Genomic DNA, 144,179 nt, shown 5'->3' with positions numbered 1-144,179 from the left:
TGGCTTCCAGTGTAGTGATTTTATAGGATTCCTGAGTGTGTGAAGAAGTGAGTCTCTACATCTATATCTGTCTCATGTGCCTTTTCTTGGGCTCCTTTTCTTCTTTTTCTTTGGTCTCTGTTTTAGCTTGTCTTGTTTTATTATTACGCCTTACAAGACTGTTTACTAATGAGAGACAAAGAGCAAGTGAATCCAGATGAGCAAATGGTGGGTAAGAGTAGAGGGAGGGGAAACCATAATTTGCATATGTGGGAAAAGTTTACTGTCTTTTAAAAAAGATTTATTTGTTTTGATTTTATGTGTATTGCTGTTTTGGCTACATGTGTGTCTGTGAAGGTGCCAGATCCCTTAAATTGGAGCTACAGACAGTTGTGAGCTGCCACGTGGGTGCTAGGAATTGAACCTGGGTCCTCATGAAGAGCAGTCAGTGTTTTTTAACTGTTGAGCCATTCCTCCATTCCCCCAAAAATCTATTTTCAAGGTGAAAATACACATCACATGCATTTAAAGGTACATGGTTTTCTTAGTTTGCTTAAGATGTCTATTTATTACTGAATAAATATGGTTGAGAATAAAAATGAAATTAGATAACTTAATGTTCTTGATACTCAAAATAGAATAGTATTCTGGAAAATAGTTTCAGAACTACACATTATCAAGAAGATTTTTCCTAAATTACCTAATATCCTCCTTTAGCATATCATCATCCAGTCTTGATGATACAGGATGTGAAATGGAAAAATCCTTTTTTCTTCGAGGTCTACAATTTGAGAAGAACTCAGAGAGCAAAGAACAGCTATATATGTACCCCAGTTTCTCCTCCTCACCCTGTGATAGTTTCTGAGCCAACACAAAGTGCCTTAGTATGGCTAAATGGGAAGAAATTGCAGCAAGAGAGATCTACTGCCTTGTTTTCTAGTGGTACAGGCACTATGTTTAGAACTATTAAACTTTTAGTGAGGCCCTTCAAAGTAGAAAGAAGGCTTATAACATCGTATATGGTCCAGACAATCAGAAGAAAGATATGGGAAAGAGTCCCAGCTCAACAACAGCTACAAAGCACATTACACTACATGTGCCAGCAAGTCTTGCCTATAAAGCATAAATAATTAATGTTATAAATTGGACAATAATCCAGCTTGGCTGTCAGCAAGCAAGCATATAGAAGATGCTAGCAGTATCAAAGTAGAAAACTGTTGGCAATCAGCTTGGCACAAGGGATGCTGAAAAAAAATTTTTTTTGAGAGGATTCTAGGGTGTGTAGAATTAAAGTCAAGAATAAATTTAGTCGGGGCAATGGCTGGAATGTAAAGAAATAAAATTAATTAAAAATAAAATTTAAAAATGAATAACTTCAGTCAACTGCATAACGTTACAAGTTGTCCACATGTTTGTTCTACAACCCTTTTGGGAGTCCTCAATTTACAGACTCCAAAATTCAGGCTTAATTGAAAGCTTACATGGTATTAGAAGACCATTTCCTCCACATTCCAATGCTATTATAATATGAAGTTTTTATGACAAAAGTTATTCTTCAGTGTGATGACTTATGCTCAGAGATTTGTTGTTCTTAACCTAACAAATCCAGAGGTTCAGGGACTTCACAGCCAGATGGTCGGAGGTCCTTGTGTCTACTAGAAGCACGAGAAAAATGCATGTAGAAGGTTTCAACTTCCAGATCCTGTGAATGTGCTAAGCCCCATAATTTCTGTCTGGAAAATCCATCCTGCATTACTTGGTGAGTGTTATGGTTTGCTTCAGTTGTGAGCTTAACATATCTGGGTAGAGAGAACCTCAATTGAAGAAATTCCTCCATCAGGTGGCTAATGGGTATGTCTGTGGGGGCATTTTCCTTTTGGAGTATTTTTCCTGTATGTCTGCAGAATATCAATATAGTGCCTGTGAAGGCCAGAAGACAGCATTAGATTGACCATATAGACTGCTATGTGGGTGCTGGGAACTGAACTTCTGCAACAGGTCCTCTGCAAAGGCAGCCTAGCTTCTTAATTTTTGAGCCCTCTTTAGCCTCCCCCGCCAATCAGGTATTTCCTAGTTTGCTGATTGATGTGGAAAGAACCAGCCCACTGTGAGAGGTAGCAGTCCTAAGCAGGGGCACCTGGGTTGCATAGGAAAAGAAGCCGAGCATAAGGCCAGAAACAAGCCAGTAAACAGACTTCTTCCATGGTCTCTATTTCAGTTACTGCCTCCAGGTTTCTGCCTCCAGGTTTCTGCTTGAGTTCTTGTTCTGACTTCCCTCAGTGATGGACTGGGATCTGCAAGTGTGAGTCAGATAGACAGATCTGTCCTTTTCTCAAGTTCCTTTTGGTTACAGTATTTATCACAGCAATAGAAGGTGAAGTATGACAGTGGACATTTTCCATTTTTAGATAGCTTCAATTATTTAGAAGTCATTTCTGTACCCAAGGAGAAACCTTTTCCTTTTAAATATCCAACCATGACAACTGTCTCAGTTTTGACCTTTCCTACATTATGCTAAGTACAATAAGCCAGACACAGAGACAACTACTGCATGATCTCACATATATGTAGAATCTCATAAAGTCAAACTGAGAGTAACAATGTGTAGAATGCTTAATAGAAATGAATGGAGGTTTGGAGAAAGGGAGATGTTGGGCTAAGTTTACATACCCATAGTTAGGAAATCAGTATGTTCTGGAAATCAATTATACAGCTTGACAGTGAGTTAATATACCACATATTTGAAATATGCTGAGATAATAGTTCTCAAATTCTTTTCAGACATACAAAATGTAATTGTGAGGTAGTGGATGTGTTAATTAGCCTAATTGTAGTAATTAGTTCAATTTATACACATATATGTATATATATTTTAACACATATTACATAATATTTACATGTATGCATATGTAGATAATTTTTACTTGCCAATACCCCAATATATCCAGGATTAAAAGCTAAAACAAGCAATCCTCTGAGGGATAAACCAGACTAAGCCTTTGGGTTAATCACATTTAGGACTTTCAACTAGTGATTAAAATCTAAGATTCTAAGTCCTCTGATTAAGTTGCTCACTCCTTTCTGAATATACTACAGTTCCCAAAGTTCCCTGTTACACATGGTGTCTGCCTCTGAATACACATATTTCTCGTTTGGTCTATTTGGTACAGTGCAATTTTTACCCTTGTTGCTTTCAAAATGAGTCTTCTGTTAAGGTAGTTTACAAATTAGAATGAGGTGATTTTTCTTCAGCTTGTATCAGGTACCAGTGATTTTTAATCAACCTTACGGCCCTAGAGATCTAGTGGGTGGAGGTTGAGGGACATACTTCATTCCTTATTAGGTTTAATATTCCCTTATGCTCCTACTTTTGAAAAGAATTCTATTTCCTCAACCTGTGCCTTGTATGGATTTGCATATATAATCCAAAACTCACAAGCAGATCCTTTACATTTGTTCATCACTTGCTTCTGACTTTCTAGGAGAAATTTAATGATAAACTCAATTAGAAACTATGTTTAAACCCAATTAACCTTCTTGCTCTGGAATTACTATTCTTATCTAGATTCGTTATGAATGTAAGGAGGTCTATCTGTAGCTCTGCTTTGGGTTCTGTTTAAATACTGTTGACAGCGCTTACATTTCTCCCTTATCCAGTCCCACATTTCTGCTCTTATGGAAAACGAGAAAGATTGAAGGTATTAAACAAGGCATTCAGTCAGATTTACGGCCATTATGAATTCAGGGGCAGGTAGTGAAGCACAAGCATGTTAGTAAACAGACATCAGTGAGATCTCAGGTAATGTCACCAACTGGTCCATCCTAGTTGATTATTGCCTTTAACTGAACTCTGGGTAAGTATTCTTGCAGTGTGGCTTGTTTAGTCAGCATTATTTTCTGGCTGTGTAGTTTTCTTTTTTGTGTGTGAAATGGTACATCCAGAAAGCCTCTGAGAATGCTGGGCATTAAGTACATCTTAGTGGTAACCCTTTTGATTGGAGCCTGATTTGATTCAGTGGAAAATAACTCCAGTGCATCAGACATACAGTTCATTTAATGAGCTCCATGATGTTAATACATTAGTGCAAACCTGGTGAAGATAATAATTTGGTTTCTGATGAGATTTCCGATCTGCATCCTGCTATGAAAGACCCGTTTATTTTTAGAAGCGTCCAGAATGCACCAGGCTAATTAGATATAAGGAAATTGCCAGTTGTATATCACAATAAAATTATAAACACTTGATGCTCTCTAGGACTCAGTTTACATTTCTGTAAAGTGAGCAAGCTGCACCAAGGCCCTGAAGCTGTGACCCTCTTAATGCAATGTGTCATATAACAACATTTCAGTCAGGAAGAGACTGTATATATGACAGTGGTCTCATAAGATTACAATGCAGCTATCATAATGTCAAGGCACAATATATAAATCTCATATTTGTGGTGATAATGCTATAAAACCTCACAGCACTGCCAGTCATACAAAACCATACATACAATTCAGAATATTTGATAATAATGACAAATGCCCATTACTTGTTTGTATATCTAAAATGCCACAATTTTATCATTATTTTAGAGCACACTTTTACTTACGGAAGATGTTTGCTATAAAGTACTCTTCCATGTTAATCCAGCATCAGCTTCAAACATCTCATGCTTATGGGATTGCTTGGTCGTTTTAAGAGGCCAGGTTGAATGATTCACAAATACCATCCAGGTTTATGTAAACACACACTGATATTGGTCCAACGATGAAATAACCTAATGACAAATTTCTCAGATTGTATCCCTGTCGTTAAACAACTCATGACGGTATTTTATTTGTCATCTAGGACATAACCCATTTTAGGAAGTGTTATTTATAATAGAGATGAATTTGCATGAGTTGATTCCCTTGTGAATGGTATCTCCCTGTTAAAAATCATGGCTCCACAAAAGCATGCCTGATGAAAAGTCATATATTTCAATGTCTTATAAGGAAGACATCAGCTGCTTGTTGTTCCTAGTTTTTCTCTATAATGTTTGTATAGGATTTTTCTATGCTATTTATGGTGTCTCCTTTTTGTGCAAAGGGACAAGCATGTTTATTGCCCAATACAGAAGATTCTATAAGCCTGAGTTCCCTAAATTCAGCCTTCTACAATGCAGCTCACGTCATGTGCAGATGGCATTTGGCTGACCTTTCATAGCTCTGTAAGATTTTGGAATTCAAAATTGTAAAAGCATAGACACTCCGGTTATTGTTTTTACTGTGAATAATAAATTTGCTTTCATCTCTAATCTCATAGTTTCACCTGTATCCATAAAACTATGCTAGCCTAAGTTGTTAATTGGCAAATGGGTGAATCGCAGATCATTCACAGTTCCCTATAACAACTTTAGTTACATTTACTCTCCTCTTTTTTTTTTTAACACCATACCATTTAGCCTTCGAAAAATGTAGTTCCAAACACATTCTTTTTGTGTAATTGTTTTATGTGCTAATTTTGTTTCCCACCTACGTTCTAGGTATTAAGACCAAGAATCTTGCTGGTAATTGTTATTTATGCAGTAACCGCTGGCAAAAGAGTGTGTACCATAGATGGGGCTTGAAATGTATTTTGTGGTTGACCAGCAGAGTTAACTCACTCCATTAGTGTATGCCATTGAGTTTCTTGCCTTGAATTTCTTATGATAAACGCCAACTATAGATTTAGTCTCTGAGAAATAGAAAAGCACTAATGAGAGAGGAAGAAGCTGTTTGTTTTTTGGACAGTTAGGATGCAAGATATAGGCATTCCTTAATCAGTTGGACATCATTGACTAAGGGGTCAATTAAAAAATGATTTTGAACCCCACATTTCTCAAGATATCCAGCTGAGTCTGGTTTTTTTGGATTGCTAATAATTATATTTCATCTGTTTAACAACCAGAATGAGTCTATGATTTTATAGACTTTCATACTTTTGGGAAATCATCTATACATAAATGGCATATCCTTTGACATTTGATACTGCTTTTATTTTCATAAGTTTACCAATATATATATATTTATATTAGAAATTTAAATGTTTATAGATGTATTTTCACTAGGCTCTTTACTCTCTTCAATGGTCTAGATTATTTGATGATTTAAATAATTTAGTTTTCCATAGCGAAATATGGAGACTGAAAAGGTTTTCTCCTCTTAGTGTTAAATGACTAGAACTCTCGGTTCTGTCTTTTGGCTCTAACTCTGAGTGAGTCTGTACTCCCTGACCTCATAATACTCACCAAACTGACTTTTTTTTCTCTCTTCTTTTCCTCCTGTCTGTCTCCTCCTTTCTTCCCCCTCCTCTTTTTCCTCCTCTCTCTTCCTACTTCTCTCTGGCTTACTCTACTTTTAACCCCTTTCTACTGCTCTTCTGTTTAAAATAGATAGCAACACAATCAGTTCCATCTTCCAGAGGGCAAGTGGTATCTCTGAGCAGGTGTGACACAGTTATCATTTGCTAACTTTAGCTTTGTGAAATTTGCATTTTTCCAACTTTAGATTTTTGACTTCTGGCCATCCCTTCTCAATTTGAAAAAGTATTTCATTTTTGAATTTGAGTATGCTGCCACCATGTGGTTGCCAGTTATTTGCTTTTCATGGGCTCCTAACTCAAACTTCTGCTTGGAGACTATGTCAGTCAGGGTAGGGTAGGGTAGGGTAGGGTAGGGTAGGGTAGTGTGATGATTGATGCCTGTTAATAGGTGAAGGTACTGAGTATGAGATGGGGTAGGAGTTAATTTTCATAGAGTGTCAGGAAGACATTGAAGAATAAAAACTGGGCTATAAAATGTAGATAGGAGAAAAATAGTCTGAGGTTCACATAATGTAATTAGGAAATAGTACAGTGGAGGAAACAAGTAATTAAAAAGAAAGAAGAAAGAAGAAAGAAAGGAAGAAAGAAAGACACAATTAAGAGAATCAGATCACTGAAACTACTTTCATCTTTTTGTCTTTTTTCTCTTGTCAATGTGCATGTATATACGTGTGTATTTGTGTGCGCATATTCATATATGAATGAGTGCATACCTGTGTGTTTAAGTGTGCCTGTTTCATATATCTATGAGTGTGTGTGTGTGTGTGTGTGTGTGTGTGTGTGTGTGTGTGTAGGCAAGAGTAAAGTTCAGTTGTCATTCCTTGGGAGCCATCCACCTTTAGTTTTGAGACATGTTCTTTCACTTGTCTGGAGCTGGCTTTGTAGGATGGGATAGCTGGGATGAGGTATACAGGTAAGAAGTACAAATGTGCACTTCCTATTTTCCATTGCCAAGGCCAGAGTTGAAGTGAAAGCTGACTGAAAATGCAGCTCATTCACTGAAGTTCATTGTCAGGACATGGATGTGCTTGTCTATGGATCCCAACTGGCAGTAGAATTAGTTAGGGAAGAGGCCAAGTCTTATTTATTTTTACATAATTTACATTACATCCCAGTCTCATCCCTACTACTCTCCTCTCTTCCCAGTCCTACCCTTACAATTTCCTTATGCATTACCTTCCCCTTCTCCTCAGAGAGAGGAAAGCCCCCCATAGGTACCACCTCACTTTGGGACATCGAAGACCAAGCTGCACATCTGCTACAAACGGGGAGAGGGTAGGTATAGCCCCTTGCATGCCTTGGTCCCAGGTTAGTTGACTCTGTGGATCTTCTTGTGGTGTTCTTGACCCTTCCATCTCACTCAATTTTATACCCCACTCTTTAACAAGACTTCCCAAGCTCTACCTGATGTTTGGTTGTGGGTTTCTGCATCTATTTCTATTTGCTGCTCAATAAAGCCTCTCAGGAGACAGTTATGGTAGGTTCTTGTCTGCAAGTGTAATAGAGTATTATCAATAGTGTCAGGGGTTGGCTCTCTCACCTGGGATGGGTCTCATGTTGGGCCAGTCACTGGTTGACTGTTCTCTCAGTCTCTGCTCCATCTTTACCCTTGAGCAGCTTGTGGGCAGGACAAATTTGTGTTGAAGGTTTTGTGGGTGGGTTGATGCATTCCTCCTTTCACTGGAACTCCTGCATGGCTACTGGAGGTAGCCATTTTAGTCTCTAAATCTCCAGGTGGTAGGAATCTCAGCTAGGGTTACCCCATAGACTCCTTGTATTCTATCCCATCCCAGATCTCCAGATAGTCCCAAAGATGTCCCCCACTGGTTTTCATTCTCATTCCCTGCCCTTTTCCAGCCTCCCTCCCCCTAAACTCTATCCCTGTCCTCCTACCCCTCTTTACCCCCTCTCTCACTCATTTCCCTCTCTCCATCCACCTCTGATTACTATTTCGTTTCCCCTTCTAACTGAGATTCACATGTCCTCCCTTGTGCTCTCCTTATTAGCCATTTTTTTTTGGGGGGGGGTCCTGTCCTTTACTTTGTGGCTAATGTTCAATAATAAGTGACTACATACCATGTGTCTTTCTGGATCTCCATTACCTCACTCAGGAGGATATTCTCAAGTTCCACATATTTGTCTCTCTCTTTTTTTTAAATAGCTGAATAGTATTCCATCGTGTAGATGTACACACCCCCTTTTTTAAAAAATTCATTCTTCCATTGAGGAACATCTAGGTTGTTTCCAGTTTCTGGCTATTACAAATAAAGCTGCTATGAACATAATTGAGCAAGTGTTCCTGTGGTATAGTGAAACATCTTTGAAAATATTCTTAGGATTGTCTCTGTAACTCCATCCATGGGAAAAATATTCTTAGGAATTGTGTAGCTCAGTCTTGAGGTAGAATTATTTCCAAATTGATTTCCAAAGTGGTTGTACCATCTTGCACTCCCACCATCAATGAGGAGCATTCACCTTGCTCTACATTTTGCCAATATGTGCTGTCACTTGAGTTTTGGATCTTAGCCATTCTGATTGGTGTAAGATGGAATCACAGAGTCATTTTGATTTGCATTTCCCTGGTGACTAGGACACTGCTTTGGACAGTTATTTAAGTGCTTCTTGGTTACTCAAGAGGAATCTATGCATATCTCTGCACACCATTTTTAATTGTGTTATTTGGGTTGTTGGCGTCTCACTTTCTGAGTTCTTTATAAATTGTGGATATTAGCCCACTCTGTGGGCTGATGTTTTGTGCTATTGATGGTGTCCTTTGCCTTATAGAACCTTTTCAATTCCACAAGGTCCCACTTATTAATTGTTGATCTTAGTACCTGTTCTGGAAGTTTTCTCCTATGCCAAGGCGTTCAAGGCTACTCTCCATTTTCTTTATTAGATTTAGTGTATCTGGTTTTACATTGAGGTCTTTGATCCACTCGGACTTGAGTTTTGTGCAGAGTGATAGATATGGGTCTATTTGTATTCTTCTACACGCAGACATATAGTTATACCAGCACTATTTGTTGAAAATACTTTCTTTTGGGCTGGAGAGATGGCTCAGCTGTTAAGAGCACTGAGTGCTCTTCCAGAGGTCCTGAGTTCAATTCCCAGCAACCACATGGTGCCTCACAACCATGCCCTCTTCTGGTGTGTCTGAAGATAGTTACACTGTACTCATACAAATGAATAAATAAATCTTTAAAAATGTTTAAAAGAAAATACTTTCTTTTTTCCATTATATGGTTTTGGCATCTTTGTCAAAAATCAATGGGTTTATTTCAGTAATCTTTTGTTCAATTCCATTGGCAAACATGTCTGTTTCTACACTAATACCATGTACATTAAAAAAAAAATTTATTAGATATTTTCTTCATTTACATTTCAAATGCTATCCCAAAAAGTCCCCTATACCCTCCCCCCCTGCCCTGCTCCCCTACCCACTCACTCCCACTTCTTGGCCCTGGCGTTCCCCTGTACTGGGGCATATAAAGATTGCAAGACCAAGGGGCCTTTCTTCCCAATGATGGCCAACTAGGCCATCTTCTGCTACATATGCAGCTAGAGACATGAGCTCTGGGGGTACTGGTTAGTTCATATTGTTGTTCCACTTATAGGGTTGCAGACCCCTTTAGCTCATTGAGTACTTTCTCTAGCTTCTACATTGGGGGACCTGTGTTCCATCCTATAGATGACTGTGAGCATCCACTTCTGTATTTGCCAGGCACTGGCATAGCCTCGCAAGAGACAGCTATATCAGGGTCCTTTCAGCAAAATCTTGCTGGCATATGCAATAGTGTCTGTGTTTGGTGGCTACCATGTACATTTTATTACTATTTCTCTGTAGTACAGCTTGAAATCAGGGATGGTGATACCTCCAGAAGTTCTTTTATTGTACAGTACTGTTTTAGCTATCCTGGGTTCTTTGTTTTTCCATATGAAGTTGAGAATTGTTCTCTCAAAGTTTGTAAAAAGTTGTGTTAGAATTTTGATGGGTATTGCATTCAATCTGTAGATTGCTTTTGGCAAGATAGCCACATTCACCGTGTTAATAAGATCCATGAGCACAGGAGATCTTTCCATCTTTGGATATCATCTTCATTTTCTTTCTGCAGGGACTTGAACTTATTGTCATACAGATCTTTCACTTGCTTGGTTAGAGTTATGCCAAGGTATTGTATATTAGTTGTGGCTATTGTGACAGGTGTTATTTTCTTAATTTCTTTCTTGGCCCATTTATCATTTGTATAAAGGAAAGCTACTAATTTTTTTTGAGTTAATTTTATATCCAGCTACTTGGCTGATGGTGTTTATCAGCTGTAGGAGTTTTCTGGTAGTATTTTTTGGTGTCATTTTTGTATGCTAGCATATCATGTGGGAACTGTGATAGCTTGACTTCTTTTCTAATCTGCATTCCCTTGATTTCCTTTTGTTTATTGCTCTGGTTAGAACTTCAAGTACTATATTGAAGAGATATGAAGATTGTGAACATCTTGTCCCTGATTTTAGTGGAATTGTTCTAAGTTTCTCTCCATTTAATTCGACGTTGGCTATTACCTTGCTGTATATTGTTTTTATTGTGTTTAGGTATGCACCTCATATCCCTGACCCTTTAAGACTTTTAACATGAAGGGGTGTTAGATTTAGTCAAAGACTTTTTCAGCATCTAATGAGATTCTTGTGTGGTCTTTTTTTTCTTTCAGTTTGTTTATATGGTGAATTGGAACCAGAAATTTGAGTTTCAACTGCCCAAGTTCTGAAGAACTCAAGAAACACCCCCAGGGTTCAGTCATAGATGCATGGTGGTCCATGCTGTGGCTTTAACCTCTAGTTCAAGCTCTCTCAACTGTCAGGCCTCTTGGTGGATATTTTAAAAATACCTTTTCTTCTAATACCCCATTAGAGTCTAAAAGATTATAACAGGTTTTCATGCCCTATCTCATCAAATACCACATCGCACCAACTACTGCTTTCATACAGCCTGTGTTGAAAATGCTACAGGACTTGCTATTCTCTCCTTTATAGAGTGAAGCAAGAGAGGTCCATCTGCTCTCAGGTTTCCTCCTCACCTATAGTGTTTTCTTACCCTGGAGCGTGGCCCATCCGGACAGGTTACCTTCACTTCTTCCCAAATTTTGGCTTCAGGCTAAAAGTTCTGGTTCAGTAATTCAGTACAATTGAATAAGTATAATGTAACTTAGTGAGAATGATTAAAGTTGTGATTCAGATCATGAATGCTGCTGTTATAGCTTAGTCAGTGTGGAACCCCATTCCTTTAGGAGTGTGAGACTTGGGATTCTGACTGACTGACTAGAAATCGTTTGATTTTCTCTTATCTGCTGTCATTCACACTGGAGTCCATTGAGAGGTTTATTGTCGTATGTTGCTTTATGTCTACATCTGCGCATGATAGCCACAATAGTCTTGAAAACATATAGAACCAGCCCAAACTAGTTTCCTGTCGTTAAACTAGATGAGGACTCTATGGGCTTGGGAGGAGTGAAAGAACAGAAGACTAAGTCCTTGGTGTGTCCCTTAACAGGCATTGGAACGTATGAAAATGTGAAGAATAATATAACCCTCAGCAAGTCGGGTGGAGGTAGACTCTAATCAGAATTCAAGGTAATGCATTACTCCGTGAGCTCTCCTCACCCCAGTGTGGTTTTACTGTAACACTACCCAGCTCCTCTAGTCATTGGAAGTGACATTGTTCTCCCAAACACTGCACACTGCAACGTCTTTGGTTAGTCCAAGGAGATTCTACATAGAATCAGTCAACTACTTCCTAAGGTCAAAGGTGTAAAATCAGGAATTTTAGAAGCCTCACATGCATTTAGAGTGTGAGACAAGCCGAAGTTTAAATGCGGCATCAGATACTCAACTTTGCAAGTAGTTACAAATATATGGCTTGATCATTGATTTTTAGCAGGCGAACAGAATTGGACAGGTTCATATTTTTAACTGGACCATCACCTGAGTGTGTTGCATTTGGAAGGGCCACATTATTTATTAAACCGTGTGAGGCTTCTGTGATTATGCTATAGATAGGCAGAGGTCTCCAGAGTCAATTGGAGTTGTCGAATCACATTCAATGAATGGCCCAGTGTCTCAACTGAAGAAGCCTACTATTGAGGGACTCCCCAGGAGTAATCAATTAAAAGCAGTAGCATTAAACAGCTAACGGTGCTGGCAAATCAATAGTGGCAAGGCAAAGAAACAATTCCCTGCAATGATTTCTATGCAAATTCTGATTCTTGTACCTAATGACATTAGGATTCACTAATGACACATAACTCAAAGAAGTCCTTCTTTCTCAGTTAAGTGTGAAGCACATTTTTTTTTTTTGCCCCTGCAACCTTGACATCCACTTTGGATGCCGGCTTTCACTGCTGGGAAGTAATAGATTAAGTCAACGTAACCCAACTTTCCGTTTGTCTCCTGTGGGAGAGATGGTGAGATGAAGGAAGGAGAGCATTTCTGGAGTCTGGCATGGGCTCCTGAAAGGCCTGGGCTGATCATTAACTCATTCATTCATTCATTCATTCATTCATCCATCCATTCATCCATTCATTCACTGAGTAGTAAGCATTTTAACTGCTTCCCTGTAAAATATACCAGTTGCTCACTTCAAACTGTTTTAAGACCTTCTCCACATTCTACATCGACTTCCCAATATTAAATTTTACAATAGGTGTGGATTTTACAAAATAAGAAGTGAAGTAAGTATATTTTATTTTATTTTATTGGTTTTTCGAGACAGGGTTTCTCTGTATAGCCCTGGCTGTCCTGGAACTCACTTTGTAGACCAGGCTGGCCTCAAACTCAGAAATCCGCCTGCCTCTGCCTCCTGAGTGCTGGGATTAAAGGCGTGTGCCACCACGCCCAGCTGTAAGTATATTTTAATATGCACTACATATGATTAAACCTTTTCCCAAACTATATACCTAATCTATATTTAATGGAGAATTCAATCTTAGCCTTTACTGAAGTCCTCTGACTCATGCTAAGTACTGAATTTCTTGAACTTCCCAGGCTTCAGCGTTGTCACTACTGTTGGTACATTCCTTGCACAATTCTGTATGGTCTCCTCAAGGTTATAAGATCTGTTGATTTTTGGATAAAGTTTAAATATAGGGGTGTGGCAATCCAGATGTCCCTCAACCAGAGAATGGATACAGAAAATGTAGTTCACTTACAGAATGGAATACTACTCAGCTATTAAAAATGAGGACATTTTGAAATTTTCAGGCAAATGGATGGAGCTAGAATATATCATCCTGAGTGAGGTAACCCAGATCCAAAAGGACATACATGGTATGTACTCACTGAAAAGTGGATCTTAGCCAAAAAGTTCAGAGTACCCATGATATAACTCACAGACCATATTAAGCTTAACAAGAAGAAAGGCTCAAGTGTGGATACTTCAATTCCACTTAGACGGTGGAACAAAATAATCACATGGGGCAGAGGTAGGGAGGGACCTAAGTGGGAGAGGGGAGAGGGTGAGAAAAGGGGATGCAGGATCAGTATGGGGGAAATAGGAGAAAAGCTCTGAGGGCCAGGAGAATGAATAGAAATATTCAGCAATGTGAGGTGGGAGCCAGGGGGAACCTCTAGAAAGTCCCAGACACCAGGGATGTGAGAGACTCCCAGGACCCAATGGAAATGACCTTAGCCAAAATGCCTTGGAATGGGGAGATGGAACCTGAAAAGACCACCTCCGTTAGATAGACATGGCCTCCACTTAAGGCATGGGGACACATGTCCATTTTCAAAAATTTTGACCCAGTACTGTTCCTGCCTAAAGGACAAAAATGGAGCAGAGACTGAAGGAAAGGCCATCCATAGACAGGCCCAACTTGGAATCCATCCTATGCACAGGCACCAAACCTGAACACTATTGCTGATGCCATGTTGTGCTTGCAGACAGGAGCCTGGCAAGGCTGTCTTCTGAGAGGCTCTACCAGCAGCTGACCGACACAGATGCAGATACTTACAGCCAACCATTGGACTAAGGTTGGCGACTCCTATGGAAGAGTTAGGGGAAGGATTGAAAAAGATGAAGGGGATGGCAACCCCATAGGAAGAGCAACAGTATCAACTAACCTGGACCCCTGGGAGTTCCTAGAGGCTAAGGCCCCAACTGAAGAGCATACATGGGCTGGTCCATGGCCCCTGCTACATATATAGCAGAGGACTGCCTTGTCTGGCCTCAGTGTGAAAGGATGCTCCTAATCCTGTAGAAAGTTGATGGCCCAGGGAGGAGGGATGCTGATGGGAATGGGTGGGTGGGTGGGGGAGCACCTTCTCAAAAGCAAAAGGGGGTGATGGGGTAAAGAACTCGTGTGGGAGATCAGAAAGGGGGCAACATTTGGAATATAAATAAAATAATTAAAAAATGAAAAATAAAAAGGGGTGTGTGCACATGCTAAGAGTGCTGAAATAGCCTTTCTCGGATATCATCTTGTTGATTCCCTCTGAGGTGTATTCACTAGCCTGGGGTTTGTCAAGGAACACAAGGATAACATAGTCTGCTTGTGAGAATGTGTAAAACTCCACTAGCCCTGCTAGGTTTGAGGATACTGTTTTTGAAATTCGGGTACCTTTTTATCTTCATGCTCTAAACATCAAAGCTACTCCCATTTTAAGACAAGCTGACTCTGCCTACTTTTGTCTTGACTTTAGGATTATCTTGGTTGTGATCTGAAGCACTTAAATTCTTCTGTCAAAATTGTCCTAGGTAGACTGTGTGTGTGTGTGTGTGTGTGTGTGTGTGTGTGTGTGTGTGTGCATATGTCTATTTATGTGTAAAGATTGTTCTTTCTAAATTTCCTTCTTATCATCAGTGCTACCCTCCCATCTAGCAAACACTTAACAATCTTGCAACTATTGTATAGCTCCCTCAATCTAATTAGAGTCCCATTATGCACAGCTACAGCTCCTTGTAACTGTCTTATGTAGCATTTACTATAATTATAATGATTTATTAGGGTGATTTTTTTTGAGACCAGATCTTATTCTGTAGCTCAGATGAGTCTCAAATTCACCATCTTCTTACATCAGCTTTCAGAATAATGGTAATATAAGCACATGCATTCATGCCTGGCTTTAGGGTGATTTTTTTTGAAGAAAATCTTATACAATTTGCAATTTATTCTTCCAAACTTTTATCTTGTACATTTGAAAAAATGATGTCATTTCTTCTAGTTTTTTTTTGTTGAGGTTGCTGTTTTGTTCTGTCTTTCTTCTTTTTAAAAAAATTATTGGATATTTTATTTATTTACACTTCAAATGTTAGTCCCCTTTCTGGTTTCCCCTCTGCAAACCCCAATCCCTCCTCCCCCTGCTTCTATGAGGGTGCTGCCCCCCTCTCATCTGACTGCCCTAGCATTCCCCTATGCTGGGGCATGGAGCCTTCACAGGACCAAGGGCCTCTCCTCCCGTTAATGCCCAACAAGGTCATCCTCTGCTGCAGCTGGAGCCATGGGTCCTTCCATGTGTACTCTTTGGTTGGTGATTTCGTCCCTGGGAGCTCTGCGGGGGTCTGGTTGGTTGATGTTGTTCTTCCTTTGGGATTGCAAACCCCTTCAGCTCCTTTAGTCTTTCCCTTAAATCCTCCACTGGGGCTCCTGTGCTCTGTCAGATGTTTGGCTGTGTGCATCTGCATCTGTATTGGTAAAGCTCTGGCAGAGCTTCTCAGGGGACAGCTATACCCACCTCCTGTCAGCAAACACTTCTTGGAATCAATAAAAGTGTCTGGGTTTGGTGACTGCATTTGGAATGGATCCCCAGGTGGGGCAGTCTCTGGATGGCCTTTCCTTCAGTCTCTGCTCCACTCTTTGTCCCTGTATTTCCTTTAGACAGAAGTAATTTTGGGTTAATATTTTTGGGATGGCTGGGTGGCCTCCTCCCTCAGTTGGCTGCCATGCCTAACCTCTTGGATATGTTTTCTACAGGTTCTCTCTTCCCTTTGTTGAGTATTTCACCTAATGTCATCCCCATTGGGTCCTGGGAGACTCTTGCTTTCCTGGCACCTGGGACTTTCTGGTGACTAAATAACCATTAAAAGTTTTAGAAAAAAAAAAAAGGTGATTGTTAAAGTTTGCTTTTTTTCTATAGTTTGTTGAATATCTGAGGACAAAAAACATGATGTTTTATGTTTATTGTTATAACCTTACCATATTGGGGTTCTCTAAAGGAACAGAAGGAATGGAAGTGTGTGTGTGTGTACATGCATCTGCATATGTATGTGATATCTTGGAGTGGCTTATAGAGTGTGGTCCAGGTAGTCTACCAATGGCTGTCTTCCAATAGAAAGGTCAAGAATATGACTTGTTCAGTTCACAAGACTGGGTGACTCAATGGTCCCACTCTGCTGTTGGAGTCAGGGAGGACTCCTAGTGAGCTGTCAGTCTTCAATCCATATTGGAATCCTGAAGAAGTAGGTTCTAACACTGTAGGGTTGCTGACCCGTGTCAGATCTGCTACTGAACATGGACACTTAGGGAGACAGAAGGCAGGAAGTTTGACTGTGTGCCATGTTGGGTGTTGGGCTGTAGGGAAGTGCTGAGACACTGCTTTGGGGATGTGGGAAAGTGCAGTCTGAGGCATGGGAAAGTTGGAACTGCTTCAGGGGTCTCTCAACCTACAATGAGGCCTGGGTTTTGGGGTTCTCAGACTCTTGGACATCCAGGTGGCACTGGGAGTTGCAGAAGAGCAGAGAATGAAGTCAGGGCCCTTGGGCTGGGGACAGTGTCTAGCCCAGGATGGGGGGTGATGGGAGGGGAACTTTGGCTTGTCCCAACAGAGATAATTTTCCTTGTCTTGGCAGAGGCAGGCTTAGTGGCAGTTGTGGCTGGGAGCACAAAGAGGCCTTTTACTGGAGCTTGGGCTACAGCTCTGTAGGCGAAGACCTTCTTCATGGTTTCCTACAACAGATCTTGATGAAAAGAGACAGCCCATGGTTCTAAACAGTTTATTGTCATCGTGGAAAGTGGATGCATAGAACCATACCCCACTTCTTAGAGTGGACCTGAGACTAAATACCTTTTGTAGGGAGGAATGTCTGGGAAGGGAAGCTTATTGCTAAGCCCTTTGGGCCTCTGCATACCTTGTTAACATTGAGAACTCTATTTTGAGCTTAAGTGGCCATAGGTCACATCCCTTTTCCTATAGTCTTGGTCTAAGATGTTAGGGATGCCTCATCAACACTTGAAAGAGCTTAAGGAGTTGCCCCTATGTGATGGATGGCCACAAATCTCTCTATGGGAGGCTGTGGCTACATGACAGTTCAAGGAGGAGATGAAGAAGCCCTTCTTTGTCCTTTCAGGCTCTCTGGAGCTTCTAGCCTTTCCTTGACCTTACCAGGCTTCCTCCCATGGTTCACTGCCATGAGCAATAGCATGAGCAATAGGATAGATAAACTTGTCAGTGGGAGTGAGGGCAAGAGGGCAAAAAGCAGAAACTTCCTTTTCCAATGTTCTTTGATGTGGGCTTCTACCTGAAGATGTTGTCCAAATTTAGGGTAGGTTTCCCCAGTTCAAATAATTCAATCTAAAAATCCCCACAGGTGTGCCCCACTGCTTAGCTTTAATCAGATGTGATCAACTTGAAAATCAAGATTAGCACTCATGTCCTTTCACATAATATATGATGCTTAGAAGATGGAGTCCTATGGCAAATAAATAAGGAGGTATTGGTTTCCACATTTGAAGTTAGGGGCCATTTTCAAAGATTTCTCATTCTTTATATGGTGGTAATAGTTTATAGACCGAAAATGAAACTTATTTGACTATTGGCATAACAAGAGGCTTGGTAAATTGTTAGTTTTCAAAATATTATTTTATTATCTTTTAAAACACATGTATCTGACATGATAGTTGTTTTCATTGCTTACATTCATTTCTTAGACTTTATTGAAATATAATTTTTTACCTAATAATACAAGAAAGTAAGAAGACAAAGAGGAGTGGGAGAAAACCTTTGATATATATTTATATGTGTGTGTGTTTCATGTACTTATATATGTATCACACATAAACTCTACATATATATATATATATACATATATATATAATTTATCATAAGATCTCAAAAAGAACTGATATATATTGACAAGAAAAATGACAGATCATCTGATTTTAAAATATTTGAAAATCAGGATAGGAATTTCACGAAATAAGATATTGAAATGGTCAATAGCATAACTGGTTATCAGGGAAATAAAAATTAAGAGCACAACCTGGTACCACTATGTGCTGATTAGGACATCCACTACACAAAAGAAGTCAATAGTATAAGCAATTATTGAAGTTATATAGGAAACTAGTGGAACTCTGATAACATTGTCCATTGTAATGTGAACTAGAAAATGTAGAAAGTTTGGCAATGTCTAAGTCAAATATTTATCTACTCTGATTCTAACAAATCATTTTCTATGTATATTCTCAACAACAATTCACACATATATACAGCAAAGCAGATACAAATGTTCAAAATACTGTTTTTATATTCATATTAGATTTATTTAATTGATAAGAAAACTAGCATACAGAAATCAAATGAAAGTTTCAAGGTTAGTCCAGTTCAACAATGAAATAAAACAGAAAAACAAAAGCCATACTATAAGGGAATGACTTCTCAAAAAGAGGCCAAAGGAGTCCTTAGGGAGTTGAAGAATAAACATTGTATTTTAAAAGTTAAAATTTATATGTAACTTTGTATTCTGTGCTGTTTCATTTTAATTCATTTTTCTTAATTTGTCATCAGCAGAATATTATGTTTGAATTACAAAGAATAATTAAATTAAGTACATAACATATCAAACTTAATAATTACCTCCCAGTTTGAGCCAAAGGCCTAAAATAATATTTCATAATGTATTTTGATTTAATAAAATAAAAAGGAAAGATTTAAAGCCTTGATTTCCTTAAAGTACAGAAATCCTGATTTATTTGTTTTATCTAATAATGGTTTTATTAATTCTTTTGGGATTTAGACAATGTACTTTGATCATTTTCAATCTTCTCTCTCGACTCCACCCTGATCTGTAGACACTTTTTTACCCACCCATCTTCACATCCTCTCTCTTTTGAATGCATTGATTTCAATTTGTTTTGCCCAAATACAAATATGCAGTTTGTGCTGTGGCATGATAGACTTACTAGGGTATCAAAATATCTAGTTATACTACGCTAGGACTTATATCCCAGAGACTCTACGTAGATTAGTTGTTTTGTCAACTTGACACAATCTAGGATCATCTGGAAAGAGGAAATTACAAGGGAGAAAATACACTCATCAGACTGGCAAAGATTGTTGGCATTTTCTTGATTAATGTTTAGGTTGGTGGTGCCGTAACTGGGCTAATGGTTCTGGACTGCATAAAAGAAGCAAGTGATCCATGGAAAAAGAGCAGAACAGTAACCAGCATTTCTCTATACTCTCTGCATCAGTTCCTGCCCTACTTGAACACTCTTGTTTTTGACAGCATCATTTTAAAGGCAACATAACCATTCGCACACATTAGAATGAATAGTATAGTGTGAGATAATTGTGCAATAGAATATTGTAAGGAACTGAAAAAGCAAAATACTCTGACATCGATAAATTTCATGGATATTAGGTTGAGAAATACACCAAACAAAAACCCATTTATAGCAAGTTTGAACACAGATAACACAAACAGCAAGGGAGTAGAAGCACATGAGAGACCTTGGAGGTACTGAGCATAGTCTGAGCTTTAATCACAGTGGTTGCATGCTGCTGTGCTCACTGTATAACAGTGTGCACAATTCGCATTCAACTTTCCTGTAGTTTACTATGCTTTAATAAACATTTACAAAATAAACGAGAATATAAGACAATTAAGCTGGTTGCCTTTTAATGTTCTCTGTACCTCTGACTTATTAAGAATTTATGTGAAAATTCTGAGAAAATAAAATCTGCTGTGATAAGGTAAGGAATTGTGATCAGTGATAGATAAGCTGGGCTTCCTATTTATTTTATTACCCCCCACACATACATATTCACTTTACATCCCAATATCAGCTTACTTCCTCCCAGTCCCTCCTCAAACAGTTCTTTCCCCTATTCCCCCTCCCTTTCTTCTCCGAAAGGGTGGAGGTCTCCCTCTGAGTTTCCCCCAACCATGGCAAGTTACTGCAAGGACTAGGTGAAGCCTTACCCACTCCAGGCCAGAAAAGGTAGCTCAACTAGGAGAACAGGATCCACAGGTAGGCAACAGATTCAGGGACAGCCCCCCCCCCAATTGCTGGGAGACCCACATTAAGACCAAGCACATTTGCCACACATGTGCAGGAGGCCTAAGTCTAGTCCTTCTATGTTTTGCTGGTGGTTCAGTCTCTGGGAGCCCTCAAGTGTCTGGGTTAGTTGACTCTTTTGGTTTTCCTGAGAATTCTCTATCCTCTTCTGGTCCATCAATCATTCCCCCAAATCTTCCACAAGACTCCGAAGTCCATTTAGTGTTTGGCTATGGGTGTCTGCATTTGTTTGAGTAAGTCTTCTTAGAGGATAGCTCTGCTAGGCTCCTGTCTACAAGCATAACAGAGTATCATTAATAGTGCGAGTGCCCATGGGATGGGTCTCAATTTAGGCCAGTCATTGGTTGGCAATTCCTTTAGTATCTACATCATTCCCTGTACTTCTTGCAGGCAGACACGTTTTGGGTCCAAGGTTTTATGGATGGGTTGCTGTCATTGAGATTCCACCTTACACCTATTGGAATAGCTAAGGTTAAAAACTCAAGGGACAGAAAATGCTGTCGAGGACTTGCAGCAAAGGAACCACTCCTCCACTGTTGGTGGGAGTGCAAACTTATACAACCACTCTGGAAATCAATTTGGCAGTTTCGCAGAAAACTGGGAATAGTTCTACCTCAAGATCCAGCCATACCATTCCAGGGTATATACCCAAATATGCTCCAACATTCTACAAAGATACTTGCTCAATTGTATTCTTAGCAGTTATATTCATAATAGCCAGAAACTGGAAATGATCCAGATGTCCCTCAACTGAAGAATGGATAGAGAAATGTGGTTCATTTGCACAATGGATTAATACACAGCTATTAAAATTAAGGATGTCGCTGGGCATGGTGGCACACGCCTTTAATCCCAGCACTCAGGAGGCAGAGGCAGGCGGATTTCTGAGTTCGAGGCCAGCCTGGTCTACAAAGTGAGTTCCAGGACAGCCAGGGCTACACAGAGAACCCTGTCTCGAAACAAACAAACAAACAAACAAACAAAAAACGAAAACAAAACAAAACAAACAAAAAAAAGGTTGTCATGAAATTAGCAGGCAAATGAATGGAACTGGAAAATATCATCCTGGGTAAGGTAAATCAGACTCCAAAGGATGTGCATAGTATGTATTCACTTATAAGTAGATGTTAGCCTGAAAGTGCAGGATGACCATGCTGGAGTCTGAGGACCCAAAGAAGCCAAATAATAAGGAGGTCCCAAGGTAGGATATATTAGTCTCTGTCAGAAGAGGAAATGAAATGGATTTCAGATATGGATGGAAGGAGGGGACTTAGTGAGAGAGGGGATGGGAGTGGAAATTGGGTAGGGGTCAGGTGTGTGGAGAGCAGAGGAGAGAGAACAGAAATTGGTGGTAGGCAAGGGGGTAGTATCTCTAGGACATGCCAGAGACCTGGGATGGGGGAAGCTCCAGGGAGTCTATGGGGGTGACTCTAGTTGAGACTTCTAGCACTGGGGGACGTGGAGCATGAAGTGGCCACCTCCTGTAGCCATGAAGGATTTCATATTTCTTAATTGAACTAATACTCTGAAATTTCTCTATATTTCATTTCCACCTTGGCATTTGTTATCTCTCCCTCCTGGTTCATATTTATTTTCTAGTTTCTTTGAAGTTTTCCTTTGTAGACCCTGGATGCACCATGAAAGACATCTGTTTTGGAGCATGAAACCGATTACTCCTTACATTTTGAGCTGGTAATAAACAACAGCAAAGCCTCTGAATGCATAGCAGGAAGGTTAAGGTGACTGCCTTCCAATTGCTTTGAGCCAACTTTTGCCTTTGAGTCTCTCTGCCAAGCTTTTCTACATGAGCACTGATTACAGTTTAGCCCTTCAACATTCCCATCCCCAATTTTGAATGCTGAATGTGCTGTTCTCAAAAGAGCAGTGTTTTTATGTGAAGTCCTTAGGAGGCTAAGATCATGGGGGTTCTTGCTTAGTCAATGGATCAGTGCATAGATGGATTAAAAACTTAATGAAGTGGTGGAGATCTTTGTTATAAAGTGAGCAGTATCAGTTTTCTGGTCTCTGTAAATTGAACAGCTTATATAAACAAGGCTGCTATGAACATAGTGGATCATGTGTCCTATTACAAGTTGGAACATCTTCTGGGTATATGTCCAGGAGTGGTATTGCTGAATCTTCTGGTAGAACTATGTCCACTTTTCTGATGAACCACCAGACTGATTTCCAGAGTGGTTGTACCAGCTTGCAATCCCACCAGCAATGGAGGAGTGTTTCTCTTTCTCCACATCCTTGTCAGAATCTGCTGTCACCTGAGTTATTGAACTTAGCCATTCTGACTGGTGTGAGGTGAAATCTCAGGGTTGTTTTGATGTGCATTTCCCGATGATTAAGGATCATTTCATTTCTATTCTACTGGTCTACTTGTCTGTTGCTATACCAGTACCATGCAGTTTTTATCACAATTGCTCTGTAGTACAGCTTTAGGTCAGGCATGGTGATTCCACCAGAGGTTCTTTTATTGTTGAGAATAGTTTTTGCTATCCTAGGTTTTTTGTTATTCCAGATGAATTTGCAGTTTACTCCTTCTAATTCATTAAATAATTGAGTTGGAATTTTGATGGGGATTGCATTGAATCTGTAGATTGCTTTTGGCAAGATAGCCATTTTTACTATATAGATCCTGCCAATCCATGAGCATGGGAGATCTTTCCATCTTCTGAGACCTTCTTTAATTTCTTTCTTCAGAGACCGAAGTTCTTTTCATACAGATCTTTCACTTAATTAGTTAGAGTCATGCCAAGATATTTTATATTATTTGTGACTATTGAGAAGGGTGTTGTTTCCCTAATTTCTTTCTCAGCCTGTTTATTCTTTGTGTAGAGAAAGGCCATTGACTTGTTTGAGTTAATTTTATATCCAGCCACTTCACCGAAGCTGTTTATCAGGTTTAGGAGTTCTCTGGTGGAATTTTTAGGATCACTTATATATACTATCATATCATCTTCAAAAAGTGATATTTTGACTTCTTCCTTTACAATTTGTATCCCCTTGATCTCCTTTTGTTGTCTAATTGCTCTGGCTAGGACTTCAAGTACAATGTTGAATAGGTAGGGAGAAAGTGGACAGCCTTGTCTAGTCCCTGATTTTAGTGGGATTGCTTCCAGCTTCTCACCATTTACTTTGATGTTGGCTGCTGGTTTGCTGTAGATTGCTTTTATCATGGTTAGGTATGGACCTTGAATTACTGATCTTTCCAAGGCTTTTATCATGAATGGGTGTTGGATTTTGTCAAAAGCTTTCTCCGCGTCTAAGCTGATGATCATGTGGTTTTTGTCCTTGAGTTTGTTTATTTAGTGGTTTACCTTGATGGATTTCCGTACATTAAATGTGGGGAGCCGCACTCACATTTGCCATTACAAGATGGCGCTGACAGCTGTGTTCTAAGTAGTAAATAATCTGCACATGTGCAGGGGCAGTTTTCCCGCCATGTGCTCTGCCTTTCTCATGATGACAAGTGGGCCGATGGGCTGCAGCCAATCAGGGAATGACACGTCCTAGGTGGAGGATAATTCTCCTTAAAAGGGACGGGGTTCTGGCACTCCCTCTCTTCGGCTCTTTCTCTTCGTCTTTTCCTCTGCTCTCTTCCTCTGCTCTCTGCCTCTCTCCCTCTCTGCCCCTCTCTCTGCCTCTCTCTCTCTCTGCCCCTCTCTCTTCCTCTCTGCCTCTCTCTGCCGTGCTCTTCCTCTCTTGCTCCTGAGTAAGCAATAAAGCTTTGCTGCAGAAGATTCTGGCTTGTTGCGTCTTTCCTGGCCAGTTGCGAACGCGAGTAAGAATTAAACCATCCCTGCATCCCTGGAATAAAACCTACTTGGTCAGGATGGATGATTGTTTTTATGTGTTCTTGGATTTGGTTAGCAAGAATTTTATTGAGTAAATTTTATGAGGTCTCATTTGTTGATTCTTGATCTTACAGCATAAGCCACTGCTGTTCAGGAATTTTCCCCCTGTGCCCATATATTTGGGCTCTTCCCCTTTCTCGTTTATAAGTTTCAGTGTCCCTGGTTTTATGTGGTGTTCCTTGATCCACTTGGACTTGTTTTGTATAAGGAGATAAGAATTTTTGCGAGAAGCCGGGCGTGGTGGCACATGCCTTTAATCCCAGCACTTGGGAGGCAGAGGCAGGTGGATTTCTAAGATCGAGGCCAGCTTGGTCTACAAAGTGAGTTCCAGGACAGCCATGGCCATATAGAGAAACCCTGTCTCAAAAAACCAAATACCCAAAAAAAAAAAAAAAAAAAAAAAAGAATTGAGCAAGAAACCTTGATTTCTGTTGCTTCTGTTCTTGAGATGAAAGGATGGACCATCCAGAGACTGCCCTACCCAGGGATCCATCCCATAATCAGCCACCAAAAGCAGACACTATTGCATACACCAGCAAGATTTTGCTGAAAGGACTGTGATATAGCTGTCTCTTGTGAGGCTATGCCAGTGCTTGGCAAACAAAGAAGTGGATGCTCACAGTCAGCTATTGGATGGAACACAATGGAGGAGCTAGAGAAAGCACCCAAGGAGCTGAAGGGGTCTGCAACCCTATAGGTGGAACAACAATATGATTTAACCAGCACCCCCAGAGCTCGTGTCTCTAGCTGCATATGTAGCAGAAGATGGCCTAGTTTGCCATCAATGGGAAGAGAGGCCCCTTGGTCTTGCAAACTTTATATGCCCCAGTACAGGGGAACACTAGTGCCAAGAAGTGGGAGTGGGTGTGTAGGGGAGCTGAGGTGGGAGGGTATAGAGGACTTTATGGCTATCATTTGAAATGTAAATGAAGAAAATACATAATAAAAAATTGGAAAAAGAAAAAAAAAAGAATGGAGCAAGAAGCTAGAAAGAACCCAGATGTCTGTCAACAGAGGAATGGATACAGAAAATGTGGTCCATTTACATATATTTGGGCTCTTCTCCACTTTCTCCTTTATAAGTTTCAGTGTCTCTGGTTTTATGTGGAGTTCCTTGATCCACTTCGGCTTGTTTTGTACAAGGAGATAAGAATGGAGCAAGAAGCTGGAAAGAACCCAGATGTCCCTCAACAGAGGAATGGATATAGAAAATGTGGTACATTTACACAATGGAGTACTACTCAACTATATATACTTTGATCCTTCTTAGAAGGGGGAGCAAAATACCCATGCAAGGAGTAACAGAGACAAAGTTCAGAACACAGACTGAAGGGATGACCATCCAGAAACTGCCCCAACTGGGGATCCGTCCCTTAAGCAACCACCAAACCCAGACACTATTGCAGATGCCAACAAGAGCTTGTTGACAGGAGCCTGATATAGCTGTCTCCTGAGAGGCTCTGCCAGTGACTGACTAATACAGAAGTGGATGCTCACAGTCATCCATTAGATGGAGCACAGGGCCCCAATGAAGGAGCTAGAGAAAGTACCCCAGGAGCTGAAGGGGTTTGCAGCCCCCTAGGAGGAACAACAATATGAACTAACCAGTACCCTCAGAGCACCCTGAGACTAAATCACCAATCAAAGAAAACACACAGAGGGACTTGTGGCTCTAGCTACATATGTAGCAGAGGATGGCCTAGTTGGTCATCAATGAGAGGTGAGGCCCTTGGTCCTGTGACGGTTATATGCCCCAGTATAGGGGAATGCCTTGGCCAGGAATCAGGAGTGGGTGGGTTGGGGAGCGGGGGGGGGGGAGGATAGGGGATTTTCAGAGGGCAAACTAGGAGAGGGGATAACATTTGAAATGTAAATAAAGAAAATATTTAATAAAAAAAGAAATTTCTGACAAAAAAATAAAGTGAACAGATTTGCTTTGCCATGGGTTTTCTGCAGTGACACTCACCATCCCCTCAGCTACTGAGTCATGAAACCAGGTAACTAGGAACTGGAATCACTATGGACCACAATAAACTTTTTCCTTTAAGTTGATTGTTCCTCATTGTTTTTTTCTTCATAGTAATGGAAAGCTAAAACTGCATAATGTAGTAGTGAAAAAGGAATAATTTTCCCAGTCTTATGACTTCTGTCAGAGGTCCATAATTTTGATATCAGAGGAAATAGTACTACAGTGCTATAGAAGTACAATAAGAAACACTTGACTGTTATTTCCAAGCATAGTTATTCAAATAATTTAATCTTTCAAAAGGATTTATTTTTGTCCAAGTGTCTGTGTGTTTTTCCACCTTCCAGTCATGTGTGTATGCACACATATGTTCAGGTGCCCAAGGAGGGTAGAAGACAGTATACAATTCTCCTGGAACTGGAGCTACAGGTGGTTTTGAACCGTCATGTGGATGCTGGGAAACAAATTCCTCTCCTCGGCAAGATCAGCAAGTACTTCAAAACACCAAGTCTTCTCTCTAGAACCCTAATGATATTAGCGTTATAATTATCATAACGTCCTTTAGCCTTTTCAGTAAAATTGAGTTAATGAGTCTACCTGTAGGCATAGTTGATAAAATATTTCACTTATTCTGAGAGCTAGGCTTTGGCTTTATTGAAGCCATTGGGGTTGTTTAGAACTCACTGTGTTCTTTTTTTTTTCTTTTCTTGGAAGTTTTGCTGTCTTCAGGTATTCATTAAATAACCAACTTCCTGGTACCTAAATGAAAGTGTGTTTCAAAGGTATATTGCCATTCTAATGCTTGACCTGGGGGAAAATGTCAAAAATTTCTTTAAAACCCATTTAGTGAAGTATTTTAAATGCTCATCTTGCACTTTTGAGTGAAGTGTAATTTACATTTCATAAAAGTAGAAGCTGAGCAGCAAGCTGTAAGTAATTATCATATAATTAAATGTCTACTATGAAGGGGATGAAAACGTGAGCTCCTTCCTGCTTTCCGTGACTGGGTTACACAATGGCAAATTAAATTTTAGCTCTTTATCTCAGAAGGGCTCCGGGGGACCTACTTAGAGTTTGAAGAGATACTTCTGAGTTGCCAACATAGTTTTAGTTGGAAGCTGAAGCAATCACTGCACCCTCCAAACAAGCCATATGGAAATGGTTTCTGTGGTTTTAGTTTTAGAAATGGAAACTGAAGTATATATTTCTCTCAGTGACTTTGAAAACCCCCTCTCTATGTTAATGTTTGTAAATGGGAATCACCATCAGGATAATTAATACCTAATTATTACCGTAGATGACTCTCATTTTTTTCAATTTCACAAAGCAGTTGGCTTTGGGGATAATAATCAAATGCCAAGTGCATCTATAATTAGTTGAAATGCTTCCCCTAATCTGATTTTGTTTAATATTCATTTAAAAACGTGCATTAAATACCTGATAAGTTTGAGATTCAGGAAAGTACCCAAAGGTCAGAAAAAAAAAACTCTTTGCTCTGAAGAAGAGTTTAGCTGGAAAAAGTATCAAAGATATGTACACAAAGCCTACAAAACAAGATAAAATTGGGTGGATATCACATAATCTAAGGTGTGAATATATCAGGAGAGATAATAGTCTCATTTTTTGGCTATTCGAGCTGGGTAGTTTTCAAGAAGATATATAGTATTTAACTTGGTGTGTGAGGGTTAGATTTTTGATCTCAGAGTTTCCAATAAAAGTCAGAACATCTGCTAGAGATATTCTTAAAACATACATTACTACAAGAGAAGATTGAGGAGAACATTAGCAGTAATGGAGGTAGGATATTTGTACAAGGGTTTTTCAGAGGATGAAGAAGACCAGTTCAGTTACTTACTCAACAAAGCAACAGTTTATTGAAATCTGTGAATGACTGCCAACTTTTATGAACTCTCCTGTCAAAAGTTATAATGTGGTATTTTTAACTGTGTTGCAAGAGTCTTGGGCATCAGTTCAATGAAGATTGCCTTTGTTCAAAAATTATGCACTGTTTAAACAGTTATTGGACTATTGTGAATTGGGTGCTTTCAAAAGCATGCAAATACAATGTTGAATGTTGTTTATGCTTCTAGGGAAAGTACGACAGTGGAGTAGATGAGTGAAAAATGTGATAGCACCAATCCTGGGCCGGATGTGAGCTCTCATGGAAAGGCATGTCTTGTAGAAATGGAAAGTACAGCTGTTGTGTGATATCATGCACAAGATCTATGCAAGATCAAGCCAGACCAAATCCCATTTGTTGATTCTTGATCTTACAGCACAAGCCATTGCTGTTCTATTCAGGAATTTTTCCCCTGTGCCCATATCTTCGAGGTATTTTCCCTACTTTCTCCTCTATAAGTTTCAGTGTCTCTGGTTTTATGTGGAGTTCTTTAATCCACTTCGATTTGACCTTAGTACAAGGAGATAGGAATGGATCAATTTGCATTCTTCTACATGATAACTGCCAGTTGTGCCAGCACCATTTGTTGAAAATGCTGTCTTTTTTCCACTGGATGGTTTTAGCTCCCTTGTCAAAGATCAAGTGACCATAGGTGTGTGGGTTCATCTCTGGGTCTTCAATTCTATTCCATTGGTCTACTTGTCTGTTGCTATACCAGTACCACACAGTTTTTATCACAATTGCTCTGTAGTACAGCTTTAGGTCAGGCATGGTGATTCCACCAAAGGTTCTTTTATCCTTGAGAAGAGTTTTTGCTATCCTAGGTTTTTTGTTATTCCAGATGAATCTGCCGATTGCTCTTTCTAATTTGTTGAAGAATTGAGTTGGAATTTTTATGGGGATTGCATTGAAATTGTCAATTGTTTTGGCAAGATAGCCATTTTTACTATATAGATCCTGCCAATCCATGAGCATGGGAGATCATTGCATTTTCTGTGATTTTCTTTAATTTCTTTCTTCAGAGACTTTAAGTTCTTATCATACAGATCTTTCACTTAATTAGTTAGAGTCACACCAAGGTATTTTATATTACTTATGACTATTGAGAAGGGTGTTGTTTCCCTAATTTCTTTCTCAGCCTGTTTATCCTTTGTATACAGCAAGGCCATTGACTTGTTTGAGTTAATTTTATATCCAGCTACTTCATTGAAGCTGTTTATCAGGTTTAGGAGTTCTATGGTGGAATTTTTAGGGTCACTTATATATACTAAAATATCATCTGCAAAAAGTGATATTTTGACTTCTTCCTTTCCAATTTGTATCCCCTTGATCTCCTTTTGTTGTCTAATTGCTCTGGCTAGGACTTCAAGTACAATGTTGAATAGGTAGGGCGAGAGTGGAGAGCCTTGTCTAGTCCCTGATTTTAATGGGATTGCTTCCAGCTTCTCACCATTTACTTTGATGTTGGCTACTGGTTTGCTGTAGATTGCTTTATCATGTTTAGGTATGGGCCTTGAATTCCTGATCTTTCCAAGACTTTTATCATGAATAGGTGTTGGATTTTGTCAAATGATTTCTCTGCATCTAAGGAGATGATCAGGTGTTTTTTGTCTTTGAGTTTGTTTATATACTGGATTACATTGATGGATTTCCGTATATTGAACCATCCCTGCATCCCTGGGATGAAACCTACTTGGTCAGGATGGATGATTGTTTTGATGTGTTCTTGGATTCGGTTAGCGAGAACTTTATTGAGGATTTTTGCATCTATATTCATAAGGGAAATTGGTCTGAAGTTCTCTATCTTTGTTGGGTCTTTTTGTGGTTTAGGTATGAGAGTAATTGTGGCTTCATAGAATGAGTTGGGTAGAGTACCTTCTGTTTCTATTTTGTGGAATAGTTTGTGAAGAACTGGGATTAGATCTTCTTTGAAGGTCTGATAGAACTCTGCACTAAACCCATCTGGTTCTGTGCTTTTTGTTGTTGTTGTTGGGAGACTATTAATGACTGCTTCTATTTCTTTAGGGGATACAGGACTGTTTAGATCATTAACCTAATCTTGATTTAACTTTGGTACCTGCTATCTGTCTAGAAACTTGTCCATTTCATACAGGTTCTCCAGTTTTGTTGAATATATATAGCCTTTTGTAGAAGGATCTGATGGTGTTTTGGATTTCTTCAGGATCTGTTGTTATGTCTCCCTTTTCATTTCTGATTTTGTTAATTAGGATGCTGTCCCTGTGCCCTCTAGTGAAGTCTGGCTAAGGGTTTATCTATCTTGTTGATTTTCTCAAAGAACCAGCTCCTCATTTGGTTGATTCTTTGTATAGTTCTTCATGTTTCCACTTGTTTGATTTTGCCCCATGCATTTGATTATTTCCTGCTGTCTACTCCTCTTGGGTGAATTTGCTTCCTTTTGTTCTAGAGCTTTTACGTGTGTTATCAAGCTGCTAATGTGTGCTCTCTCTAGTTTCTTTTTGGAGGCACTCAGAGCTATGAGTTTTCCTCTTAGAAATGCTTTCATTGTGTCCCATAAGTTTGGGTATGTTGTGGCTTCATTTTCATTAAACTCCAAAAATTCCTTAATTTCTTTCTTTATTCCTTCCTTGACCAATGTATCCTTGAGAAGAGTGTTGTTCAGTTTCCACGTGAATGTTGGCTTTCTATTATTTTTTTTGTTATTGAAAATCAGCCTTAGTCCATGGTGATCTAATAGGATGAATGGGACAATTTCAATATTTTTGTATATGTTGAGGCTTGTTTTCTGACCAATTATGTGGTCAATTTTGCAGAAGGTACCATGAGGTGCTGAGAAGAACGTATATCCTTTTGTTTTAGGATAAAATTTTCTGTAGATATCTGTTAAGTCCATTTGTTTCATAACTTCTGTTAGTTTCACTGTGTCCCTGTTTAGTTTCTGTTTCCACGATCTGTCCATTGGTGAAAGTGGTGTGTTGAAGTCTCCCACTATTATTGTGTGAGATGCAATGTGTGCTTTGAGCTTTACTAAAGTGTCTTTAATGAATGTGGCTGCCCTTGCATTTGGAGCATAGATATTCAAAATTGAGAGTTCCTCTTGGAGGATATTACCTTTGATGAGTATGAAGTGCCCCTCGTCTTTTTTGATGACTTCGGGTTGGAAGTCAATTTTATTAGATATTAGAATGGCTACTCTAGCTTGTTTCTTCAGATCATTTGCTTGGAAAATTGTTTTCCAGACTTTTATTCTGAGGTAGTGTATATCTTTTTCTCTGAGATGAGTTTCCTGTAAGCAGCAAAATGTTGGGTCCTGTTTGTGTAGCCAGTCTGTAAGTCTATGTCTTTTTATTGGGGAGTTGAGTCCATTGATATTAAGAGATATTAAGGAAAAGTAATTGTTGCTTCCTATTATTTTTGTTGTTAAAGTTGGATTTCTGTTCTTGTGGCTGTCTTCTTTTAGGTTTGTTGAGGGATTACATTCTTGCTTTTTTTAGGACATGGTTTCCGTCCTTGTATTGGTTGTTTTTTTTTTTTTCTTTCTGTTATTATCCTTTGAAGGGCTGGATTCTTGGAAAGATAATGCGTGAATTTGGTTTTGTCCTGGAATACTTTGGTTTCTCCATCTATGGTAATTGAGAGTTTGGCTGGGTATAGTAGCCTGGGCTGGCATTTGTGTTCTCTTAGTGTCTGTATAACATCTATTCAGGTTCTTCTGGCTTTCATAGTCTCTGGTGAAAAATCTGGTGTAATTCTGATAGGCTTGCCTTTATATGTTACTTGACCTTTTCCCCTTACTACTTTTAATATTCTATCTTTATTTAGTGCATTTGTTGTTCTGATTATTATATGTCGGGAGGAATTTCTTCTCTGGTCCAGTCTATTTGGAGTTTTGTAGGCTTCTTGTATGCTCATGGGCATGTCATTCTTTAGGTTTGGGAAATTTTCTTCTATAACTTTGTTGAAGATATTTGCTGGTCCTTTGAGTTGAAAATCGTCATTCTCATCTACTCCTATTATCCATCTGTAGGTTTGGTCTTCTCATTGTGGCCTGGATTTCCTGGATGTTTTGAGTTAGGATCTTTTTGCATTTTCCATTTTCTTTAATTGTTGTGTCGATGTTCTCTATGGAATCTTCTTCACCTGAGATTCTCTCTTCCATCTCATGCATTCTGTTGCTGATGCTCGCATCTATGGGTTCAGATTTCTTTCCTAGGGTTTCTATCTCCAGCGTTGCCTCACTTTAGGTTTTCTTTATTGTGTCTACTTCCCTTTTTTTTCCATTTTTTTATTAGGTATTTAGCTCATTTACATTTCCAATGCTATACCAAAAGTCCCCCATAGCCACGCACCCCCACTCCCCTACCCACCCACTCCCCCGTTTTGGCCCTGGCGTTCCCCTGTACTGGGGCATATAAAGTTTCAGTGTCCAATGGGCCTCTCTTTCCAGTGATGGCCGACTAGGCCATCTTTTGATACATATGCAGCTAGAGTCAAGAGCTCCGGGGTACTGGTTAGTTCATAATGTTGTTCCACCTATAGGGTTGCAGATCCCTTTAGCTCCTTGGCTACTTTCTCTAGCTCCTCCATTGGGAGCCCTGTGATCCAACCATTAGCTGACTGTGAGCATCTACTTCTGTGTTTGCTAGGCCCCGGCATAGTCTCACAAAAGACAGCTACATCTGGGTCCTTTCAATAAAATCTTGCTAGGGTATGCAATGGTGTCAGCGTTTGGATCCTGATTATGGGGTGGATCCTTGGATATGGCAGTCTCTACATGGTCCATACTTTCCTCTCAGCTCCAAACTCCGTCTCTGTAACTCCTTCCATGGGTGTTTTGTTCCCAAATCTAAGGAGGGGCATAGTGTCCACACTTCAGTCTTCATTCTTCTTGAGTTTCATGTGTTTAGCAAATTGTATCTTATATCTTGTGTATCCTAGGTTTGGGGCTAATATCCACTTATCAGTGAGTACATATTGTGTGAGTTCCTTTGTGAATGTGTTACCTCACTCAGGATGATGCCCTCCAGGTCCATCCATTTGGCTAGGAATTTCATAAATTCATTCTTTTTAATAGCTGAGTAGTACTCCATTGTGTAGATGTACCACATTTTCTGTATCCATTCCTCTGTTGAGGGGCACCTGGGTTCTTGTCTACTTCCCTTCTTAGGTCTTGGATGGTTTTATTCAATTCCATCACCTGTTTGGTTTTGTTTTCCTGCAGTTCTTTAAGGGATTTTTGTGGTTCCTCTTTAATGTCTTCTACCTGTTTAGCAGTGTTCTCCTGTATTTCTTTAAGTGAGTTATTAAAGTCCTTCTTGATGTCCTCTACCATCATCATGAGATATTCTTTTAAATCCGGGTCTAGCTTTTCGTGTGTGTTGGGGTGCCCTGGACTGGGCGAAGTGGGAGTCCTGGGTTCTGACAATGGTGAGTGGTCTTGGTTTCTGTTAGTAAGATTCTTAAATTTACCTTTCGCCATCTGGTATTCTCTGGAGTTAGTTGTTATAGTTGTCTCTGTTTAGAGATTGTTCCTCTGGTGATTTTGTTAGCCTCTATCAATAGACCTGGGAGAGTAGCTCTCTCCTCTGCGTTTCAGTGGTCAGAGCACTCTCTGCAGGCAAGCTCTCCTCTTATAGGAAAGGTGCATAGATATCTGGCATTTGGACCTCCCTCATGGCCGAAGATGAAGGCCCAAAACAGTACCTTTCCCAGAAACTGTGTTGCTTTGGCCTGTCCCAGAAGCTGTTAGCTTCTGTAGGCCACACTCTCACCTGTGCAGACTACTTTCAGAGGCGTCCCGGAACCAAGATGGTTCCCGCCAATGCTCAGATATTTTCTTTATATACATTCCAAATGCTATCCCGAAAGTTCCCTATACCCTCCCTTAGCCCTGCTCCCCTACCCACCCACTCCTGCTTCTTGGCCCTGGCATTCCCCTGTACTGAAGGGAATAAAGTTTGCAATACCAAGGGGCCTCTCTTCCCAGTGATGGCCTACTAGGCCATCTTCTGCTACATATGCAGCAAGAGATACGAGCTCTGGGGGTACTGGTTAGTTCATATTGTTGTTCCACTTATAGGGTTGCAGACCCCTTCAGCTCCTTGGGTGCTTTCTAGCTTGGGGGCCCTGTGTTCCATCTTATAGATGACTGTGAACATCCACTTCTATATTTGCCAATGGAGACATACTTGAAGCAATCCCACTGAAATCAGGGACAAAACAAGAGTGCGCACTCTCCCCATATCTATTCATTATAGTACTCAAAGTGCAAGATAGAAAAATAAAACAACAAAAAGAGATCAAGGAGATACAAATTGGCAAATTGGCTAATAAACAACTTCAGCAAAGTGGCCGGATATAAAATGAATTTAAATTTATTAGTAGCCTTCCTTCATACAAAGATTAAACAGCCCAAGAAAGAAATTAGGGAAACAACTTCCTTTACAATAATCACAAATAGTATAATACAATATCTTGGTGTAGCTCTAACCAAAAAAAGTAAAAGACCTGTATGACAATAACTTCAAGTCTCTCAAGAAAGATATTGAAGAAGATCTCAGAAAATGGAAAGATCTTCAATGCTCATGGATTGGCAGAATTAAGATGGTAAAAATGGCCATTCTACCAAAGGCAATCTATAGATTCAGTGCAATCCCCATCAAAATCCCAACACAATTCTTCAAAGACATGGAAAGATAAATTCTAAAATTCATTCGGAAATAGTGTAAGCAATTCTTAATAAAAGAATGGCTGGGGGACTCACCATCCCTGACCTCAAGCTTTACTAAAGAGCAATACTGGTGAAAACTGCATGTAATTGGTACAGAGACAGACATGTTGATAAATGGAATAGAATTGAAGACCCAGAAATAAAACTACACACTTATGGTCACTTGATCTTTGACAAAGAAGCCAAAACTATACAATGGAAAAAAGAAAGCATCTTCAATAAATGGTGCTGGTCTAACTGGCTGTCTATACGTAGAAAAATGAAAACAGACCCATATTTGTCACCTTGTACAAAGCTAAAGTCTAAGTTGATCAAGGACCTCAACATAAAACCAGATACACTGAATCTAATAGAAGAGAAATTGGGAAAGAACCTTGAACTCATTGGCACAGGGAAAATTTCCTAAGCAGAACTCTAATGGCTCATGCTCTAAGATCAAGAACTGATAAATGGGACCTCATGAAACTGTTAAACTTTTGTAAGGCAAAGGGCATAAGCAGTAAGACAAACTGGCAATCTACAGATTGGGAAAAAACTTCACTAACCCCACATCTGGTAGAGGGCTAATATTAAAAATATATAAAGAACTCAAGAACCTAATCACCAAAAAACCAAACAACCCAATCAAAAAATTGGGTATAGAACTGAACAGAGGTTTCACAACTGAGGAATCTCGAAAGGCTGAAAAGTACCTAAAGAAATGTTCAAAGTCCTTAGTGATCAGAGAAATGAAAATAAAAGCAACCCTGAGATTACACCTTATGCCAAACAGAATGGCTAAGATCAAAGCCACAGGTACTAACACATGTTGGAGAGGATGTGGAACTCCTCCATTGCTGGAGGGATTGCAAACTCATACAACCACTCTGCAAATCAATCTGGAGGCTCTTCAGAAAATTGGAAATAGATCTACCTGAAGACCCAGCAACGGAGGGAAGGCAGAAAGAATGGAAACAAACAACCTCAGGAGATAGGAGGTTAGGGGACCCCTCCAGAATGCACCAGAGACCTGGGAGGTGATACACTCCCAGAACTCAAAGGGAGGGACCTTAGATGAAATGTCTGACAGTAGGGAAAGGGAACTCATAGGCTCTACCTACAGCATGCAGACAGGACATCAAGTAAGGGATGGAGTTGTCATCCCACTGTCACAACTCTGATCCATAATTGTTCCTGTCTGAAAGAACTACAGGGATCGAAATGGAGAGGAGTCTGAGGACAAGAAGGTTCAGTGACAGTCTCAAAGTAGGATCCAGGTCAAGGGGAGATCCCAAGGCCTGACACTATTACTGAGGCTATGGAGAGCTCACAAAAAGTAACCTATCATGATTGCCCTCCAAAAGACCCAACAAGCAGCTGAAAGAGTCATATGCAGATATTTGCACCCAACCAATGGACAGAAGCCGCTGACCCCTGTTTTTGAATTAGGGGAGGCTGAAAGAAGCTGAGGAGAAGGGCGATCCTGGAGAAGGACCAGCAGTTTCAATTAACCTGGATTCCTGAGATCTTTTAAACACTGGATCATCAAACAGACAGCATACTCCAGCTGCTATGAGCACCCCCCCCCCATACAGTAGAGGACTTCTGGGTCTGTGTTCATTCAGAGATGATGCACCTAACCCTCAAGAGACTGGAGGCCCCAGGGAGTTTAGAGGTCAGGTGGGGTGGGTCTGTTGGGACATCCACATGGAGACAGAGGGGTGGGGAGGAATTGTGGGATGTGCAATAGTCGGAGGGTGGATAGTGTTGGGGGGAATAAAATATGGAGTGTTAATTAATTAATTAATTAATTAAAGAAAACATAAAATGGCACTGTGAAACCAATTACCTTGCAGGCAAATTAAAAGTTACTAACAACAAAAGATATGATAATATAAATGAAGACTAACCGTGTTGTACCATTTTTAATCCCTTAAACTCTTTCTTTCTCTCATACTCATGCCGCTAGTTTCCTGACTTCTTCAGTTACTCCAAGTTATAGCAAATGAAGATGTGAAACTGAAAGGGGAAGGTGAGGTTGTGGTCCTGGAGGACTTGAAGGTAGTAATGGATGTGATCTGTAAACATCACATTCATGTAAGAAATTTTCAATTAGGAAATAAATTTATTTTTTTTAAAATATTTTTTTATTATGTATTTTCCTCAATTACATTTTCAATGCTATCCCAAAAGTCCCCCATACCCTATCCCCCCCACTCCCCTACCCACCCATTCCCACTTTTTGGCCCTGGTGTTCCCCTGTACTGGGGCATATAAAGTTTGTGTGTCCAATGGGCCTCTCTTTCCAGTGATGGCCGACTAGGCCATCTTTTGATACATATGCAGCTAGAGTCAAGAGCTCCGGGGTACTGGTTAGTTCATAATGTTGTTGCACCTACAGGGTTGCAGATCTCTTTAGCTCCTTGGATACTTTCTCTAGCTCCTCCATTGGGGGCCCTGTGATCCATCCAATAGCTGACTGTGAGCATCCACTTATGTGTTTACTAGGCCCCGGCCTAGTCTCACAAGAGACAGCTATATCACGGTCCTTGCGACAAACGCTTGCTAGTGTATGCAATTGTGTCATCGTTTGGAGGCTAATTATGGGGTGGATCCCTGGATATGGCAGTCTCTAGATGGTCCATCCTTTTGTCTCAGCTCCAAACTTTGTCTCTGTAACTCCTTCCATGGGTGATTGTTTCCAATTCTAAGAAGGGGCAAAGTGTCCACACTTTGGTCTTCGTTCTTCTTCAGTTTCATGTGTTTTGCAAATTGTATCTTATATCTCGGGTACACTAAGTTTCTGGGCTAATATCCACTTATCAGTGAGTACATATCATTTGAGTTCTTTTGTGATTGGGTTACTTCACTCAGGATGATACCCTCCAGATCCATCCATTTGCCTAAGAATTTCATAAATTCATTGTTTTTAATAGCTGAGTAGTACTCCATTGTGTAAATGTACCACATTTTTTGTATCCATTCCTCTGTTGAGGGGCATCTGGGTTCTTTCCAGCTTCTGGCTATTATAAATAAGGCTGCTATGAACATAGTGGAGCATGTGTCCTTCTTAACGGTTGGGACATCTTCTGGATATATGTCCAGGAGAGGTATTGCGGGATCCTCTGGTAGGAAATAAATTTCAAAAACAAAATATTTAAATATATTTTGTCTGGCATTACAGTCATGTAGTAAAGTAGCTAATAGGACTGACTAGTTATTGTAAATTAGAATCAAGTTATACAAAGAAAAAACTGCTTTAGTCCTGTTGGAAAAACATGGTAGTAGAAGGGAAGAAGAAGGCACACACTTGAGAGTTTATAGGATCTCTAAGCAGTGGTATGAAAATCTAGAGAATAGGTATCAATGTTGGATCTTGGCTTAACTGTCAGGGAAGGGGGAAGTAGAAAGATAAAGTTTGAGTTGGAGGATCTGAACTGTCTATGCTGGCTGTAGAGGTACCTATTAGTCTAAAAGAGATAAGATGTTGGCTGTAATTCAGAGTGTAGGAATTTTGTTTGGCTATAGATATTGCTTTTAAAAAGAGTCATCAACACCAAGAATCACATTCAGAACATTTGTAGGATGGGAAAAGTTATATAAATGGATGATTTTGGCTGGACTGATATACCCTATATCAGCTTAAGGCAGGGTTATCAAGTTTGATAACAGTCTGGTAAGCCAGCCAAACAAAATCCATTGGCAAGCTGCAATGCAACTTGAATTAGCCAGCTTTCCATACTTGATCCTTGAGTAGTCACCATGGAGAATGTGTGTGTGTGTGTGTGTGTGTGTGTGTGTGTGTGTGTGTGTGTGCGTGTGTGTGTGTGTGTAGGGTATAGAAAATGTCAAGGATAAAATTTCAGAGGAACAATATAAAGAACAGGCAGTTATTATGAATGTGCTTCCCATCTTTGACTTTTGAGGTTGTACTTTGCAAATGATTTCTCTGGTTCTGTCGTTACAAGTTTGCATTCTTGTAGAAGGGTCATTCACAGAGAGAAAGTTCTGCATTGGTTGAATTCCAATATATCAGCTTTCCTTTTGTGAAATGTGCTTTTATCTATCTTAGTTGTAACAGTTTATTTTGTGTTCTTAAAGGGTTCCTGGTTTTATGTTCATTTAAGGTCATAATCGATACTGAATTATTTTCATTGTTTTTGTTAAACATCAGATTTGTGTGTGTGTGTGTGTGTGTGTGTGTGTGTGTGTGTGTGAAAGAGAGAGAGAGAGAGAGAGAGAGAGAGAGAGAGAGGGAGAGAGAGAGAGAGAGAGAGAGAGAGAGAGAGAGAGAGAGAGAGAGGGAGAGAGAGAGAGAGAGAGAGAGAGAGAGAGATACTACTTGTGGTTTCTTTATCTTATTCCATTGACTTATGTACTTCTCTCTCTGTCAGTGCCACAGTCTTTATAGCTGTAGCTTATAGGGAGTTTTGAAATGAGGCAAACTGTCTTCTATTCTTGTTGCAAGTTTCTTTAAAAAATTTTTTGATGGGGAGGTTTGTCAACCTCTCTGTTTGGATTTGGAACCTCCCTCACAGAAGGAAATACATGACTGCTCAAAATCCGTGGTGGAAGACATCATAGGCCTTAGGGGTGGGTCTACTGCTGTTGTTTAGATAAATTGACAAAATGTCAACCTGCCTTCTAAATATTTGCTTATACTCATAGACAAACACTATTCTCTGCATTAGTCAGAGAAGCCTCTCTTTCCAGTGGGTAAATGCACAGGCCCATGGCTGTAAAAGATGAAGTGAATAAGTGATGGGCAAGTGTTCAGTCCTAAACAAGACATTTTCTACTTGGCCCTATAAGATTCAGGGAACATTGTGGAAGAGGGAGGAGAAAGAATCTGAAAGAGGGAAGAAATATAAAGTGTCATTTTCTGGACAAGACTCTTCCATTGCAATCATCAACTCCCAGCAGTTTCAGATGCCTGCCCTGGGCTTTCCTAAGAATGTGATGTCAACAGTTGAGCGTAGGTGGAATGGGGGCACAGAAGTCCTACTTGTCAATTCTGAACTATTTACTACTGATGGATTCAGGGATTGGGGCAATCAGTTTGCTATTAGTTGTATACCTATTGGTATGTCATAAGGCTCCAATGTATACTACAGTTCAATAATCACACAATGGCCCTGATTCAACAAAATATGTTACAGAAGCAACCCAAAGTCATGATTCTAGGAAGGGGTTGGGGTTGATAAGGATAGGAGGGGAGATCAGAGAGGGTATAGAAGAGATAATACATTATGTGCATGAATGAAATTGTCAAATATCAAAATCAATCAATAAAAATATTTTAGCTATTTTTGATTTATTTACCATTCAATAGAAACATTGGATTACATTTTAAAAGATTTGTTTATTTATTATGTATATAATCTTCTACCTGCATGGCCAGAAGAGAGCAACAGATCTCATTATAGATGGTTATGAGCCACTATGAGGTTGCTGGGAATTGAACTCAGGATGTCTGGAAGAGCAATCAGTGCTCTTAACTCCTGAGCCATTACTCTAGTTCCCTGGATTACATTTTTAAAGCTTCTGGAAATTTTGTATGCTTTAAGTTTTGCTTGAAATATAATCACATCATTTCCTCTCTTTGCTTTCCTCTCTCTAACTTCTCCCATTGGGTTTATTTCTGTCTATATGATTTTAGGATTGACAACTTGGTATTGGATAGCCAATTAGGGGCCTCATGCCAGGAAAAGACTAATTTTCTGTCTCCCAGCAAAGATTAGTTGCTTGTAGCTGTTTGTCTACAGGTGGGACCTCATGAGATTCCCCCCATGCAATGATACCCATCTAATTCTTGGTATGTAAATGTGTGTTTTCAATTTACCTGAGTCAGCAGTTCTTGATATTTATGAAATTTATTGATCTTTTAAAAGTACCAGCTCTCCATTTTACTGATTTTGTTATTTCTCTTTTCAATTTTATGGACTTCTGGTCCTCAGTATTTCCTTTTTTCTTGCTTTGAACCTTATTTTCTCCTTTTCTACATTCAAGAAGTGAGACCATACATTATTGATTTGAGACATTTCTTTTATTAATAGTTAGTGCTGTAAATTTGTTAAGCTGTGCCTATAATTTTGGTGTGTTATTTGTATAGTTCAAAGCACTTTAATGCCTTTTAAGTTTTTCTCATTGATTTATGAATTATTGTGAAAATATGTCCTTTATTTCTTAGTGCTTAGAAAATTTCCTTTGAATTTTCTGTTACTGATTTTTTGTTTGATTTTATTTTGGTTGGAGAATATATTTGGTATTGTATAAATTCTTTGTTTTATGTCTTAGTATATGGTCTATAATGAAATGTTTCAAAACATTTGAAAAGTATGTATATTCAGCCCTCTTTGGGTACATGTTTCTATATCTGTCCATTAGATCCTGTTGGATAATTATATTGTTCAATTTTAGAACATAATTGATTTTGTATCTAATTCTATTAATTGCTAAGGGCTGAATTTTGAACTATTCAATTATAATTGTGGATTTATCTATTTCTATACCAATGAGTCTTTTAGTTTTTTTCTCTTTTTCAGCTCTGTTGTTGGGTATACATTTAGACTGCTATTTCTTTCTTATAATTTATTTGACGTCCACCCCTCATCTCTGACAATTTTATTTTTAGCTTTCTGTATCTGATATGATTCTTCCCTTATTTTGTAGATGTTTTTATAAAATATGTATGTTCATATACATGAATGAATATATGTTCCTAAGTTTATTTCCAACATATTTGTAACATTTTAGTGGAAATGAGTGTCTTACATAAAGCATAGAATTGGGTCATAAGGTCATATTCTTAAATCATTTCTTCTATTTCAATCTTTTTATTCATATGTTTAGATCATTTATGTTTGGTGCAATTATTGATATCCTAGGGATGGCTTAACTTTCCCATTTATTTATTCTGTATTTTTACAATTGTGACTCAAATGTAGTTTTTAGTACATTTCTTAACATAGTATTTTGATGCATGCATTTACTATCAAATCATACATACATAACTTATCAGTCTACTTGTGCCAGTGACACTATTTTACTAGTTTAACCATAGAAATTTTACCCCTTTTTAATGCATATAATACAATGTTATAAGTATTTTCTCTACATATACCTAGAACCATATCAAGTAGAGTTATAATTTAATCTCAAATTCTAAAATATAATTTATAAAATAATTTAGAAAACACAAGAGAGTCAATGTGAATATAAATCAACATGTTTTTGTTTTCAATATACTTTTCCTTTTTGTTTTCTATATATTTTTCCTTTTCTATTCTCTTTGTTGTGAACTCCCTTTAGACATTCTTATTTTTTGTATTGATTTTATTTGTTTGCTTGCTTGTTTCTTTCTTTCTTTCTTTTTTATTTTGAGACAGGATTTCACAATGTTGCTTTGACTGACTTGAAATCCTGAACTCAGACCAGGCTGGTCTTGAGTTCACAGAGATTTGCCTGCCTCTGTCTCCTAGTGTTTGGATTGAAGGTCTGTGCCACTGTGTCTAGATCTATAACTTATGTAAGACTGCTAGTGACAAACTTCTCTTACTCTCTTTTAAATCCAATACTGCTTTGATCAACCCAATTCCTGAGTCAACATTTGTTCTGGATGTAGGGTTTTAGGTTAATAATGTTCACATTTCAGCACTTTCAAATGTACCATTTTGTTTGGATGTCTATGGTTTCTAATAAGAAATATGCTGTTTCTTAAATCATCACTATAAGGAAGGAGTAATTTGTCCCTCACTTTGTTCTTATGGATTTAAGCTTGCCCTTTTTGGAGATTACTCACTTTCTTGAATCTATAAGTTATTGTCTTTATGGCATTTAAGGATGTTTGCAACCATTATTTGTTTTTTGAGAAAATTTTTAGTTTTACTTTATTTCCTTCTTTCAATATTTTAATTCAAATAGCTAGATCTTTTGTTAGAGCCCTCCAAGTCCACAGGTTTGTTTATTATTTGTCAGTGTATTTTTATATTGTTTAAATTAGTCATTTCCTATTGTTTCATGTTCTAGTTCATAAATCCTTTCCTTTATCTAACTACATTTATTTAGCCTGTTAATTAATTAATTAATTTTAATAACTGAAATTTGAGTTCTAAAATTTCCATCTTTATATGTTGTAGAGAAATTTTAATTAAGCAACATGGCTGTTCTGGCAAAGGATCATATCTAAAGGCCTTTTAGGTCTATATGATCTGGCCGGAATGCAGAGACAACCTGTATTATGGTATGATCCGGCTGGAATACAGACATACCCTTAGTACACACCTTTAATCTTAAATGTTAAAAGTAAGGTTAGTTTATTGAAGAAAGTGGCCATGTTTGAATGTGAGTTCTAATTGAGTGGCAGACAAAGTAACAAGTCAGAGAAAGATTTGACAGGATGAGTCAGAGAGAATATACACCCAACTCTCATGAGAACAGCACAGGAAAGGAAGCTATTTAAGAGAGGTACAGTGAGAGATTGAGTAAGTTGAGTGCAGAGCAGCTCAGTTGAATGGACTTCCATTCAGTTTCCTGTAGTCAGTGTACTTTAGTTCATGGTGTTCAGAGGAAATAAAAGTTACTCTTACAATAAGGCATATTTCTTTACTGATAATTTCTATTATTTTTTTTTCAGGCCCATGTTTCTCCCCAAAGAGTTCTCAAGTGTCTGTTGAACCTTGGTTGTGATGACTGTTATTATAATTTACATCTGAAGTGTATTCAGAGGCCCACGTATTGAAGCTGTGTTCCATAATGCAACAAGTGAATGAGGCTTTGGGCAAATTATTGGGTCACAGGGGATCTAATTTCTTCATGGATTATTTCAGTGTTGGATTGCTGATGGTCTCTTAGTTTGATGAACTATTAGTATATATTGACTATTCCCCTCGGTTTTGTATCTTCACAAGGATGCCCTTCTCTGTTACCATACCCATAACTATTTTATTATCCCTCTGTGTAGGACTAAGAGAACAAAGCCAGCCTATCATGAACTGAAAGTTTGAACCCATAATTCAAAATGCACATTTTCACTTTTCAAATTGTTTCAAGTATGTATTACAGTGATAGGAAGTTAACACATTGCTAATAATCTCTCAAACGTTTCTAAACTCTGTAATATGTCAGCATCGTCATCTATTGGCTGTCTCTAATCACTCAGTTTCATATCTTCCTGTTTCCTGGCATGAATAAAATTTGGAAACATTTTCTAATATGTTATGAAACTTTGAATTTGATTTACATGTTATGTTTATATGACATTGTAAACAACATTATGCCAATGAAAGTAGAATATCAGGTTGAGATAAAAAAAAAACTTTATTCTCCCCTTATCCTATGTTGATGTCCAATGTGAAGATCTTCATTATTGTACAAGAATAGAATTTTTAGCTCCATCCTAGGCCTCTATTGATAACTCTGTGGGTGGGGAAAAAGAGGACTGCTTTATTACTGCACACAGGTTGACTTCTCTTTGACAACCCCAATGGAAAGAGGGGAGAGAGGCATCTTATTACTGTCAAAGTCTCTTCTGATGATGACTTCTAATGAGAGAGGTTCATTGCCTCCTTGGCAAGGGTAAAATCCAAACGTTTTGCATGGACTTCCCTGATACTCTAATAGATATTTGAGGACTGTTCTTTATAGCATTAGAAAAGTAGGAGTTGATGTTTCCTGCTTGGCCTTTGTTGGCATGGGTAATGGAGAACATTAGCATTATATGGGGTTTGTTGCTTGAAAAGTGTAGTAGTTGTCCAAAATTTTCCTTCCTATTAAGGCTTTCTCTGCCCTTTGGTTAATGAAGCTTTAGTTGGTGGTTCCATTTTGCCTAAGCCCATGTGGTATTTCTGTATTGCCGGTTCTTCTTTGAGGCTGTGATATATGATACAAAGAGAAATCTCAAGAAGTTTACCACTGTGTTGTTCCTCAGCTACAAAATCCCTAGTTAGTCTTCCTTTTCTCTGCCTTCCAAAGCTGGCCTATTATGCTTTACACACACTTTCCAGGGAGTTTCTTTGTAGTTATGAGAAGGAATAGAAGAAAATGCAGTCGAAGTCCTGGGTCATTTTTCTTTAATCAAAGTAAAATATTTGCATACTTTGAAAAGCCAAGGTAACCATAAGAAAATGCATTATGGACTTCTAAATCCTAGTTTTAGAAGAGACCACTTTCAACATTTTTAGCTGTTTCCTCTCTTATATAGCCCTACATTTGTTTATTTCTTTGTTCCTTTCCTTCCTCCTCCCTCCCTCCCTTTCTTCCTCCTTCCTTCCTTTTTCCCTTTTCTTCCCTTCTTTTCTCCTTCTCCTTTGTTTCTTTCCTATGTCAAGGAGTCTTTATTTCCATGTTTCTCAAATTAAGCTGGCTGAGTGGGTTGCTTTAAGGGGATTAGTCAAAGAGGCCAAATCCCACATCCTCATCTGATTCCTTGGCTTGGGCTGCAGCAGCAGGAACAGCAGTGGTGGCAGCAGTCACAGAGTCTGTAACCATGGATGCAGATGTTATCCCAGGAGGCCTTGACTTTTTCCAGTATGTGGGCAGGTGTACTCAGTTTCCACAGGCTAAGGCAGGATCTGCTTCTATCCATTGATAATAGAGGCAACATTTGGGTAACCAGTCTGCAGACACACTGTCAACAATGATGACACCCTTCAGGAAGCAAGACTGCAGAGTTTCCTTTATGATGTCATACACTTTTGGAGCTATAGAGGCTGCAATTGTAAAACACCTGCTGGATGATCAGTCCAAAGCAGCATGTTCAAACAGTGTGGCTTCATCAGCCTCCACTTTGTTTTCTGTCTTCATCAGCTGCACAGCACTCAGAATGTCAACGGTACCCTGGAGATTTCAGTGGCGATGCCTAAGACCTTAAAGTAAGGAGTCTTCTGGGGCCCAAGACCAGTGCTCTGGACTGACATAGTGACTTCACATGGGATTATGGCACATGTATGGCTGCCAGTTGGCACCTAATTGCCAGCATGTCTCTGTAAAGTCTTTAGTGAACACAAACTCTGCATTCTCCTTGGATATGAAACAACAGTTTCTTCAGAGCTGGGTTGTTTTCCAGATGCCTGCTCATGGCTTGGCCTATGACAGTGATGTTCATCAGCACCATAGCCTCTTCTCGGAAGTGTATGCCAATCTGCTTGGAGCCTACGTTGCTCCCAAAATGAAGCAATTGGAAATATTTGGACTTTCATGTTGTCCTGTATTTTGGAGGCATCTTGGCAGTGTGTCAGGTTTAAAGATGATGTCACTCTAGGGAAGCTGCCTGGCAAGAGAAGCTGCTCTCCTGTCTCTAAACAATTGTGCAACTTCATGACTTCTTAGTCTGCCATACAGGTGCCACTCTGGGAGTTCCTTTCCCTTTACTCTTTTCCTTATCCACGAGCCCACTTACAACCTTATTGAAATTGTACAAATGCAGTAGAATGATAATAACTATAAAATCTAAGTGGATGATATGTAAGTATTCCTTTTATTCGTCTTTTTCTTATTATGTAGGTTGAAATTTTTCAAAATAAAAACATTTAAAGAAAAATTTCCATAGAATTTTGGAATGTAGCACCCCTTTATCTTTCCTTATGGAAACTTTTAGAGTATATTGTTTTTATTTTATTTTATTTTAATTAGGTATTTTCTTCATTTACATTTCCAATGCTATGCCAAAAGTCCCCCATACCCTCCCCCCCACTCCCCTTCCCCCCCATTCCCACTTCTTGGCCCTGGTGTTCCCCTGTACTGAGGCATATAAAATTTGCAAGACCAATGGGCCTTTCTTTCCAATGATGGCCGGCTAGGCCATCTTCTGATACATATGCAGCTAGAGACACGAGCTCCGGGGGGTACTGGATAGTTCATAATGCTGTTCCACCTATAGGGTTGCAGATCCCTTTAGCTCCTTGGATACTTTCTCTAGCTCCTCCATTGGGGGCCCTGTGATCCATCCAATAGCTAACTGTGAGCATCCACTTCTGTGTTTGCTAGGCCCCGGCATAGCCTCATAAGAGACAGCTATATCAGGGTCCTTTCAGCAAAATCTTGCTAGTGTGTGCAATGGTGTCAGCGTTTGGAGGCTGATTATGGGATCTTGTTTTATTCTGTAATGGTGTGGGTGTGAGGTTTCATTGCTTTACTCTGGCATTGGACCTTTTTATAATCATTATACTAGACACTCTGTGGTCCTGTTTAATAAGTAGATTCATGTCCTAAAGGTCCAAGAAATTATTTTATACTGTTTATTGATAATTTTTTTTACTTCTAATACTATTTTCTAAAGTAATTAATTAATAACATTCCAAATGCTGGCCCCCTTCTGATCTCCCATCAGAGTCCTCCCCCTCTCTCCCTTCCCTTTTCCTCTGAGTTGGTGCCCCACCCATGGTTTCCCCCTACCCTGGTGCATCAAGTCTCTGCCAGATTAGGCTCATCTTCTCCCACTGAGACCTGAAAAGACACCCCGGTTGGGGTACAGATCCCACAGTCAGTCCCCCACACCAGTTGTTATGGGACCCAGATGGAGACTGAGCTGCATGTCTGTTACATATGAACTTGGGCCTCAGTCCAGCCTGTGCATGTTCTTTGGTTGGTGGCTTAGTGTTGAGAGCTCCCCTGGGTCCAGGTTAATTGATTCTTTTCATCTTCCTACTGGAACCCCAACCCCTTCACGACCTTAATTCCTTCCTATAACTCTTCCATAAGAGTCCCTGACCTCTGTCCAATGTTTAGCTGTGGGAAGCTGCATCTATTTCAGTTAGCTGATGGGTAGAGCCTTGCAGAGGACAGGTATGTTAGGCTCCTGTCTGCAAGCATAACAGAGTATCATTAATAGTGTCAGGGATTGGTGCTTGCCCATGGGATGTGTTTCAAGTTGGGCTAGGTATTGTTTGCCCATTTCTTCAGTCTCTGGTCCATCTTTGTGCCTTTATACCTTTTAAAAAATTTTTTCTTCATTGTTTTATTAGATATTTTCTTCATTTACATTTCAAATGCTATCCCAAAAGTCCCCTAAACAGGACAAATTTTGGGTAGAAAGTTTTGTGTGTGGGTTGGTGTCCTTATCCCTCCACTGCGGGTCATACCCGACTATAGGAGGTAGCCTCTTCAGGTTCAATGTCCTCCCTGTTAGACATCTCAGATAAGGTGACCTGCAATGACTCCTGGGAGCCTCCCCATTGCAGGTCTCTGGGACTTTCTAAAGATTCTGCACCCCCACCCACCCCACCAGGCAGCTGCAGATTTTCATTTATTCTCCTGATACTCTGGGCCTCTCTCCTGTCTTTCCCCATACATGGTTCTGCCTCCCCATCCCCCTACCTCTCCACTCTCCAGTCCAATTCCCTTACATCCTTTGCCTTCTAAGCATCCTTGCTTGGACCTTCCTTCTTGTTTAACTTCCTTGAGTCTGAAAGGCATATGAGTATTCTGTACTTTATGGCTAATATCCACTTATCAGTGAGTACATACCATTCATGTCCTTTTTGGTCTGGGTCACCTCACTCAGGATGATATTTTCTATTTACATCTATCAGCCTGCAAAATTCATGAAGTCACTGTTTTTAATAGCTGAGTAGTACTCCATTGTGTAAATACAACACATTTTCTGTATCCATTCTTCAGTTGAGGGACATCTGGAATATTCTCAGTTTCTGGTTATTACCAATAAAGCTACTACTGGGGCATGTGTCCTTGTAGGATGGTTCAGCATCTTTTGGGTATATGCCCAGGAGTGGTATAGCTGGGTCTTCAGATAGAACTATTTGCAACTTTCTGAGAAACTGCCAGATTGATTTCCAGAGTGCTTAAACTAACAATGATTCAGATATTTTACCTTTTCTATTGAGAGTATACAACTAATATTTTCTGGTTTTTAAATTCTCATTATTACTATTCTATTTTGTATATTTTTGCTTTACTTTTTCTACATTATATTGAACTTCTCTTCACCAAGTTATAACTATTAGCTTAATTTTCTATACAATTAACTGTTTATTTCTGTTAAGTTTCACACTCAATGAAACTTATTGGATTTTAGTTTTTTCTTATTTTTTTATAACATTTTGTATTTGCTTTATAGGTCTGATACTATTGTTATATTTCTCCCATTCCTAGTTTTTTTTTAAAGTTTCTTTTACTCTTTCATTTTTTCTCATATTCAAGAGCTTTCCTCAGTAATCCAGTGATTATAGTTATCTGTTTGATGAGCAAAATCCTTTGTTTATGATTTCTGTGTATAAGCATAGTGTGAAGTCCAGAGTTATTCACCATGAAATGGTCACATGGTCCAGTGGAGACCTCAGATGTTATGTGGGAATCTTTTCTTTCAAGCTATGTTTACCTAGGAAACTCAATTCCAATTTCTTATTGGACGGCAATAATCTGGTTGTAAGGCTTTTTGCTCAGAATGTAGAGTCAAGGTTGTACATTAGTATTCAAAGATTTGTCAACTAATATTTGGCTTTGTAATTCATGCTTTTTAAAAAAAATCTCATTTGCTTTTCCTGATTCTGAAGAAATTCCAATGTTTTCAGCCAAAGAGTAGGATACAGCTTCTGGCTTATGAAGTAGGTCTTGGCTAATGATTTTCTGTGATTACAAGATGCATCTGTATGCATGAGAGTAAATTTTGAATATTCATACATACATTTCCAATTCATTTCTCATTTGTTTTTGCCCCCTACCCTCTTCCAAAAATGATGGATCCAAGTTATAAGCTTATTGAGTATCTTTTAACAAAAATTCCCAGTGCACATTCTAAGTTATGAGCTTCTTCACTGCACCAAATTAATTCCTACTTTCCTACTTACTTTTGGTCTCCTAAAAAGTTTCTTTTGTCAGCTGCTGCCTAATTGCCTGCTATAATTGGATTTGATTATCCTTTTAATACGACAAAGAAACACATGTTTAAAATATATTTGTTCTTACTGTTTATGAATATAGGGAGTGAAACTAGGCCTCACACATCCTAGATAAGAGCGCAAACACTGACATACATTTCTGGCCCTTATTCGTTTGTTTATTTATTTGTTTATTCATTCATTTATTCATTTTTATTTGAGACAGTATCACTAAGTTCCCTAGGCAATCGCCCTTGTGTAGCCTTGGAGGCCTTGAACTGTAATCTTTCTGTTTTAGTCTTATATGTAGCTGGGATTACAGGACTGTACTGTAGGCTTAAATTTTTTCTCAACCCTATTTTTAATAATGATTATTAAACAATTTAACATCTCTTCTAGACCATCCATCACCAGGAGTTGTGGAAACGAAAGGTTATTAGTCTATGAGGGAGGGACCTATTTAGGAATTGTTTTTTGGAACAAATCTTATCTGCATTCAACAGTTCAATTCATAGGAATCATCAGTGGCAACTCTATCCATCCGAAAGTGCTTCGTGAATATACCAGCAGTCCAGTTTGGTAGTTTTGGAATAGCAAACATGATTCAGCAGCAGTGGCTTAGCAGAGACATTCAGGCCTCAGTCAAATTGTCATGAGTCAGCAGGAGGAAGCTGGACTACCAGGGTGTCTTAGTCAGGGTTTCTATTCCTGCACAAACATCATGACCAAGAAACAAGTTGGGGAGGAAAGGGTTTATTCGGCTTACACTTCCATGCTGCTGTTCATCACCAAAGGAAGTTAGGACTGGAACTCAAACAGGTCAGGGAGCAGGAGCTGATGCAGAGGCCATGGAGCGATGTTCTTTACTGGCTTGCCTCCCCTGGCTTGCTCAGCCTGCTCTCTTATATAAGACTACCAGCCCAGAGATGGTCCCACCCACAAGGGGCCTTTCCCCCTTGATCACTAATTGAGAAAATGCCTTACAGTTGGATCTCATGGAGGCATTTCCTCAACTGAAGCTCCTTTCTCTGTGATAACTCCAGCTGTGTCAAGTTGACACAAAACTAGCCAGTACACAGGGATACCAGGGACATTCTCTATCATGCCTCTTAATGAAGAGAAGAAGATCAGTGATGTCGGGAGACCAAGAGGCATTGCAAAGATAGCTCTGCGAGCAAGCAAGTCCCTGTCACTCTTCATCAAGTCCTATTTATACGTCCTCCACACATCATGTGTTCTCTATGTGTCTTGCCTCTGGACGTGAGTCTGTCTTAGCAAAACTCCACATGAGTCTGTATCAGTTAACATCACTTTGCCAGTCAGCCTGAGTCCAAGGAAGTAGCAAGAAGCCACCAGAAGTTTTTTGGTGTGTTTCTCTCTATGGGTTCCAACAAATGATGACCAATAAACAATGGTAAGGCTTACCAATACCATTCAGCATCATCCATCATCTGTTGGGTCCTTCTTAACATCACATGTCCTTTGATGTGTTTGCTTTAGCAAAACCTCATTTCACTTGTGTCCACTTCAGGAAAACACTCCTTCGTGTGTCTGCCTCAGCAAAACACCATCTGACATAACTGACTTTTTAAGAAACTAGAAGTTTCCACTTCACTGTACTGACATTTTTCATCCTAATCTTTATTGGAACATGTCTCAAGAATAAAAGCATCTTAAGCTCTAGCATGTATATGGATCGTCAAGATGATTACACATTAGTGAGATTCTGCATTTCACACCAGCATTCCTGAAAGCACAATGAGTAGCAATATTCTATAGCACATTCTTTGCCCAAATTACTTTGATAGTTCTACCATTTGTCATTTTTAGGTTACAAATAAAGTTGGTTTGTTGTTGTGGGATTTCTAGATGAGGAACAAGAGTTGAAAGGACGTAGAGAAAGGCTTTTAGTTAAAGGCACTTCTAGTAAGAATTTTTACTCATGGTTTTTAGGACCCAGAACATTTCACACAAGCGCAGCACACACACACACACACACACACACACACACACACACACACACACACACACAAACTGCCACAAAAAGTTTTTAAAATGAAAAATATAGTGTGATGCTTGTGTTTGGATTTTTCTCTGAAAACCAAAATGGTACATTGTTACAAAAATGTCCAACTAGCAGTTCTGTTACTCTACTATGGTGATATTTACTAATGTTTACATGGGATAAATTTCTATAGAGCTACCTGTAAAAAAGTACAAGCAAAACTGGTGAGCTTTTACTTTTGCTGAAGATGCCACACATTTTGGTCTCAGGACATGCAGAAATCAAGCTAGAATTGACTAGAAACTTCCCATGTGTTGGCCAGAGGTTTCTGGGAAAAAATGTCATCAACAGTATTACTCAGGTGTAGACCTGTGCGCAACAAAATTAACTGACCAGGCAAGATGCAACAAAGCTGACGGGCCACTGGTCCAATGGTAGTAATTCTTTTATGGAAGTAGCTAAGTGCTATAGTAAAGCTGGTGAGAAGCTGAAGACTGGGGAGTTCACAGGCCATAGTGAGGAAGCTATTATTGTTGTTTTGCTAAGTAGATATGTTGTAACCATCCAATTGACTTCGAACTGATGTTTATATCCACAGAGTAGTGCCGTTGTAAGCTGTTTACAAATAAATTTCCTTTTTTTCACTGGACCAATACTGACTACAGTGACACATAGGAGACAAAATGATAGGTGAATATCCAGCCATGTATAGGACATCTACATTATCCCCTCCAAGGCTTAAGGAATATCTTGGTAAAAGATAGAAAGAATGTGGGAAACAAAAAGAGACAGCAGCATGTCATGCTGCCAGACATGTTGTAACTGATCTCACAGTGACTATGTATCTTCACAAAATCTTCAGAAAATTGGATCTACCAATACCATATCATACAGAATAGAGTGATGGAGTAACTCACGGGGGCTTTGCCTCTCCTTGAGGATTTGTAGACAGTTAATGGTTGATAGGTGATAGAAAGAGAGTTTTTTGAGTGGTTCAGCCACTAGCAAGGTGCATATGCTCCTGGAAACAAATGTTCAGCTCACGTTCATGCTAGCAACTCTAGTAAAATTCATTGGTGTACACACACACACACACACACACACACACACACACACACACCAGTCATTCAAGTAGGAGAGCTAGCTGGGAAGAGGAAGGGAATTAGTCAGAGTAGAAGAAGGAGAAGAGAGAGGAGCAGTACCTACATATGATCAAAATACATTATAAACAGGTATGGAAATATGCGACCCATTATGAATAATTATATATGTAAATGAAATCATTAAACACCAACTACCTCAAAAGTTTGAATCTTAAGAGACATCCAACAAACTGGTGATCATTGAGTAAAGCTTGTGCCACAGCTAATAGTATTGTGCCAGTATTTATTGCCTGACTTTTGCCATGGAATATGGTCAGGGAAGAACAGATGAGGAGAACAAAAGAAGATGTTAATTTACTGAGTTTTGTGTGTTTTTGTTTTTTGAGACAGGGTTTCATCTATCCTAAGCTGGCCTCTAATGAATATGGCCACCGTGAAGGTGCTAGAAATTGAACCCATGTCCTCCAAAAGAACCCCCAAGGGTCTTAACCAATGAACCATTTATTCAGACCACTTTTCTGTGTATTATTAGCTTATTAGCTTCCTATTGTCCTCTGTTGAAGATAACATTATCATTCTCATTTTACACATGAAGAAAACAGATCTTAGTTGAACTTCTGTTCCTCTTCATTGTGTCCACCTGACTTCTGGAATTACTGGCATGTGTGACTGAACCTAGCCATAAAATATTGTTTTAAAATTGCCTTCAATAAATAAAACAGAAATATGAGTTACTAGCAGATCAATGGTTTTATAACAAAAAGAAGTTTGGAGGGTGATTGACATCAAGCATTTTCAAACTGTATACTTTATAGTTTATATGTTATATATAATTATTTCACATAATTTGTGTGAATGATATATATGAGGTACATATGAAGGTCAGATGAAAACCCCAGGTGTTTATCCTAATGTTATACATTGGTTAAGGCCAGGGTCTCTTATTGTTCACCACTACGTACATAAAGTTAGGAAGTCTGTAAGTTTCCAGGGATCCCTGTTTCTGTCTTCCATCTAATAAGAGGAACACTTAACAACACAGGTATCTACTACCAGGCTGATCTAGGTTTGGGAGACTTCATCTTAGGTTCTTACATTTTCATGACAAGTGCTTTACCCACTGGGCCATCTCCCTAAGCCATAAGTCATATATTTATATGGGTAGTTATTATATCTCAGTTACACTTCAAAAAAGATGTAAATAAAATGAAACAAAGTAACTAGAGAAAATAAAGATATCTCTCTCTCTCCCTCTCTCTCCCTCTCTCTTCCTCTCTCTCTCTCAGAATTCCACCATTATGATGTTATTACTGATACAATTTTAGTGAACATTTTCTGCATTGATATCTCTACATTTATTGGTCACTCCTTATATTCAAGGAATTTATCTGTATATTATTGTTTGTTTTATTTTTACATATATGGGAATTTTTCCTGCATGTATGTATGTGCATTATGTGTGTATGTACATCATGTGTGTCCCTGGTACTTGGGGAAGTCAGAAGAAAGTGTCAGATTTCCTTGGACTAGAGTTACAGTTGGTTTTGAACTACCATGCAGGTGCTAGGAATTGAACCCATGTCCTCCAAAAGAACACCCAAGGGTCTTAACCAATGAACCACTTATTCAGACCACCTTTCTGTGTATTATTATCTTATTAGCTTCCTATTGTCCTCTGTTGAAGATAACATTATCATTCTCATTTTACACATGAAGAAAACAGATCTTAGAAAGATGAACTAGTTTTTATTATACCATCCAGCTAGTGTGTTTCCTGGCTGAGATGTAAGTTGATAGCTGTCTGATGAGTAAGCTAATTCTGTTCCTTGCTGTAACCACCATACCTTCTTGTAAGCACTGGCATGTGAGCTTCCTATTCCAAGTACCTGCCTCAATGGTTCTCATTAGGATGGTTATATATGACACTTATTTTCATAAATTTCCATCTCTTTATCTGCTGAGACTTCCTTCTTTTCCTCAAATATTTTCTGTGCTATTTTTTCCTTCTATAGGAAAATATGCCACTTGCAGAATTTTGCTTCTAGCTTATTTCCCTTTTGCTTTTAGATTTATAAATTCACATTGTCTTATTTCAGGCTTTCAGGCTTTCTCTGAATATTGACAGAGTGGTTTTTATCCAAGCATTATCTATCTGGGTATATTTAACCCCTCCCCCTTTCATCTTTAAACTCTACTTCTCTCAAATATGATATCATCACTTTCCATGAGAGAGGCGTGACAGGCCACATAAAAGGATAGCCTTTCCTTGCTGCAGTATCATTTCAATTTATTCCCTTTCCCACCCATCGCTATGTGGTATCTTGTTCAATTTCCACAATACATCTGGCATTTCATTTCTCTTCAAGAATTTGAGAAGAAAATCACACACCAGAGCCTTTTCTTGATCCAGACACATTTCACAGCCTTTGACATTTAAAAAAAATCTGAGAAATCCTAGTTCTTTTCAGTCAAATACTGCCTTTTCCTCTCTTGCTGTTTCTAGCACCTTGAGGCATATGCATTCTGCCAGCCTCAGCGCCGACTGCAGCTAGATTCCATGTGTCACCCTCATGACCATTTCTCCTTCTTCCCAGGTGCCACTGAAACCAGCAGCTTTCAAAGTTATGCTGAAGCTGCTGTCCTCCAGTCTTGTTGAACTCAGCAGTAAAGGCAGCAGGGCAGGGAGTTTTTCCCTGCTTCAACAACTGGATCCTGCTGCTCACTTCTGGAGCTGTCATGTCAGCTCCTCTATATACTGTCTCTTTCTGCTTTGATTGGTACCTTAGCATAGGAGCACAGCTTTTCCTTTCTCTCTAATCCTAAATCACTTAGGAAGGGAACTCCATGATCCAAATTTCTTTTCTTCTGCACTGACAAATCTCTCCAATTTGATTATTAGGGATACCTCCAACCAGTATTCTTGTATTTTACTTAATCTTTTCTTTAATGTTCATAGGATTTGACTCTTATTTTACCTTAGCTAGCGCTCTTCATCTTCCCCCTTCACTCTACTTACAACTTATTTTTTCTTTTGAATTTTGTTTTTGTTCTATCTCTGCTACCCATTAAACATATCCTGCATTTGAGAATTTGTGCTTGGCTTTCTTAAGCAATTGGTTTGGCTCTTTTCTTGTGTGAGACTTCCTAGGAAGATGTGAAGAAATATATAGTCATCCCAGATAGGGAATCAGAATCTGCCATAGATCAAAGTGAATGATTCCAACAAAGTGCAGCTTGGTGAACCAAATGGGGTTACTTACAGGGATGTAGGTGAAGGGATAGCTCAAAGGAATCTGTATCATCAAAAAAGATCATCCTAACCTTGGTGAACACTCAAGAAAGTTGCATCAATGGAGATCTCTGGGCAGCTGTTTAGTGCATGTATAACCTTGGGGAGGGAACATGAATCTTCAAAGTTTTATTTCTCCAGGACTTGTAGGATTATTTTCTTCCTTAATTTCATGCACCTTGCCTCCAGTAGGGAACTGTTGCAGAACACTGTTTCTGATGGGGATTTCCTTTGAACGTTACTTTTCAAGTCATCTCTGTGGTGACCCCAAAGTGCTATGCAGCTTCTAAGAACTTATTCTGAGAGAAGAGCAGCACTTGTATATGATGATAAATGTTTATATAGGAGTTGGGAAGATGGTCCAGTTATTAAAGTGTTTGGCATACAAATATGATGACCTGGGTTCAATCCCTAGACTTTATGTAAAAGGCTGGGTATAGCAGTGCACATCTATAATGCCAGAGTTACAGCAGTAGTGCCATGTGGGTCCCTGGAGCTTGCTGGCTAGCCAGTCTAGCTAATTGGCAACCTCCAGAGTCAGTAAGAAAGCCTGACTTTTAAAAAAAAGGTGGAGAGCTATTGGAAAAGATACCTGATATTGACCGGTGGCCTTTGACACACACACACACACACACACACACACACACACACACACACACACACACACATGCATACCCATATGCATGTATACACATATGTATACTATACACATAAACCACATACATATATGCATACACGTGTATACCATATGCATATATATGCATACAGAAAATGTAAATATAGAAATATAACCAAACAAAATATAAAAGCCATTTCCTTGCAAAGAAAATAATCATTCGAGTGACAACATACAGACCAGGAGAAAAGCTTGCAGACTGTAGATCTTTTGTGATGTCATTATCCAACATATATACTGAATCCAACACATTACCAAGAAAACCAACCAAATGAAAAATCTGGGTACATGTTTTTTAAGTAGACATACCAATGATCAAGAAATATCTAACAAAATATATATTTCTCTCTTGTTCTCTTGTCATCAAGGAAATGCATTACTACATCACTTCACCTCAAGTAGAATAAGTATAATAAAAAGAATTAAAGATGTTATCAAAAGGAATTCACATTCTTAACACTTGCTACTGTCTGGGATCAAGTTGGTCTGAATTGTTGATGGAATTACTACTTTCATTTGGATTGGAAATTTTAGTTAAGTATATTCAGCTACTAAATATTGGATGCAGGAGTCTTGTTATTCCATGATATATTTAGAATTGAGCCCTAACGTGTGGTTTTAGAGGAAGCTATGTATCCAGAGGATTTCCAGTCTTGAGAACCAGAAGATATTATCAGTTCTGATTCTGAAAACATGAGTTCAACATTTGGCTCAAAGGTGTTCTTATTTTATGTATCACTTTTTAAAAATAGTCAAAAGATGAGACTAACAGATTTTTCTTAGGATGGGAACATTTGTTATCATTTGTTATCCATTCTAATGTATTTCAATAAATTTTTACTTACAAAAAAGCAATCAAGTATTTGTGAGGCTAAGGAAAGAAGGGAATACTTGCACACTGTTGGTGGGAATTTCAGTAATTTCAACTAGTATAGAAATTGGTATGAAGAGTCCTAAAAATTTAAAAAACAGAGATACTATTAAATGAACATTTTTATACATAACAGAAAAGAAATATAAAATAAGTTAAATTAATGTATGGAAAAGAAATCTTTCTTCTCTTGTTCATTACAGCAAATGATGATGAATCCTGTCAATTCAGCAGGATTGCCTATCACTCAGACGACACTTATCTAGACAAGTCTGTGATGTCGTTTCTATGTTAGAATAATTGATGGAGAAGGACTAACCCTGAATAATGGTGGCAACATTCCTTGGATTTGTCTCTCTGAGTGTTTATGTTCTTCACATAGCAGTGGGTCGTTGTATGATTTCCCACATCCATATTGATATTCTTACTGATGTTGTCATTGTTCAGGTCTTGTTTGGGCAACTATGTAGTTGAGATTTCATGGTACAGCTTCCTTGTCATGTATAGAAGACATAAACTTATAGCAGATTTCCTGATACTCTAACTTTTATAATTTTTCCTTCCTCTCTTCCATGATATTTGTTGAGCTTTGGGTTTAGGGGTTGTGTTATAGATGTATTAATTAAAGATGCTGTTCTATGCATTTTGTCATTAAGTCAAATTCTGTCATTACATTTCATAGATTTTTCATTGTCCCTGAAATTTTTATAATTCTCGTACTCCAGTATATTAAATTGTACAGATTAAATAATCTTAAAAAATGTTCTAGCAATGTATAATTAGAAATTTCCAAAGGCATATCCATATAGTGCGCAAGGTAGCTATTTACTGATTTTATCATACAGTGAAATTTTTGTGTCATGAGTAAATAAGGGTTCCTCCATTTCGTCATTATTACAGTAAACATTGTAATATCCTTCAATGTAGGATCTTACTGCAGTGGAATAAATACATTGTATACATTGCTGGACAAGATTCCACTTATGCCTGTGGGGTGTATAAGACATATGCTTACATATAAGATGCAATGCAGTGAGTACCACAAGAGTCAAGGAAACATTCTCTTTGGAGATTCAGAGAACACAGTTATCTATTGTGACTGTAGGATGGACAGAGTTGATAAGGTATTTGAGTTTCATTTTGAAGGAATGACAGGAATTTCCAGCGGAGGAAATGGCATGACCGAAGACAAGAATGATGGAAAGAAAAAAGTCTTAGGAAGCTATACATTGCTCATTTGGATAAAAGAGGTCAGGAAATTACAAAGGTTGAACCACATGGGCTTTAAAAGACAGTTGAGATAATTTAATCTTCCCATTTTCTCATTATAAAGGTAAATCTTGTTCAAATAGATTTATCTTCTTTATACTAGTTTAGGTTCACATTTACAGAGCTTTGGATATCAGGTAACTATTGAAAAACATTGAAGATGGCTAATCAGCAGAGTAAAACAGCAGAAATAACAACAATGACTCATACTACTTTCTGTTTACTATGTATCAAGCCTGAGGCTATTTATTTGGTGTTGGTAAATGTGAAAGTGCCTGTTGCACATGCGTGGATCATTCATTGCAGGGGATTGGGGAGGGGAGAAGGGATGGGGTGCAAGTCAGAACATGCTGGCTCACTCCTCCTACATTAACCCATGAATATAGGCTTTTCTACCTTCTACTATCTCCAATTTATTTCTCCCAGAGCTCTAATTTTTCATGGTAGGTATCTTTTACTTCTTTGTTTAGTTTATGCCTATTTTATTTTATTTTATTTTATTTTATTGCAACTATAGTGAATGAGATTGTTTTCATGATTTCTTTCTCAGCATGTTTCTCAGCATGGTATATGTGAAAGCTATTGATTTTTGGGTTGTGTTTGCACTTGGATACACTGGTGCAAGTGTAAATTCTAAGAGTTTTCTGGTGGAGTCTTTAGGATTTCACAAATATTGGATCATATTGTTTGTCAATAGGGATAATTAGATGACTTCTTTTCCCTCTTGTATTTTGTTCCTTTAGTGTATTTTATTGCTCTTGATTAGAATGTCAACTTTCGATGGAATAAAATTGGAGAGAGTGGACACCCCTTTATTACTTCAGGTTTTTGAGGAAACATGTCTGTATCATTTAGTATAATTTGGCTAAGTTGTAAGTATAAGTTAGTATAAGTTGTAAGTTTGTTGTATACAGACTTCATTTTTTAAAAAAATTATTTATTTATTTATTTATTTAGATATTTTCTTTATATACATTTCAAATGCTATCCTGAAAGTTCCCTATACCCTTCCCTGGCCCTGCTCCCCTACCCACCCACTCCCACTTTTTGGCCCTAGCATTCCCCTGTACTGGGGCATATAAAGTTTGCAAGACCAAGGGGCCTCTCTTCCCAATGATGGCCAACTAGGCCATCTTCTGCTACATATGCAGCTAGAGATAAGAGCTCTGGGGGTACTGGTTAGTTCATATTGTTGTTCTACCTATAGGGTTGCAGAACCTTTCAGCTCCTTGGGTGCTTTCTCTAGCTTCTCCATTGGGGGCCCTGTGTTCCATCTTATAGATGACTGTGAGCATCCACTCTGTATTTGCCAGGCACTGGCATAGCCTCATACGAGACAGCTATAACAGGGTTCCTTCAGCAAAATCTTTCTGGATGTATCTGGAGGATATCATCCTTAGTGAGGTAACCCAATCACAAAAGAAGTCATTAGATATGCACTCACTGATAATTATACAGACTTTATTATGTTGAACTCTGGTCATTTTATCATTAACTTCTTTAGGGTGTTTATCATGAAGGATACTTTTCCTCCTAAAGGTTTCATTTCTATGACTATTTAGGTAATCATTTGATTTATGTTCTTCATTCTTTTGATGTGCTGTCTTTATTGATTTGTGAATGTTGAACCCATCTGTGATGCTTCAGAATGGAGTAAATTTGGTAGTGGTGTTTTAAATATGGTATTAAATTCAATTTACAGCTATTTTAGTATAGATTTTCGCATGCATATTTATGAAAGATTTTTTTCTCTAGTTTTTTTTCCACTTGTGTCCTTACTGGTTTTGATATGATACTATCATATACTAGACTTACAAACAAGTCCATTCCTTCCTGTTTGTGGTCCAGTTGGAGCAGCACTGCTGTCAGTTTTTTAAAGGGTTTGTAGAGTTTGGTAGTAAACTTCTGGGCAGCTCTCGGTTGAGAGACTCTATTATTACTTTGCTTCCATTGGTTGTTATAGATCTGTTTAGGTAGTTTATGTTTCCTGGCATAGGTTTTCCAATTTATTGTAGTATGTTCCCAAAACATTTCCTAGTCATTCTCTGGACTATAGGATATTGGTTGTAATAGATTGTTGTAATTCTTTCTCTATAATTTTATGAATTCATATCTTTTTCTTTTTGTTAGTTTGGCTAGGGGGGGTCTGTCTATGTATTTTATCTTTTAGTATCCATTTTATTATTTTCAGTCCTAATGTTTGTTTTTTTCTGTGGATCTGCTAATTTTTGGATTGATTATGAAGGAGCTTGGCAATAACTGGTATAAGTAGACTGGTGACAAGCATGGAGAGGGCGAGGTAAAGGATTGCTCATGAGAACTGTCTTCATACACCTGAAAATTTGTCATATGTAGCAACAATTTCTTCTCCTTTTTGTAAGTTCACCAGGCAGCAGAGCACAGCCAATGGGTGTGATTTTTGGTACACTATAAGGAAGGGATAGGTAGAAGACGGGGCTAAGCTATGTATGTACACGTTGTTCAAGTACTCAGCAGACATGGATGGAACAAATGCTTCGGGAGATATCTCCAACACAATCTAAGCATTTGAAGAGGACAACTTGATGGCAATACTGTAAGAGGTCCTCAAACAGTAGAAAGGTGATAGGATATTGAGGTGTTTTGAAGTTGCAGTTGCAGAAATTTTGAGTGCTTACATTTGGAATAATATCTTGTTCTTAAGTGTCATGAACTCAAATCTTTCCGATAGCTTATGAGCAAAGGTCCTTGAAAGACAGCAAATCTAGTAAAGCATCTATGGCCTTATAATAATAGTGAGCAGACAGGATGATGCTTTTCAGTAACTGAAAACTATGCCTACTTGAACCCAATCTTTATTTTTAATCAGTCATTTCTATTGAATGGTAAAATGAGTCGACTGTGCCACAATGAAGTACAAAGGTAGAAAGAGGTGCAAGAGTATCCATCTAGTCTGTATAAACCATGTTACTGCTAAGAACGTGCAAGGATAGGAGTAGAGAAAGCCCTATAATGGTAATTTCCCCTGCCTTTCTTACCATCATTCTTTAGGCTACTGATGTTAGTGCTTCATCTTTGAGTCAAGGGGATGTTTGTACACATATTTTGATTTGCCTTGGGCCTTGTCCTGACATTGATTGTTCCCTACATTCCTGTGACCTCAAAAAATGGTTAGAATCATAACAATATTCTTTCGAGAAGTAATCTGCTGCTTGGTTCATGGACATCTCTGGAGCAAAGATGATAAATAGGTTTAATCTTGAGTCAATTCTGATTGAACGGTACTTGCCGTGGAGTAAGAAGTTATTTGGGTCTCATCTGAACACATCATCAGAGGATGCCATGACCAAATAATGGTATGTGCTCTATAGGTATGGGATGAGAGATTGACAGCATCCATATCTCAAAATGCATTATCCTTGGGATCTAGGAACAAGCTGTATAGTTCTGCCAAAAGATGTGATATGAAGCTTGTTAGGTCAAGAAGTTACAACACATGACTACTAATTTTAAATCCTTGTACATTTTCTGGCTATCAGCATCATATACTAAATTAAACCTTGATTTGACAATAAAATCATTTCTGAATTCTAATTACAGCTGATTCCTGACCCTGGTAACAAGTTGAATCCCAGTTTAGCAACAGATAATACCCTGCCTCCAGGTAGCTCTTATACAAAGGATCATTATTACGTGGATTAAGGCAAACCTATTGCCACTTTTGGAAACACAATTGAAGAGCTGCATCTTACCTGAGGGGTCAGTACCTCTGCCTTTTGTCTGTGAGGGCAGTGCATTATTGATACAGTAATATGCCTGTCAGTGTCTCTCCTTCAATTATCTAGCTGCAGAGAGCACAAATGCTTTATTGCCATTGCAGACAGTCTGTTCCTTAAAAAAAGATCAAAAAAGAAAGAAATGAAACTCGGGTGAAAGAAGTAATTTCCTGTGACTGTGAAAACATAAAGCCAATGCCCGAGCATGATTTTAAATGGGTCTGTGAATGCAGCCTATAGAAGCAAGCTTTCCTGGGAAGGCCACAACTGTGAGGGCTGCTGCATACAGTGCACATTAGGGGGTGAGGAAGCCAGTAGTCATGTGCTGGAAGTCAGTTTCTATTAAATGAATAGGCTTCAAACAGCTACTAAATATGGTTTGGATAAATGGGATTTTAGAATAATATTTTTTTTTAAATCATGAAGTGAGTTGATAAGCTAATAATAAAACTGTCAGAATCTCCCCTTTGACTGAGACTTAGGTGTAGTAGGGGATTTATTTCAATATTTAAATCTTTTCAGAGTGGCAGGAGGGAGAAGCTGAGGAATTAGAGCTCCATTTGAATCCCATTACTGGGAAAGGAGTGGGGGCTCTGGGCTGTTCTAGAGCAGCTCTGTTGAGAATTTTCTGTGATAATGGAAATAGTCTGTATTCTCACTGTCCAATATAGACACCTCTACTAGCATGTGACTATTAAACACTTGAAAAGTAGCAAGTGCAATCAAGAAATATAATTGTGAATTATCTTCAGATGGAAATAAGTTAAAATTAAGCAATGATGGCTACTGTATTATACAGCAGAGTACTAGAAATTTAGGTCAGCTTCAAGATCTAATGCTCTAAAATAAAATCCAAAGGAAAGAGCCAGTAAACTTGCTGTGTGCATGTGTGTGTGTGTATGTGCATGTGCACGTGCACGTGTGTGTGATGTATAGTATATGGTATATGCAATATGTGTGGGCCCATGGGAGCCAGAGGAAGATGCCGGGTATCTTACTTTATCATTCTTTGCCTTATTCCCATGAGACAAGGCATCACCTTTGAATCTAGAGCTAGGCTGATAGCCAGGGATCTTATTGATACATACAATCTTGGAGCTATAGGCAAGCATGGTCACACCTGACTTTTTATGTATGTGCTGTGGATTTGAACTCAGATACTTGTGTTTGCACAAAAACATTCTTCCCAATGAGCCATATCCTCATCCCCAGAAAACAATATGTCTGTACTCGATATACATCTCTGGTGAGAAAGACAGCCTTCTGTTCACCTTGGAAAGACCCAGTACCTTGATTTTAGATGCCAGAATGTCAGTTGTTTTCAGTAATTTTTCTGTTACCGTAATAAATATCTGAGATTCACACCAGTCAGAATGGCTAAAATCAAAAATTCAGGTGACAACAGATGCTGGTGAGGATGTGAAGAAAGAGGAACACTCCTCCATTGCTGGTGGGATGGCAAGCTGGGACAACCACTCTGGAAATCAGTCTGGAGGTTCCTCAGAAAATTGGACATAGTACTACCGGAAGATCCCGCAATACCTCTCCTGGGCATATACCCAGAAGATGTTCCAACTTGTAATAAGAACACATGCTCCACTATGTTCATAGCAGCCTAATTTATAATAGCCAGAAGCTGGAAAGAAACCAGATGTCCCTCAACAGAGGAATGGATACAGAAAATGTGGTACATTTATACAATGGAGTACTACTCAGCTATTAAAAACAATAAATTTATGAAATTCTTAGGGAAATGGATGGATGTGGAGGATATCCTGGGTGAGGTAACCCAATCACAAAAGAATTCACATGATATGCACTCACTGATAAGTGGATATTAGCCCAGAAACTTAGACTACCAAAGATACAATTTGCAAAACACATGAAACTCAAGAAGGAAGACCAAAGTGTGGATATTTCGTTCCTCCTTAGAATGGGGAAAAATACCCATGGAGGGAGTTACAGGGACAAAGTATGGAGGTGAGATGGAAGGAAGGACCACCCAGATACTGCCCCACCTGGGAATCCATCCCATAATCAGCCACCAAACCCAGACATTATTGCATATGCCGACAAGATTTTGCTGACAGGACCCTGATATAGCTGTCTCTTGTGAGGCTATGCCAGTGCCTGGCAAATATATAAGTGTATGTTCACAGTCATCTATTGGATGGAACACAGGGCCCCCAATGGAGAAGCTAGAGAAAGTACCCAAGGAGCTGGAGGGGTCTACAACCCTATAGGTGGAACAACAATATGAACTAACCAGTACCCCCAGAGCTCGTGTCTCTAGCTGCCTATATAGCAGAAGATGGCCTAGTTGGCCATCATTGGGAGGAGAGGCCCTTGGTATTGCAAACTTTATTTGCCCCAGTACAGGGGAATGCCAAGGCCAGGAAGTGGGAGTGGGCAAGTTGGGAAGCAGGGCAGGGAAAGAGTATAGGGGACTTTCAGGATAGCATTTGAAACGTAAATGAAGAAAATATCTAATAAAAATATAAATATCTGAGATTAATCAACTTTACAAAGAGGAAAGTACTTTTTGAATACTGTGTAGGGAATAACATTCCATACTTGATTGACTTTGTAGCTTTGGGTCTGCTCTATGGAGAATACATCCTTGTGACCAGAGTTCCAGAGTTCTCCTCTTTGAGGATATGTCTCAATGACCTAAATCTTACACCAAGATTTCTCTTCTAATGTTTCTATCACTTTCCTATAGGATTAAGCTTGGGACCACAACTTTAACACTTGGGACTTTCAAAGATACTTTAGATCTCAATTATATTAAAGGTTTTGATAGAGCCTATTGCTTTGTGATCAATCTAAGGCTACTGAAAGTTCAAATACATTATCTTTTACTAATGAGCATTAATGACTTTAATGAAAGTAATCTATCTCATTTGAAGACGAGAAATGACTAATTCGCACAATATAAATAAGATTTTGATTAAAAGATCAGCTAATGATTTTTCTCTGCTTCAGATATAATAACCAGAATTCAATCTTATATGAAATATACAGAGTTTACTCAAAGTTAAGAAATTCAAGAGTTAGCTTCAGTATCTCTTTAGTGATTACTTAAATTTCAAAATAATGAAAATAACATGTTGCAGATAGCTCTGGGGCTAATTGTATTTGATGTTAATTCTGTCCTCCTGTGAGAGGCTGCAACAAGGAATGAGTCAGCACTCACGTGATTTCCTGTAAAACTTCTTCCCACCTTAAAGGTGGAGCTGATTGTTTTGGAGAGAGAGAGAGAGAGAGAGAGAGAGAGAGAGAGAGAGAGAGAGAGAGAGAGAGAGAGAGAAAGGATGATGGAGGAGGAGGAGGAAGGAAAGTGGAGCAGAAGTACCTGGCCTGGAGAAACTGCAATTTCTAAGGGGTCTCTTATATGGGGAAGATGGTAGTGTAGCGGTAGATCTGCCCAATCTAGGCGCACAGCATGTATTCATATTAATTGAGTTGTGTTTTCATTGCCTGGGCTTATTTTGGTTAGAGATTTACGGCAACAACGGCACACCAAAATTCTATGAGTTTATATGGACATAGGTTGAATGCAATAAGGCTGATTGTATGCTTGACTGGTTTCTATGTATCCCCTTGTTCTTTTAATGATTCCAGTGTCAAAGACTGGCTGTTGAATTTACAACTTGTTTTTCTTTTTTCTTTTTTTTGTTTTGTTTTTTTTACAACTTGTTTTTCTGCGTGCTATATTTATTCTTATTTTTTAGTTTATTATATATAATGCATCTACTTAAAAACAAAAATGCCTACTCTGTCTGGTGTACTGAATAGGGTTTTTTTTTTGCTTTTTTTAATAAATAAATGGAATTTATTATGGGTTACCAAAGATTTTATTTATGCTCACAATTTGTACTTATTTATTTATTATTATTTCTTTATTCACTTTACATCCACTCATTGTCCCCTTCCTGGTCACCCCCATCCACAATCCTTCCCCCCATCTTCTCTTCCTTTCTTTTCTTAGTAGATGCTCCCCCCCATAGGTATCCACCCTAGCACTTAAAGTCTCTGTGAGGCTAGGTGCATCCTATCCTACTGAGGCCAGTCAAGGCATCCCAGCTAGAAGAACATATCCCATGTACAGGCAACAGCTTTTGAGATAGCTCCCACTTTAGTTGTTAAGAACCCACATGAAGACCAAGCTTGGTACATTGAATATTATGAGGTTTGGTATATGATGCTGCTGTGGAGGGACCATGAAGCCATGTTAAAGTATTAGAGTATTCCTGGAGCAGTGGAAGTGACATTAAACTCAAAGGAAGTTTACTTGCTGTGGCATTTAGTATGAGCTGGAAAGTAGGAAGGTGAAACTTTGGAGATTACCTAGGAAATGATATATTGGTAACAGTAGAGATGGAAATAGTTACACAGTTAGTGTTATTGTAGTTAAGGGGGATTGAAGAAGACAAAAATTTTACCTCCCTTGATTAGCCTTTGCTCTTTCTCTGCCTTTTCTGAGAAAAACCTCAGAATTCTGTCATTTTCCCCAGTGGGAATTATTTAGCCGAATATTTCACATCCAAGTTAAGACATATTGATATCACACAGTAATATTAAACCTTATACTCTCAATAGACATCTCTCACACAAAGACTCTTTGCTATAGACATTTCCCCTGGACTCTTTCCTTTAGTTTCTTCTGCAATGCCTGTTTCTCCAGATTCTCTTCCTTCCTGCTGAACACTAAATTTTATTCTGTGTCTAACTTGTTTCTTATAAAGAGCAATTTTACTTTTCTGTTTTCTAGCCCCAATTTACTATCTTCAGCTTTGGAGCTATCATTTAAAATCCAAGAGATAATGTAGGTGTTCTGGCTAGTTTTATGTCAACTTGATACAAGCTAGAGTCAGTCTTCTTTTTTTAAAATTTTTAATATTTTTTATTACGTATTTTCCTCAATTACATTTCCAATGCTATCCCAAAAGTCCCCCATACCCTCCCCCCCACTTCCCTACCCACCCATTCCCATTTTTTTTTTTTTTTGGCCCTGGCGTTCCCCTGTACTGGGGCATATAAAGTTTGTGTGTCCAATGGGCCTCTCTTTCCATGATGGCCGACTAGGCCATCTTTTGATACATATGCAGCTAGAGTCAAGAGCTCCTGGGTACTGGTTAGTTCATAATGTTGTTCCACCTATAGGGTTGTAGATCCCTTTAGCTCCTTGGGTACTTTCTCTAGCTCCTCCATTGGGAGCCCTGTGATCCATCCAATAGCTAACTGTGAGCATCCACTTCTGTGTTTGCTAGGCCCCGGCATAGTCTCACAAGAGACAGCTATATCTGGGTCCTTTCAGCAAAATCTTGCTAGTGTATGCAATGGTGTCTAGAGTCAGTCTTCTAAGAGGAAGAAATTTCCATTGAGAAAAAGCCTTCATAAGATTTGGCTGTAGGGCATTTTCTTTTCTTTCTTTCTTTTTTTTTAATTAGGTATTTTCTTCATTTACATTTCCAATGCTATCCCTAAAGCTCCCCATGCCATCCCCCCACTCTCCCCCCCCCACTCCCACTTCTTGGCCCTGTCGTTCTGTAGGGCATTTTCTTAATTAGTGATTAAAGGGGGGGGGGGACCCAGCCCATTGTGAGTGGTGCCATTTCTGGTCTGGTGGTTTATAAGAAAGCAGGCTGTGTAAGCCATTGGGAGCAAGCCAGTAAGTAGCACCCTGCATGGCCTCTGCCTCAGCTCCAGCCTCCAGGTTTCTACCCTATTTGACTTCCTATCCTGACTTCCTTTGATGATGAACAGTGATGGGGAAGTATAAGCTAAATTTATCCTTTCCTCCCTAAGTTGTATCCGTCATGGTTTTTCATCATAGCAATAGTATCCCCGAGACAGTATGTGATAGTATTTCTGATTTTTTCTTTTGTTTCGGTGCCAATAGAAAGAGACATATTTCTAGTGTCTTTCTTTGAAAATATGCCACTTTATTAATTAGGTTTTTGTATTAAATGTTATTTTAAAAACATCACATTGAATCTTATTATTTTTTTCATTCTGAGTCTTATATTTCTGTTCAAGAAAAGTGGATCAGTACTGTTGCCGTAGTCCCAGCACTGGCCTTTGATAATCTGTAAGGAAATAAACATTTAATTATAAATAGATAATTGTATGAGGATTTGGTGTCATAGTTTGATACATTAATATAGTATATGGTGTTCAAATCAAGTCAGTTAATGCAAATTTTATGTACTTTATATGACTATAATTTTTCTGAAAGAGTTTCTTGGATATCTGGTCTGATTTTCCTGTTTATTAATAAATCTTTCTACCTATTAGAGTCATACTACAGTGGATGAGTTTAATTCTATTCTTTCAACATTATTTAACTTTCTGTTTCTCACAAGGTACTCTGTGGTGATCTATTTTTATATTAGTGAACAAGATCTTTAAAATGGGTAGGACAGAGAAGCAAATAAATATGAAAAACCACATTATTTTGTAACACATAGGTATTGAATATCAATGATGCCAGGTGTTGCAGATGTATAATTTCTAGCCTTATGGAACAAACTTTCTTCTAGAAAAAGAAAGTCAGAGGCTTGCTAGGTTAGCAAGAAAGGGGTTGGGGGTGGATTGTTGGTGGTAAGAAAGTTAGAAATGGACCTTTGGTGTATTACAAGTTGATTGTATAAGCCAAAGGGGGAAATGCATTAAATAATATGAAAAAAGGTAGAAAGCAGATGGACAGACCAGTGCTAGTGAAATTGAGAAGAGAGGAAGCCAGAGTGTCAGAATGGGTCCACATTAGTCCCAGGCTCAACTTCATGTCCAGAAATTCCTGGTGCAAGATGATGGCCAAGAAGACGGTAGATGGCCAAGATATGGGTGATATTCAAGGGCATAGATATCCTTGAAGTTCAGAGTAGACCAGCACTGTACTTTAGAAAAAAGAACTATGCACATGTACAAGGACAGAGGGGGAGTCAGGGAAATGAAAACTGGCAGCAGTGATTTTGACATTTAAAGGGAAAAAATGAAATGAAACCTGGGGATAGCTCACATTTCCCTTAAGATTTATTTTATCTTGTGTGTATGAGTGTTTTGCCTGTATGTATGTATGTATGTATGTATGTATGTATGTATGTATGTATGCTATATGCAATGTGCATGCCTGGTGCCCATGGAGGATGGAAGAGGGCTTCAGATCTCCTGGAACTGCAGTTATAGGTGGTTATGAACTGCTATGTAGGTGCTGAGAACTGAACCCTGATCCTCTGCAAGAGCAGTAACTGCTAAGCCATCTCTCTAGTCCCAATTAGCATCCTTTTGCAAAAACGTGTTTGAAACATAGAAGGCAATTAGTCACACCACTGAAACCAATGTTCCTTTAATTCTCTCCTTGATTAGGATCTATTTGAATTAAGAGCTTGCTGGTCAATTTGTAGTTGACTTTAGGTTATAAGAGTGGTACCTTGGAAGGAAAGAGGAACTTGCAAGCTCATTAGTGATAAATTGAAGAATATGTATAATGTCTTCTCAATATTTTTACTGCATAGAAACAAAACACTTGTAAACAGCAATTATTTGACAATGATGTCACAGTACTTAAAGGAAAGCACAGAGAATACATCTATGCCTTTATCACTAGAAAAATGCCTCCCCCCAAGTTTAACTCAATTAAGGTTTTACCTCCCCCAATATGCTAGAATCACAAATTCTGTAGGGTGTTAGTTATGCATTCAATTTACTTTTGCATATTCAACCACAGCTAAATCATTTTTACTTTTATACTGCCTTCTTACTGATACTTTGCCAAATTCACATATGGACAGGAAGAAAGTTGATATTTTCTCTGTTAGCATAAGATGCTTTATTGCTGAACTCAATGGCACCACATTAATTCAAAGGGAGAGAGGCTACTGAGACTGGAAATCAAGCCATTCAATCCAGCATTTCCACATTTATTGCATTTGAGGATGCCAGAGTGTAGTGATGAAGCATTCCAGCAGGCGGAACTCACAGTTTTCAGCCTATTTACTCTGCTGTAGTTGACACATGTTGTGAATAAGTACATTTCAAGGCCAAAGAGCTCTGTGAGAAACTCCATCATTCTAAAGATCACAAAGTCATTTCAGAAATTGAACAGTATTGCTGCAGCTTAATGGCAAATTTGAATCTTATGTCTGCAACAGGCCAAGAGCTTAAAACTACCATGCTTTTTGCACAAATGGCTGGTGTTCCTTTGCTTTGGACTTGTCAGGAACCCAAGCTGAAATTCCCTCAAGAACAGAATGGACTCAGCTACATGGTTACAAGCTGTGTGGTCAAGATTGTCATGGTGCAGGAACTCAGGAAATCAGGCTTTGTTAGTGTGAACAAATCATATCAGTTGAACAAGGAACGCACCACACAGCTTGAAATTAGAGACTTCACTTCTACGTTTTAGAATCTGAAACATTAGAGTCAACAAGTTACAAGTAACACTTGTCTCCTTTTGAAATGGGTTTAAAAGGTGCTGAAAAAAATCTAATAAAATATGTATCAAGAAATCTCTGTTTTATATGTGTACATAAACCCTGAGTTCCAAGTCTTTTAGAAGGAGATCTTTGTTTAAAAAAATCTTCTCAGGCACAGAAACAATTGCTACTTGCAAACCATTCTCTTACTTTCCCTAACACGTCATTTTTCTGACTTTTAAAAAGCATGTTTGAGGCAACACGAAACCCCTGGTAAGACAGCTTGAGTTAAAGTTGACATTGGCCTTGTTTACTATAAATTTAATTTTCAGTTTCAGAAGGAAATTCTTGCATTGTACCCTGAACGTGAGAGGGAGGAAGATAGAAATTATCCCAGCATTCAGTGGTGTCCCATACCTCACTGAACATCTGAGTTTAGCTGGGAAACAGGAAGAAAATAGGAAAAAAATTAAAGCTAAGTGGGAGAAGATGAGACCTCTCTGTATGTTTACTTTCTTCGTTTAAAAAAAAAATTTTTTTTGAAATAGGTTCTTCCTAAGTTGTTCAGACAGTCCTCTAACTAATGAATCTGCTCGTCTCAGACTCTGAAAAAGTTGGGGGTTACAGGTGTGCACTACCAGTCCTGGCTCATTATTATATTTTGGTGGAGAATTTGGTAACTGTACCTCCTAATACTTGTTTAAAGACAATGCCAAATCTACCAGTTTAGAAGGTAATTTGCAGAGCTGGGTCCACATGGGCACAGCCAGCTCTCCTTGCTGTTCCAAGGAACCATGTGGGACCCCAAGTGTCTTTGCTTCCCTGAAGAGGCCTTCTAGGTGCAGGAACAAATTAGACTGCTTCTCAGACATTCCTCTGCTTGTTGGGTCTGCCTGGGGCACAGTCAGCATAGGTGAGCAGCATGCTATTCCCTAAAATCCATTCTGAGGCATGGTTCTGACTTGTTCCCTGAGGAGATCTGCTGACACCAGGAACATCCAGCCAACACCAGGGACAATCTTGATGGCTAAAAGACAGTGTAAGAACACAGTCAACTGGAGCCAGGGCAATATGGAATCATCAGAGCTCAGTTATCCTGATACAGCTATCCCTGGCTATCCTAACATAGCTAAAACACAAGATGACCTTAAATCCAATCTCATAAAAATGATAGAGGCCTTTAAAGAGGAAATGAATAAATTCTCTAAAGAAGTACAGGAAAATACAATCAAACATGTGAAGGAACTGAATAAAACTGTTCAAGACCTGAAAATGGAATTAGAAGCAAAAAGAAAATACAAACTGAGGGAGTCCAGGAGATGGAAAACCTTGGGACGAGAACAGGAACAACAGATGCAAGCATCACCAACAGAATATGAGAGACAAAAGGGAATCTCAGGAGTAGAAGATATGATTGAAGAAATCAGTATGTCAGTTGAAGAAAATGTTAAATCTAATAAGTTCCTGACATAAAACATCCAAGTAATACAGGAACTATGAAAAGACCAAACTTAGTCGGCCATCACTGGAAAGAGAGGCCCATTGGACACGCAGACTTTGTGTGCCCCGGTACAGGGGAACGCCAGGGCCAAAGTGGGGGAGTGGGTGGGTAGGGGAGTGGGGGTGGGTGGGTAAGGGGGTCTTTTGGTATAGCATTGGAAATGTAAATGAGCTAAATACCTAATAAAAAATGGAAAAAAAAAAAAAAAAAAGAAGAATCGAAATAGAAGGAGAAGATTCCCAGCTAGAAGTTCCAAAATATATTTTCAAGAAAATCATAGAAGAAAATTTCCCCAATGTAAGGAAAGATATACCCACATGCATACATGAAGCTTACACAACATTAAATAAATTGACCTAGAAAAAGGAAATCCTGTTATCATGTAAGAATCAAAACATTAAATGGATAGAACAAAGAAAGAATATTTAAAGCTGTAAGGAGAAAAAACCACATCACATATAAAGGCAGACCAATCTAAATTATACCCGACTTCTCAACATGGACTATAAAAGCCAAAAGGACCTGGACAGATGTTTTGCAAGCCAAAAGAGAGAAGAAATGTCAGTCCAGACTACTATACCCAGCAAAAATTTCAATCACCACAGATGGAGATATTCCAGACAACTAACTATTCCATGACAAAATCAAATTTAAATAAAATTTATCCACAAATGCAGCCCTACAGAAGGTATTAAAAGGACAATCCAATCCAAGGAGGCTAACTACACTGAAGAAAATACATAAAATAAACACATGAGCAAATCATCCATGCACATGCACACATCCCATACACATACAACCACTGCCAGCATCAAATTAGCAGGATTTAACAAATGCTAGTCTTTAAAATCTCTCAACACAAATGGAATCAATTCTCCAATAAAAAGATGGAGACTAACAGAATGGATGCAAAAACAGGATTCTTCATTCTGCTACATACAAGAAAGACAGATCAAGCAACAAAGATAGTCATTATCTAAGAGTAAAGGTCTGGAAAAGGAGTTTCCAAGCAAACAGACCCAAGAAGCAATCTGGTGTAGTTATTCTAATATCTAGTAAAATAATCTTCAAACCAAAGGAAATTAAAAGATATGGGGAAGGACACTTCATACTTGATCAAAGGAAATATCAATTCTGAACAAGTATGTCCCAAATGCAGGGACAACGGCAGTTGTAAAAGAAACTTACTAAAGCTTAAATCATGCATCAAACCCCACACATAGCTGGACATTTTAACACCCCACCTCACCAATGGACTGGTCATGAAGACAGAAACTAAACAGAGAACCACGCAAGTGAAGGTTCCATATGAAGAGAAGTCCAAGTACCTGAAGAAAGAAATTGAAGAAGATATCCAAAGATGGAAAAGATCTCCCATGCTCATGGATCTTTAGGTTTAACAGAGTGAAAAAGGCTATCTTACCAAAAGCAATCTATAGATTCAATGCAATTTCCATCAAAATTCCAACACATTTCTTTATAAACCTTGAGAGAACAATTCTCAATTTCATATGAAAAAACAAAACAAAACAAAACAAAAAACTCAGGATAGCAAAAACATTACTGTTCAATAAAAGAACTTCTGGAGTATCACCATCCCTGATTTCAAGCTGTACTACAGAGAAATAGTAATAAAAACCTACATGGTATTAGTGTAGAAACAGACATGTTTGCCAATGGAATTTAATTGAAGACCCAGAAATAAACCCACATGCCTATGGACAATTGAGTTTTGACTAAGAAGTCAAAATCATACATACAATGGAAAAAGAAAGCTTCTTCAACAAAGGATGCTACTCTAAGTGGATGTCTGCATGTAGAACAATGCAAGTAGATCCGTATTTATCATCCTTCGCAAAGCTCAAGTCAAAGTAGATCAAAGACCTCAGTATAAATCTGGACACATTGAATCTAATAGAAGAGAAAGTGGGCAACTATCTTGAACACATTTGTATAGGAGAGAACTTCCTCAACAGAACATTAGTAGCTCAGGTACTACAATCAACAAGTAATAAACGGGACCTCATGAAACTGAAAAGTGTCTGCAAGGCTAACAATACAATCAATGGGACTAGCAGCCTACAGACTGGGAAAAAAAACCTTCATTAACCCTATATTGGACAGAGGACTAATATCTCTATCTCATCTATGTATCTATCTATGTATCTATCTATGCATCTATGTATCTATCTATGTATCTATCTATGTATCTATCTATGTATCTGTACTGGCTAGTTTTGTGTCAACTTGACACAGCTGGAGTTATCACAGAGAAAGGAGCTTCAGTTGAGGAAATGCCTCCATGAGATGCAATTGTAAGGCATTTTCTCAATTAGTGATCAAGGGGGAAAGGCCCCTTGTGGGTGGGACCATCTCAGGGCTGGTAGTCTTGGTTCTATAAGAAAGCAGGCTGAGCAAGCCAGGTGAGGCAAGCCAGTAAAGAACATCCCTCCATGGCCTCTGCATCAGCTCCTGCTTCCTGACCTGCTTGAGTTCCAGTCCTGACTTCCTTGGTGATGAACAGCAGTATGGAAGTGTAAGCCGAATAAACCCCTTCCTCCCCAACTTGCTTCTTGGTCATGATGTTTGTGCAGGAATAGAAACCCTGACTAAGACAAATTGGTACCAGCAGAGTGGGGTATTCCTGTGACAACTTGACCATGTTTTGGGGAGGACTGTGGAAGGACTTTGGAACTTTGGTCTTGAAGATCCATTTGTTGTTAAGAGCTCTGTGGGATGTTGTGTAGGAGCTTGGAAGATAATGTTGAGAACAGTGCAGAAGATGGAGGCCTGGCTTGTGAAATTTCAGAGGGAAAATTAAAGACTCTTTTCAGGGCCATTGCTGTTTTGATTGTGAAGATTCTGTAGTTCTGGTTAGCTGGGGCTGAAGAATCAGCTGTGATTAACAAGATACCAGAACTACTGAAGCAAAAGCTTTGCATTACTGGGACTATTGATGCTGGTTAGCTGGAGCTAAGAAATTAGCGGTGATTAAGAAGAGACCAGCATCATTGAGGTGACATCTTCTGGGAAGTGTTTTCTGAGAGCACAGTGGCTGTGTTCCAGATATAGCCAAAGTTGTACCTTGTGCTGTGGCTGGACTTGGTAATGTGTAAGAGTCACCCAGGTGGTACTGGTTTTGAAGGCATGAAGGAGTTGAGCAGAACAGCTGAGGCTTGGCACTGTGAGAGGCCATGGAAGGCCATTGGTGAAAGTCCAGCCTCATTTGCAATTGATGGCCCAGGACTGAAGGGGTCATGCAGTGTTTTGGAGATGCCAGTACCATGAGATGACCACCAAGAACAGCAGCAGCAGTGGAGTACAGGCATCTGGAGCCTAGAGGATGACGCGTGTGCTACAAAGGGCCTGGCTGGAGAAGTGACCCAAGCCCTTGGAGGAGCCCAGAAGATTGTGAGTTGGATCCCAGACATTGGACAGTTGGAGATTGACTTTTGCTTTTGATTGTGACTGTGCCCTGATATTTTCCCTCTTGAAGGAAGAAACTGTTTTAGTGGAGCCCACAGTTAAGAGACTTTTAATTATAAAAAGACTTTGAATTTTAAAAGAGATGGATATTTTAAAGAGATTGAAAATTTAAGAATATGTAAAGACTGTGGGACTTTTAAAGTTATTTAGAATGGGGATGAATAAGATTGTAAGGGTTGAGGCTTACTAGTGATGTTTTTGTGTGTCAAGTTGACAAGGGGTCAATTGTACTGGCTAGTTTTGTGTCAACTTGACACAGCTGGAGTTATCACAGAGAAAGGAGCTTCAGTTGAGGAAATGCCTCCATGAGATGCAATTGTAAGGCATTTTCTCAATTAGTGATCAAGGGGGAAAGGCCCCTTGTGGGTGGGACCATCTCAGGGCTGGTAGTCTTGGTTCTATAAGAAAGCAGGCTGAGCAAGCCAGGTGAGGCAAGCCAGTAAAGAACATCCCTCCATGGCCTCTGCATCAGCTCCTGCTTCCTGACCTGCTTGAGTTCCAGTCCTGACTTCCTTGGTGATGAACAGCAGTATGGAAGTGTAAGCCGAATAAACCCCTTCCTCCCCAACTTGCTTCTTGGTCATGATGTTTGTGCAGGAATAGAAACCCTGACTAAGACAGTATCTATCCATGTATCTATCTATGTATCTATCTATGTATCTATCCATGTATCTATCTATGTATCTATCTATGTATCTATGTATTTATGTATCTATCTATGAATCTATCTATGTATCTATCTATCCATCATCTATCTATCTATCTATCTATCTATCTATCTATCTATCTATCATCTATCTATCCAATTCAAGAAATTAGACACCAACAAACCAAATAAAAACTGAGGTACAATAGGTGGAACAACAATATGAACTAACCAGTACCCCCCTCCCCCGAGCTCGTGTCTCTAGCTGCATATGAATCAGAAGATGGCCTAGTCAGCCATCAGTGGAAAGAGAGGCCCATTGGTCATGCAAACTTTATATGCCTCAGTACAGGGGAACGTCAGGGCCAAGAAGTGGGAGTGGGTGGGTAGGGGAGTGGGTGGGGAGAGTGTGGGGGACTTTTGGGATAGCATTGGAAATGTAAATGAAATAAATACCCAATTAAAAAAAAAGAAGCTTGCTTCATTTATTTCCAATGTGGGGAAAAAATGAGGTACAGCCTAAACAAAGAATTCCCAGCAGAGGATTCTTTTTCTTTTTTAAAAAATTTTTAAAATTTTATTTTTATTAGATATTTTCTTTATTTACATTTCAAATGCTATCCCGAAAGTTACCTATACCCTCCCCCCCCCACCCCGTCCTGCTCCCCTACCCACTCATTCCCACTTCTTGGTCCTGGCATTCCCCTGTACTGGGGCATATAAAGTTTGTAATACCAAGGGATTTCTCTTCCCAATTATGGCCAACTAGGCCATCTTCTGCTACATATGCAGCTAGAGACATGAGCTCTGGGAGGTACTCGTTAATTCATTTTGTTGTTCCACCTATAGGGTTGCAGACCCCTTCAGCTCCTTGGGTACTTTTTCTAGCTCCTTCATTGGGGGCTCTGTGTTCCATCTTAGAGATGACTGTGAGCATCCATTTTTGTATTTGTAAGGCACTGGAATAGCCTCATATGAGACAGCGATATCAGGGTCCCTTCATCAAAATCTTGCTGGCATATGCAATAGTATCTGGGTTTGATGGCTGATTATGGGATGGATCCCTGGGTGAGGTTGTTTTTGAATAGTCCATCCTTTCATCTTAGCTCCAAAATTTGTCTCTGTAACTCCTTTCATGGGTATTTTGTTCCCTGTTCTAAGGAGGAATAAAGTATCCACATGTTGGTCTTCCTTCTTGATTTTCTTCTGTTTTGCAAATTGCATCTTGGGGATTCTAAGCTTCTGGGCTAATATCCACTTACCAGTGAGTGTATATCTAGTGACTTCTTTTGTGATTGGGTTACCTCACTAAGGATTATATCCTCCAGATAAATCCATTTGCCCAAGAATTTCATAAATTTATTGTTTTTAATAGCTGAGTAGTACTCCATTGTGTAAATGTACCACGTTTTCTGTATCCATTCCTCTGTTGAGGGACATCTGGGTTCTTTCCAGTTTCTGGATATTATAAATAAGGCTGCTATGAACATAGTGGAGCATGTGTCCATATTACCAGTTGGAACATCTTCTGGGTATATGCTCAGGAGAGGTATTGCTGAATCTTCCGGTAGTCCAATTTTCTGAGGAACCTTCAGACTGATCTCCAGAGTGGTTGTACGAGCTTGCAATCCCACCAGCAATGGAGAAGTGTTCCTCTTTCTCCACATCCTCCCCAGCATCTGCTGTCACCTGAATTTTTGATCTTAGCCATTCTTACTGGTGTGAGGTGGAATCTCAGGGTTGTTTTGATTTGCATTTCCCTGATGATTAAGGATGTTGAACATTGTTTCAGGTGCTTCTCAGCCATTCAGTATTCCTCAGTTGAGAATTCTTTTTTTTAGCTCTGTACCCCATTTTTAATGGGGTTACTTGAATTTCTGGAGTCCAGCTTCTTGAGCTGTTTGTATATATTGGATATTAGTCCCCTATCAGATTTAAGATTGGTAAAAATCCTTTCCCAAATTGTTGGTGGCCTTTTTGTCTTATTGACAGTGTCTTTTGCCTTACAAAAGCTTTGCAATTTTATGAGGTCCCATTTGTCAATTCTTGATTTTGCAGCACAAGCCATTGCTGTTCTGTTTAGGAATTTCTCCCCTGTGCCCATATCTTTGAAGCTTTCCCCCACTTTCTCCTCTATAAACTCCAGTGTCTCTGGTTTTATGTGGAGGTCTTTGATCCACTTAGTCTTGTGCTTTGTACAAGGAGATAAGAATGGATCAATTTGCATTCTTCTACATGATAACCGCCAGTTGTACCAGCACCATTTGTTGAAAATTCTGTCTTTTTTCCACTGGATAGTTTGAGCCCCCTTGTCAAAGATCAAGTGACCATAGGTGTGTAGATTCATTTCATGGTCTTCAATTCTATTCCTTTGATCTACCTGTCTGTCACTGTAACATTACCTTGAAGTTTTTAACACAATTGCTCTGTAGTACAGCTTAAGGTCAGGCATGGTGATTCCACCAGAGGGTCTTTTATTGTTGAGAATAGTTTTTTGCTATCCTAGGTTTTTTGTTGTTCCAGATTAATTTGCAAATTGCCCTTTCTAACTCAGAGAAGAATTGAGTTGGAATTTTGATGGGGATTGCATTGAATCTGTAGATTGCTTTTGGCAGGATAGCCATTTGACTCTACTAATCCTGCCAAACCATGAGCATGGGAGATCTTTCCATCTTCTGAGATCTTCTTCAATTTCTTTCTTCAGAGACTTGAAGTTCTTATCATACAGATCTTTCACGTCCTTAGAGTCACACCAAGGTATTTTATATTATTTGTGATTATTGTGAAGGGTGTTGTTTCCCTAATTTCTTTGTCACCCCTTTTATCTTTTGTGTAGAGAAAGGCCATTGATTTGTTTGAGTTAATTTTATATCCAGCTACTGCACAGAAGCGGTTTATCAGGTTTAAAAGTTCTTTGGTGGAATTTTTAGGGTCACTTATATATACTACCATATCATCTGCAAAAAGTGATATTTTGACTTCTTCCTTTCCAATTTGTATCCCCTTGATCTCCTTTTATTGTCTAATTGCTCTGGCTAGGATTTCAAGTCGATATTGAATAGGTAAGGAGAAAGTGGGCAGACTTGTCTAGTCCCTGATTTTAGTAGGATTGTTTTGAGTTTCTCTCCATTTAGTGTGATGTTGGCTACTGGTTTGCTGTATATTGCTTTTATCATTTTTAGGTATGCTTTTATCATTTTTAGGTATGGGCCTTGAATTCCTGATCTTTCCAAGACTTTTATCATGAAGAGGTGTAGAATTTTTTCAAATGCCTTCTCAGCATCTAAAGGGATGATCATGTGGTTTTTGTATTTGAGTTTGTTTATATAGTGGATTATGTTGATGGATTTTCGTATATTTTACCATCCCTGCATCCCTGGGATGAAGCCTACTTGATCATGACGGATGATCATTTTGATGTGTTCTTGGATTCTGTTTGCGAGGATTTTATTGAGTATTTTTTCGTCGATATTCATAAGGGAAATTGGTCTGAAGTTCTCTTTCTTTGTTGGGTCGTTGTGTGGTTTAGGTATCAGAGTAATTGTGGCTTCATAGAATGAATTGGGTAGAGTACCTTCTGTTTCTATTTTGTGGAATAGTTTGAGGAGAGTTGTAATTAGGTCTTCTTTGAAGGTCTGATAGCACTCGGCACTAAACCCCTCTGGTTCTGGCCTTTTTAAAATTTATTTATTTTTTGGTTGGGAGACTATTGATGAATGCTTCTATTTCTTTAGGGGAAATGGGACTGTTTAGATTGTTAATCTGATCCTGATTTCACTTTGGTACCTGGAATCTGTCTACAAAGTTGTCCATTTCATCCATGTTTTCTAGTTTTGTTGAGTATAGCCTTTTGTAGTAGGATCTGATGATGTTTTGGATTTCCTCAGGTTCTGTTGTTATGTCTCCTTTTTCATTTCTGATTTTGTTAATTAGGATACTGTCCCTGTGCCCTTTAGTTAGTCTGGCTAAGGGTTTATCTATCTTGTTGATTTTCTCAAAGAACCAGCTTCTGGTTTGGTTGATTCTTTGAATAGTTCTTTCCAGCAGAGGATTCTAATGGCTAAGAAGCCCTTAAAGAAATGTTCAACATCTTTAGTCATCAGAGAATTGCAAATCAAAACAGCTTGATATTCCATGTTACACTCATAAGAATGTCTAAGTTAAAAAACTCAAATGGTAGCACATGCTGTCGAGGATGTGGAGTAAGGGGAACCCTCCCCAATTGCTGATGGGAATTCAAACCTATACAACCACTTTGGAAATCAATTTGGCAGTTTTTCAAAAAATTGGGAATAGTTCTACCTCAAGAGCCAACTATACCATTTCTGGGCCTGTGCTCAAAAATGCCCCACGATACCACACTTGCTCAACTATGTTCATAGCAGCTTTATTCATAATAACCAGAAACTGGAAAAAACCTAGGGGTTTCTCAACTGAAGAATGGATAAACAAATTGTGCTACATAGAAAGTCTAGTGTCTAGCAGTGCTAGAAAATGGAGGTGGGAGGGTCCTGGAGGAGTTGCTCAGCCACTAAGTCTAGCCAAATCTACAAGCTTCAGGTTTAGTGAGCAACTCTATCTAAGGCAATAAGGTTAACAGCAGTAGGAAGAGACAGCCAACACTCATCTCTGCCTTCTACATATGCACATAAACCAACATGATAGATAAACTTTTTAAATTTAAAGACAAAGAAACTGGATACTTCAGTTAGCTGTTAATTACATTCCCAGTAAGTTTTTAAAATACTGAAACTGGTTCTGTGCTATTACTGTCTTCTATTGTACTACTGAATCAACCATTATTAAGAAAATAAATCTAATTTCAAAGATATATTTTGCAAAATACAAAATTATCTGTGTATGTCTGTGTATGTACATCTGTGTCTTTATTCTTTTTCCCTCCCTCCCTTCCTTCCTTCCTTCCTTCCTTCCTTCCTTCCTTCCTTCCTTCCTTCCTTCCTTCCTTCCTTCCTTCCTCCCTCCCTCCCTCCCTCCCTTCCTCCCCCTCTCTCTCTTTCTTTCCTTCTTTCTTCTGCTGATCAAACCCAGGGCCTCAGATATTTATACATCTGGCAAGTTCTGCTACTGAGCTATACCTCTGGGCACAGTTTTTTTCCTTTTTGTTTTTCAAGAGAGTATTTCTCTGTGTAGCCCAGAGTGTCTTGGAACTTTCTGTAGACCAGGCTGGTCTGGAATTCAGAGATCCGCCTGTCCCTGTGTCCCAAATGGTGGGATTTAAGGTATGTGCCACTTCCATCAGGCTTCAACTGTTCTATACAGTATGCATGCTGAGAGCAAAATACTGAAAAGAAGCCAAGATCAAAAGAAGTTAGTTGATCCCTAACTCAATGATAATGTTGGTAAAACTATACAATAAAGTACTGAATACCTATTTTTAAAAAGAAAATATTGTATATTTATACAACAGAATGCTACTCTGCTATTAAAAACAAAGACATAATAAAATTTGCAGACAAATGTATGGAATTTGAGACTATCTTCTTGTGAGGTAACCCTGACCCACAAAGACAGGAATGGTATATACTCGCATATTATTAGACATTATTCATAAAGGTCAGGATAACCATGCTACAATTCACAGACACAAAGAAACTAAGTTAATAAAGTGGGCCCAAGGGAATCTCACCCAGAAGCAGAAATTCAATAGACATTGGAGGTGGATGGATGGGAGGAACTAGGTGGGAGAGGAGGTGAGTAGGGAAATGGAATGGTGATCAGGTATGGAGAGGGTTGGGAGAGGGCTGGAGGGAGAACAGAAATCAGTGGGGGACATCTCTGGGACTAGCTGAAGACCTGGGATAAAGAAGGTTCCTGGGAGTCTATCTGAGTTACCCTAGCTGGCATTCTGAGCTGTTGGGGACATGGAGACTGAAGTGGCTAGCTCCTGCATCCTGGTTGGATATATCCAGTGGAGGGAGAGGTACATCAACCCACTCCCAAAATCTTCAACCCCAAACTTGTCCTGGCTACAAGATGCACAGGTATAAAGATGGTGCAGAAATTGAGGGAATGGCCAACCAATGACTGTCCTAATTTGAGAACCACCCTATAAGAAAGAACCAGCCCCTGACATTATTAGTGATACTTTGCCATACTTGTAGACAGGAGCCTAGCATAACTGTCTTTGGAGAGGTTTCATCCAGAAGCTCATAGAAACAGATGCAGAGACCTACAGTCAAGCATAAGATAGAGCTCAGGGAGTCTTGTGGAAGAAACAGGGGAAGGATTGAGGGAGTCAGGGAGGTCAAGGACACCACAAGAAGACCTAGAGGGTCAAGTAACCTGGGCCCATGGGATCTCACAGAGCCTGAACCACCAACCAAAGAGCATGCAGGGGCTGGACCTAGGCCCTCTGTACATTTGTAGCAGATGTGCAGCTTGGTCTCCATGTGTGTCCCCTAACAACTGGGGTGGGGACTGCCTCTGACTCTGTTGCCTTCTATTGGATCCCCTTCTTGTAGCTGGACTGCCTTGTCTGGCCTTGTGGGAGAGGTTGTGCCTAGTCCTGCTCTGATTTGCTACCTCAGGGGCAGGGTGGAACCCAAGAGGGCTTCCACTTCTCTGAGGAGAAGTGGAGGGGTAATAGGGAGAGGGGTTTGTGAGGATGAGACTGGGAGGAGAGGAGGGGTTATCTGTGATTGGGATGTAAAGAAGTGAGTAAATAAATTAACGAAACAAGAAAGCATTTCACAGTAACAAGCATGGTTTTTAAATCTCATGAAGATAAATACTCCCCCAGGCCCCATCAGGTTTTAATTGTTAAAACATCTCTCTATTGCCTACATGAACCACTAACACACCCTAAATCTCAGCAGGATCAAAGTTTTCACAGTTTGTATGTTTTTTGTCAGGTTAATTAGCATCTCTTGTAGTCCAATCCTTCATTTTCAGCTGACCCACCCCAAGAACTTGCATCTACTTTTGGAGCTGTGAGAAATCCGAGTGTCATGACCCATTGAGCTGAATTTATATTTTTGGGTGGCAGGGACAACACTAGGTTCTTGTTAGATTGGTCTTTGAAACCTGAGATTGTACATGTAAACAGGTACAGTGCTTTCAAGCAAACAACAACGCGATCTGTTTGGATTTTGAGGTTATAGCCAGAAGTAGCTGCATTTGATAGACAGCATTCTGGTTTAAGCACTAAGGCTTTCTTTAGATTTACTAGATTTTTTATTTTGTTTGCCTCCGGGTACTCATGCCTTCTTTCTCTTTTGCAAAACACCAACCCGTTCTGCAAATATTTGATACCTGCAGGCTTCTGCTATACTATTTGAGTCAGACTTCAGTGTGAATGAAGTGCCAGGTATAGGGACTATTCAAATATATACAGATAATAAACTAGCGAAGAAATGAGAATGGAAGAACCATCCTTACAGTGAAATACCAATGATATGTGTGAAAGGAGTAAGTAGAGTGGGAACTTCAGTCTTTTTTGCTATCACAATGCATAAGAGTGCAGGAAAGAATCATCAATAGATGAGAACTTTGACTTTTGATGAGGAACTTTGTTTAATGTCAGGTTCACTGTGTTTCTTCATAGGCTATATTTTATATATAAAGTGAGAGAATACAGTGGGAAAACTGGACAAAGCCTCGAGTTTGTGATCAAAATCAACAGGAGAGACCATGTATTCTCCAAGTATGATGCTCTGAAGTAGAACACATTGTTCTGCATGCTAGGAATGCATTTACTGAACCTAATCAAAAGAAAAATTTAGAATACATACATATCTCTATACCCTTCAAAGATATCAATGTTCTGAAAGACAAGGTTCAAAAAACATTGAGATTAAAGGAAGCAAGAAGCACTTCAAGAAAAAAATGTAATTTATGATGCTTGGTTGCTCCTGGTATTGTAGGAGGAAGCAAAACTGCCATAAAAGAAATCATTAGGACAATAGTTGTGATTCAAATATGGACTGTAGATAACTTTAGCAATATTAAATTCCCTGAATCAAAACACTGAATTGTGACTATTTAAGATCATTGTCCTCAGGAGGTACAAGCTTAAGTATTTTAAGTAAAGGCAATTGATATATGTAATATACATTCAAATAGCACACAAAATAAATGACATGAAAATGTGAAAACAATATGATATTTTTCTATATAGCATATAGAAATATATTGTATTTTATTTATTTGTTATGTGTATATGGGCAATTTGTGAATTTACTTTTTATAGAACTTCATGCCAAACAAATCTCTTTAATGTATGTATGTATGTATGTGTAGTGGCAAATACAGAGATAGAGATAGTTAGAGAGGAAGAGAAAGACAGAGAGAATGAAAATGAAGAAAAATGTGAAACGTCACTAAACCTGTTCAGAAGGACATACAGAGGAACTCTGTATTTTTCAACACCTCTAAGTTTGAAAGGCTTTTTTGAAGGTTATCATGGTTCATCATAGTCAACTTAATGAGATTTAGATTCATACCTCTGGGTGAGTCTGTATGTACATTTCCAACCAGTTTAACTGAGCAGGAAAGGCCCATCTTGGATATGGGTGGCATCATCTCATGGACCCAATAAAAGGGAGATAAGTCCAAGCATTTATTTTTCTTTGTTTTTTTTTTTTTTTTTTGACTATGGATCTAGTGTGGTCACCTGTTTGGTGCTCCCACTCACAAACCTTGCCTGCCATGTGTCTTAGTCAGGGTTTCTATTCCTGAACAAACATCATGACCAAGAAACAAGTTGGGGAGGAAAGGGTTTATTCAGCTTACACTTCTATGCTGCTGTTCATCACCAAGGAAGTCAGGACTGGAACTCAAGCAGGTAAGAAAGCAGGAGCTGATGCAGAGGCCATGGAGGGATGTTCTTTACTGGCTTGGTTCTTCTGGCTTGCTCAGCCTGCTCTCTTATAGAACCCAAGCCTACCATCCCAGGGATGGCACCACCCACAATGGGCCCTCCCCCCTTGATCACTAATTGAGAAAGTGCTCCATCACTGGATCTCACGGAGGCACTTCCCCAACTGAAGCTCCTTTCTCTGTGATAACTCCAGCCTGTGTCAAGTTGACACACAAAACCGACCAGTACACCATGTTAGAAGATGTACATTTAAACTGAATCCTCAAAGAGACTCCCCTTCCTTGATGTTGCTTTTGTCAGGAATTTTATCAGAATAAAGAGAAAAGTAACCCATACAAAGCATGTTGGCTTCAGTAGGTGAAAGACTTGCTGTGCAAGCCTGATAACCTGAGTTAATCCCCAAGTCCCAATGTGGAAGGAGGTGCCTGACTCCCTGAAGTTGTCATCTGATGTCTACATACACTGTGGCATGCATGTACATCCCCAATGATAAAAAAAATTAAAAAATTAAAATCAAAAGAAACAGATGAAAAAAAAAACTTTATATATTGCCTTCACTGACATCATTCGGATCCTGCTCCTGGACCTCAACCTGACAATCAGTTGCTCCAAGTCCTCTAAATCTGCCCAGATCTCTAGGTCCAGCTCAATTCTGGCCTCTTTTTGTGCACTTCCTCTTTTGTGTGTTTTTCTGGGCATATGGTTAGTCCCAGAGTTATGTGACACTAAGCCAGTTTCTGTTGGCCATGTGCTTAAACTACAGACTTAGATTACACAGATTTAAGTTTCAGTTCTGCTGTGTACACACCTTCTGACTTTAGGCTCCTACCTTCTCTTTCAGTTTAATAGGAAGCAGCATTTCATGAGATGCTAAAGAACATTCACAAAATGTCTAGAAGCTTGAATCTAGATCTAGAAATTATACAGCAGCATATGACATTGGGTGACACATCTCTGTTCTGTGAGCCTGGGACCTCTCTTATGATCTATAAGGGAAGTGGTTGGATGACTAAGTACTTCTCTACTCTGGCTGCACCCCAGAATTGCCCGAGGCATTCTAAAAGCACATTTAAAATTCATCGATGACTAGAACTCCACCTCATTCCCCAATTCCAACTGGATTCGCCAGGGGTGACTCAGGTCTGCTCCTGGGTTTGTCATGTATGGCCTGGGTTGAGCTCCACTGAAGCAACTAGCTATCAAGGTTGCTTCCAGCTTTACAATTCTATGGAAAAGTACTATTTTATATCATTCCTTGTTCAGTGCATGTTTAGGAAGGCATGTTGGTGACTTTAGGAGCATAGTTTATGACATTAATAGACATAATCTCACAACAAACTTACTGCTTCTCTGGCTATTAAATCTCTCCATCCCCACTTCAGCATGTTTTCTCAACTGTATGTGTAGGTATAGGTGTAGGTGCGGGTATGGGAGTATTTTGTTTATGTATCCATTGAGACTGGGCCCCACAACTCTGCATTTTGATTGTTTGTGGTTTTCTGTAATGATCTCTGTCTGTATATTGCAAAAATATGTTTCATTGACAAGGGCTGGCTAGTTTTATGTCAACTTGAAACCAACTAAAGTCATCAGAGAGGACAGAATCTTTTTTTATTGGATATTTCATTTATTTACATTTCAAATATTTTCCCCTTTCCTGGATTCCCCTCCACAAGCCCCCTCTCCCGCTCCCTCCCCCTGCTTCTATGAGGGTCCTCTTCCACCCATGCAACCACTCCCACCTCACCGCCCTGCCATTCCCCTATACTGGGGCATCGAGCCTTCACAGGACAAAGGGGAGAGGACAGAATCTTAACTAAGAAAATGGCCTCCAGCTGGGCAGTGTGATGCAAGCCTTTATTCCGAGCACTTGGGAGGCAGAGGCAGGTGGATTTCTAAGTTCAAGGCCAGCCTGGTATATAGAGTGAGTTCCAGGAAAGCCAGGGCTACACCAAAAAAAAAAAAAAAAAAAAAAAAAAAAAAAAAAAAAAAAAGGAAAAATAAATAAATAAATAAAATAAAATAAAATAAAATAAAATAAAATGCCTCCATAAAACAGGCCTGCAGGCAAGCCTGTAGAGAGTTTTCTTAATTAGTGATTGATAAGGGAGGGCCCAGCCCATTTTGTATGGTACCATCCCTAGGCTGGTGGTCCTGAATTCTATAAGAAACCAAGCTGAGCAAACCATTGGGAGCAGGTCAGTAAGTAACATCCCTCCTCGGCCTCTGGCCTCTGCATCAGTTCCAGCCTCCAGATTTCTGCCCTGTACTATTTTTTTGTTTGTTTTTTCGAGACAGGGTTTCTCTGTGTAGCCCTGGCTGTCCTGGAACTCACTCTGTAGACCAGGCTGGCCTAGAACTCAGAAATCCGCCTGCCTCTTCTTCCCTGTTCTTGATCTTACTACTTTCAATGATGAGCTGTTATATGCAATTGTGAGGCGAATAAACCCTTTCCCTCCAACTTTGTCATGGTGTTTCACCTCAGCAATAGTAACCCTAACAAAGGCAAGGAGAGAAGACTCAATTTATCTGTGGGTATAAGGACAAATATTTAGAATGTAGTTAGGCATTATGCTGAGTCCATAAAGTAGCAGTTGTAACTTCTCTTCCAAGATCCATGGCCTTACTAACACTAAGTATTTGGCTGGGTTTCCAGTATCAGGCATGGTTTCCCTCTTGTTGAGTGGGTCAAGCCCTAAGACCAATTAGAGAGATGTTGGTTATTGACAAGCTATGTATGCCACTATAGAGTGATCAAGGCATGATGGTCTTTGTGGTTCGTAGGCATCATAGTTGGGTAGGAATGCTGGTTGAGGCATTCAGATCAGTTCCAGATCAGTAGCCTCTGGGCCGTGTGTCTGAAGTGTATGATCCTTTCAGTAATTATGACTTACTTTCCACCTCTGAAGGGTAACCAAGGGCAATAGCACTAGGTTGCATATTTTGGAAGTCTCTTAGAAAGCTGTGCTGAAGAATTTAAAAGAAAGCTCTTCCTGCTTGGTATTGGGGTTTTGTTGGGTGGTCTTTGGAATGAGCATTATCAGCTCAGTTAAAATAATTTCATTAAAAACATACATGTGTATTTATACACAGAATTACATTATTACAGTTTTTTTATTTTTATTTTTAATTTTTTTCAATTTTTATTATTGTATTTATTTACATTCCTGTCATTGTCCCCCTTTCGGTGCCTCCTCCCCCACAGTTTCTCATCCCATTCCTCCTCACTTTTGCCTCTCAGAGGGTGCTTCCCCCTCCAGGTCTTCCCCTTCCCTGGGGCCTCAAGTCTCTCAAGGATTTGAGGATTAAGCACATCTTCTCCCACTAAGGCCTGAGCAGGCAGACCTCTGCTATATGTGCTGGGACCTTGGAATACCCCATGTATGCTCTTGGTTGGTGGCTTAGTCTCTGGGAGTTCCCTGGAATCTGGGTTGGTTGAGACTGCTGGTCTTCCTATGATGTTGCTCTTCCCTTCGGCTTCTTCAATCCTTCCCCCAATTCAACCATAAAGGTCCTCAACTTCAGTTCAATGGTTTTCTGCTTCTGTCTCAGTCAGCTGCTGGTAGGGCCTCTCAGGGGACAAGCCATGCCAGGCTCCTGTCTGTAAGGCACATCACAGCATCAGTAATAGTGTCAGGCCTTGGTGTCCTCCCATAAGATGTACCCCAAGTTGGACCAGTCATTGGACCACCTTTCTTTCAGTCTCTTCTCCAATTTTGTCCCTCCAAATTTTGACTGTGGATTAGTAACCCATTCCTCCTCTTGAGGCGCTTATCTATCTACCAGAGGTGGGCTCTTGTAGTTCCCTCTCACCAAAATTGGGCATTTTGTCTAAGATCACCCCCATTGAGTCCTTAGAGTCTCTCAACCCCTGGGTTTCTGGTACTTTCTAGAGGGTCCTCCCACCTTCCCCCAAAAGTACAGAATTCCTAGGACACAACCCACAGACCATAAGAAGTGTCACAAGTAGAAAGGCCCAAGTGAGGAGGTTTCAATCCCACTTAGAAGGGGGAAGGAAATAATCATGGGAGGCAGAGGGAGCAAGGGACCTGGGTGGGAAAGGGGAGGGACAGGGGAAGAGGGGAAGAGGATCAGGTATGGGGGTAGAGGAGAGGAGTATTATAGGTTTTAAAAGATAGTTAATAGTATGATTTCCCAAAGCTGACAAAGTGTAAGGAAGAAAGTTGAAAGGCCCCAACACTCCTCAATGAACTCTAGGCAATTAAGGAATGTTGATAGTAGGGTAATAGTCTTCCCCAGGGAAAAGCACACAGATCAATTATCCAATAGCAAATGATCAGCCCTGAAACCTTACATTTGAGTAACTATAGAAACTGAGCAGGTCCTATCATATTTATGAATGTTTATGTATATACACATACATATATGTCTGTAACAACAATTAATGATGAAGGAGTTCATGAATTTGAAAAAAGAGACAGGAGTATATGGGAGGATTAAGAGTGAAGGAAAAGGAGGGGGGATGATATTATCTCAAAAATAGAAGAAAAAATAAGTACTGCTGTGGATTCTTTGTTGTTGGTATTGAACTCCTTTCTCATATATAGTGGTGCAGGGCTTGATGACATGGTAGGGAAATAAAATTTGATATGTTAGCCTTAATGAAGAACAGCTAAGATTTTCCCCACCTCAATGAAAAGAGACCTCTTTGACAATCTCAGCATCTTCACCAAATGATTATTGCTCCTTGTATCCCCTACTAGCCGTAAGAAATTAGCTGCTGTAATGTATGTGCTTAATGGGAATCTGGCATGTCAATGAGCTGTTTCTGTCCTTGTGGTTTAGGCTGATATTCCAATATGCCCCTGCTGCTTTTCATGATACTTAGGGGTGAAAAGAGAGACAGTGGTCCCCCCTTGGTTCACAGCTGACCAATTGCAGTGCTTGGGGCAATCACAAAACACCATAGGTGTGGAAATGATTAGGGTCAATTAAGACAGTGTTCTCTCTAAGGAAGAAGCCACTATCAAGCCTTCGATCTCCCAACAGCACAGGTTGCGTGTTCCTGCAGCAGCAATTACCTAAAAATATCTAGTACTTAATTACTTCCAAAGTGTCAGTCTTCATAACAGGGTATTAGAATGTTCTAATTGATAGCACAGCTGCAGCTTGTCGGCTTGATGCTGGCATATGGCTTGCAATGTTATTTTACCTTGATCAGTTTTCTTTGTTTATGAAGCTCACTTAAAGATTGAAAATTTCAGAAGCAATCTAGCTGGGGTTTGTATTACAGTATTTTTTTTATTAATTTATCATTTTCTGCTTTGCAAAACAGTAAAAAATAGTGAAAAAAATAGAAAAGAAAGTAAAGAAAAAACAATAGCTCAGAGGCCAAGAGTAACTGAATTACGATGGAAAACCTTCTGGTTCCTATGGCTTTTACATTTCCCTTTAAGAAAACCCTATACATATGTAATCAAGGGCTTGTGGCAAATTTAGCATCCTTAAAACCTTGATAAGATTGGCCAGAGCCTCTATCCCAGAGGTCCTCAAGCTGTGAGCTTCTAGGATGCTAACGCTACCGGAGACACCTGTAGCTCTGAGCTCTTACCATTGCTGAGTCTGTTTTATTTCAAGATCTTCTCACTGAGCTGTGCGTGCTGTTTCTGTCCTATGCCATGTTGACTCAAACAAACAGTGGATTTTACTGAAGCTTGCGGATCCACGGGTTTTCTTTGTTTCTTTCTTTCTTTGCCACAGGCATGTAAACAAGTTCAAGTGCTATGGTAGGCTCCCTTTTCTGTACACAGAGCTCTTCTACAACATTGCTCTCCCATCCCTCACCCCACCCCTGGGGTTCTTTCTTTGTGATTCTTTACTTTTTGTACCATTTGTCTCCGGTGGAAAATAAACACATTACAAATACTCCCATGCAGAACAGCTCTGCTCTGTTTTATTCCAACTTCCAAATTTAGTCTGTACCCCTTGAATAGCCACAGGTGTGTAACTGCCTAGCAGTGCCCTTCTGGTTAGATTTTTTAAATAGCAAACACACACACACACACACACACACACACACACACACACACACACAGTGTCTCAAAGTTTATAAAGCTCACATGTTGATTTTAATTCCTTTAAACAATTTGGCAATGGAGAGTTTCTTATACTATGGCTCCCTAAATGATGTGTAAGGCTCTGGCTTTTTACTGGTTCTAACTGATTGTCTACATAACTGTCAAAGGAGTCATCTAGAGGATGTTTTTAATAGTGTTAATAGGATCTGATGGCTATCTAGGTATTCACAGTTAGCAGTGGGTGGATATATTACCCTTAGTTAATTTATAATGTCTTAATTACCCTCAGGGACATATGGTATCTTAAACTAAAGGGATAATAACCTCTATGTTCTGCTTAGAATAGATACTGAAATATAAAAAGCACTCAGTAAAGGCAAATGGCTAATATTATCTTGTTAATATTGAGATTTAAGGGTATGGTAGTGGTTGAATCAGTAGGTCAGTCATGGGAAATCCTCAAGTCTGGGGAGTTGCTGGTGCTCTTTGGATTCCTATAACTAAACAGTTCATTAGATGTATGGGTAGTGGCAGAGCTAGTTATACACATTGCTCCTTCTTTATCACAATTCTCTTGCTTTATTTATTTTCTTTGGGCAACTGGAGAATTATTCTTAAATGAATGTCCAATCTCCTTAGTGTTCTATGCGAAATCTTACCTTGAATCTCCTGTGCTCTGCACATGTCTGTGTTCTAGTTATAGCCATACCCCCAAGAGATTATGCTTGCTGAAGTAACTTTAAATGAGAATTCTCATTTCAAATTACAGGTAAACTCTGATCTGTCTAAATGGTGTGGTGGGTGAAGGGGAATACTTTAGGAGTTAAATTATGCAGTGTTAAACTTACCCATCATTGTCCATTTCCCATTTTCTATATAATTAGATATAGTGATTTTGTTCATTTCCCTTTACCTTTCAATATGTAAAAATACTCCAATCTTAAAGGCTCCAAGTGTTTTCAGAACCCCATTGATGTCTTGCTAGCTCATTGAGCAGGGTACTGCTCTAACTTTAACCTCCTTTTTCATGAACCAGATAAGGCCAGGGAAGATGTTCTTCCATAAACTGAGGCAGGGTTGTACAGAGGTCAGAGGCAAGTACCAACTCAATTAGCAGAACACAGGAGGCCAAGCCCTCTGGGAAGTGTCCTAAGCACTGTCAAGTCCTTAGGTGGAGGATCTGGGCATGCTTCAGCCGCTCAATTTCTGCCTCAAGCTTGTTCCAAGGACAGTTATTTCAGAAGTCTAGCTCATTTGTTGGTCCATACTGTAATGAATACGATCAATCAAAAGGCATGCTGCTTGCCCATAACTGAGTTTATTGTTGTCTTTCTGAAATGATTTCTTTGGCTGTTTAGCCCCTAAACAGAATTCTGTACTGGAGAACATATTGAAAACACTGCTGTTTTGCTTCATAAGATGGCAAAATTGGTGCGTCTGTTTTTCTCCCTGTTTACCTGTAGCTGCACAAATGCTCAGACACACCCCTTGCTTTTTGCTTCAGGCTTTTTCTAATGCATTCAGCCAGCTGGAGACTCTGACTTTTATTTCTCAGAGTTGTTTCCTTTAACAAAGGGAACAGACTATTTAGGGGGGAAAGGTCTCAATTCTGTTGCAAAGATTTCTCTCACCACACCTACCTGACTTCAAGAAAGGTGTGGGCAGGAAATGTGAATTACAAGGAAATTATGGCTCAAGCCTAGGCCCAGGATGGGGCATGCACACAAAATTATATAAGTTATTGGGAGCTAAACTCATATAAGTTATTGAGTACCTTAGAGAGTAGATGGGAATATATGGAGCCTGAGTTTAGCCCACACTGCTCTGCTTCTCTCTCTCTCTCTCTCTCTCTCTCTCTCTCTCTCTCTCCCTCTCTCTCTCTCTTTCTCTCTCTCCCTCTCTCTGTTGTTCATATGGAGGTTAGCAGGCAACTTGTGCGAGTTGATTCTCTCTTCCTACCATTTGGGTCCCAGGGATTAAGTTTGGGTTGTCAGGCTTAGTGTCAAATGTATTTATTCCCTGAGACATCTTACCAGCCTTTAATTCTTTTCTAACAGGATCTATGTAGCTCAGGTTGGCTACTAACTTAGCATGTAGCAAAGAGATTTTTCAATATTTTCTTGCCACCCCCATGTTGACCAAAAGTATATGACAGTTCTGAATCTATATTTATACTTTGCTCTGGGAACTCTACGAAGTTCTCAAGTGACTCAAAGTAATAATTGTGAAAAAACTTTGTAAATAGAAAAGTGTTGTACAAATGCAGGGACTTGGCTAGACAAACACAGAATCTTAATATTTGATGAGACATTAAAGGTCATGCAGTCCAATTGCTTGGCCTGTGGTTGAAGAATGTACAATTATACTTGAAGGTTTACAACAAGAAGGAAGTATTAACTGGCGAGAGACTGAATGCATTATTCAGCAAATAGTCACTTGGTGCCACTGTTGTTCAGATGCTGCTATGGATGTCGTAAATGCCACAGTGAACAGAACACACATGACCTCTGCCCTCAAAGAACTTTGAGGAAATTTGAGTAGGATGAGACATATAGGTGAACAGAATAATGCAGCTCCCTTCTGATAGTGATGTATTCTCTGCAGGGATTTCAAATAGAAGTATGTACTAGGGAGTGATTTTGCCAAAACAAAAACAAAAACAAAAACAAAAACAAAAACACAAAAACAAACCAAAACCAAAACCAAAACAAAAAACAAAAAACAAAAAAACTTAGATTAGATGACCAGACGAGGGTTTCTCTGAAGAAGTGGTATGGATTTAGTTCTGAATGGCAAAGAGAAGCCAGATAGCAAAGACCAAGAGGAAGCAGTTTTCAGGCAGAGGAGATAACCAGTGAAGAAGTCCCGATGATGAAGTGTCTTAGTCAGGGTTTCTATTCCTGCACAAACATCATGACCAAGAAGCAAGTTGGGGAGGAAAGAATTTATTCGGCTTACACTTCCATACTGCTGTTCATCACTGAAGGAAGTCAGGACTGGAACTCAAGCAGGTCAGGGAGCAGGAGCTGATGCAGAGGCCATGGAGGGATGTTCTTTACTGGCTTGCCTCACCTGGCTTGCTCAGCCTGCTCTCTTATAGAACCAAGACTACCAGCCCAGAGATAGCACCACCCACAAGGGGCCTTTCCCCCTTGATCACTAATTGAGAAAATGTCTTACAGTTGTATCTCATGGAGGCATTTCCTCAACTGAAGCTCCTTTCTCTGTGATAACTCCAGCTGTGTCAAGTTGACACAAAACTAGCCAGTACAGGAAGGTATGTTTGAGGAGGAATGGGACCTCTTCTGAGTTTGTGCAGAGGAGATAGAGATGAGAGGGTGCCTTAGAGGGAGGCTGGGCCAGAGCATGAGAGAGATTGAAAACAAACAAAATCTTATATTTGGCTACATGTTATGGGAAGCCATTAGGAAGTTTTAAACAAGAGCAATCATATGATAATTTATGAATTTTCATAAGAATCCTCTGCCCTGAGCCAGGTGTAGTGACTCACATGTGTAATCCCAGGACTAGGGAGACAGAAGCAGAAAACTCACCCTCTGTCTGAATTTGAGGCCAACCTGGGTTATATAATGACACTGAGGTCAGTGAGAGCCAAAGAGACCCTATCTTAAAAATAAGAAGAAAAAAAAAATACTGTAAATCCACTTAAAAAAATCTTATGCTTGCTTTGTTGAAAATGTAATGGTGGGTAAGGGTAGGAAGCAGGGCAAGAGTAACACCATGATCCACATTATCCATTTCATTCCTGCCGTGATTTCCTGTAGGGTGAGTCACTTGAGGCTTTGCCTCTTAACTTAGTTTGGTGAATAAAATGTCAGCAAGTATCCAGTCTGAGCAGAACTTCAAATATATCTGTATTTGTCTCTGCACTCTGAGCCTTTCTTCCCCACCATGAGACTAACCCTTCCTTCAGGCTGGGTGCTTAGAAGACACATGGAGCTGAATGTGTCCTAGCAAAGCTTAGCAGGGTCCTGATGAGCTACAGCCTTCCATGACTCAAGTAACTGATAAATATTTATTCATGGAAAGTTCACAGGGTTATTTGATTGTTTTTCAAGCAAATACTAACCTCACAAAACAAAACAGTTACTGGTAAGAGTAGAAGTAGTGTGAGAAGCAATATATCATTTATTCATACATACATATATAAATTATACATATTATATATTATATATAATTTAAAGAGAGAATAATAACACTTGCTATTTTATATCATGATTATATCATGTGGGATGAAAGAGATGTAGAAGAGACATAGATGACTTTTGAGCAATTGGGTAAAGTTGCCTCATTGCTAAGAAGACTTTAGGAAAGCAGCTATAGGAGGACATGGATTCTCATTTTCTCAAAACGTAAGTTTGAGGTGATTGTTCATATATTGATCTACTTATGCCTCCCAATAAATTCTTATTTCTATTAGTTTGTTTTGAAATTACATCTGCAGGAAGAATGTTTGGCGACTTACAGTTAAATTTCTGGTAAAATGGTTAATACAAAAGGATCCAGAAGGGAAATTATGTTGAGAAATTCTGGCAGAGAAAAACTATTCCAATCCAGTACAATTAGTTTTGAGCTTCTTAGCAACCAAAATGAAGAACGAAAGGCAATGACTTATAAAAGTCTCATTTTCTGGGGCAGTGGCTCTCATTCTGTGCTGCAGAGTATAATCCTGGGGATTAGCTAAGCACATTGTGAATGGTGACCCTGGAACTCCAGCTCAGCAGCCCTGTCCAGTGCCCATTCCTAGAAATTCAAATTCAGCTGTTCTGGGAAGGAATTGGCACACAAATATGTTTACTGTGAGATGATTTTAATGTGGTGCCAAGATTGAGAACTGCTAGTTTTGTAGAAGAAACTATACCCATTGACACGGAAAGATAAATTTGTTCTTGAGCTCTAATTAAATTTGTCCCCGGCAATTTTATGAAAGGGGCACTGAGCTGTGTCATGGGTATTGCTATATTCAGCAATTTCACAGCAGATATAGAAACCTTCCCACTTTGCTGCTTATTATATGCACCCCAATTGAAAGCTGTTGTGATGAAAAATTATAGTCATATAAAAATCATCTCTCTGCAAGCCAGAGTGACAGGGTCCAGTTCTGTAGCTTTTGGGCAATTTGATTCAGTGCAGCATTAAGCTTACAGAATCATGAAGAAGATTTAATGAAACTGTTGCGACCACCAATAGTTTCAGTCGGTTAGCGGACCACGGTGGACCGTTCCTCAGGGGCTCAGGTCTTTTGGTTGCCTCTTTTCACCTTAATGGAAGCTGCCTTATGGTGGGTTGTGTTCTCCTTTCCTTCTACTTTTGTCACTCTTATGCCAAGCATGTTTTTCCTTTGGGGGAAGACACTTAGGCAGAGAATAAAATTAAGAAATAATGTAATGATGATGGTGGCAATTCTTTGCACAGCCTAAGAGCAGTTGGCTGCTAATTGTAGAGTGGTAATAAGGGGGGCCCTGGGCCATAAGGTTTGCATTTGGAACACCTGTAGTTTTCATTTAACACCATGGATCATTAAACAGCTGCTCAGAATGGCCTTATTAAAACAAACACAGTTGTGCTGTTTTGTGCATGTGTTATATTGCAGCAAGCAGATCAGATGCAAGCTGAGGGATCTTGATTTTACAAAAGCTGTAACCATAGCATATTCTAAAGGTGCTATTTCCTGAAGACCAACCTATACGGATGCTTCCTTCTGCTGTTGGGAAGCTGAAGTTTGCTTTAAGTGCTTTGGCTTTGGCTCAGGAGTATAGGAAATGAGGTAATGGGAGCCTTTGGTGGGGGGAGGCCCTCATTCAAGCTAGTAGTGTGCTCTAAACCTGGCTTGTCAAGTGTGTTCTCACTGAGAAAAGCAAGTGACACTGTTCTCAGTAATGCAAAGATGGTTTTCTGGGAACAAAGAGAGCTTTCTGAGGATTCCTGTCATCGAAATTGTATATTTTTCCTTCTGTCTCCCATACTTCCATAGTTATATCCCCTTAAAAATTTTATTATACACTTTTTTAAAATTAGGTATTTTCTTCATTTACATTTCCAATGCTATCCCAGAAGTCCCCCATACCCCCCCCCATTCCCCTACCCACCCACTCCCACTTCTTGGCCCTGGCATTCCCCTGTACTGAAGCATATAAAGTTTGCAAGACCAATGGGCCTCTCGTTCCAATGATGGCCGACTAGGCCATCTTCTGATACATATGCAGCTAGAGACATGAGCTCCGGGGGTTACTGGTTAGTTCATATTGTTGTTCTAACTATAGGGTTGCAGATCCCTTTAGCTCCTTGGGTATTTTATCTAGCTCCTCCATTGGGGGCCCTGTGATCCATCCAATAGCTGACTGTGAGCATCCACTTCTGTGTTTGCTAGGCCCCGGCATAGCCTCACAAGAGACAGCTATATCAGGGTCCTTTCAGCAAAATCTTGCTAGTGTATGCAATAGTGTCAGTGTTTGGAGGCTGATTATGGGATGGATCCCCAGGTATGGCAGTCTCTAGATGGTCCATCCTTTCATCTCAGCTCCAAACTTTGTCTCAGTAACTCTTTCTGTGGGTATTTTGTTCTCAATTCTAAGAATGGTCAAAGTGAAATCACTTTGGTCTTCTTTATTCTTGAGTTTCATGTGTTTTGCAAATTGTATCTTGTACCTTGGGTATTCTAAGATTCTGGGCTAATATCCACTTATCAGTGAGTACACGTCATGTGAGTTCTTTTGTGATTGGGTTACCTCACTCAGGATGATGCAATTGTGATAAAAACTGCATGGTACTGGTATAGCGACAGACAAGTAGACCAATGGAATAGAATTGAAGACCCAAAAATGAACCCACACACCTATGGTCACTTGATCTTTGACAAGGGAGCTAAAACCATCCAGTGGAAAAAAGACAGCATTTTCAACAAATGGTGCTGGCGCAACTGGCAGTTATCATGTAGAAGAATGCAAATTGATCCATTCCTATCTCCTTGTACTAAGGTCAAATCGAAGTGGATTAAAGAACTCCACATAAAACCAGAGACACTGAAACTTATAGAGGAGAAAGTGGGGAAAAGCCTCGAAGATATGGGCACAGGGGGAAAATTCCTGAACAGAACAGCAATGGCTTGTGCTGTAAGATCGAGAATCGACAAATGGGACCTCATAAAATTGCAAAGCTTCTATTATACACTTTTGAAATGACTAATTAAAATTAGATTCAAAGTTGGTGCCCAGGGTTAAGATTCAAATTTTTTTCTATATTAAAATAACTGATTGTTATGTGTGGGGCAATGGGCTATGCACAAGCAGCCTAGTCTACAGTCAAGCTGAGGTCTTGAATCCCAGTAGGTCCCGATGGGTGATAATTTTCACCTACATGGGACCTGGACCCCTGACTCCTGTCGAAGTTACCACCCCACAGCCCCCACAAGAGAGACATGTGGCTAGCAGTCAAGTAGACAATGTTCCAAGCTTCTGGCCTTCTGGCTAGACATCTCCCCACAGTTACCTAGCAACAGAAATATAACAATCCCACTATAAGAGGGGCTGTTTGGCCCCTCCTCACTCTCTTACTCTCTAAGTTTTTACCTCTCTCTCTAAGCTTTCACCTTTCTTACTCTCTTCCCATATCTCCAGGGCTGAGTGCCGCCTGGGGTCCCCTATTCTGTTCTCAGCTCCTCTTCCATACCCAGTGTGGGATGCCAGAGACTGAGAACCTGGTACAGGGGCTACCCCTTCTCCACCCCCCCCCCCCGCTGTGTGGGGTCAGTGGCTTCACCCAGCTAGATGCCCACCTGGGGCTGCATGGAAAGCATCCCGCAGTCCTCCCCTGTCCACCATCCCAGAGCACTGAAACTCTGGCAGGACGCTGGCACTCTCCCATTCCTCTCTTTCCCACATACCCACGGCCCCACAGCTTTGTAGTTCTCTGGAGGTTCATGTGGTTGAAGCTTTGTCCCTACTACAAAGGGGTAGGTATTAGTCAGTGGATGAGGTCTTAGGCAGACTACTCTTGGGATGAATCACGGTAGTTCTAAAATTGCATTTGCTTATGAGAGTGGGTTTTTACAGTACAAGGCTACCTGTTATGCTTGGCATCTTCTGCACACAACCTTTATGTTTTCTTCCCACTTTGCTATAATTTAAGTAAAGGAACTCTAGTCAGATGTCATGTTCTTTGAACTTTTCAGACACTAGACTTGTAAATTAAATAGCCAAATAAATCCATTTCCTTTGTAATTTATATAGCCTCAGGTGTTTTGTTATAGTAGTGTAAAATGGACTAAGCTATCGATTCTGTCATTTGTGAAAATATTTATTAGTTTTTCATCAAAGGACAGTGAATGCTTCTGGATGCATAAATCCCAAAGATATAATTTAAGTAGGTACATGCTGGTATTTTAAAGGTATATTCTATGAGTATGACAGTAGAGAATGTATATGGAGAGAGTGAGAGCACAACATAAAGCTTTGAATGTAGATTAATCTTTGATGTACATGTCCATGAGTAGTAATTTATGTCTTTTGCCTAATTCTACAAAAATTCTCTTTATTTGTGGCCTTGATTTCATTAACTGGCAAATACTTATTTTTATCATCGTTATCCTAAGTGATATTCAGAGTAGGCTAAGAGATCATAGTAAAGGCATTTTCTTTGTCATTTGAATTATAGTTATGTGTTAACTTCACATTACTTCAATGTAATACTTGAGGCAATTTGCTTTATGAAGAGATAAGGTTTATATTCTATTCTTGCTTCTGTAGCTACATTTTTGGGGGCCTTTGGGTGTGTGTGTGTATGTATGTATGTATGTATGTATGTATGTATGTATGTTTCTGTGCTCGTTTACACTTGTGCATGCATGTTTACATGTAATGGAACAAAACACATTATGATCCAGGGAGCAGAGAAAGATTCTGAGAAACCTGAGAAATCAGGGTTCTATAATCTTCTAGGGGGCAAATTCTTAGTTATTTTAGGCCTTCTCTCTATACCTGTCTGCCCAAAGGATCCTTCCCAAAAGAGCCACCCTGGAGACAAAGCCTTTAACAGAGGAACACATGAGAACCTTACTCATGCTTAAAGCATCACTGGTTACTATGAAGAAAACTGACATGACAGGGTAAATTTTGAGTGGATGCACTTCACACTCTCGTCTCTCCTGAAGGAACCCCTTGTCAGGTACTACCTACCTCAAACTACTTCCTGGCTTTGGGTTATACTGACAAGTTAATCTTTAGCATAATTGTTAAAGCTAGTGGTTCAGTTTGAGTATTCTTTATCCTCACCTCTGTTCTCCTTTTTTTTCCTTTGGTGGGTCAGCCCTTCTTTCCTTTGCTACTCTCTTGTACTTACTGGCTGGTTCCAAGATCCCTTCCATGACATTTTGTCAGATAGGTTCTAGGAGAAGATGGGAAAGTACTGCAATATGATAGGGGAACTGCTGGAGGATCCATTGCCTCAAGGTCTTGTCCTTCAGTTAATAAGATGAAATACTACTACAGGACATTCAGGCATCTTGTTGGCTAGGAATAATGTTGGGAGTAGGGGCAAGACTTTAATCCTTTCCTATTGGATTTTGAGACCAAATCATAGCACATGGCTTTTTCTATGTACATTTGTTATTAGACTTAGCTCCCAGGCATGAATGATAGAAGGCTATCAATAGTCAGATAAATAAATAAATATCAATGACCAGATAAATAAATGAGCAAGCATGTCTAGGGAGATCACTTTGTCTATTTGCAAGCTTTATCCTAGGCAAACAAACAAACAAACAAACACCAGCATCCCTAAGTAGAAGAATTAAATTACTAAGAACATCATCCATGGTTTTGGTTTGTAGTTAAATTTCAGTTAAAAGATCAAGCTAAGCTTTAAGGGCAACAGGGTACTGCCTCTACCATTGTGTAAGAATGGGAAGAAGAAACCCATCTTTTCCCCTTAAGTAGCTTCTCCTTAAATGCACTTTTAGATTGGCAAAATGGAGCTTTATAAACAAAGAGTTAATTTCTCCCACTCCATTTTCCTTCCCTTTCTTTTCCTTTCCTTTCTTTCCTTTTCATTGCTTTGCTTTTCAGTTTAAATTTATTCTTAGCACTAGGGTTCTCTCCATTCTTCTCTAAATTATAATTACTAATGCATATTAATTATACATACTAATAGACTTAACTATGTCATTTCCACACATACATATATAGTGCTTTATAATCTCACTCCATTTCAAGATCTGGCGACAATGAAAAGAAAAAATAGTTCCAGTTTTAATTTATATTTTTGCATGGAGACTGATTACTTTCAGTTTTTTTTTTTCTGTTTTTTGCTGTCTTGAGTCTGGATTCAAGTTAATCTGTGCAGTCAAACATTTTATTCTAGGATTCAAATCTCTAAGGCTTGATTTAGTTTCGGGGACAGACATTCAAAGACTTAAACCACTGTCATTTTATACCCCTCACATTCCTCATTGTGTCTGTCTGAATACTTCTAGGCTATTTGAGAGGTATTATATAGTCAACTGTATATTAGAATTCAGAATGTTTAGGTTTTTGTAAGGTAATCCAATGTATGTTTTTATGATATCCTTAGAGAAATGCAAGGCAATGCTTTATAATCACACATAGTTTTCAGCAGCAAACTGTATAAATATTCAACCTATGCAAGATAAACAAGTGCTATAAATGCCACAACTGTTCATGTCAGATTTTGATGCCAAATAATTTCTAAAAATCTTTCCATTACAGAGTCCTATGTACTTGTAATTGAATATAAATGTTCGTGGACTTCCATTTTAACTATCATCTAGACAATTTCCTGAGCACACATTGTATGCCAGGCATCATGGAAAGAATTTGGCTCATAGAGATTTGTGCTTTGAATGCTGTTAGTAGTATTCTGAGGGATTGAGGTCCTGTGCCTTTAAAAGTGCTGGATAACAAGATTTTACTGCAGATAAGAATTTGTCCATTTCTATTCTGTTTGTCTGGCTGTTTACAGCTTTGGCCTAAGGTTTGGCCATAGACTCATGCATTCATTCATGTGGATCTGTCATCGTAGGCTGGAGACGGCCCTACATTTCATCCTAGCTCTGCCCCCATTTCTCTTTAGCTCAAAGGCCAGACTGTGGCAGCCTGGTCATGTTCTCTAAGCAAACAAATCCCATCCTATCTCTGGTTTTGCTTTTGAGAATCTAGTTTAGCGCTGACATTTTGTGGGGACTTCTGCCCTGCCCTACTTGGTCAAGTTAAGACAGGCTTGACCTGAGAAATGGTTGGGAAGGAAATAAATAAAGGTCAAGGTTAAATACATGCAGCACCCGTGCAGATTGAAGAGATGCCTCGAGAGGCAAGTATAAGAAATTAAGCAAGTAAGTCACAGGACATCGTGAAGCACTGCTGTGTAACTTGATGGCTGCCTGTCCATGCCTCGTCCTGTGCCTGTGCTTCAGCTTTTAACATTCTGCTGGATAATGAGTATTTTCCAGAAGGAAAAGTCAGAACTCTTTCTTCTATACAGACCGAGGAATGAATTTGGTGAAATGATAACTAATGGATAAAAAAAAAAGAGAGAGAGAGAGAACCTGTAATTACCTATGATAAACAATATGGTATGCTTTCTTTTCTTTGTTCGGAATCTGCTGCTGACTTGTGTAATGCAGTATTTCAGGCAGGCATTGCTTTTCAATTACATGGCTCATGTGAAAGTTCCTGCTGACAAGGAGAATGAAAGCATATTTTGGTTATTATGTTTTGCTTCCCTTCCTCATGGAATCCAAATGCCTATATGCTAATGTAAGCCCGATGACAGGAAGTCCAAGTGGAAATGTTATTAGAAAGCTATGAATATGTAGTTAATGAAATATGTATGATTACAATATTGCAGGACATGTGTAATATTGATGGAAACTCAACTGATCTCAATATTTAATAAAGACTTAATTTAAAATATGGATATTTGAGGGAGTGGGTTGTTTTATTCTTTCTGCAAATGCAGCATATGTTAATTTATTGCTGAGAATTTGTCTAGTGGATTCAATTTCCTCCTGTAATTTCTCATTTTGAATTTTCCTTTTTTGGAAGCAGGCATCTGTGTGCCACTCTGAACTCACTACATCTGAATGTCCTAGGGTGATAGAAACAAGAATCACATGTTTGAAGGCATTTGAGAGGAGATAAACTGGCCACTAATGATCTCCTATAGTCTGTTTTAATTGGCATTTGCAACTATTGGGGAATGTAGGTCAATAATATAGCTTTAGATACTGATTTTAAGCCTCAGTGTTTAGTCTAGGCATTGGTTAAAGTGGTGGTCCAGGAAGTGGACTTAACACAGACTGAAATTGCCTGTGTAGTTATCAGAAAATGTACTTGCAGGTTGGTTGAGCTCAGGTCTTTTTATGAATGCCAAGAAAATGACAGCCTATATAGATCATTAATAACTGAGCAGTAGAGGGTCACAGAAAGACAAATGGAAGTTGCAATCCATCAAAAATCCTGTCTCCTTGGATTTATAAGAGTATTTTATTGTCATTTTTATTTCAACTATTCATCCTTCTGATAATTTCTACAACTTGAAACCAAAAATGTGATTTTGTGTCCTTTTTTTTCTGAATGTTTCCACATGTGTAACTGTGTTCTCCCTAAATTCCTTGTGGAGAGACACTTGTATACTTTAGAGCAGAGAAGAGCAAGTCACAGGAAGGTTATATAACTCACCCAAGGTCATGCATAAAGCTAGGAAATGGAAAAATTAAAAGTCTGAATTTGGTCTCTCTGTGAAAAAACAGAATATGAAAAATGATTAGGTTCTCAGGAGTGCAATATAAAACGACGTCTAGTGTGAGAAATGGAGGAAACTATTTAGGAATCAATTTAGGTTTATTTTTAAGGTTTATTTAGCCTTTTTGGAATATTTCCTAAGGATGAATCCTTAGACCAGAATGGAAAATGTAGATGACTTGGCAAGGACTATATGTCTATGCTGCTGGAGAACCAACTTCAAATACATATCATATTAATTATCAGGGTAGAGAAGCATGTCAAGATATGGCACATCATTTTATTGCATTATGCTTCTTGCCCATATGCTTAGGAAGAAAGAGTAGGACTTCTGGTCAAGCACCCTACTTGCAAATTGAGAGAGTAGGCTAGCAAGATAAGTTTGTGAATAGTTATTCGTGTTTGTCCCTTTCTGAGTGTTGCCTGGGAATTCCTTGAAAGGGTAGGCTGTGGTGATCTATGTACCATGAACAACTCTGATTAAACCAAGAGTGGGTTACCAGTGTTAAACATGCGTAGAAGGGAATCAAAGTTAAGGGCTTCATCTCCGACTGCAGATATCTTGGCTTGGAATACTAGTTCTAATTATGTATGGATTTTAAAACTTGGTTTGCTCCTTTTCAAAATAGAGACAAGAAGTACTTTCTTGACTGAAGTATCTAGAGGGTTGGGTGTCATTGTCTATGAATATTTTGTGTGGTATGTGTCTCATAGTAACCCTTCAATAGAGATTAGTGTTGGCCATTATTATTATCAGCTAAAGTGCTTGCCCAAATTGGAATCCGTGGTTCTTTAAAAAGCAGCATTGATCTGATTTTTATCAAGGCTAGTGTCCCAGCACTCTGGAGGAAAAGGATCCTGAGTTTCAGGCTAGCATCTTGAATTTCAGGTTAGCTTGGGCTGCATAGTAAGACAATTTCCATCAAAATATTTTCTAGGAAAGTATCTACCTATTTTGAAAAACCTATATATTTATTTTATTTTAAACTTGTTTGTGTGTGCATATTTGTGCATGTACATTTTGTGTGTGTGTGTGTGTGTGTGTGTGTGTGTGTGTGTGAGTTTATGCCATGACATGCATGTGAAGGTCAGGGGATAACTTGTGGGAGTCAGTTTTCTCCTTATACCATGTGAGTTCTGGGGAGCAAATTCAGGTCAGCAGGCTTGCTTCAGAGCATCTTTCCTCACTGAGCATATCACTGGCCCTATTTATCGTATTTTGATTGTCCTTTCCCTCAATTTGTATGTTTGAACATCCTGATTGTGATATATCAGTTCTGTATCAGAATTTATAATAAATATGTTCACTACTCAAGTTGAAACATGTTTTCTAGAAGTGCAGTAATATGCAAAGAGAAGGAAACTGACTAACCAAAGAATATTTTAATCAGCTCATCTATGTGAGTTTGTCACTTTAATTATTAGAGATTCTTAATACTAGAAAGTCAGGTAATGGCAACAAAGTAAACAACCACTGTTGTCATAGATTAAATAATGATAGTATAGTCACTCTACTGTGAAGGTTATTTTTGTATCAGGTTTCATTGTGCTAGCCTATCTGATTTATGTCTGGAACCAAGTGACCCTGGCTCTGGCCCTTCTCTGCTCACATAGTAATTTTAAGCACATCTTTCGTAAAAAAGACCCTGCCAGAGTATTTATGGAAGTCCCCAGGGGTCAATTTATATGAGCTCTGAATTAGTTGACCACCACCACGACTGCTGCTGCTGTGCCCTAGACTCCTCATGCTGCCTTGCTAGCTTGCTGTGCACCCTGTCCTGCTAACTGTCCTTCCTATGGATCCTTTTAGTTCTCTTGCAGAAATGAGACCTGATAAGTCATTGCCAACATTAGAAGAGTACTTTTTTTTTTGAATTGCATTCCATACCATCAGAGAACATACTGCAGACATTTTGTTTTTGAGCTATTACAAAGTTTTGTCAGCACTTGGGCCTTTACTCCTATCGCCAAAGCACAAACATTTCCCAGTCAAAGTAATTAGGGTGAGGTGCTTATGAGGTGTGTTTGAAAGAATAATGTAATCGAATGCTGAATTCTGGGCAGTGTCTTTTTCTTTAAAAGACTTCTTGCTTATTACATGGTTTCTACTTGTTTGTATGATACAGTGTAATTCCTGCTCATGATCTTCTAGAACTAAGGTGAGGTTTCACCCTTGATTTCTTTTGAGATATTTCTCTGATCTTTGCTTTGCTTCAGTTTGAATATACTGTGCTGAGTTGCAGGTTATGTAGCATTTCTTCCTGCTTGGGTTTTTGTTTTGTTTTGTTTCATGGATCTTAGTTTGGTCTCTGTCATTAATTTTGGAAAAGTATCAGCTAGAATTGCCTCAATTATTACATGTGTCCATTTATAGAAATCTTTATCTAGATGTTTGCACTTTTAAAGGATAGTTTCAATGGATACAGAATCAGATATATCATTTTTTTTTCTCTTAGCATCGTAGAAATGCATCACTTCCTTCAGGCCCTCATTGTTTCTCATGGAAAAATCTACATCCCTCCATGATATTGTCTTTCTACAGGCAATATATCCATTTCTCCAGTTGATCTCATGAGTTGGATTCTGTCTCTAATTTTCAAAAGGTTGATCTCTCCTTCCCAGATAACTCAAATATTTTCCTGTTTGTTTTAAGACTGGTCAGAATTGCTCACGTGAACATTCTTTTAATAGATACTTTAAGGTTTTAATAACCTAAGTACAAACTAAGCTTCATCTAATGACTGCCTTCTATATTTTCTTCTCTATGAGGGTCAGGATTGGACTGAATTTTTGTATGTATTTAGTGATTTTTGACTGTGTTGATAACACCTTTGAATATTTGAGCTTTGTTTATATCTTATGACACTCTGAGCCTTGCTTCAATTCCAGAAAGCAAGGTGGTATATATATATATATATATATATATATATATATATATATATATATATATTAAAATCAGGCAATTGATATGGCTCAATTAAAATCACAAGTTTTTCATGAGCTGAGATTTTCATGACACTTTGATTTTCCCATCATTTGGGATGCATTTTGGAGTTGCCTTAGATACTTGGTGCCCAGTAGCTCGAATGAAACCTGAGTAGTGGTTTATCAGTTGAGTTCTTAGTGGCATCACCATGCTGACTCAGACAAGATTCACACATGTACAGTTTGGGCATGGTCTTGGCTTTCCTGACCTCCTTTCTTCAGTTTTTCTGAGACTCTACACTGCCTAAAGACTCTTGCTTTGGGTCTTCTGGCCTTCAACTACCAACGTCAGTGATCTTACTCCTGTCAGTGTCAAGCTGCAAGGAACTATAGAGAGAAGTAATGTATTTTAATCTTACCCACTTGGAGATTCTATTTAACTGAATGTAAAGCAATGGACATCTTTAGAGATTTTTGACTATATCGTCAATGCTCACTGTACAATTGCAGTCCCATTGCTCTAGCCATAAGGTTTGACTATAGGATGTGGCACAGTAGGAATGATCAAGAAGGAAAGGAAACTAGGGATTCTCCTGTGCACTGACTGTTGACACAGTGGGAGAGAGCTTCTTTTTTTCCCCATTAATCAATTTATTTATTCATTTTACATCCCGATCATACTCCTCCTCCCCATACCAGAGTGTTTACTTTTAGTATCATGGCTGGCTTGATTTCTGTGAGAAAAAAAATACTAAACTCACTGATGGTTAGTGATACTGCAAATTTTTATGTTCTTCTTTGTTATTCCAACTGTTGCTTACTCTTCTGGTCAATAAATAAATAAATAAATAAATAAATAAATAAATAAATAAAAAATTCTTCATGCATTTCCCTAGGTTTCAGAATTCATTACAGTAAGAGGAAATGTCTGGCATGTTTTCATTCCAATTTACCTTAGCAGGGAACTCAGTCCTCTTCCGAGTGATCTTGGCTTGTCAAAGAGACAAATCATTTTCACTGTAATAAAAATGAAAAATATGGTTAATGCTTTCTTACCTAGAACTCTTCAAGTGCATACAAATGTTTTTCCTTGGAATATAGTAACTTCAGGTTTTCGCTGAATTTAAATGATTTCTTCAACCCTCTTCCCAAGATTGGTGCATGAAAGATGGTGATTAAGTGAATAAAACTATAATATCACATGGAAAAGCTGGAGTGTAGCCAAATACGCTTAATGTCTTGGCTTAAGTGTTTTACATGTCCCTGTAAGTAAAATGCACACTTCCATTTTTTTTTTCTTAACTGGTACGTTATGATAGGCTTGGCTAGTGAGCTGCTTTGGTCTAGTACAGGGTGCTTCTTCATTGATGTTAAGCTTTGTCATGTGACTAGGAAAACTGCAAAGAATAACCTTGTGGTAGGATTTTGTGGTCAACCTTGCCACCATGCCCTTCTATCAGCATCATGTGAAGAGTGTGTTTCATGGGCTCTGCTACCTGATGAAGGTTGGAAAACCTGGACTCTTCCCACAGTTTGGAATAAAACTCCAACTTACACAACTGCTTTGACCTTTGGAGTTTAGAGGTAATTTGCTAACGAAGCATTTTTTATGCAACCAATATCTTAATTATGACCTTATAAATGTTTCATTGAGGATATGTTCTATTTCTCCATGTAATTTAAACCAATATAGAAATTTTATTTGAATTTCTGTGTTTAGGGATACAGATCTCTTCTTTATTTTCTTCACGGCTTATTCTTTTCTCACTGATAGATAGCTCTTACCAAGGAACAGGCCTTTTTCAAAACTCCATCTCTGGTTTTTCAAGTTCTGCCAGGCCTATTTGGGGCAATGGAACATGGTGGGAGCTTGCTGTGAGAGACATCAAAGTGTCTATTTCTACACACTGTATTTGTTATTTTCCATTCCTTTTATAAATGCCACATCAGCATTCCTATAGGTCTTGTCTCACAGCTGGCGCTTATAGGAAACCTCAGATCACAGGCTTGTGTGCTGATCTGCTCCTCATGACTCTTGTGTTCTAACTAGGTGAGGCAGTGAACTTTGGAGTAGGATTTAGATAGACTAGGGCTTAGGTCCTACTTCTCTCCTTTAATGTCTGTAGAACCAGAGATAAAATATATACTGTCTCCGAGCTTTAGACTCCTCACCTATAAAATGGGGTGATACTCTGCCTAGCTTCCCTCATAGCAGTGCTGTGTCTGGAGATGAGTGTAGGCTAAAGATATCTTACTGTTCTTCCTTTTTCTACTGGGTACACTTAGCAAGCTAACAACAGTCATCACAAGTTTTCTGGTGTTCTAGGGAGTTTCTAGAGATCTGTCCCAGGCAGCCCCATCTCCTGACCACAGCTGAGCTCCATAGTCTCACTCTTCCTTTGCATACTTCCAGCACCTGGAAAGGTAAACCATTAGCCACACTTACCATATTCCCAGGACATTGATTCCTTGACAACAAGAATGCAGGAGGCCAGAAGAGGGCATCAGAGCCCCTAGCCCCTGTAGCTGGAATGTCATAAGCCTCCTGACACAGGTGCTTAGAACAGAACTCAGACCTTCAAGAGGAGCAGCAAACACTGTTAATTACTGAGCCATCTCTCCAGTTCCTGTTAGTGATACTTTTAAAACTGCAAAATCTGTGGAGTATAGAAAAGAGTAATTATGATTGCATATACCCTTTATTTCACTGTATCAACTGGAAGGACTTTAAAGTGGAAAAGTAGTCTTTTCTTATCAGCTGTTTACCACATGTCAGGTTCTTTATATCCTTTATATCACACACTATGATTTGTCTTGAAATTAGTCCTTTCATTTTCATTAAACTTTTCTGGAAACGTAGGCATAGAGTTACTAATAAGTAGAATCAGAGTTACATTTGCATCCAGCTGAATCTAAATTTCTGCCTTCTAGGACATAACATTATTTGTATCTTCAGTGTTGTCATATGAGAAGTATGGTTATATGTGTATCCCAAAGTCATTTTGGTAAACAATGATTAGAACTGAGATATGTAATTGGGCTTTTTTAAAAATTTTGAATTATGGCCTTATCATTTCTCAGTTGGGTGACTAGAAAGTTTGCTTAGCTTGTCTGAATTTCAATTTCCATATGACAATAATAGTGTTTCTCATCTAGAATTGTGAGGGAAGTCCATCAATTATTTTTCCTGTTGTATTGATAAAACACCACAATCAAGGCAACCTACAAATGAGTTTATCCTGTGTTATTGGTTCTAGAGGATCAAGAGTCCCTCATGATCCACAAGCATGGTGGAAAGCAGCAGGCGTGGCAGCTGCAGTAGGAACACAAAGCAGAAAGAATAAACAGGAAATGTGGTGAGACTATAAACATGCAAAGCCTGCCTCCAGTGACATAGTTCCTCTAGAAAGGCTCCACCCCCCAAATCTTTCCCAACCTCCCCCAGACAGTGCAAACAACTGCTGACCAAGTGTTCGCATGTCTTCTTCACTTATGGAGGACACTTTCATTTGAACTGCTATAGGGAATTAACTGAAATTACTCATAAAATCGTTTATATAGTACCTATTACATAGTAAGCACACTATAAACATTGGTTAAATGTATTTCAAGGTAAAAGATTCATAGGAGCTAAAATATCATCTTTTTAGTTTTATAGGTCATCAATGGATATTAGAAACTCAGTTATAGGATATTAAAACTAGAGGGTAGCATCTTTTTTTTTTTTTAGTGGCCGTCTTTTAATATTTTAAAATTGAGTATTTATTTCATTTACATTTCCAATGCTAACCCAAAAGTCCCCCACACGCTCCCCGACCCAATCCCCTACCCACCTACTTCCACTTCTTGGCCCTGGTGTTCCCCTGTACTGGGGCATATAAAGTTTGCGTGTCCAATGGGCCTCTCTTTCCAGTGATGGCCGACTAGGCCATCTTTTGATACATATGCAGCTAGAGTCAAGAGCTCCTGGGTATTAGTTAGTTCATATTGTTGTTCCACCTATAGGGTTGCAGTTCCCTTTAGTTCCTTGGGTACTTTCTCTAGCTCCTCCATTGGGGGCCCTGTGATCCGTCCAATAGCTGACTGTGAGCATCCACTTCTGTGTTTGCTAGGCCCCGGCATAGTCTCACAAGAGACAGCCATATCTGGGTCCTTTCAGCAAAATCTTGCTAGTGTATGCAATGGTGTCAGCGTTTGGAAGCTGATTATGGGATGGGTCCCCGGATATGGCAGTCTCTAGATGGTCCATAGAGGGTAGCATCTTAAGAGATTAAAAAAAAAATCAAACTTTTTTTGGCATATAGTAAAACTAGGGTTCATTGACAGGGTAGAGCTGAAGTCAGTGGCCTTCTTTATTCATTTGAAAAACTGGCAGTGATCTCTAACATTTACTTACAGTGGCTGGGATTTATAAGGAGAAAATGGGATTTTAAGGGGGTTTGATTAGGAAAACCATGTTTTCTCCACTATGCTCCTCTTTCCCACACACCCTGCACACTCATACTTCTCCCAAAAAGTCTTGAAATGAAAGAAATCTCTTCCATCTGTAGACAACTGTCCACTCTTCTTATATCCATACTGTTCAAAGTTCCTTTTCTACGTTCCATTGCCGCTGGGACCTGTTCTCTGTCAAATTTACGTGATGGAGTAAAGTATAGGTGAAAGTGTTAATGATTTAGTATACCGCCTTTCCCATATATTATCTGCATATTACCAGAAGCTTTTAGGAATATATACAGAAATATCTCATGCATGAAATTATAAGCTTATGGGAGAGGAACATCCTAAGAGGCAATCTCTTAACTACCTGGGTAGTCACTTGGAAAATAATCATCCTTTGTTGTTCCTTCAAAGAAAAGATCCTGAGGGTCTGGAGGAATGGCTTGATGGTTAAGGGCATGTGGTGCTGCTACTCTCTAGCAAGATCTGGCTTTGGTTCTCAGAACCCATACTACTAGCTTCCTGTTATCCCAGCTCCAGCAGATCTGACACCTTCGGACACCCACAAGTACGTGCATACACAGGCACAGAAATACATACACAATTGAAACTAAAGTAAATCTTAAAGTGGTGATTCTTCTTGCCAATCACTAGGTGTGTCTTTGATTTGGTTGCCTTTGGCAGTAGAAGGGAAGAAGTAGAAGTTGCATCAGCTCCTAGTGTTCGGTGTTAGCATTCTGTCTAAACTCCACTCCACAGTTACCTGGCAAAAGACAGGTATGCTCCTCCCCACAGTTACCTGGCAAGAGCCAGGTAAGCCTGGCCCACTATAAAAGGGGCTGCTTGTCCTCTCTTCTCTCTCTTGCCTCTTGCTCTCTTGCTCCCTCTTGCTCCCCCTGTCTCCCCATTCCCTTCTCCCCTCTCTCCATGTGGCCATGGCCAGCCTCTACTTCTCTACTCTCTCCCTCTCTCTGCCTTTCTCTGCCTCTACTACCCTCTTAACTCCCCTCCCCATGCCCTGAATAAACTGGTCCCTCCAGGGGAAGGGATGCCTTGGCATGGACCTTCAGAGGCACCCCCTTCCCCCACACCTCACCACACCCCAATAGAACATATTCTTACACCTCTTTATTTTTTTTATAAACACGTCATTGGGATCTGGTGTCCTGGAGTTCCGAGGTTGCAGGGTGTAGTGAGACTTACTATGGAATATTTAAGGACCTGGGGATTGAATAGTGTAATAGTATCAATAGAACTAGTAAGAAGATTTTTCTTGGAATCAAAGCCATGGGCATCTCCTATCATTTCTTTGAAGGTGACAAAATAGCTAGTGTTCATTTTCATACCTCTCTATCCCCCACATCTATGTTGGTAGAGAAAACAGCATACTCATGAAAATTGGGCTGGCTGTGGCGATTGATATGGGAGCTAGTATTTCTCAACTAATATGTGTGGGAAGGCACTGTATAAGAAATGTCTCCATGTTACCACTCCTGCTGTAATGCCTTGTATTATTAATTTTAGCATATGAGAGATAAAGTTTTCAGGCATGGCTTACTTTGTTACACAAGGTGGTAACTTACAGAGTAAGTTCATGGCATAGGGAAGGCTAAAGCCCAGGGTTCCTGACACTGTGTTCAATGTTCTTCCCACTGTAGTCACTTTTAAGTGGGTTATGGGTGGGTAGCATGAGTCTTAAGATTCTTTGCCAGTGTCTTTATATATGGATGTATAGGTGCATGTGTGTATATGTACATGTTTGTATGTAGTGGATGATGTACATAAAATGTTTTAGATAACATTACTTTTATTGCTAATATTTTATACATATGGACTCAAAATATGAGAGCTTTGAGACTTCATAGCTTTTGGTATGTGAATGAAAGACTTTCAGAATTTCTCCACAACTTAAATCTTCATAAAAAAAATCTTGCTGGAATAACAGCTTTTTCCACCTCATATTGCTCTTTTTCCTATACTTCTTCTTCCTCCTTGTTATTGTTCTCAATCTTTCAGGTAAAATAATAGGGGCAGGGCTATTGAATGGTTGAGCACTGATTCACAGTTAAGTTGCAAGTCAGTGATGAAGCTGAGTAGGCCAAGGCTGGTATTTATCCTCCTACACCAGATACACATTCCCAAGATCCATACAGGAGTTATCAGAGCAGGCTCTGGCCCTTTACACAGAGTAACAGCAGGTTCAGGGATGGAAGGATGTTGTTTTGTATAAGAATCATATTCCCCAGATTAGGAGCTGAGGCACAGTGTGGAAGAGGCTGCTCATCACTCTGTTTCTCTTAGGGCCAGACAAACTTACAAGAAGAGTGGCTTATGTTACCTCAGTTCCATCTAATTGGAATGAAACTGACAAAAAATAATGAATTCTGCTCATATTGAGAGGCAAGCTCCACAATGAAATCATAACACAGCAACATGTTTGAGAAGCAGAAAGTAGAGAGGAAATAGAGAACACTAGAGAGGGAGGGACAGAGACATGAAAGCCCTTCACAGGCAAGATCTCAACATAGAAAGTAGAGAGGTAAAAAGCAAGCAGCTGTGTGAGAACAAAAGAATATTCTTCAGCTTCTCATTCTGCTTGCTGCCCAGATTCTTCTATTGCGGTTCCTGCTAAATAATAATGTGGGCTCTCTCTGCTCCCAACTCAAAGAGAATGAGAAAACAGCAAAACACTCAAAGTTACAGTATAGCCACAGATAAAAGTTGGTGACACGGATTTCCCCCTGCCCATCCTCACGTTGGCAACCACTGCCAGAGATGCACAATGACAGTGAATTTATTGAACAAAGAAGGAAAAGACTTGAGCCAAGATGGGGAAAGGAACCTTTCTTTACTTTCCCTAATGGGGTGTTTTGATGATTGCTAATGTCGGCAGTGTTCAATTTTGCAGCAGCGCCTTGGGGAGGAAGGAGAGGCTACTTTGCTATCTAAATTCACAATAGGCCAGAGCTATCATAGCTACAAAAGGTTCACAGCAGATGACAGGATCATAAACATTAATTTCTGGAACCTTATATGGATTAAGACAGTTAAAGAAATTCATCCCCGAGAGTTCTGTTCATTAACATGAAGACAAGAAATCACAACATGAGATTTCAGGTTTTAGAAAGGAACTAATACTAATTATGAGCCACATACTGACAAGCTGGGTGTCAATTTTAGATAGTGAGTCTTGAAATTTTCATTAAAATATGGTTCACAGTCACAGGAGATTTTATATTAAAATATAGCTCAAAGTCAACAGAGACTGTGGGTGTTAGCATAGGTTTACTGAGAAGCTGTGTAACACAAGCTTCCCAGGCTCATTTGCCGTGAGTGATTCAATGATGGTTCTAGAGAGCAGAGAGCTGTGCTGCTTAGTGTCTGCCAACTTGAGACAAACTAGAGACACTTAGGAATAGGAATTGCTGAGGACATTATTATTTTTATGGAGAATATTCTTGATTGATGATTGATGTAGGAATACTCCGTCCATTATGGGAGGTGCCACCCTAGGCAAGTGGTTTTGACTTGTATAAGAAAGCAAATCAAGAAAGCTCTAAAGAGTAAGCAAATCAGTAGGATGCTTCCATGGTCTCTGCTTCATTTCCTGTCTCCAGGTTTCTGATCTAAATTTCTGTCCCAGCTTCTTTCAATGATGGACAAGCCCTCTTCTTTTCTAAGTTAGTTTTGGTCAGTGTTTTATCATAAAACAAAGAAGCAAAATGGAATAGTAGCCTAGACTATGTAGATGTCCCTCTTTCTGTCATTTGGCAAGATTTTTATGACATATTTGTGGAATATATAAAGAACTATGGCCTCACATGTCAGTAGTTTCTTGAAATAACTTACTAATAAAATGCATGACACAGATCTTGACAGATTATTTCCTCCATCTTGTATGGCTAACTTTTTATTAATGACTTGGCTGAAATTAGTGTTCATGAAAGAATGGTTTAGTGGTGCTAGAGTGTAATGAACTCAAATATAAGTAGGCTGTGAGATGTATTTGAAGACACATTAATATAGTAGTTTATACAACTGATTATCCAGGATTCAACACTAATCAAATGCATACGTTCTGCAAGCAAGGCCCAGGAATCAGTATTTTTAGAACTCCTCAGTTGAGCTTAGTGGGAGATCAAGTCTGAAAATTCCCATGACAACAGAGTGTGGAGGAGTTGATGATCCCATTGCAATGTATATTGGGCAGGGTATCATCCAAATATTTCTTTTAATCTTGAACAACGCCTTTTATAAATAAGAGCTCCTTAAAACTGCAGCAGTGACCAGAATAGTAAGGAGACTCAAAGTCATGTAAACTATGTCATGTGCGGAATGCTAAGAACTTGAGTCTCAGAGAAGTTGGAAATGAGTTAGCTATAGGGACTCTCCTTGCCATTTCTGTCCCCAGAAATAAGAATTAGAACCGTAAAGTCAAAGCAACATGCACACACATTTTGACTCAGTTGAAGGAACAAGATTATATTGGGTACAATGACAAAATGAGATGCTCAGGAATAAACAAGAACCTCAAATTTGAGGACTATAAGACATTTGGCCTGATTAGCCATTTTACCTTAGTTAATACAGCTTAGGTAACAGTTTGAAAACAGGACCTTGTGCATGCTAGGAAAGCACTGAGCTATATACCAACCTATGGTTAACCATATTTTTTTCTTTTTGAGGAAAATGTGGAAAGTGACATTACCCAAGATTCCTGATGACACATAAGAGGGAGTTTAATTCAAACAGCTTACAAACAGAGTTTATCACTTAATAGGGAAGTGACGTTAGGGGAGTTCATTGGGGCTTTCTGCATTTGGGGGCTTGATTTGCTCTTTCTTTGCTTTATTCTGTGCAAAAGCTCTTTCCATGTGGTGTCCTAGTAACCTCAGCAGATACTTTTCTCTGATACATCTCAAAAAGGTCCTGATGAACAAAATTCTAAATAGAATTCTGGGTGGTCAAAAAGAGAGTGAGAGGGGGCTGGAGCGATGGCTCAGCGGTTAAGAGCACTGACTGCTCTTCTGAAGGTCCCGAGTTCAATTCCCAGCAACCATATGGTGGCTCACAACCATCTGTAATAAGATCTGACACCCTCTCCTGGAGTGTCTGAAGACAGATACAGTGTACTTACATATAATAAATAATAAACTCTTAAAAAAGAGTGAGGTGTGTGCATGAGCTTGTGTATGGGTACGTGCTAAGGTATTAGAGAATGTTGGATCATAAAGTGCCACCCTAGCCCTGGCCTTCTAGTATTGCTTGATACTATGTCCAGAATGCAACAATAAGTTCAGGACAAGGTGCCACCTACAGCTCCCGAGCACAGATTTGTTTCTGTCATCAGGCTCATTTCTTATTTATGTCGTTCTCTGTCATTTCACTTTTGCCAATGATACTTCATTTTGCTAGAAACACACATTTATTCTAGAAACATTTATTCTACCCTACTCCATGCTCTCACGCCCACTCTAAGTTTTGACTCATCCTCTGTTATGATAGTGTTAGGTCACAGTGATTTGTATCTTCTTTAAAGTGCTATAGTAGTCTGCACAATTAAATATGCCCTTCTGGCAGGTCTTGAATTTTTCTATTATACAGTATGAGCTAGTGTTTTAAAATGTTAGCTATTGTAACTGTGAGTGGCTTAAAAGCAAGGACAATGCCTTTTTGTTTGTCCTCTGTGCCTACCATATAGCTGATGGAGTAGTGTGTGTGTGTGTGTGTGTGTGTGTGTGTGTGTGTCTGTGTGTGTGTGTGCGCGCGCACGCGCACGTGCGTGTGTGCACGTGCATATGCGTGTGCATTTATGTTCCTTTATTATTGTTTCTAAAATTCTGTACCAGGTCATCAGAATGTCTCTGTGGTAAATTTTTACAGTACTGAAGAGGGCATTGGAGCCCTTAGCCATTAGTATAGGCTATATCCCATGTTCATGCTGACAAACATTTTTTGCTTAATTTTAGACCCTAGGAGTGAGTGAGTTTCACAGTTAAGGCCTTAGTCTATTTTGGAATAATTATGCCAGACCCTATTCTAGGACACAAATCCCCTGTTATCATTAAGCCTCTGAGAAGAAAATAAGAACAGCAAAATTAGATGATTGTTTTCTAGTATCGACCATGGGGCTCATGGACTAAATGGATAAAACACAGCCTACCCACTCATCTCCACTGAATAAGACTAGAAAATGACATTTGAATGAATCAAACACTAAGGACAATAGAGGCAGACTGAGGATGTGCCAACATTCAAAAGTGCCACAGTATCTAGGATGTTCTGGGGTCCTGTGTAGCACTGACTTTTCTTTTGCCATGTCCTGACCTGAACTCTGTGTTCTGGAAACCTTGTGTGCTCTTCAGAGTGCTCGACAGACTGAGGGAATTGATCTAATTTTGAATCACAGACTAGAGAAACTCCTGATGCTGAGAGGACAGCCTCCCCCAACCCCTGTTTCCTCATTTCATTTTCTGATATTTGCTGCTCTGTTCTAAAGGTGGCAGCAGCTGATGACTGAAGCTTGCAGGAACGGATCCTCTGAGGGCCTAGAATGTTCTCTTTCCAGTGGACTTGTGGTAAAAAAAGGAGGGTTTGATCAACTTTTAATGCTTTTCCTTTTCTTCTTTTCTTCTTGAACCTCACCATTGGTTCTAAACAAGAGCACAGAGGAGATTGCATAGGAAAAAATACTTTAATTCTACCTTAATTCCTTTGAAGTAGAGTATTAGATAATTTGTGGGTGCACACTGATTTCTTCATATTCATGGTGGACTGACTTCAGGATGCCATGAGGATTTCTAGAGTTTTAGATTTTTAAGTTTCTTATGCACAAGGTTTACACATAATTAATACAATGCTGCCATGTACTTTAAATCAGATTACTTATAACACTGAAAACAGCGAAATGCCATGTAAATAGGTGATACACTGTATTGCTTTGAGAATAAAAATAATAAGAAAAGTTGGTAAAGTACAGATGACACTCGCCTACGCCTGACTACACAGTGCACGGAAGACACATAGGTGAACAGCACTTACCAGTAAGTGGAGAGGGTAAGAGGGTCTGTAGAATGCAGCAGGCCATGGCAGGGATGCTGGCATCAGCAGCATCTCTGAAACGCTTAGCATCATTTCTGAAATCTCTGTACTTGTTGTGTAGCAAATTCAAGTTTGGAATTTTAGAACTTTCTAAATTTTTTCCCAAACATATTTTAGTCCCCACTGGTTTGGCTCTGCAAGCGTGGAATCTGTAGATAGGGAAGAGTGATTGTGTTTTTAAGATGCTTCTGACAGGAATGCAGTGAGGTCATTATAGGTGGAAAGAGTCAGACATGAAAAAGCACTAACACGGGTTCTTTGTGCTCAGTCATTAAGCACTGGTAAACTGGAGTGAAAATATGCCAGACATTTTCTTTCACTGAAATAGAAAACCTGAAGCCCAGGGAAAGGCATGGAGGATATTTTATTTTATTTTATTTTAGGAGCAGAGGAGTAAGTAACAGTTGGGATAGTAAGAAAGAACATAAATTGCAGTATCACTAACCATCAATGAGTTGAGCATTGTTTTCTTCTCTCAGAACTAAAACCAGCAAGCCACCAAAAGTGAGCACTCTGGTATTGGGGGTATGGGTGGGGGTAGGGATGGACACGGGTGCTGATCAGGGTGTAAAATAAACACATAAATTAATTGATGAGAAAAAAAGAAGCTCTCTGAGACTGTGTCAACAGTCGATGTACAGGAGAATCTCTGGTTTCATTTGCTTCACAGTTTCAGGTAACTGTCTGGACCCCCCTCACCCCCCCCCCCTTGTCCTTTATGGCTTTGGAAGGCAGCGCATCCAGCACTCTCACACTGAAAAATGAGTAGAACATGCAACTTCTACTACTTTGATTTTTAGGATCTTAGAATGAAAGGGGGACTATGCAAAGGTGATTTCTTTTAGTTGTAGGTGTAAGCCTTAATGGTAGCACAGGGAGGAGGCCCGAGGGTTTGTTAGAGGCCGAATGTCCTTGAAAATACTCTATACTAGCTAAACAATTGTAAGTTAGTTGTATCATTATATCCATTTTGAAAATATGAATTTGTTCCACTGAAATTGATAGATTGAGAGACAGCTTGAACATGACATGAATTTGTGTTTGCCTGAGCATGATTCCATCAGCAAGAAACATGAGATAAAGAAAATTGCACACAACTCTATTGAGCTGAACATAATAAATAAAGCACACCTCAACATCTACCAGACATATCCATTCACATTTAACAAGAATACTTTCCATCTGACTTCAGATAACCCCTTTTTACCACTTCAAATAAACACACTTATACCTCCTCAAAGTAAAGTGCCATTGTACTGTATTGTTTATATTTTTTAAAACATCAGCATACAAAAAAAAAAAAAAACCAAACCTATGTTGCCGTTCCTATCTGTTTTTCTTTCTGTGTATGGTATAGTGTGTGTGTGTGTGTGTGTGTGTGTGTGTGTGTGTGTGTGTGTGTGTGTGTCGGGATGGGGGAATGAAACTAACTTATGTGAAAGCACATGGATTCTGATGTTGAGAGCACTTTCTGAATTGCTTCTCTATCTTATTGTTTGAGGTGAGTTGTTTCGCTAAATGAAGAAGTCTGTTTTGATTGGCTTTCCAATGAGTCTCTTGGGATTTGCCTGTTTTACCATGCCTCCACTCCCAAACACTGGGATTATAGATGTGTGCTGTCATCCCAGACCTTGCAAAACTTTTAACATTTTTTTTAAGTTTTTGACAATACCATACATATATAATGCTCTGTGATCATGTTCTCTCTCCCAATTAAACTCTCATTTGCATCCCACTTCTTCCCTCCTTCCCAATATTCCTCTCATCCTTTTGTCCCTCTCTTACTTCCTTTCCTGACTCCCTCTTTCTTGTCCTCCATCCTTCATTTTCTCTTTTCCTCTCCCTTTCCTTCTCCCTCTATTCCCTCCCTTACCACAAGTACCTTTTTTGTGTATGTGTCTCTGTCTGTGTCTCTCACTTCCCCTGTATAGCCATTTATAGCAGCTCTGTATTCATGACTGTAACAGCCATATCACACCTAGCAGATATTTCCTCACCATACCCATATTAATCAACCTCCTCTTATATTATATCCCTTGGTATTTGTGTATGTCTGTGTGTGTGCGTTTGTGTGCTCGCCCGTGTGTGTGCCATAAAATTTCCAGTTGAACCAAAGACTTGGCAGGTATATATATATGTGTGTGTGTGTGTGTGTGTGTGTGTGTGTGTGTGTGTGTGTGTATGTTTGTGTGTGTGTGTGTATCTTTGATTATTTAGGACTCTTTGCATTGACAGATATCCAATGGCAAAAGACACTTTTTAAAACAAGCCTGAGTGCTGCAATAGTGTATGAGTATCAACATCAGTGTTCAGATGGCAATTTAACTATATATCCATTTGGCAAAACATCAGTAGTAGATTCCCTGAAAGAGCCTGTGAGTTCCGTAAGCATGGACTTCTGACTAGAGCTACAGTAACAAATAGCATTTACTCTCCCTCGGAGTAGGTCTCAAATCCAATCAGGAAGCAGTTGGTTAGTCCAAGAACATTCATACCAGTGAGCATACCTTGCCAGACAAGTCAGTATTGTAGCAAATAGTGTATAGTTGGCTGGGACCATTTATCACATTAGTCCCTGAAGAGCCTGCCTAATATCTTCAGCAACAATGAATGCTAGCCAGAAGAAAGAAAAATTACAGCTCAGTTTCTGCTTGCTTTCTCCATGTTTTGTGTTCCTGTATCCAGTGTGTGTGATGCCCTCATTAATTGGGTCTTACTGTATAGTTCTGGTAACATCCACCTATTATGTAGGTGCTGTGGATCTCCATGTTCATAAAGCAAGTTTCTTACCCAGTGAGCCATTTTGTATGGAATTCTATCTGTTTTTTTTTTTGTATACCACTAATGTGTGTATGTGTGTATGTGTGTGTGTATTTCATTGTGTAATTTTCATCCTTCCTTTGATAATATACTTTCATAATCTTCTAGTCATGCTTGTTCTTGGGTCTGTGACACATGATGCCAAAATGGTCCTCAACAAGTCCCAAAATGGCTTGAACATTTGCAATAGAAAATACTTCTTTTCTCCATGGAACCACATTGGACTTCATGGATGGAGGCAAAGGATAAAATTACAAATTATTTATCTTATTCTTTTCTTTCACCGTTATTCAGTTGGTGCTCCATGTTGGTTAAGTGTTTGGTCTCTGAGGCTGACTAGTCTTTTGGTCCCAGGCCACTAAATTTGTCTTCAACTCAATTCTCTTATCTTTAAAAATTAGATTCTTATCTTTAAAAATTAGGTTGCTGTGATGATTAAATGGGGTAGGGCATTTCTTTTTTTTAAATTTTATTAAGACACACTTTAATAATGCTAGAAAGGAATATTTTACAGCCATAAAGATCAGTAACTTTCCATGCAGAAATAAAAAAAAAATCCATTGCTCAATATCATTATTGAGGCAAGTGAAGAAAGATTATTCTCTTAATTATCTGAAATGTTAATTGTTTTCAGTGCAAAACCAGTTATAAAATATTTAAACTCAATATTTAAAAATAAAAAGTGGTCCAGTTCAGCCGTGTTCAAGCTTTAAATTTCATAAGACAAATCATTACATACATTTTATAGTAAAATACAGAGATCCGAGAAGCACTGGGTACTTCGGTATATATTGCTAATGAATCATACCAAGTTAGCAACAACCAAGCAGATAACATTCCCAATTTGGGTGTCAGAATCATGAAGGTGAAATGACTGCACCAACCTTTCCCTAGCTAAAAAGCTATGCAAACTAACGGTCAACATTCAGTTTTCTTTGCAGTTGCGTGCTCTAGAATGATATTCCCCCGCCCCCCCCCCCCCATCCCAAGTACCTGTGATTTCATTCCTGCGTCCAAAACTTGACCCAAACAATTTTTATGTTCCAGGAACACTTAGCTGATATAACCGTCTCTAACGTGAAGGGTCATGTACAGAGTACGACAGTAGATTTTTCTCTAGCCGAGCATAGGCTGACCTAAAGTGGTTTAAACTCTGCCCACGTCACTCATGTTATTGTCAGGTGCTGAAGCTGGTACTGTAGCACTTCCGTGTCAGCTGGCTCCTTGATGTTCATTTTATCTAGATTGAGGTAGTCCAGAGATTTGGAGTGAGCCCTCTTACCTTTAAGAAGGCATAGAGGCTAGGGCCCATGGAGGGCCTTATAAGGTTCATAAGGTAAGGGTTTATTGCACTTGTCTCCTGAGCTGGGCATCCGCCTTCGCCTCCTGCCATTAACCGCTGGGATCTCATATGGCTGATAGTACCTACTTCTAGTTTTATACAGATGAGAGGAACGCACGAGTCCTGTGTCCAGCTGTTTAGCGCTCAAGGGAGGCATGGCTTCTCCCTTGCTGTCTTCCGCTCGTGTGCACTTCTGGGCTAACTTCAGGAGTTCCTCACCAGTGGTGAAGCCAACCATGTGTTAGAGTCCATGTGGAGGATCTGATAACCAGACACAGTCCAGCGCATGGGCGAGGAGGGTGTGCTAGAGCAGGGGGGTTTCTCTGCCTCTGCTTTTCCTGGAGAGCTTCCCTCTGCCACAGGCAAGGGCAGGGTGGTCAGGGTACTTCAGGAATTCCCATTTATATCTATTTCCATCTTAGACACCAGGCTGCACACGCCAGACTAAATCCCAGATGATGTCACTGTGCAAGTTCCAAAGTGTCCCAAGGGAGCACGAGCATAATAAGTTTTCTGTTCTACTCCAGATACGGTTATCCAGGGTTCCGCTGGTTCCTCTATGGCCGGCGGCCACAGACCCCTGAGCCAAGGGTGGGCAAGGCACAGGGTTGCTGTGCCCAGGTGTGGGCAGAGGCCGCCAGTGGAGCCAGCCAGGTACCCGCTGCTCGGGGGTAGGGCATTTCATGAAGAATAAAAGAGGTGGTAAGTGGGCACTGGAGAGGGTAGGGGGAGTTGAATTTGAACAAACAATGGTATATATATAAATGTGTGTGTGTGTGTGTGTGTGTGTGTGTTTCAGGATATTTGATCACACTGTGAACCTGAGATTGTGTTATGGTGCAACTCAGCCCTTAGCACTCACCTTTAAGGCTCAGGTTAGCAGACTGAGGCAGTAAACTCAGAGAGAGCAGTTACTACAAGAAAATAAAAGTTACCTTTACTAACACACACACACACACACACACACACACACACACACACACACACGCCATAATGAAACATATTACTTTAGATGATAACCTAAAATAATGTACTAAAAGAAAAACTACTTAAAGTTAAGTTACTTGCTTTACATATATAACCTCAATCAATATTAAAATATAAGAAGCCTGTATACATTTAGAACCTAATAAAGATAAAATTATTTTGAACTTTTAAATTCTGTCAGAGGAGAAATGGACTTGTATTTATCCACAGTTATTCTTTATTTTTTATTTTAAGACTTGGCCATCAGACTTAAAAGCTACAATTGTGATTCAGTTTCTATTTATGAAGCTTATGAGCATTGATCTATTTTTCATTACCTACATATCTTACTTTTAGGGCCAAGGTTATCCAGGTAAATATGCTCCTATATAACATTGGGAGAAGATTTAATATTTAGGTTATACAACATTAATAACAGAAATATATTTTAGGCTGCTCAACCAATAATAAAATATAGTATAAAATGAGACTGACACCCTCAATAGAAGATATGCTGCTTATTTGATTTTGTATGTTCTTAGCATCCAATAAAGTGGTTCTCAAGCAGGGATGATACACTCCAGGGGATTCTGGCAGTATCTGAGTCATTTTTAAAATGATCTCTTATCTGGAGAAAGGTTGCTAATGGTATTTAATAGCCAGAGATACTTCTAAGCATCCAAGAATGCACAGTTTAGTCCATTACAACAATGAATTATCTTTCTGCAAATGCAAACACTGTAAGCTTTAGAAACCCTGTTCCAATATAATAACTAAATGTAAGGAAAATGAGGCCTATTGGTAGTACTTATTAAATCGATAAATGAATAAAAAGTTTTGGGGACAACGTTATTTGATGTTAGAGTCAATCTCATGGAACTGTAATGGCAAAGATGGGCATTCAACCAGTTGGTGCTAGCAAGATATAAAGAACTGTGTTTGCATGCATTCATTTCAGTGTGTGTCTGGGCCATATGGTTATTAAATATTTTGGACAACGTCCATGAGATATATTTTTCTAAAGGCTTAAGGCAATTGCTTCTGCAAATAATTATAAACCACAGGAAAAGAAAATATACTGATTGTCCTTTGGAAATAAACAGAAAATGATACAGGGAAAGGTTACAGATGAGTCAAATTCTGGAGGCCATAGAAAATTAGAGTTAAAACAATCCAGGAAAAGTGAGAAAATCAAGTCACTCTATTTTCAAGTCTATCTTAATCAAGGCAACTGACTCCAGAAGGGAAGGAAATAATGGAGGAAATGAAGAAGTAGAATAAAGCAAGTCAACATCTCACAGGAAACCCTAAATCCATTTAAAGGGCTGTTATTGAACTCCTATAGTAAATATGTTCTGACCATGAAGAATAAAAGGTTTTTTTTAGGAAAATAAATCACAATGTTGGTGACATGACAAAGAAAAAGTTGTTCTTGAATGTAACAACGCATCCTTCAGAAACTGCAAGAGGTCAAGAGACCTTGAGTTTACAAGCTATGCAACAGTAGATACTGAATTCAGGTGTCACTTTTAGAGGTATAGATTTTCTGGCTGTGGGAAGAACTATATATGTCATTTTAGAGACCGGAAGATTCAGGGAATTATGGATGTAGACAGTCCCCTGAGGGAAGCACCTCTACCTGGGCAAGCTCACAGTGGAGCTAATAGAGCTGAATGAGAGCGGAAGAAACGTGTCCTTGATTATATACATGAAGAGGCATAAATCTAAGGCAAGAGAAGGAAAGAAGCTTACATCCCAATTACCACTTTTGTCCAAAGAAAGTAGAAAAATAAGCATAGACTGGGGAAGAACTGGCCGAACTGTATCTTAAGGGTCTCTTCCCTTTCTAGGTCTCTACCCCAAACCAACTCTGACAGCCCATCCTGGGCCCATCCTGGCACCCGGAGAAAGCCTGAGTCTCAGGTGTCAAGGGCCAATATATGGAATGACGTTTGCTTTAATGAGGTTGGAAGACTTGAAGAAATCATTTTACCACAAGAAGCCAATAAAAAATGAGGCGTATTTCTACTTCCAGGATCTGAAGATACAGGATACAGGGCACTACCTCTGTTTTTACTATGATGGGTCATACAGGGGCTCTCTGCTTAGTGATATCCTGAAAATCTGGGTGACTGGTAAGATATGGGTATGCTACGGAACAGGTTGTAAAGCTTCCTCTGACTCCCTCTCTCCTCTTGTACTTAGTCCCCCGGCCAGAACTAGTGGTGGGGGTCAGGAACAGAATTTGTGCACCATACTGAGGGATTTGTAAAGTACAAATGGGAAGACAGAGGAGGGAAATCACCCTAAGTAGTAGAAGGAGTGGAGACTTTCACCATTGGCTGTTTGTATTTTGGGTCTCATCCTAGACACTTTCCCTGGCTACTTGTTCAGCCCAGTCCTGTGATTCAAATGGGTCAGAACGTGAGCCTGAGGTGTGGAGGACTGATGGATGGAGTGGGTCTTGCACTCTACAAGAAGGGAGAAGAAAAGCCCCTTCAGTTTCTGGATGCCTCCAGCAACATTGTTGTTTTCCCTCAAGTTTAAAAGCATGAAATTCAATGATTGTATATATGTTCCATGCATTCCTCAGTCAGAAGTTGTTTAATAGAGAACCACTCACCTATGGACTCCCCAAAAACTGTATTTTGAAATCTGGTTAAATTTAATTCTGATGATAGGTTTTTTTTTTGTATATATTTGGAGCATAGAAACAGTCTGTCTTAACATTGTTTGTTGCATAGGCAACTGCCATATTTTTCATCTCCTTGGTAGAGGTGGGCCTCACGTGCAATTGGTATAATATAAGAAATTACTGATAGAGGGTCAAGTAGAGGACTGGATAGCAGTTAAGGAAGGGTTGTGAAGCTTAGCAAGCCTCTGAGACTGTATTAGAATTTGGAGGTAATCAAGGATTTGTACATTGAAAAGTTGAGATGTTTTACCCATTAGGTTGGCAAAAGAAAAAGTTGAATAATAGCTAATGTTACTTCAAAGTGCACGGAGCTGGATGCCCTGGCCTTTGTGAGTATTGTGGCACAGCCCTTTTAGAGTATATTTTTACTATGCCTAGTTAAATAAAAAATGTTCTATCTTCATTATATCCAATACATAGATATGTACATATAAATTCCATACAGAAATGTTTAAATGAAGTATCAAATACACCCTATCCCCTTCCTCACCAAAGGTATTTGATTAAATAAACAAGGCTACAGCTCTGTTATGAACTAGTTCATGTCAGTTAAAAAGTATATGATAGGTCTGTATCTATTGAAATGGGAAATACCTAATGTATATTCTTTGTTTGTTTTATGCAAAAGCAAGAGGTTTATTTTCCAGTGTGTTGGGGTCGACTTTCAATTAGTCCCTCAAGGTAGGTTACTATAAGGCGACCCCGAATGGCTATTACAAGCAGTTTTTATACTTTTTAGGGGCACAGTTTACATCAGCAAGGTTACAGTTCAAACTTATTAGCTAAGCATATTGACTTATAAATCTATTGGCTAGCAAGCCTGACATGCATTTGAACTCTACCTGGGACTTTCTAGAGGGTCAGGTGACTATCAGTCAGTACATTCTGAGAAGTTTTTACTCAAGAAAGATACTGTGGGTGGAGAATAGAACTTGGCCTAGCCTTGACCTAAGGTGGGAGGGGGAAGCTGTAAGGAGGGTGTGGGACTGGAAAAAGCCCTAAGGTATATTGTTTATTATTATTATTATTATTATTATTATTATTATTATTATTATTATTATTATTTTAATTAGCTATTTTCCTCATTTACATTTCCAATGCTATCCCAAAAGTCCCCCATACCCTCCCCCCAACTCCCTACCCACCCACTCCCACTTTTTGGCCCTGGTGTTCCCCTGTACTGGGGCATATAAAATTTGCAAGTCCAATGGGCCTCTCTTTCCAGTGATGGCCGACTAGGCCATCTTTTGATACATATGCAGCTAGAGTCAAGAGCTCTGGGGTACTGGTTAGTTCATAATGTTGTTCCACCTATAGGGTTGCAGATCCCTTTAGCTCCTTGGGTACTTTCTCTAGCTCCTCCTTTGGGGGCCCTGTTGTTAAGGAGAAAAAAAAACAAGTGGAAAAAAATATAGCTTGATACCGTTTATTTATTAAACAGACAAACAAACAAACATCTTTTCCAGCCAGCCAGACCTCCCACATCTTTTTCCATGGGTCTCCCCAGGCATGGGTCTTCATGTCTTCTCCCCAGCCCATCAGATCTAGCTTTGGTCCCATATCCAGTATCCTGAACAATATAGAGCTAGACAGACATATAGATCAATGGAACAGAGAAGAACCAAACATGAGTACATGTAACTTCTTCCACCTAATATTTGACAAAGCATAAGCTAAAGAAATGCATCTTCAACAAATGATGCTTGGAAAAGTTGGAATTCTAGTGGAAGAGAAAGAAGTTAGACGAGTTTCAATTCACCCTGCATAAATCTAACTCCAAATGGATCAAAAATCTAAACCTGAATGAAACCCAGATATAGCTGTGTCTTGTGAGACTATGCCGGGGCCTAGCAAACACAGAAGTGGATGCTCACAGTCAGCTATTGGATGGATTACAGGACCCCCAATGGAGGACCTAGAGAAAGTAACCAAGGAGCTAAAGGGATCTGCAACCCTATAGGTGAAACAACAATATGAACTAACCAGTACCCCCTGGAGCTCATGTTTCTAGCTGCATATATATCAGAAGATGGCCTAGTCGGCCATCAGTGGAAAGAGAGGCCCATTGGACACGCAAACTTTATATGTCTCAGTACGGGAAACGCCAGGGCCAAGAAGTGGGAGTGGGTGGGTGGGGGAGTTGGTGGGGAAGCATGTGGGGGACTTTTGGGATAGCATTGGAAATATAAATGAAATAAATACCTAATAAGAGAAAAAGAAATTGCCAGCAAACAAACAAACAAACAACCCCCCAAACAAACAAACAACCCCCCAAACAAACAAACAAACAAACAAACAAAAAACATAGCACATCCTATGACACAGGTGTACGAAAGCACTTTCTGAATAAGACTCCATCTGCTCAAGAATTAAGGCCAACAATTGACAAATGGAACTTCATAAAACTAAAAGGTTTCTGTATAGTTAAAAAAAAAACCAACTTGGTGAAGAAGAAGCCTAAAGAATGGAAACTAATCTTTGTCAGCTATATATCTGACAAGATTAATACTCCAGATATACAATGAACTTGGTGGTTGGGGAGCCTAGCACCTAAACAGAGAGTTCTCAAAAGAAGAAAAATAACTAAGAAATATCTCAAAGTGTTCATTATTTCTAGCAATGCAAATCTCTGGATAATGTGAATCAAAACAATTTTGAAATATCATGTTATCCCTGGAAGAACGGTAAAAACCAATAAAACAACCAACAACAAATGCTGGGAAAAAGAACCTTCAACCATTATTGGTGGAAGAGCAAACTGGTGTAGCCATTATGGAATTAGTGTGGAGAAATCTCAAAAAGCTATAAGTAAAACTAACATATGATCCAGCTATAACATATCTTAGTAGATGTCCAAGGGATTTGATATTCTACTCCACAGATACTTGCTCAGGTATGTTTATTGCTGCTTTATTTATAATATCTAGGAAATGGAAAGAACTTAAATGTTCTTCAACTGTTGAATGGATAATGAAATTGTGGCACATATACACTATGAAATACTATTCAGCTGTGCAGAAAAATGAAATAATGAACTTTGCAGGAATGGATGGACACAAAGTAGATCATATTGAGTGAGGTAACTATGACCCAGAAAGACAAATGTCACATGTCCTCTATCATGTAAGGCTCCTAGCTTCAGATCTTCAGATGTTAGTGCATATGTTGATGTACTTTGCAGAATCCAGAGAAGTAAAAAGGGAACATTGCTAGGGTAGGTGGTAGGAAACAGCAGAGAGGGGAATAGCAGGGGTTATAAGTCATTTGATGGTAAATAGTTCTATAATGCTGTCTATTGAAGAAAATATTAACCATTTTTCTTCTACTGAAGAAAAATGTATGATACACATAAATCTGTGTACAAATACACACAGAGTTTAAATGAAATTTTGTCATCTGGGCTGATGTGCTCTATCCAATAGCCAAGGACCACCTAACAAAACCCCAATACCAGGCATGAGAAGCCCTCATTTGAGTTACTGGTCAGGGTTGGTTGTCCAAGAGACTTCTCAAACACTAAAGGATATTACTATTGCCATTGGTTGCCCCCAAAGGTGGAAGGTAAATTTCTATTGCTGAAGATATCATACATTTCAGTCAGAGGACCCCGGGGCTCCTGAGCTGTACCTTACTTAGATACTTGTTGCATGAGGACTAACTTTCATGGTAACAGAAGGTGCATGCTAGCTTCCAAAAGATGGAAGCAACCATCAGCCCTACCTAACTACAATGCCTATCAACCACAAAAATGAGTAGCATGGTACAATAACCCTAAGTGTTCAGTAGTGACTTGCATACCTTGGTGGTAACCAGCAGATCTCTAATTGGACTTAAGACCCATTCAACAAGAGGGAAATCCTGCCTGGTGTTGGAAACCTAGCCAACTACCAAAGGCCATAGATCTTGGAGGAACATCTATAACCACCACATTACTAAACCAGCAAAATCCCTAATGGAACTCTAAACATTTGTCCTTACCTACTGATAAGTGTAGTCTTCACCCTCATCAAGGAAACTTCTCTTTTCAACAGACAGAGGCAATTACAGAAAAGTCAACCAGTCAAAATGCAGACTTGTGGATCGCACTTCCAGTGGATTAATCTTTAGCATTCTTTTTCACACAATGCTCAGGAAATATTGAAGAAGAGTGGGGGGTAAAGGATTATAAGAGCCATAGGATATAGGGAGTTTTCTCTGAGATTGTGCCTTCTAATAATTTCAGAAACTACACTCATAGTCTCAACATTATGACTGACTAAATATGAGCAGAACAAGGAATATGTCAGTAGACATGCTAATATGAAAGGGGGAAAGCCAATGAGGCCTTAAACCAAAACAAAGAACAGGCAACTAAGGAGTGATGAGTGTGGGGAGAAACAGTCTTCCCCAGAGAAGGGCACACCAATTGGTTATCCAATATCAATGTTCAGCCCTGAAAACATATGTAAAAGTAACATTGTGCACACTGAGCAGGCTATATTTAGAAATATGTATACATACAGACATGTATAGGCATGCAACAAAAATGATTTTTTAAAAAGAGCCACGAATTTGAAAGAGCAAGGTGCATTGTATGGGAGGGTTTAGCGGGAGGAAAAGGAAGAGGGAAATGATCTAATTTTATAATCTCAAAATTGAAACAAACAAACAAACACCTTTACAAATTTACATGCATACATACTTGTTGCCTGTGCCCTGGACTACTCACCACCAGACCATACCTGCCCTTGGGGGTTGGAGATGAAGTGGAGAGGAATCAAAGATAAAGACTCAGGACTCAGCTTACTGCTGCAAGCTCCTTTAATACCCTCCACCCATGTCCCATTGATCCCAAGAAAGCATCTCTTCTAAACAGCAGTTTCTGATTGGCTGGCATTATCTGCATCAGCAATCCTTAGTCACTCAGGAAGTCTTCAATTAGGTCCTCCTGTGTGAAATGCCTTTGTGGCTATGTGGCCCAGGGGTTTTCATAGAGGTGGCCACCACTGTTCCTTCTATACATATCCCAAAACAAAGGGGATTCAGAAAAAGACTTTGAGGCATATAGAGCAAGGTGGTCAAAGTAGTTTTCTTTGGGGAGAGGAATAGGCCAGGGAAGCAGTAGTCAAAGGGGCCTTTCTAATCTGCTTTTGTGTTGCTTTGATAAACATCATAACTGAAAGGAACTTGGAGAGGAAAACATTTATTTGTACAAGTCATCTATAGTCCATCATCGAGAGACGGCATGGCAGGAGGTCAAGGGCAGGAACCTGGAGACAGGTACTAATGCAGAGTCCATGGAGGAATGCTACTGACTCACTTGCTGTCATGGTTGACTATCTTTTTTTTTCTATACAGCCCAGACACATCTGCCTAGGGATAGTATGTTCCACAGTAGCTGGGGTCTTTCTACATCAATTAACAACCAAGGAAATGTCACATGAACATGTACAGAGCCCAATCTGATGGAAGTAATTCTTCAACTGAGGTTTCTTCTTAGGTGAGTCAACTTGACAACCAAGATTTGCCATTACAAGTGCCCTTTTCTTTATGTGTACCAATTAAGTTTTATAGGAGCAAAGTCATATTGTGTTTGTATGATTAAAATATACACAGTGGAAAATGGAAAAATCTATAAATGTAGTATAAGTATACAAAAGAATTATGAGGTTTTATGTACCAAAGAAAAATTTGTTTCCAGATTTATATTAAAAAAACAAACAAACCTTGATGCACAACTTGCTGCATAAGCATGGGAATGGGACCTAACAGCCAGTTATGTTCAATGCCAAATAATGAGGGAAACAGGACTGAGGTGGGTATGGCTACCAGTTGTGCTAGTTTGTCAAACCTTCTGGCTTAGCTCCCAAATCACAAGGTTGTTGCTACAGCCTACCCTGTAGGCTGAATCATTTGTAAGCCCTGGAACTGCTTAGGGTATGTAGAATTCACTTTGTGTTATCACTCTGCTCCCAGGCCAACCACTGCCATAGAGGAGATCTGAGTGTCTGGCCTGTGGCATACCTGGAACAGAAGTGTCCCAGGCTTCTGTTGGATGAACTCACTCATCTGACTTCCTGCTTATCTTATAGAAAAGGAGTCTTGAAATTCAGCATTTAGTCTAGTAACAAGCTAAAAATAAATGTGTAGTTTCCCCTTCAGTCTGCATTAATAAAAACATCCATTATTTCCTAATAATTCAGTGAAATGCCTTAGAATTATCTTCCAAATAGCTTCTTCAGTAGTAACTTACTGGTTCATTTCATCCTTGTTGTATTATTAAAGTAACATTTTCCTATAATGTAGAGTGGGAGCCTTTCAGTATTCCAGTTGGAGTATGTCTGTAGTTCATTTTCCATGCATAGGACTTGCCTAGAGAAGACAGGACTAGTGGATTTGGAAGATGGGTACAGCTCTGAATAGCAGAGATATCATGGTAGGTGACTGGAATTGAGATCTCATAATTCTTTGATAATCCACCCAAGTTACAGACATCTAATGTTTATACCTAGGAAATCAGGACCTTCATATGTTTTGTTTTTTAAAGTTTTTAACAATATTTATTATTTAATAATTACATACAATGTATCTTGAATATATTCTCCCCCAGCTCCTCCTATAACCACCCTTTACACCCTCTCATACTTTCTCAGCTACTTTGAAGCTTTATCTTTTATTTCCCCTTTGAGTCTACTTTGTTGCCCAGCTATTCTTGTGAGTGGGACCTGCCCTGGCATGTGATCAGCTTTCCAGGGGTCACATCATTAAAGAAAACTGAATCTCATTTTCCTAGCACTAACAAATGCCAATAACCCCCAAGACAGCAATAGGATTGTGTGCCCATATTCCTCGCTCTATGCTGGGATTTTGTCTGGCCGGAACTTCTATAGTAGGTGCACATTCTGTCTTAGATGCTGTCCTCCTTCCCTCTGATGCATACAAGGAAAGGATGCTGTTTCTGAACTATAACTGAGCCTAAATTATCTCTCTCACTCATGTTTGGTTCCATCCATTGCCAGGTCAAATTTGTTTTTGTCTTTGTTTTGATTGAGGAAACAGAATTCTGGGAACAAATACAGGGGTGGATATATTTGTTCATAAAGAATTTTGTCTGCTTTGTCATTGGTATGTTTTGAGTATGTTAGGTGCTCAACAAATATTTGTAGAGTGAGAAATGAGATCACCAAGCACACACACACACACAGACACACACACACACACACAGAGAGAGAGAGATATAATATGTATCTGTGTATGCTTCTCTTTGTATGTGCATCTCTCTATCTGTGTATATGGGTGTTTTGCCTGAATGTACATCTGTGTATAACTTGTGTTCTTGGTGCTTACAGAGGCCATAAGAAGGTATCAGTTCTCCTGGAACAGCAGTTACAAACTATTGTGAACTGTCATAAGGGTGGTGGCTAGGAAGAATCAAACCTGGTTTTCTGAAAGATTTTCCAGTGTTCTTAAGTGCTGAGATAGCTCCCCAATGTGCAGGCATATATATTATTGTCTGCTTCACTCTAGTAGCAGCAAAAAAGCCATTATAAATAGAATGAATTATTCAAAGAAGGAATAATAGAAAACAGAGACAACTTGTATAAGAGTTTGTGGGCCATATCCAAAATTCACCCATTTTTTTGCTTTATTCTAATCATGACAAATCTGTTGTAGTGTGTTGAGCAAATAAATGACATGATAATAGTCAGTAGTTAAGGTTCTAAGTGCTCATCCAGGTTCTTTCAGTGTATCTAATCATACACTTTTTAAACATATTTATAATGTAGTTGTTAATATAATCTTCATTGTAAAAATGAAGTCAAGCAACAGAGAGATTAACTTTGGCCAAGATTAACAAGGCAGTAAGTGATACTATAGAAGTTTGAATCTGAGCATTGGCAATTTGTCTTCAGAGCTAGAGTCCTAGTTACATTATGATTCCCTTTTTTGTACAACATACAAATGATCTGATTTACATTTTAAGTGGCTCAAGATAAGTGTGGCTCAGATAACTGACCACTGGGTAGACAGACAATTTGAAAAGCGAATGTAGTTGACTTGGCAAGAGATATTGGTGGCTTGGACCATGTTGGTGGTAACAGAGATGGAGAAAAGAGATTCTAAATTTTGTAGAATCTATAGAATTTCCTGAAAACTGGATAACAGTCTATGAGAAAAAAGACAGGTCACAGATGGCCCATATTTGATTTTAATATAAAAATGTTCAGCTATGTTCTCTGTTTCCTCATATGTAATATCCCTGTCTCATCCCTAGTGCTGCAATGGAACACCAGCTGCAACATCCATTCCCCCGACTGCCCATATCTCCTGTGGATCCCACCAACCATCCCCTTATCACTTCCCTTCCTCCACTAGTCATGTATCCCAGCGCACAACTCCAGAAGGCATGCCCTGCTAAACCTTAGGTGTGCCTGCCAGAAAAGAAGTTATGCTGCTGGCAGACCTTCTCTTCCCTCTCTGTCCCTCCAGACTCAATCCCCAAATCGCATCCCCAGCTTTGCAGCAGAATACCCTGGGAAGCTTTTCCTGCCACCCTGCTCCCATCTCTTGAGGACTCCACAAATCTTCCTCTTCTAGTCTTCTTTCCAAAGTTTGTTGCTTTGTCCCAGACCCCAAACCCAGCAGGCATCCCTTGCTAATACAAGGTCAGCTAGTCCCAGGGGAGCAGGTAAGCTGAAGGCAGACTCACAGTTCTAGCTCTGCTCCTGAAATAAATGGATAATTTCACATTAGCAGAATTGAAAGAAGGGAAGTACAACCACCACTACTACAATAGCAAAATATCAGGAATCACAATCGTTGGCCATTAATATCTCTCAATATCGATTTTCTCAATTACCCAATACAAAGACACAGACTAACAGATGGATACAAAACCAGGATCCTCCCTTCTGCTGCATCTGATAAACACATCTCAACATAATGGGTAGACATTACCTCAGTGTAAAGGGTTGCAGAAAGATATTCCAAGGAAATGGACCTGAGAAGCAAGCTGATATAGATATTTTAATATGCAGCAAAATAGACCCCAAACCAAAATTCATGAAATGGAAGAATACTGCATACTCATCAGGGGAAAATTCATCAAGAGAACATTTCAATTCTTTTTTAATTCAGTTTTAAAATATTTTATTTCATGTGCATTGGTATTTTACCTGCCTATATATCTGTTGAAGGTGTTGGACCTCTGGAACTGGAATTACATATAGCCATGAACTACCCTATGTGTGCTGGGTCTTGAACCTGGGTCCTTTGGAAAAATAGCCAATGTTCTTAATAATAGAGCCACCATCTCTCCAGCCTGACATTTCAGTTCTTAACATGTAAGCTCCAAATACTAGAACACCTAAGTTTATAAACGAAACATAGCCATATTCACCATCACACACTGATAGTGGAGACTTCAACACTCTACTCTCATCAATAGACAGGTCATCTAGATAAAATCTAAAAAGATAAATGCTGGAGCTTGCCACTATAAGCCAAATGGATGTAACAGATATCTACAGAACATTTCACTCAAACATAAAAGAATATACTTTCTCCTCTGTGCTTTATGGAACTTTCTCCAAAATTGACCACATACTCTGACATGAAGCAAGTCTCAACAGGTACAAAACAATTGAAATAATTCCTTGTATTCTATCAGAAAAGCACAGATTAAAGTTGGACATCAACAACAACAGAACAACAGAGAGCTTAACACTCATGGAAAGTGAACAACTCCCTGTTTGAATGAAAAATGGGTCAAGACCAAACAAAGAAATTAAAAGACTTTCTAGAATTCAATGAAAATGAAGGCATAACTCACCCAAACTTATGGGACACAATGAAAGTAGTGCTAAGAGGAAACTTCATAGCACTAAGTACCTTCATAAAGATATTGGAGAGCTCTCATACTAGCAACTTCACAGTACACCTGAATCCTTTTAAACAACAACAACAACAAAACACCCAAGAGGAGTGTGGGCTGAAATCAATAAAATAGAAACAAAGAGAACAATACAAGCAATTAAACAAAGAGTTGGTACTTTGAGAAAATCAACAAGATAGACAAACCCTTATCCAAATTCACTAAAAGGCAAAAAGAGAAAAAGAGTATCCAACTTATGAAATCAGAAACAAAAAGGGGGCAACAGACACTGAGGAAATTCAAAGAATCATTATGTCACATGTTAAAAATCTAAAAGGAATGGATAGTTTCATCATTAGGTATCACTAACCAAAGTTAAATCAAGATCAAATAAATAAAATAGACCTATAACTCCTAGTGAAGCAGTCATTAAAAGTATCACCCCCACCACCACCATAAAGTGCAGGAGAAAATGGTTTTAGTTCAAAAGGCTACCAGACTTTCAAAGAAGAGTTAACATTAATGCTACTCAAATTATTCCACAAAATAGAAACAGAAGGAAAACTGTCCTATTCATTTTATGAGGTCACAGTTACCCTGATAAACAAACCACATGAAGACTCAACAAAGAGGTTTATAAACCAAATCTTTGTATACCCAAGATATAAGATACAATTTGCTAAACACATGAAACTCAAGAAGAATGAAGACCAAAGTGTGGACACTGTGCCCCTTCTTAGAATTGGGAACAAAACACCTATGGAAGGAGTTACAGAGACAAAGTTTGGAGCTGTGACGAAAGGATGGACCATCTAGAGACTGTCATATCCAGGGATCCACCCCATAATCAGCTTCCAAACACTGACACCATTGCATACACTAGCAAGATTTTGCTGTAAGGACCCAGATATAGCTGTCTCATGTGAGACTATGCCAGGGCCTAGCAAACACAGAAGTGGATGCTCACAGTCAGCTATTGGATGGATCACAGGGCCCCCAATGGAGGAGCTAGAGAAAGTACCCAAGGAGCTAAAGGGATCTGCAACCCTATAGTTGGAACAACATTATGAACTAACCAGTACCCCGGAGCTCTTGACTCTAGCTGCATATGTATCAAAAGATGGCCTAGTCAGCCATCACTGGAAAGAGAGGCCCATTGGACACACAAACTTTATATGCCCCAGTACAGGGGAACGCCAGGGCCAAAAAAAAAAAAAATGGGAATGGGTGGGTAGGGAAGTGGGGGGGGGGGTATGAGGGACTTTTGGGATCCCATTGGAAATGTAATTGAGGAAAATACGTAATAAAAAAAAAAGAAAAAAAAAAGATCATCCACAATGATCAAGTAGGCTTCATCACAGAGATGCAGGGATAGTTCAGTATATGAATATTCATCAGTGTAATCCACCATATAATCAAACTGAAACAAACAAACAAACAAACCACATGATTATCTCATTATATTCTGAAAAATCCTTTGACAAAATCCAACACTTCTTCATGATAAAAGTCCTGGAGAGATTAGGGATTCAAGAGACATACCTAACCATAATATAGGGAATTTACTGCTAGCCTACAGATAACATCAAATCAAATTGAGAGAAACTCACAGCAATTCCATTAAAATCAGGAACAAGACAATGCTGCCCACTCTCTCCAAATCTATCAATACAGTACTTGAAGTTTTAGCAAGTCTCTGTGAGGCTAGGCACATCTTATCCCATCAAGGCCAGACAAGGCAGCCTAGCTAGAAGAACATATCCCACATACAGGCAACAGCTTTTGGGATAGCCCCTGCTCCAGTTGTGAAGGACCCACGTGAAGACAAAGCTACACACCTGTTACATATGTGTGGGGAGGCCTAGGTCCAGTGCATGTATAGTCCAGTTGGATCAAAGATCTCATTTTTCCTATTGTTTAATGATGATGGATCTCTTCTGAGTTACACATTGGGTATTTGTATATCTTTGGAAAAATGGATCTTCAAATCCTTTTCTGATTTTTAACTTGTATATGTTTTAATTTTCAAACTTTTCAAAGTGGTGGAATGAACATATTTGAAGAGATATCAATGTATATAATGCAAATTATGACACAATAGTGGAGGCATATTGGAGAGGAGAGAGACCTCAGCTCATCACTTTCCTTCATTGCAGCCCCTCGGAGGACATATTTAAACCCTTAACATTATTTTTTAGCTTCTTGTAAAACTACTGCCTCTTTGGCATTTAGAAAGGGATCTATGCCTCAGAATGTTTGAGGAGACACAGGTAAGCACAAACAAAAGCTCACCTCAATGGTTCACCAGCTTCAAATATTGACCATGACAAGAGAAATGAGGGGTTTTTCACTGGAGCACATAAATGTTTTGTCACTTTGCTTCCAAAGACACACTCAGCTATCGATCCTTCTACCTATCAAGGGAAGCTCATAAATTATTGGGGAAATGTCAACAAAAATGAGGAAAATGACAGAAACTCTTCTAGGTCCAGAGAAATCTATTATTTGCAAATTCATGTCCCCAGTAGCATGAAAATCCCCACAGGCAGTAGAAATTTGTGAGAGCAAATAAGCCACTGATCGTGTTGCTATTTATCACAGTTGCTCAATTCCGCTTCAGCCTTCAGACCATGTTGAATCAGTAGAATTTTGAAAAGCTAATGTTTGTAAGGTTTAAAGATTTTACTTTTTAGTTTAAAAGAGAAAGTTCTAAAAATAGACCTATTATTTTGGGAGCCCACAGTTGGCCCTCAGCTAAGTTAATCTTCCTTTTGTAGTTCTCTCTATTTGGGGGTGATAGCCCCAATATTTACGTGCTGCCCTTGGCCCAATCAGGACCCCTCCATTTATTTATCAGAATTCCTGGCCCTTTGTCATCTTGATGATCTATTTTCTCTTTATATATTGAACAGTTTGTAAGTTGGGTAACTGAGAAATTAGAAGAATTCTGAAGATTCGTTTATTTAACTGTTTGTGTTTGTTTGTTCATTTATTCAGCCATTTGAGACAGACTTTTACACTTTAGCCCAGGCTTGTCTCAAATCCAGTGTAACCTAAGCTGGCCTAGAACTTGCAGTGATCCTCTTCACATAGCCTGTTAAGTGCTGGAAGTATAGATATGTGCTACTACACTGGCTTTGAAGAATAAGCTTAAATTAGTACATTTCTTATGAAAAATTATAATGTGGATAAATGATAAATGAACACAGATTACATTGATGAGCAATTGGGCCTTCTCACATGGAGAACCTGAGTTTGGGAGTTTTATCTCCTAGGCCATAAGCGGAAATGAACCACCACCTAAACTTCTTAAAAGATAGACCACTTTCACTGCTAACAGAACTTGGAGCAGGACAGAGCCTCTGTCTAGGTGGCTAAATCGTTCAATGAGGGTAGCATTCTAGAATCAGGTATTTGCTAGTTCTTAGCCCTAAGCTTTCACGAACAAATTAGGTCCTCCAGTTCTCTCATTTCTACAGGAATTGAATAACTTTGACATGAAAAGAAATGAGACAAAGGTCTTCTTTAATTTTCTCCAATTTGTTTTTATATCAGTTTTCTGTGTTTTACTTGAGGCTCTTCAACATAAATCAGAGGTGAGTTTATGAGGACATTTCAGCAACCCCCTTCATGGGCTTTCCCCCAACTGCAATCACTAGATCTGATGATGCATCCGTATATATTGTGGTACATTGTAAAGGTTCTGAAATATGCTTGGAGAACATGTTACTAAAGAATAAGAATATTCCTTTCCCAAGACCAAAGATGAAAATTCATATTTCTCTTCTGGAACAGTGTCCTGCTACAATGCTATAAATAGCCTATTAAAAGGAATACAATGAGCTCAAAGGACAACATTAAGAGATTACAAAAATATACAGCAATAAGATGTACTCATTTGAACATAATCTTCCCTTATCACATTTCCAGGGGGACATTAGAGTCCAGATATTAAATTCCATTATACTTTACAGTTAAAATCTAGAGAAATGAAAGTTCAAATTTCTTAAGTCCAAAGGAATTAAATTTTAAAATGAAGTTTTTCCCCCTTTGGGAATGAAAGTTCAAAGACATTAAAGACCAAAATATAGTTTTCCTAGCTTCTTATTCTACTCCATTTAATGAGAAAAGTTCTCAGGGCCTGTGGAGAATTGGGGTTCTTCATTGGTTTTAGTCTATGTTGTCCCTCAGTGGAATTCATGTGGTTCCTTTAGGGATTCAGAGTTTGTAGTCTGTGATGTTTTATATAATTCAAAGAACTCAGAACCTACAAGATAAATACATCACTGCCACAGGCATTCCAAATACAACAACCAACTGGTGCTGGTAGTCATCCAGGGGCTCACATGGATCTCTGCTTCCTGGAATTTACTCCTTGCAGAACCCTTCCAGTGTGTGGGATGAGGTTCGTATTCTAACAAGTTGAGTGTGGCTGAAATGATGGAGTGTCACTTCACTGCTAATTAGTGTGGTATCTTCCCCTCCTCTGGCTCTTTTTGGTTACTTGCGCTAATGAAGCCAGTTGCTGCATACATTGTGAGCTGCCTACTGAGAGGACTATAGAACAAGAAATTTGCCATTAAGTCTTGGATCCTTCAGATCAATTGTGTTAGTTGCTTTTCTTGATGCTATTAGGAAATACCTGACTAAACAACATAAGTGAAGAAAGATTTATTGTGGCTCTCCTTGAAGTTACAGTCCACCATGGTGGGGAGGGCATTGCCTAAGGAATAGGTAGTTGCTTCTTCATATCTCAGTTTACCAGGAAGCGGAGGGCCAGATGCAGGGCAGAAGGAAGCTCGAGACCATTGTAACCGCAGTCAGGAGAGACAGAGACAGAAACACAGAGAGAGACAAAGAGAGACAGAGACACACACACACACACACACAGAGAGAGAGAGAGAGAGAGAGAGAGAGAGAGAGAGAGCACTGGAGGTATCTCCAATAGTGATTCATTTGCTCCAGAGAGGCCTTACCTCCTTAAGGTCTCATAGCTTCCTGAAACATCTCTTCCAGCTTGAAGCTACATGTTTGAACACACAAGCCTATGGGAGCATTTCATGTTAAACTTTAGCAAGAACAGTCATCAAGGAACAGGATTCTGTCAATAGTCTTGTGAGCGAGCTTGCAAGCAGAAACTCTCCCAGTTGAATTTACTCATGGCTATAGTCCTGTTTGATACCTTGATTATAGACTATTAAGGGTCTTGAGACAGAGAGAACAAAGATAAGCTGCATCAGACTCTTGTCCCATAGAAACTGTGAGATAATAAATAGTTTCCCATTTAACCACTAACTTTTGGGGTAATTGATTTTGCAGAAACAGACAGCTAACGCCCATCCAGTTGATAGTCCCTAGGGAGGCCAAATTATACTGCCTATAACTAGTACTCAGTGTTGCTACAGGTGTGGCAGAAACTCAATATTGTTTGAAGGAAAGAAAAGGATAGATATAAAAAGTTGATTTTGAACTTGCTAAGGGTGTCTCTCTGAACAAATACTGGGCATCTGTGATTTGCAGATTTAAGTTCAAAATTGAATAATTTCTCACCAAGATACTGATTTTGATCTCATGCATTTAAAACACAATTGTTTAATTATATAGACAAGATTTTTTGTTACTTAAAATAGTGACTTCTTTAAACTCAAAGATTCAAACTATCCCACTTAAACTTTGAAGTTCAAAGTCCATTTCTATGTGACCTGTCTCCACTCAGAGACCTCCCCTCTTGTTACTGAAGTCTGTTAGCTGTAATTTTTGTCTCTCTCCATATTCTTGGTTTAATGAATCATATGTTTGGACTGGAGGAAGTCCAATGAATAACAACTCAAAATCCAAACTGATAGATATTTTTTAAAAAAGAAAAAGACAGATGGGAAATAAAAATAACTCCTTTATTTTGGGTTAAGCTGAAAGGAATGTAGCTTATATCTATGAGTGAGCTTTCCAATATTATACAGCAGGTTCTGTACCTAATCAAAGGCAGCACTCATAGTGCTATCATAGTGCTTGTGCTTCATCCCCCAGGCTTATTTAAGGCCCTTCAGAATTCTCTTAGAGAGGTGCAGATTATAGTCCCAGTCTCTGTAAAGTCTTTACTCCAAGAAAAAAAAAAAAGAGATGAAAGTAGGGCAAAGTGAGGCAAGAGAGATTGCTCAGCGGGTGAAGACACCTGATATCAGATCAGAGACTTGAGTTGGATCCCCTGGTTCTATATGGTGGAGAGAATTGACTCCTAGAGATTCTTTTAAACTTTCTTTAACACACAAATAAAGTTGCTAGTTCTTTAACAATTTCATAGAGTCTCTTTTGATTACATCCACTCCACACCTCAATGTCTCCAAGATCCACTACTTTCCCCTATGCATACAACTCTGTGTCCTTTAAAGAAAAAACTATCATGTTCAATTTGTGCTGTCTGTATAGTCTCAGACCTGCAGGCCTTCCATCAAACCATGGTCAAATTATGAGGGTCCACACCCTTAAAGAGAACTGGATTTCCTTCTCTCAGGAGCTATAAATTGGCAACAGTTTTTCAGTGAGAGGTGAGACCTCATGACCACTTCAAATCTCGCTGTTGAGATTTTTTTTTCTGGCTTTAGCTTGTGCAGATTTCGTTTATGCTGTCACAGTTACTTTGCATTCATATGTGAAACTGCCTTGCTGTATCCAGAAAACAGGTTGGATTTTTGTATAGTCATTTACTGTTTCTGTCCTTCGGTTGGTCAAGGTTCAATGTGAGACACTTAAGAATGCTCAGCCATAAATGGGAATATATATTCCCTGTTGGAATGCAGTCCAAGAAGGGAGTCCTGTGAGAATTTTGAGTGCTTGGAGAAAACAAGACAAGGTTTTTTTTTTTGTTTGTTTTTTGTTTTTTTGTTTTTTTACCTCAAAGCATAGAATTGTTCTTGGAATGCATTTTGTGCTTCTCCCAGGTGTGTCTGATAGCAGTGTGTTTCCTTCAGCTGTTGCTATTCATATGCCTCCATGGAAAAAACTTGGTTTTGCCATGTGCAGATTGTTCTTGGGATTGCATACAGCTTGAACCCATGAGAATGTTACTCGTGTGGCATTTCTTAATCCTTAGGGCATAAATTGTCTGATGCTTAGAATAAAGTTGGCTACTGCATATTTTTGTCTACCTCAGTTTTAGACCCTACTCTCCTGTTCATAATGCCAACTAGAGTGGTAAAAAATATCCCTCCTCCCAAGGCTTGGGGATCAGTGTGGAAGAGGGGAGTAGCAAGATTTTAAAAGGCAGAAACAGTGGATGGCCATAAAATGAAATTTTAAAGTTTAAAATTTTACCTAGGACAACTGGGCTAATTTTCTGGCTGACTGAATCTTCAGGTAACTCCTTCTCTGAGAAGTGAAGTGGTGAAAGTCTACTCTGTGGCAACAGGATCAAGGAAGAAGGATGCTTTCTCATCTCCACATCTTTTAAGCATCCCTGCTGTCTTCTTCTAGTTCTCCAGCTTCATCTTTTACAGATACCACACAAGTTTAGTTAAAGCACCACTAGG

At 39.2% G+C, this 144,179-nt stretch overlaps 3 pseudogenes; 1 reads left to right on the top strand and 2 right to left on the bottom strand.

Annotated features, from left to right (window-relative positions):
* Positions 1-45,502: 45,502 nt before the first annotated feature.
* On the bottom strand, positions 45,503-92,597 carry Gm52454 (annotated as a pseudogene).
* On the bottom strand, positions 122,260-123,806 carry Gm14608 (predicted gene 14608; annotated as a pseudogene).
* LOC100417627 (immunoglobulin superfamily, member 1 pseudogene) lies at positions 125,955-126,628 on the top strand (annotated as a pseudogene).

Source organism: Mus musculus, chromosome X, assembly GCF_000001635.26.
Source record: "Mus musculus strain C57BL/6J chromosome X, GRCm38.p6 C57BL/6J".
Lineage (NCBI taxonomy): Eukaryota > Metazoa > Chordata > Mammalia > Rodentia > Muridae > Mus > Mus musculus.
Note: the sequence above shows the minus strand (reverse complement) of the source record. Positions and strands in the feature narration are given on the sequence as shown.